The 126,016-nt window shown below is 41.7% G+C and overlaps 5 protein-coding genes and 1 long non-coding RNA gene across 6 annotated transcripts; 3 read left to right on the forward strand and 3 right to left on the reverse strand.

Annotated features, from left to right (window-relative positions):
- Positions 1-5,014: 5,014 nt before the first annotated feature.
- Positions 5,015-25,206, reverse strand: LOC139461136 (serine/threonine-protein phosphatase 6 regulatory ankyrin repeat subunit C-like). The gene is made up of 11 exons (XM_071242683.1): positions 25,066-25,206; positions 23,275-23,316; positions 15,325-15,396; positions 15,139-15,174; positions 13,428-14,620; positions 9,920-11,522; positions 9,055-9,502; positions 8,715-8,985; positions 7,438-8,277; positions 6,004-6,909; positions 5,015-5,248 (listed from the first exon to the last, which is right to left on the reverse strand). The coding sequence occupies exons 2-11, from the start codon at positions 23,291-23,293 to the stop codon at positions 5,087-5,089; spliced, it is 5,550 nt and encodes a 1,849-aa protein (XP_071098784.1). The 5' UTR covers positions 23,294-23,316; positions 25,066-25,206; the 3' UTR covers positions 5,015-5,086.
- A 5,699-nt stretch (positions 25,207-30,905) lies between these two features.
- LOC139461140 (tetratricopeptide repeat protein 23-like) lies at positions 30,906-50,103 on the reverse strand. Its single transcript, XM_071242686.1, has 12 exons — positions 49,961-50,103; positions 48,386-48,554; positions 47,277-47,400; positions 45,424-45,583; positions 42,251-42,373; positions 40,276-40,402; positions 38,983-39,065; positions 36,928-37,013; positions 35,343-35,470; positions 34,240-34,389; positions 33,496-33,578; positions 30,906-32,583 (listed from the first exon to the last, which is right to left on the reverse strand). Exons 1-12 carry the CDS (start codon positions 50,086-50,088, stop codon positions 32,466-32,468), a joined length of 1,479 nt encoding a protein of 492 aa, XP_071098787.1. The 5' UTR covers positions 50,089-50,103; the 3' UTR covers positions 30,906-32,465.
- Positions 50,104-52,462: 2,359 nt separating this feature from the next.
- LOC139461127 (superkiller complex protein 8-like) lies at positions 52,463-64,775 on the forward strand. Its single transcript, XM_071242673.1, has 11 exons — positions 52,463-52,548; positions 54,228-54,255; positions 54,987-55,092; positions 56,021-56,106; positions 56,904-56,990; positions 58,148-58,296; positions 59,461-59,554; positions 60,471-60,564; positions 60,735-60,827; positions 62,490-62,568; positions 63,159-64,775. Exons 1-11 carry the CDS (start codon positions 52,540-52,542, stop codon positions 63,246-63,248), a joined length of 915 nt encoding a protein of 304 aa, XP_071098774.1. The 5' UTR covers positions 52,463-52,539; the 3' UTR covers positions 63,249-64,775.
- A 1,103-nt stretch (positions 64,776-65,878) lies between these two features.
- On the reverse strand, positions 65,879-75,902 carry LOC139461118 (uncharacterized). Its single transcript, XM_071242661.1, has 8 exons — positions 75,869-75,902; positions 73,623-73,658; positions 72,644-72,801; positions 71,351-71,419; positions 69,860-70,079; positions 68,052-68,333; positions 67,036-67,086; positions 65,879-66,214 (listed from the first exon to the last, which is right to left on the reverse strand). Exons 1-8 carry the CDS (start codon positions 75,885-75,887, stop codon positions 65,931-65,933), a joined length of 1,119 nt encoding a protein of 372 aa, XP_071098762.1. The 5' UTR covers positions 75,888-75,902; the 3' UTR covers positions 65,879-65,930.
- Positions 75,903-102,414: 26,512 nt separating this feature from the next.
- LOC139461142 (uncharacterized) lies at positions 102,415-106,027 on the forward strand. Its single transcript, XR_011652877.1, has 3 exons — positions 102,415-102,477; positions 105,012-105,087; positions 105,739-106,027. It is a non-coding gene; the product is annotated as an uncharacterized lncRNA (long non-coding RNA).
- A 1-nt stretch (position 106,028) lies between these two features.
- LOC139461111 (serine/threonine-protein phosphatase 6 regulatory ankyrin repeat subunit B-like) lies at positions 106,029-115,253 on the forward strand. The gene is made up of 4 exons (XM_071242646.1): positions 106,029-107,116; positions 108,297-108,341; positions 108,886-109,383; positions 110,156-115,253. Exons 1-4 carry the CDS (start codon positions 106,987-106,989, stop codon positions 114,343-114,345), a joined length of 4,863 nt encoding a protein of 1,620 aa, XP_071098747.1. The 5' UTR covers positions 106,029-106,986; the 3' UTR covers positions 114,346-115,253.
- Positions 115,254-126,016: the final 10,763 nt, after the last annotated feature.

Below are 126,016 nucleotides of genomic sequence, written 5' to 3' on the forward strand. Positions count from 1 at the left end.
CGTGCTATAATCTTTTAATAATGATAATATTTATATTGATAATAATAAGTGCATTTATAATGCGCCAGATTCCATTGACCAAGTGGTTGCGCAAAGCGCTACACTATTATTACCCCGGTCAATGGATCAGTGAGAATTTTCATTCCCCGCTCAGTGGGGTATATACAACCCAAGTCTTTTAACACCAACTGATACACACACATATTAACCCCCAAAATGAGGGAAATGTGCTAGTTTAGAACATACTACAATCATTTGAGGTCTATTTACACACACTTATGTACAAACAAACCTACTCATTGAAATATCGCAACACAGCGGTTTTGTGGTGTGTTTTTTTGTCAACATGGATATGTTTTTGTGTTTCAAGTATGATATGTTCTATACTTGGTCAACAACTTTATGTCAAATCTCTCTCTAAATAGATTTTGAATGGACATGTTTTGTTATATTTATAGTTGTAACGCCATAGCGTTTAGGTGAACTATGTACACAATGCAATATATTGTGTTCAACATACATTAAATCATAACTATGCCAGTACATAAGTTGTTCTGAATATCCGTGAAGATATTATATGATCTTACACAGGAATGACCCCATAAAAATAGATTGTAGTGAATCAATTTGTATAACATAATTAAGCATATCAAAACTCCTAGGAGATAAAACCTTGTCAATCATGTTCTCATCACTAACTGGTTCATCATGTCATGTATGTCGGGACCTTTCTCACTTCGACCGCCTCCGAGCGTCCACCCGGAGAGCGGAAGGTCCGGGGTTCGATCCCCGACCGCGTCATACCAAAAGACGTTAAAAGATGGTACTTGTTGTTACCCTGTCTGGCGCTCGGCATTAAGGGGCTAAAACAAGGACTGGTAGGCTCGGAGTCAGTATACTGTGTCTGAGTGGGGTATTCATGTTAAACTGCGGCATGGTATCTCAGGGAGCTAGCACTATAAATCGGCATCAGTCCGGACTTGTACAAGCAGCCACACAAACACACACGTACCTGCACGTCGCTTTATAAGTGCAATAATCTTGGACGCGACGTTAAACCCCATTTCACCTCACCACCTTTCTCACTACACTGTCATCTCTAACAAGAAAGTCTGGCCAACCATTTCTAACAACGAACATTCAAGGTCTAATGCTAGTAATCAATGTTGAGTTGTATCATACATTTAACTGCGAAACAAAGCTTTGTATTGGTTTTGTAAATAAGTATTATTTTCTAATAAGGAAACAATGAGTTTTATAATATATTTCTGTTTGATTTTAGTTAATCAGTGCTTATCTTACAGTCACGTTGACGCTATTAACAATGGATGTCACATATGGTGTAACTATACCCTGAGTCCATAAACATCGTATGCAACGTATATGTATTAATGTATTGGATCTATTACACCACACGCGCCACGTAGCAGTAAAGAAATTTTATATACAGAAATTATAAACATTATATTAACTAGCTTTAGTATTCACAGGACCTATGTAAGTTTTAATATTTCTGCTTGTGACAGCACTCTAAGAAGTGATCGATCAATGTCTCTGTGTTCAGATTATGGAGACACTTACAAATAACAATTAAATTGCAATGACAGAGTTATTTTTTTTGCATTCTTCTCTTTGTAGGCTATACGCAATGTTTCCTTGTTTGAACATTACATATATATTTATCTGCTATTTTCCCAAAAATGTATGATCCAAAGAACCCGAAAGCGACTGATAAAACAAATATTACCATCATGCATGAATGTGCTTAAAAGATCATTTTGGCAAATGCAAATCAGATGATCTGAGACCGCTTCCGTGGTCTAGTGGTAGAGCATCTGCCTGGAGAGCGGAAGGTCGGGGGTTGGATCCCCGGCCGCGTCATACCAAAAGACGTTAAAAGATGGTACTTGTTGATACCCTGACTGGCGCTCGGCATTAAGGGGCTAAAACAATGACTGGTCGGATCGGAGTCAGTAAACTGTGCCTGAGTGGGGTATTCATGTTAAAACTGCTGCACTGTATCTCAGTGGACTATAAAATAGGCATTAGTCCGGACTATTACAAGCAGCCACACACACGTGCATGCACGTCGATCAATAATCGTAAACGTTATACATATCAATAACACCTCAATTCACCAGATGATCTGAACAAAACATGTTTAAATTTACCATCTTTGAACATGTAACAGTGTATAACAATTCATATTAAATAGGTCCATGTCACGTCATGTTGTTTTAACATGTACCAGTGTGCAATTCCTTAAGAAATAGCGTAAAAAACACTGTACTCTGCTACTGAATGGTCAACGAATGTCAGCATTGATTTTCATGACCGTGAAAGTACCAGTGAATTACAAACTAATAATGACGTACACCTATGCTTACTCATAACCTGAATACTAACCACTAATGATCCTACTTTGTACTTGCAGGAACCATTCTAGAGACGTGTTGTGCAAAATTCGGTGAAAAAAAGCATTTTTACCTCACGTCAAATGTAACATCCACGTTTGGCAACTTAGTAAAACTGGTGAACTTGCCCTTCTAACGTGTCATGCCATGCAACATGAAACAATCTGCACATTTAATGTTCCCACGATCGTATTGGATGAAAATTACTAGGATTTTGTACAACATAATTTGAATCTACAACTTTGAAAATATATTGAACAAATGGAGTTGTCATAGTTTCTAAAGTCATTTAATGTAAACTAATTTCATTACAATTCCTTCTTCTGAGAATTTAAGGGCATGTATTTGTTTCTAAATGTTATATATGACATATATGTACGCCAAAATATTGTCATTTCACAATTAGTTTTCCATTTATTACATCATGATAACGAATTTCAATTTAATACTTAATTTCATCACCCAGTGACTAAAAATAATAGGTTTAAAAGAAATCGATCGTCAGTGTATATTTTCAAATGATATTTTTTACATTCTCATCCTAGCATAATGAGTATATTGAAATGTTTTAAGATCTTTCGAACTTCTGGGTGACTTTAAATCAATCTGATGGAATACATGCAGGACGAGTGAGTTTTGTAAAGTTACCTAAGTAAAACTGTCAGTCATTTTAAAAATTGACTAATTTTATACATTAACTGTAACATTTATCAGATCAACCAGTCTATAAGGTCTACATGCTTATCAACAATGAATTACACATATGTAGCCGCATTTCGGCAGCAATCCATCAATCTTTTTTCAGAAGCTACAATGTATAATGTTGAAGACAGATTGTGACACAACATGGACTACAAAACATTGTACATGTCCACTGCGTTATAAAACAAACATTAGGCATAATATACACCTAGGAAACGGTTTAGGTTCTTTGTGTTATATTCCAGTTATATCACGGCGTGTCAGCTTACTGTGGGAGGAAAGCCTGAAGTGATTCAGGTCTCAGACGTTTACCACTTCGGTGAAACCATACGAGCTCGGGTATGGTGCTGACAAACCTAGAAACATAACTTGGGCGAACCGGGATTCGAACCCACAATCATAGGTTTCTGGCGTGCCCAAGGGACGCAACTCTGCACAGCGAATCGCGGCGCCTTAGACGACTGGGGCCCCGGAAATACCTCTTGGCCAGCTGGTGCAAGAACAAGTATGTTCACCCAGATGGTATCGTAAGGGTAAGGGGCTAAAACAAGGACTGGTCGGCTCGGAGTCAGTATACTATGTCTGAGTGGGATATTCATGTTAAATTGCGGCATGGTATCTCAGTGAGCTAGCACTATACATCGGCATCAGTCCGGACTAGTACAAGCAGTACGAATTTATACAAAATGACTATTTCATATAGAACTTAATACTGAGTGGCACTTATCGCACTTATATACTATGTACAGCAACACAATTCCTGTATCGGCAACGTGTTCGGAACATCATGTAATTACTAATATATACATCTTTTACCGAACATTTCCTAAAACAATATATCACTTGGATATTTGTATGTGCATTTTTTATATGTAATCAACAAAGTGTTGTAAACTAAAACATTTCTGGATATACAATGTTTAGATAGAGTATACACATTAAGATCTTTGTCTGCCTTACAATTATTGTGCTTTTAGATGCAAAATGAAAAAGGAACATATTGTTTCGAAATTCCATGTAATGTTTGGAGAAATAACGTCCCATGTTCATTAAATGTGCTTCATCCCACAGCTGCTATGAAACGTATTGTCCTTCTTAATAATACTATGCTTATTGAATACATTATCCATATTTACTCATTTAAACGCTAAGTGTTTTATGTATTTCATGTTGAAATGTGTGTGTTCTCGTAAGTATTTAGTTTCTTTTTCTTTTCACTTGATTTGTCTTGAATCTCCTTACGTTAGTATCTGAATACAAGATACATCTACGTGTCTTGTTGTCTTTGTGTCTATTTTACCATGTGTACAACAACGTTACCCGATGTTCATGAATTTAAAACATAAAATACATAAATGAATAAAAAGTAATAACTAACATCCTTGTGGCCTTTTCCATATTTACAAGAGTGAGTGTGTGAGTTGGGTTTAACGCCGCTTTTAACATTATTCCAGTTATATCACGGTGTGTCAGCTTAATGTGTGAGGAAAGCCTGAAGTGATTCAGGTCTCAGACGTTTACCACTTCGGTGAAACCCACGATCAACGGTATGGTGCTGATAAACCTAGAAACATAATTTTGGCGAACCGGGATTCGAACCCACAATCATAGGTTTCTGGCGTGTCCAAGGGATGCAAACCTGCACAACGAATCGCCCCCCATATTAACAAGAAATTGTTTCAAGACACCAACTTCATCATTGTAGGGTTTCTAAAATCAAACCAGATAAAAGTACAACTTGTACATGTCTAGAAAAAAGCGTTTCAAAGACGTTCTCTGTACACAGATTAAGATATTTCTAAGTACAATGCCCATACATGTATTTACATTTTTGTTTATACACCAAATGGTATACTCTATACTATACATTTAGCAAATGGAGTTTTGCAGTTTCTAAAGCAAGCAGTACATGGCGGTGTTGTTTGCTACATTACATATTTTGCCTCCACTTTTCATCCGATTTGTTCATCTCAGAATGTATCCACGTCATCCCATATATATTTGGGCTCAGAAACCCTTTCTTCTGCCATTCGTTTGTGCAGCATTGTCAGGTGTGTAAATTTCTCTTCATCAAAAAGGAAGTCATATTCCTTTGCGTCATTCTCAGATAATGTCACTGCCTCCTCTTCATCCTGCTGGGAAGAAATGCAACAATGGGGAGAAATATTAAATTGTATTTTCTGTTTCTTCTAGCTATGAATGAGAAGCGGCATGTGTTATTTTAAAAAAAAATCAGTTTTGTATATTCAGTTGAGCGAATGGGTAGATAGGACCGACTCATTTTCCGAAATCCAAAATGGTCGATATTTTTGACCGTTACCTGGTGACATTGTTTCAATGTTAATAACATTACATAAACTGTGTTGAAATAGAAGGTAGTCTGAAATAGATTCTCCTGTATTCAATTTGAACATTCATACATCATGGTAACATGTATATCAACCGACCAATCAGTGATAATAAAAGCGAGTAAACTGTTTAACTTCAGTAAAAACACACCATCCTGGAAATATGAAAAACTAAACTACTGTGCATATTAAATTGTTCTAAGAACTCAGTAAATTTACGATTTTCGTTATTGTAACAAAGCCGCTCATTACGACTTTATATTTCAAATGACTCCTGAAGAATCCGGGTTAGAATTGGGATTCAGCAACCAATGCTTGTCGTCAGAGGCGACTGACGGGATCGGGTGGTCAGATTTACTGACTTGGTTGATGCATGTTATCGTTTCCCAATTGCGTGGATCGATGCTCATGGTGTCAATTACTGGATTGTCTGGTTCAGATTCGTGTATTTTCAGACCGCCGTCATATAGCTGTAATATTGCTGAGTGTGGCGTTAAATAAAAAAGAAAGAAACAGTTATATTTCAAATATTAACAAACCTGAAATGTACATCGAATTTGTAAAATGGATGCATTTGGGGGACGGTGGCGGTTGTCTTTTTTCTGTGCTTCTGCTCCCCAATCCAACAAGAAGCAGTACACGATGACGTTGTTTGTACTTAGCCGTTTCAAAGCCTTCTTGGACCAAGCTCTGTTCCACCTGAACACCAATGATCGTTCACAAATGTAATGCAATGGCGTTTTCCCTAGGACGTCAGCAGTGTTAACATCAGCTCCTTTTTGCAAAATCATCTCAATAAGACTTTTGTCAACACCTTTTGTCATGCATGCAATTGGGAGGACTGTCAAACCCTGAACGAAAACACAATTACCGCTTGTGCTTGTGACATTCTGGCTCACTTTTTTGTCCAAATCATCGACATAATCAAGGAGCATCTGCAGGCATTCTCTTGATCCTGTCGCACAGAGATAGTGCAGGAGAGTGAGGCCATCCCCGTTGTCTTCGTTCAGCGGTGTGCAGCGTGACATCAGTATGCCTAGGAGTTCGACGTTCATGATTTCACGTAAGTAATACAGAGAACTGTATCCATACTCATCTTTCATGTTTATGTCAGCTCCTAATTTCAACAGAATCTGAAGTAATTGTATCAAATTAGGTAACCTCTGAATGTCATATCTCCTACACAGATTGTGAAGGGCTGTACTACCCCACTTGTCAGCTTTATTGACGTCAGTATTGCATGGTACCAGTTGGAAATCAGCCTGGTGAGGGTGCTCACTCAGACACAGGTAATGAAGAGCTGTTCTTCCAAATATATCAGTCTCTGCAATATCACTTTCTTTGAGCAGATCATGAACTACACTGTTGTATTGTATCAGCGCTGAAACCTCATCACATATTGTTTGAATTCCTTCCACTGCACTGTTGACAGAATCCAGTAAAACCTGCATCAATAAACACAACAGTCATTTTTTCTTGTCATTCTTCTTCACTGTGATTTGTTAAATAAATGATGTTATACCTACAAGTTTGATAGCTTCATTTTATCAGACGTGTAAGAGTTCCCAAATAATTTACATTTTCATACAATAGTAAAACCCCATATCATGCACCCCTGCTGCCAAAATAGTTGTTCAAGGTGACGTTAACATTTAGAACATGTATAAACTTAGATGATCTTTACTTGTGTTCACCATAAACGTGATGATTTACAGGCAAAAATGATCCAACTGGCACAACGTCATTGCCAATGTAACCACCCTGAATTACGTCTGAATGACGGTTTTATCTGCGATCGAATCGAAATTGCATGACACAATGGTTTCCGTGAATTTTACTTCAATGTGTGTGTGTGTGCTGAAATAGATTTCATCATGTTTGATAAGCATGGATGTTAACACGCAATCTGTTTAAAACCGAATGGTGCCAACAGATCTAACGATTTACAGCCTTGAAGGACATTTGAAACATACCTTTACATTTACTAGAGCTGCGAAGCCATGTTTGTCCTGTTTATGAATGTCAGAACCTCCCCTCAGAAGTAGAAGACAAATGCGCAGTTTCTCTTGATCCCTACTTCTTCTCAGTACCCACTTTCCATTCCAACTGATGTCCGGAAGTGCTGTAGACAGAACATGCAAAGGAATCCGCCCATGTTTGTTGCTGATGTTAACATCTGCTCCCTTGTGTATCATCCTCTGCACATTGTTTTCGGTAATGTTAGCTGACATACACGCCAATTGTAGAGCTGTTGACCCGTTTGGAAAAACAGTGTTAGTTTTTTCTACATACAGGGTCTTGCTGCATGGTTTGTTCACATCATCAGCTTCACTGATGATCTTCTCGAGACATTCCCATTGCCCTTTCACACACATATAGTGCATGAGAGTTAGACCGTCGCCGTTGTTCTCGTTCAGTTGGTTGCAGTGTATCATCAGCAAGTCCAACATCTTCGAACTCATAACTCCTCGCAGGTAATATAGAGAACTGAAACCAAACTCATCTCGCACGTTGACGTCAGCTTCAGCTTCCAAGAGAATCTTGAGAAGACGTGGCATATTTACCTTTTCCTTCATGTCTCTTCGCCTACACAAGCAATGTAAAGCTGTGTTACCAAACCTGTCAGGCATGTTTACATATTGTTTGCACGCCATTAATGACAAAATGCTGGTATTTATGTCGTCACTTAGACACAAGTAGTGGAGAGCCGTGCGTCCGAACCTGTCTGTGGTATTGATGGGGACTCCCTGGATCAACAGTTCATGAGCTGTGGCCATCATCAGGTTGGTGCACTGAGCCCAAAATTTGTTCTCCTAAAACATACATGTGTTGATCAGACAATAGTATAAGACACATTCATTATGTGCATAACCTGATCACTGTTTGTCAAATATTTTTTGGTATACTAGATTATGTTGCGTGACTAACCACTAAGATAATACTTACACAATGTAACAGTTTCCAGGAGCCGATTATATAGCGTAGCATGATTAATGTAATATATAGATGATATGTAATATAACTCAAAGAAAAACAGGTTAATACAATGTCAGAGTTTGACCTATTTATAGGAGTCTAGAAGAGTATTTATGCATTGGACAGCCTTGTCTTGCAGAACAACTATGCATAACAGTAATACAAACTGAACAGTAATACAAACCTGATGCGTTGAACTCATTGGAACAAAGGAAAAGGAATCACAGTTAATTGATCAGGTAATATTCTTCTATAAATACAGTGACAAACTTACCACAAGACGATCGCTCTGCAAACAATATGCAATCCAACCTTTTCTGTTATGTCTGCATAGATCTGCGCCGCTCTCCACAAGGATGGATATTTCCGAATTTTCATTCATTTTGCCTTTGCACAGAATATGAAGTGCTGTATTTCCATCAGCATCAACCTTGTTGACATCAGCACCGAGTTTTACGAGCATCCTTATGAAGTATCCATGAACTTCGCACTTCGCATCTTTGTCAGCAGTATTGACAGCCATGTGTTGTCTGTTAGCTGACTCACTTGCAGGAAGATAATCTTCCTTTAAATCTGTACGTAGGCCTATCTCTCCATCATTAAACTCAAAAAACATAGTTGGCCCATCTTTGTCAGCAGTATTGACAGCTATGTGTTGTCTGATGACTGACTCTGTACGTTGGCCTATCTCTCCATCATTAAACCCCCAAAACATATTTGGAATGTTAGAGCCAGTATCATCGAAGCCACTGCCTGCCTCACAGGCTCTATGAAGTGCTGTCATTCCAACTTTATCGGTGATGTTGACATCAGCACCATGCTTGTGGAGTAGTTCAATAACCCGGACTTCGGCACTTCTCGATCTGCACTGTCTGTGAAGTGCTGTCCATCCATATTCATCAGTGACATTCACATCAGCACCATTTGTGACGAGTAATTCTATAACTTGGAAGTCATTTTCATGTCGAATGTCAAGTTCCTTTTGTAAGGTATTGTCCGTCAGATCATATACTATGATTTCATCCACTCGCGAACATGCCAAGTGCAGTGGTGTCATTCCATCTTCATTAGTTACATTGATGTCAGCTCCATGGTTGATGAGCGACGTAACAAGGCGGATGTGTTTATTGACACCAGAACATGCAGAGTGGAGAGCTGTACCTCCATCTTCTTTGATGGTATTTACATCAACACCATGTTCAACAAGTAGGTCAATAACACGGACATCTAAACTGCTTATAATGCACATGCTCTGAAATGCTGTCATTCCGTTTTCATCAGCAATATTGACATCAGCACGATTTGTGAGCAGCAACTCGACACAACGGACATCAATATTTTTGGAATTCAATATTGTGTGAAGCATTGTCCTCCCCTTGTCATCAGTCGAATTAACATCCGCACCATGTGTGACCAGTAGCTCAAGTACACGGAAGTCTTCGCGATTTATGCCTGATAAGATAAGTGCTGAGTACCCACCTTTATTTGTGATATTAACATCAGCACCATGTGTGATGAGAAGTTCAATAACACCTTCATCCTTATGTGTAATCATATATAATCTGTGAAGTAGTGCTGAATTTCCATTCCCATCAACAGCATTGACATCAGCTTCATGTTTGAGAAGTAGCTCAACAACACGGATGTCTACTTCATATTTACCATTGACTAGAAAAAGAAGTGCCGTCATTCCATTTAGTGGATTGACAACATTGACATCAGCACCATTAGTTAAAAGTAAGTCAATGACACGAAAGTCAACGTCAGATCTGCCACACGCTGTATGAAGAGGTGTTCTGCCATTGTCGTCTGGTATGTTGAGATTAGCCTTGTGTTGAATGAGAAGATCGATTAGACCAATGTTGACATCTGAAGTTGCGCAAGCTCTATGAAGAGGTGTTCTGCCATTGTCGTCTGGTATGTTTAGATTAGCGTTGTGTTGAATGAAAAGATCGATTAGACCAATGTCAACATCTGAAGTTGTGCAAGCTGAGTGAAGTGGGGTCTGCCTGTTTTCACCAATCATATTGACATCCGCACCATGTCTGACAAGTATCTCACAAACATGGGTGTTGATACAAAGTTTCAAACATGCCAAGTGAAGTGGTGTATTTCCTTCTGTGTCGGCAATATTCACACCAGAGTCGTGCATGACCAGTAGCTTCACTAGACGGACATCTGCACGTTCTCCTTCACATGCAAAATGGAGTGCAGTTTTTCCATCTTTATTGACAATGTTGACATCAGTACAGTGTTTGATGAGTGCCTCAATGACACAGACATCCATACTGATATTCTTGCATTCTAGATGAAGTGCTGTGGTTCCTGTTCTGTCTGCTATCTTCACATCAGCCCCTTTTGTGAACCCTGCTTCAAATGGATGTGTAGCTCTTTTTTCACTGTTGACTACGTAAAGTGATTTTCTTTCTCTCCGATTTTCGAGTCCATATTTAATGTCTGCATCTGACAGATACCTAATAATATCGGAATCCACACTATTTCCGACACACAATAAGTAAAGTACTGTTATTTCATTAGAATAAGGGACATTGATGTCAACAGATTGGGTGCTGAGATGCACAATATCCCTCGCATCTAAACCTGCTCTACATACTCTCACGATTGACCTGCGACTTTCATTATCAGGTACGGTGATGTCAGCATTGGGGGGTATCTGTAATTTTAGAATACAGATGTCTCCACTATTGTCCTTACATGCTTTGTGAAGAGCTGTATCTCCTGAGCTATCTGTGATATTGACATCACAATTACTTTTGAGAAGAACTCCAAGAACGCTGACGTCCAACCTGTTTGCCTCACATGCTACATGAAGAGCTGTCCTTCCTTTTCTATCAACCATGTTGACACTAATACCCTGTGTAAGGAGTAACTGGATAAGATGGACGTCTATTCTGTCTGCCTCACAGGCTAAGTGAAGTGCTGTCTGCCCAGTTCTGTTTCTGACATTCACATCAGCACCCATATCTAACAATGTTTTAACAGATGAAAGGTTAGAAACATTCGCAGCTGCAAGCAGTAGAGTTTCCTCGAATACGTCACGGACGTCTATGACATTGGTAACCTGAAAAGGTTAAAAGATCAATGCAGCTAAAACTGAAATTAAAAAACGCCAAAGCCAGAAGATAGTCCGTCTCAAGTGGCTTCTGAAACAGATTTAATTGGAAGCAAAATAGTGATGACATACTGTGTGAATGGATCATTGAAAATAAGTGATGACACCATGTGTTCAAGAAAATGGTAAGCATGTCCTGAAGTTATCGTACTGAAAGGCCTTGTAGTGAGAATGACACAGAGACCATAAATACGATTCATTTCCATATGAACAGCATTGAAAAAGCACCATCATGAAAATGGATGTATTTTTATCCGGGCTTAAGTCATATGAAAATATGTAAGTGAATGAGTGATATATGATGTTCTGGACGAAGCATGAAGAAGAACAGCTTGTCAAAACACATTCCTAAATTTTATGTGAGCGAAATCGCGAAAAGGCAACAAATTGCGTGCACATCATGTTAAACGTGTTTTGTTCCACGGGAAGCATGCAGAATAAGGCTATAAAAGTTAGACTTGTAAACGCCACATCACTTGTTGCTGCAGATGTAAAGGGTACGGCATGGCATGGTGTGCTGTTCTCTGACGAGTCCCGTTTTCATTTACGGAATGCTGACGGTCGACTGCGAGTGTGGCGTCAACGTGGAGAACAATAATGTGCCTCTGCTTCCATGGCCAGCCCTGTCACCCGATCTATCGCCAGTTGAACATCTATGGGATTACCTGGGTCAACGCCATTCACGTCGTCCGCAAGTACGGAACCTGAGAGAACTTGAAGATACACTACGTCAAGAGTGGAATGCCCCAGAACAACTATTCGCAGACTTATTCGATCGATGAGAAGACGTTGCATGGACTGTGTTGCTGCCAATGGCGGACATACCAGATATTGACATTCTAACCCTATGTGTCTTCCTTACACTGATGACCTAAATGTAATTACTGTGTGATATTCCTGTTTCCTTTGTCGTCTTTCTTAATAATCCGTCTATGTCTGTTCTAATTAAAATCTGTCATGATCATTGCTCAAGTTGTTTTTGTAATATTTCAAGATTTATTGCTGGTGCGTTTAAAATGGTGTTCAGTATATTAAAAAATGTTAGACGAAACAGGATATGCCATACTATGCAGCCAAAGCATATTTGGATATTTGGAGTTCACACAACCGTGAATGGACAAAGAAAGTTCACACGATGTGAACAATTTTTTGTGAAATTGATCGTGTGCACTTTTGGTGGAACAACTTTCCGGGGTTTCCCCAATATTCTCGATCGGTGTTTACGACAAACTCGTTTTTCTATTTTCATTTTAATACCTGCATTTATCAGCAATATATTTAATTTACTATTTTTGCCTGGTCTTGTAACATTTTATCTGACTTATAAATAAATAAATGCTTTGGTTCTGGTGATTGATGTCGTCTAGCTGCTACATGAAACAAAATGGATTGTCCTTGCTGTGATTTGGATATGGAATGGCTATCTTTCAATACTCATACTACAAGTGAAGAAAATTAATTCTGTAAAATTACTGAGGTGAACGAAATTGATTTGTTGAGCGATGCTGACTTTGATGCCTTGTTTTCGGAAATGACAGGAATCTAGCACCAATGAAAATAATGTCGTACCTGCTCAGATGTTGCCGCTGACAGAGCAAACGCGACTGCTCCAACCATTCGATACGTGTCAACCACTTACACCTCTCGGCAGTTTAGTCCCAACCATTCACCACTGTAACTTTTGAATGATTAAATCGCATCTTTTACTAACACATGAAGTTTAGGGGTGCCTTATTATTTTTCTTTTCAGAAAGCATGTATTTTCCCAAAAGTATTTTAAAACCGGGATGTCAATATAAAGATATGTTCACGCTCATGTATATTTGCCCCACCCAAGGGTTAATTAAAACCTACCTCAGCACTTGAATGCAAGCCTTGGAAAGTTCTCACAAATTCTTCAAATATGTGTTTGCAAACTGTTTCATCATGGCAGATATCATATTGTAGAACACGAAAATCCTTTGTGAGGGCCCTTGTTAGTTTAGGAACCAGATACTTTAGTACAGCTTTCTTTGAGACATGTATTCGAAGGTAGTTTGGGCTTTCATCCTCTGCACATACGTCACTCATTGGATCTTCCCTCCTCATTCTTTGCAAGATGAATGGTATGTTGCAGTACTGTATGATGAACAGAGGATCATCCCTTCCGATACCAAAGGCAACACTCTCATATATAGAAGGGTGGGTGAACACAGTTACGCCATTAACATGTTTCACATAGCTGCCAAACAGAATTCTCTCGGCAGCTCTCATTTCTCCCCGTTTGTCATCATTTTCAACTTCATCAACATCAAACTTCCCATTGTTGATTATCATTTCTTTAAAAAACATGTTTGTGTGTTTCTCCAAAAGAAGAACTTTGATAGTTTGACCCAGGAACTCAAGAGGGTTTTGAAAGAATTCAATAATGTTTACGTCTGTTCCCCTGTTTTTTAGTTCAACAAACATCTTACAACAATGAGGAAAACCATGTGGACCAGTATGTGAACACACTGTTTCCCGGTCAATCTCTCTCACATTGACTTTGCCTTTATCCAAGTGCATGTTGAGAATGTACAGACGTTCATTGTACAGAAACGAATCCTGGTCACTCAGATTAAACCATCTACCAAAAATGTTTTCCTCGTGCTTTCCAAAATGTCTTCGAACTTCCCTGAAAACGTTTTCTCTACCTATAAATATATAGGCTTCTGTATCTTGATGACTTTTCCTTTCCTGTACATTAATAATGAATTGTTTCCACGTACTCAAGGCAAAAGGGTCGTATGCAAATGGTCCACAGACATCGTTAAGCATAAACAGAGTCTTTCCCTCAGCAAATGAATGTACTGTATCATAATCCTCTGGTTGATTGAGTACACAAACATTCCACCCTCTCTCTTTCATCTCCTTCAGGATCAGGTAGCCTAGAGTTGTCTTCCCCTCTCCAGGGCTGCCAGTTATTGGTATCCATTTCACACCTGATATCAGCTGTTCGGCAATTTTGTCAACAGCTGATATTGTTATCATATCCTCAGTAAATGACTTGATTTCATTGGCGGTGTTATCTGAAATTTAGAGAGCACATATTTCACTATCATCAACTTACACATAATTGGGTTATAATATGCCTATAATTCAACAATTATTTGGCTGCTCAAAGACAGCAATGTTTTTTCACAAGGCTTGAATAGTCACAAAGTATGTTCTCACCGTTCTTACGACAAACATGTATGTAACTACATTACTATAATTAAGCTGTTGTCAGTTAGCATTTTTCATGTCAACTTAGATTGTTCATCCGTAACCTTGTCTGGCGCCCGGTATTAAGGGGCTAAAACAAGGACTGGTTGGCTCTGAGTCTGGTATCTCAGTGAACTAGCACTATAAATCGCCATCAGTCTGGACTAATACAAGCAGAAACACACACACACACACACACACACACACACACACACACACTATATATATATATATATATATATATATATATATATATATATATATATATAGCTTTAGATTGCTTTTTAGATTAGTCGATAAAACAGAGACACGATTTAAAATTTAAAATTCCCCTCATACTCACCACACAGTTTGATAAAGCGTTGCCTTCTGCAATCGTCTGTAAATGAAACAAGAAACAATAGTATCAGCATTGTTAGATGCGCTTACATGACATTGGGTCATCTTACATTGACATTCTAAATACAAGAATGCAGATTACTTAAGACATTTTCAGAAATTAGCGTTAGATTACCATGAAATATCTCACCTGTAGGATGGGTATTTTGATCGCCCGTTTGTACTGTACCAATAATCCCTAAGTTGAACACACTTCTTTCTCCTGGAAACAATAAACTACAAATGACCAACAGTACAAAATACAGAATGGGTGAGGGAGTGAGTATGTTTTACGCCACTTTTAGCAGTATTCCTGCAATATCAGTTGACGAGGCATACTGCATATGCCTATCCCAATGGCGATCTAGGGGAATTTATCCTGCTCCATTCGCAGTGCCTGGCCAAGTTCAGCCAAAGTGGTCGGCAGTCTATGACGTTGACACACACGTCTCTCTATCAAGTCCCAGACGTGTTCAGTGGAGGAGAGGTTTGGGCTCATAACATTCTATGGATGTTGTGCCAATGGAGACGAGAACTGACGGTGAGCACGGGCGTTGTCGTCCTGAAAGACAAAACACAGACCCACTCTTTGCAAATGGGATAACAAAGAGTGTCAGTGTGTGCTCTTGCAGTTGAACCTGTACTACAAACTGTGAAACATTGAACGTCTTGGACACTGTACGCCAATAGCCTGTAGATGCATCGCCAGTTCATACACAAACCACGAATGACATCAAGCCAATTCCAACAGTATGATAAGCAGAATCAGTATGACTGACAGAAAAAAATGGTCCACAGAGATTAATCTATATTCCTTGAAGGGGTCAAACTCAGGAATGAAACTCTAGGCATGTGTGGCTACTGTGTGAGGAAGGTCCAAACTATATATTCACAACATAAATTTCTTGAATAAGATGTTTGTCATCAAGAGATACCTTTGATCTAATACTTGGAATCTGACATTTATATCTCATGATCCCCTACCTTTTTTAGAGCACGCTATTGGTGATGTGGAAGACATTTCCAAATTTGGCGCATCAGTGTCAAAAATGGTGTCCGATGAAATTCCCTGTTTCAACGTGAACCATATGTTTTTTCAGGTGAACAAATGAACAATTGTTTATGATGGGCGACACCTATGGGCCAGGATATGCTCAGGTTTTTGTGAACACCTGATCTCACACTATTTGATTTCTTCATAAACACATGCTCATGATATAGTTTGAATCCTACAATCAACTGTTTCTGGCAGAGATTTCTTATGAATATGACGAAGGTGTTGTCGCTATTCATTACATACTATGCACTAACACTTAATACACTGTAATAATACTTCAATGTTAGTAATATCTAATATCTTTTTGCATGGACCATCGTCGCTGTCATGAGATCTTGTTGACCAAGTCACCTCACATCACTGCCTGTCGCTTAAGCTTTAAAAAACAATCATTGAGGTTTTCTGAAGCTAAAGTTGGGAGGAAAGCGTGTGATGGGTGGGCCCTTTGACCCAGTAATGCAAGATAAGTATACAAATGTAAAAATATAAAACATATTTAGATTTTACAAAAAGTTTTACTTATCCTGCATTACTCCTTAATATACTCTTCAAAAAACGAAACGCAATACAGACATGATTGGTCATTTTAGCAAAGTTAGCGGAGACCAAGAGGTGCAAAATGAAGAGGTTTAATGTGCTATTGTGTCAGTGACAAATTTCCCCGATCAAAATTATCACAACGACATGCAAACCATGAGTCGGGAAACATGTACGATTCGGAAAAACGCACCCAGTGCATTAAGAAAAGGGACATGGACTATGAACGGTATTAAAGTGCAGGGTTTTTTATTGCCTGGCATCTGCGTTAATCAGTGACAGTTCAACAACATGCCAAGATTAACAGAAGTGCAAAGAAACAATATCATAGGCCGCTTGCAGGCAGGGGAATCCCGATCAGCTGTAGCCAGGGTTTTCAATGTAGTGCCCATCACCATCACAAGGCTTTGGGATCAGTTTCAACAGCATGGGTCAACACGAGATCGGCCAAGGTCGGGCCGACCAAGGGTTCCCACCCCCGCCCAAGATCGCTACATCTGACTACGCCACCTATGTGAAAGGACGACCACAGCCACCTAAATAGCATATCAAATACCCGGACTGCGTAGAATCTCCGACCAGACTGTACAAAACCGTTAAAGAGCAGCAGGTCTACGAGCAAGACGAGCTGACAACATCATCAACAACGGCTGCATTGGTGTCGTCAACACAAGGTATGGCTTGCGATGGAGAGATGTCTGGTTCAGCGACCAATCAAGATTTCTCCTCCGTCGAGTGGATGGAAGAGCTCTGGTCTACAGACGTCGGGGAGAACATTACGCCGCGGAAACTGCGTACAGGAAGTGGACATGTTTGGTGGGGGTAGCGATATGATGTGGGCGACTATCAGTCATCATGGCAGGACAGGTTTGGTCCATATCCAGGGCAATATTTTGGCTCAAAGTTACATCAACGGATTTCTCCTACCACACGTCCTCCCAATTGCAGCCAGCAGGACAACGCTCTAACGCCTCCAGCACGGATCACAAGAGCCTGTCTACACAACAACAACGTTTATGTTCTCCCCTGACCCTCCAGATCCCAGATTTGAACCCTATAGAGCACCTGTGGGATGAATTGGATAGACGGCTATGCCGACGTCAACCACGACCCCAGACGTTGCAGCAGTTGGCTTGTGCATTGCACAACATTTTGGCTCAATACCTTGTACAGTCCCTCTCATAAATGTATTTTCCTACCTCACACAAATCTGGCTTTGGGTTTCTTTTTCTTTGAAAAGTATATATCTGTATCGGACGGTTCAGAGGCGGGTATATGTTCAAATGTCCAAAAACCTCAATAATTAACACAAAAAAACATCAAATGTTTGTCAGTGATCCATGAGGTGGAAAAACTCCATAACGGTAGGGTTAGTTCAATCTTGTTTCCAGATGTAACATAAGAATTAAAGGGAAACACCCTGTACACACCTAGTAATAAAGAATAATAGCGAAGGCTTAAATCTTTACCCACTGTGTCAAGGAGCCAAAGACTGAACAAAAAGACTTGTCCTCATTTCTTCCATTGGGCGTGTCTCATACGACCTTTGCGAGAAGTAGACTGGCTCCATATAAGGCGAATTCATTATTTGTGTTGAGGGTTGGTTGCCTGCTGGGCTACTACCAGAGGGCCGAAACTGTGCACGCCTTCATCCTGCTTAAGAGTCACATAACGAAGATTATGACAAGTGAAAACTGTGTCTGACCTCCAAAAACATCTTTCCATGATCGTTTTAATAGAACAATGACTATGTAATGCCATGTTAGAGGCTAACACTCTGATCCCGTGAGGATTATTTGCTCCCAGTGGGTCCAGTTTGGCGATCTCATAAGCCTGAAGGATGACTGTCCGTAACCAAAGAGAAATGGTGTTGTGACTTACTTCAGTGGTGGACGCAGGAGAGACGCGTATGTATAACTGTTTCCCCTAACCACGCCTAGATTTTGAGCGACGCATGAAAATTCGTAGTGTTTGTACCAGGCATAAGAGGAGTTCACTGTCATCTTCAACTCCCTAAATCGTCTTTATTGGTGGGATAGTGAAGGAACGATCAGGGAGGCCTGGTAGATTTTTTTCTATAAATTCCCAGCACAAACCGAGATCTAACCGCTCTGTGCGTACCATGCAACTCTCTCACCTGTGCCGCAGTGGCTTAAGCCAGGAGAAATATTGTTTTCTTGGCAAGGTAAAAAAAGGAGAAGGCATAGAGGGGTCGAAAGGGAGGGGGGCTCGCAAACCTCGGAGGACCATATTCAAGTCAAGCAGGAGGACGGAATTTGGCCTTCTGATACTCAAGCCTAAATGAGCGTAAAAGGTCCTGAATTTCGGGACCTTGGTAATTTTGCGATCCTCCAGAACTGCCAACACTGAGTTAAGTGCTATCAAATATGTAGTAATGGTGCTACCTGTCAAGGGTTTTGTGGTAACGCTGTCTTAGGTTCTTGATTTTTTTCCTTGCAAAAAGTTTTAATAGATCCCCATCGTATTATGTGATAGCATTAGCTGCCCGTGCCCAAAAACTCTTCGCACTTATACACACTTTTGAGAAGAAGCAAGCGTGCAGACGAAATCTGTCTGGCATCGGGTGAGGCAATTTGATGTGAGGGTGGATTAGTAGGTTCGACCACTGTGGGAGGCATAGTGGATCATCTTCTCCTAGATTTCATAGCTTGATGAACCAGTCTCTCGCCGTCCACCAAGGCGTGATCAAAATCAGAGCAAGATTCCTTGTCTCTATGATCTTTTGTATCACCTTGGAAAGTAGAACAGGAGGCGGAACTATCCAGAATGAACTGTCCAGAATGAACGCTTCTAACTCCAAATTGTTTATGTGGCACTTTTGATGAGTGCCAAACCACAGAACTCTGGCTGTCTGGCCTTTGAGGTTTGCATCCCACCCCTCAAAGGAGGCCTCTACAGACAGATGTAGTTCCGGGGTTAACCTGGATAAGGAGACACCTCCTAAAACTCCTCCTAAGACATTCGACAAGAGTCCACCAATTGAGGAATGGCCTCAGACGGACTGGTAGAGTGATGGCCTTGAGTTGATCCTGACACCTGATGTAAGGAATCAGGAATTGTTGGAATGGACGCAGTTGTAAGCAGCCCTGCTTGTTAAGTCATGTGTTGAAGTTAGCAACTCTAGCAACACTTGCTACTGGCGAAGTGTACATGATTGGTACAGAGCAGGTAGCAAGTGGAATAGAAGTTTTACCCATCTGTCCCTCGGTACTGATAGGAGGTCCTGGTCTGTCTGGAACAGGCCTCCTATGAACTGAAGCTGCTAGGTCGGAGTTAAATCTGACTTTGCCTCGTTGATTACCCACTATTTGAAGTAGTAGCCGTTTGATAAACTCCCGATGGCGTACTAACGTTGGTGTGTCTCGATGACACACTAGACAGTCGTCTATGTACGACTCCAACCAAATGTGCCTCAGGTGTAGAAATGTCGCTTTAGGCTTCATTATTCGTGTAAATAACCACAGGGCCACCGAAATGCGAAATGGGAGGACTGCCCATTGGTAGTGTACCCAATTGAACAGGAATCTGAGGAACTTGTGGTAGGAGGAAAGGATAGGCATATGCAGGTAAGCATCCTGCAAGTCGAGGCTGATCAGGGAGTCGAACACATTGATGCTGTGTCTGAGCAGTCTCAACACGGTGAGGCGGACGCATCAGATAACGTTTTTTGAGGGATTGTGAATCATTCGCATTTTGACCATCATCCTTTGTATGTCTACACCCAAACTATGAGCCTGATTTGCTACCGAAGAGGCATGAATAGGAAAATCATCTTTCCTGAACTTTGGTGGTTTAGAGCATGTGTGAGTCTTGAGAAATCCTCATCCAGTGCCCCTTCCATATCTGTCAACATCGGATCCATCGGATTTGATGTGGGATGTGACCAAATGGTATCCTTCTTATCAACCCCTTAACCAGGGGAAGGCGCAACTGACACAAGACGGTCTGCTACCCACTCAGGCATTTGTTTCTAAGCTGAGATGCGTATTCCTCTCCTCTATCTGAAGGCTTTGAAGAAACGCCTGGTGATAAGGACTCATGTGACGATATCCACATACTCGCTGGAGTATTGGTGCAAACCAAAGATGAATGCGTTGTAACAGAATGCGCATCAGGCAGCTGGTAAATGTTAGACACCAGCGTAGGTGTAGGTGCTAATGCATGCGCAAGATTTGAAGCTGGCGCTGCCGTCTGGTACATAGTCGCAGGCGCTGGGTACAGATGTGCCATAGACTGCTGCCACATGGATGGCATAAAATTCTGCATCCAATTGCTGTTCTGGTACAGTGCCAACGGCTGGGCGTACAACTGCTGCGCTTCCGGATAAGTAGGTGGAACAGCGCTAAGGTGATCATGCGTTGCTGACGTAATATTCTGATGTAATCATAGATCAGCCTGGGGGTAATAAGGCCCTGCTCTCAGTGCAACCCCTTGAGAAACAACGCCCATCTCTGTCGGCTGGAACATGGCTTGTGTCTGCGCTACCCCAATCAAAGCATTATGAGAGACATGCGCTTGGTCGAAGGGGTCGTAGCACTGGAAGCGCCTGACACCTGAAAATTAGAAGCAGGTATGATACTTACAGTGGCCTCCGACCTTGGAGTGAGTGAGTGAGTATGGTTTTACGTCGCTTTTAGCAATATTCCAGCAATATCACGGCGGGGGACACCAGAAATTGGCTTCACACATTGTACCTATGTCGGGAATCGAACCCAGGTCTTCGGCGTGACGAGCGAACGCTTTAACCACTAGGCTACCCGACCGCCCCTCCGACCTTGGAGGCGGGTGAATGTCTGCAGTCACTTGTATGGAAGACATATTACCAACCGAAGATGATGTTTGCGTAGTTATGACAGAAGGATGTCAGATGCTCGCATCCTGCTGCTGTAACATCTTCCTCGCAACACGACGGGACTTTAGCTAAATACGTTTGTAAGTGACCTCTCTATAAATAGCAAAACTCGATGGAGATAGAGGTGAACAAAAATTACATTTCAAGTTAGAAGAGCAAATCTGTGTGCAATCCAAACAGCGTGGATGAGGATCTTCGGAAGATTTTTCTCACGCACAAGCATATGTTACGCTAATGCGGAGTTGTTGATTGATAGGGAGTGAAGAATTGACATAGAATTATACAAATATCTATCGGCAAATATTTGAAGGTGTATACAATAAAATGATACACACAAACGCCATGTAACGCCAAAGCTACCAGTATTTAAGTTCCCATAAATATGTCATAAATATGTAGCTACGAACTGCAAACAAGTTGACGACACTTGCAGGTAAACAATTGTAAACACAAATTCAAAATGGCGGGAAACAACGAGCCACGTGGCGGGGAAAAGACAAAGTCTTTTTACACCAAAATAACCCACATATTATTACACAAAATAGTGAAGGTAATATGAAAGGATGAAAAAATCGCAGATAAAATTAAGCTAATAGCCGAAGCTAAGGGTCTAAAAAAATCCAATCTGAAGAGCTCAATCTGAGAGACGTCCGTGCTGTTACGCAACATTCAGTGATGTGAGGTGACTTGATCATCAAGGTCACATGATCATCAAGGTCACATGACAGCACCGATGGCCCATGCAAAAGGCAGGAGTGAAAGCAAAAACATTTTTTTCTCCACCCAAGGCCATCATTGAGCGCTGTCTTTTGTTGTCATTGGTAAGCAATGAATGAATTAAGGAGTACTGCAGGATAAGTAAAAAGTTATCTCTTTCAACTTTGCTGGACAGTATAACTTGGAACCTGTTCACCCATGTCAAGATACTGTTTGGTGAAACGCGTTGGACTCTTAGACGAAAGCGTTTTGTAACAATAAGTATCTTAAGTGAATGAATGATTGCCACAGCATACAATATTCTATCCGACCGTTTTTTCATCATATAGAAGAATATGTGTTGCCAGGTTTTAAATGACCCGTGAAGATTCCGGGGTAGAATAGGTCTTGCCGTAAAAGGTGTCTATGCTTGTCGTAAAAGGCTAACGGGATCGAGTAGTCAGGCTCGCTGACTTGGTTGATGCATATCATCGATCCCAATTGCGTGGATCAATGCTCATGATATCAATCACTGGATTGTCTGGTCCAGACTCGATTATTTACAGACCGTCATATAGCTGGAATATGGCTGAGTGTGGCGTAAAGCAACAAGCCAAGCAACCACTCAACCAGGTCTTAAACTGTTAAATCATTCATGTATTTATGCTTTTAATACAAATACACAAGAAAATGAACATTTAGCCAAAACACAAACTGCTTACCGTATAAAATCAAATAAGAAATATAGTGTTCTTTAACGTGCGGTTACTTGCAGGGTACTGACTACACATGATAAATAATACTTTGTTCCAAAAGAGTACACAAAGTCGCAGTAAGTGGTGTACATTTTATATGAGTTAACAGAGCTGATAAACAAATGTTACCAATGACCACAGACTGGTCACGAAATGCGACATATCATGCGACAATTAACCTACCTTGGTTCACTGGTTCCATGGCTGCTTTGGACGTGGTCAAACCTGGAAGGAAACCTGGAAATTATTTATCCCAGATACGTGCATGTTTAACAAAAACTGCAATTTGAAAATGCAAAACTAAAACAATGAAAACGGAAATGGCAAATTTTCCGTTTTATTTCTTTTCGGGGTGCAAATTGTGTTTGTAACCATGACAATAATTGCCAAATGATGATGTGGGCCTTTAGTAGCATTGAATCAAAAACAGACTGTATACAAATCGCATGGGATTTTTTTTATGCATCAAATATCTTCAGGAATGAAAAGTTTAATAGACAATTGTGGGGACAAATCTATGTTTGAAGCAATTGTTCATTTAAACGTAAAACATCTATTTTGACTTGTTTACACTTCGATGTGACTGAAAGCTCTATGTTGTGAGTGGAAACTTCTGACTACCTTGACCTTTGTCGATAAATCTAGAAAAATAGGTATTCAGATAACACACAAAATTTATATAACGCTTCCATGTCCAATGTTAAAACATTGTTATAAAGTTTTATTAAACGTCCTGTTGAACGTTATTTCAAAATGTTATTGAAACCTTTAGAAACAACATTTCCATTATATCAAGGTATCCGTTAACGTATGAATGTATATGAACTTGACTCCAGTGGTTATGTTCTTACATTACAGGACAGCCTCCGTGGTTTAGTGGTAGAGCGTCCGCCCATGCGGCATGATATTTCAGTGTGCTAGCACTATAAAACAGCATTAGCCCGGACTAGTACAAGCAGCCATACACACATAATAATAATCTTGGACACGACGTTAAACCTAATTTCACTTCACCTCACACGCTGCATGTGTAAGCTTATGAAAATAGTTTGGCGAATATGGCAAAAACGCGTACAGTCCATTGACTTATGTCCCATGCTGTATTAATCTTCACAAAATTAATGTTCCTAACTTAAATAAAACAACGCGTAAGTTCTGTATGACTTGGCGGTAGAGAACTCCACAAATTGTTTCTCATATGTTTATTTACAGCACTAACAACTCGAATGACATGAGTCATATCAACAAAATCCGATAAATACCAGCACTAAAATAATAACATATAACATGAATAAACATGTCAAGTCATTGTTAAATTCCAAATGAGGGAGTCTGAATAGGAGAGCTTATAGTTAGCTCCGTTACTTTGGACCCTTTTGACTTATTAGTTATCCTAGTAGTAGTTCTAATCAGCCTAACTAGATTGGACTTTTCCATTGGAGAAGAAGAAGAAATTTGATTTATTAAAATGTCCTTTGCTGTTCAAGTACAATTACATGGAGTTTCTTAGCAGAGTGTGAACAATTCTCAGTAAAACACTGTATAAAACAACAGTTAAGCTCCTATGTAACATTTAACTAAATTAAAAAACAATCACACATGTATATGCCATACATACATTAATGCATACGCACGCACGCACGCACGCACATACATACATACATACATACATACATGTTTACGTTTATCTGAACCCACGACAAAAAAGTCAAACTGCTGCGATGTCGCATTGTCATGCTTGGTCAATTTTGAAATCCTTTGTGAGGACGACAACGCGACACTGCAAGAACGCAACACTTGTATGATTTCATAGTGTTTCCTTGCCAGCGGTATTACGAGGCCCATCACCTGCATACAATCGCTATAACGCTAGGAATGCGCAACATGATAACAATAACTTCCTGCTACAAAGAAACTAGATGCCCTGCCATCTCTAGTTATATGTTCGAAAGAAACTGAACACATTATACTTACATACATAACCCCGGCGATCACGGAATTGATGAGTTTAGGATCTCACTCAACTCCAGGTTAGAATAGATCTTCAGCAACCCATGCTTGTCGTAAGAGGCGACTAACGAGATCGGATCGCTGACTTGGGTGTTTCTTTATGCAAGTTATCGTATCCCACTTACGTAGATCGATGTTCTGTAAACTCCATGCACTTGCATGCCGTGAACCCTTTGTTAAACAGTGGTCAAGCTGTTTTGTGTACTACCGTGGTCACTCAGACACCAGCATTAAGAAAACTTGCAGGCGCCATCTTTGTGAGAAATCTGAAAACCTGTGATGCAAAACACATCCGGGTGGCGTCACATTTGCTCACGCTCTCAACACAATGCACTTGGGTCCTTGCCAGAGTAGATTTGAATTGGTGAGTGAAAACAACATATATCCATGTCTGCACAGAATTAGGTCATGTATGGGTACAGATGTCAGTAAACGTGATACATTTTTTGTCATGTGTATTTGGTTTCAGAACATCCTGTTCTTTCCCTTGGTCATAGTATTATTCCTGTTAAGTCTTAAGCTCACCTTATGCAGACTTGTCATAATTATTATGCTTTTATTATTTACTCTCCTTGGTTGATGGATGTCATCGTATCTCAATTGCGTGGATCGATGCTCATGATGTCGATCACTGGATTTTCTGGTCCAGGCTCGATTATTTACAGACCGCCGTCATATAGCTGAAATGTTGCTGAGTGAGGTGTTAAACAACAAACACATAATTACTCTCTGTATGTCTTAAAGCTCACGTTGTAATACTTTCATTATGCCATGAAGTGGACTAGTATCTCTGAAGGTGGTGTATTCTACATCAACACATTTCCATCTGTCTTCCATCAAGTACTGGTTTCAATATTTGTTTGGTCTCAACATGTTATAAATAAGCTTTTATCATGTAAAAATAACAATCGAAGTCTTAGTATCAAATCATTAGTTAGCTTTACTCTTATCATTTGACCATAATCTGGGATGAACATCTACCCATTATGTTACTGAGGACAATAACTCGGGTTACTGAGGTCTTGCCATATATACTGAGTCAAATTAAAAACTTCACATTTTAAAGTAATCCCATATATGATATACAACGGACAAATGTATCAGAGAAGGTAATTTTTAATCATTAATGTCCAAAGAAGGATTTTAATTAACGGTGGTAACCATAATTTGTTCCAAGCCTCTACGGTATTCGGTAATAACATCAAAAGTCCCAAGCACGAGAATCTGATAGCACACAAGTTCAGTAGCGTGTATGGCCACCATGTGCGTTGACAACTGCCACACAACGCCTCCGCATGGACCTTGTGATGCTTTTGAACACAAGAGTGCGCAGACTTCTGCCAAGAGCATCCCAGACGTCTTTGATGGGATTGAGGTCGGGAGACCTTGACGGCCAGTCCATGACGTTGACTCCCGCATTCTGAAGGAAATTCCATGTCAAAATTGCTGTGTGGGGTCTGGTATTATCGTGTTGAAAGATCAAACCGGGTCCATGTGCTGCCATAAAAGGCAGACGTTCTGGTGCCAGTACCTGGTCGCGGTAAGCAGCAGCGTTGAGGTTGCTACGAATGACAAGAAGCCCGGAACGTGCATTGTCACAGAAATCACCCCACACCATGACACTTCCGCCTCGAAATCTGTCAACTTCCTGTACACAACACTGGGCGTAACGTTCATGACGGCGCCTCCACACCCTCGCCCTACCATTAGCAAATCGAAGATTGAATCGGGAATTATCACTGAAGACGACTTGTTTCTAATTCCTCTGAGTGTCGCTGTGCCCACAATTGAAGTCAAGCCACACTCATCTACTGTAAGTAAACCAAACACAGAAGTAAATGAACAACCGCCACATATATTTAAACTCAAAATAGACAGCATATCAAGAAAAAAAGACTGCTTATAGTAGGTAGAGTCACAGTGGGTTTACTCATTATTTGGTTAGGTAGTCTTTTACGGCTACATTCAACAGCCCCACAATTGCTACAAGCACCGTCAATAAGTTTTGACTAAGCAAAGTTGCAGTCTTGGCTAATAAATTCAAGAGCCAGGATACTATCCTCCCTATTATACCGGGAAGTGCAGACGCAGCTTTCCCAACAAGATTTGCTGAAGCTGCTCCTAATGCCTCTTAATGCTTGTTTATCCACTCATTTGCACTATCCGGATAATCTTTCGTCTTCTAAGTTATGCACTCATTCTGCAACACCACGTCTACTGAATTCATCATCTGCTTGGGTAAGTTTTGTTTTCTCATAAGCTATATGCTTGTTGGGTTCATGTAGCTGGGCTATATTATAGATGAGTGATCCCTGCATTGTTTGCATTGCCTTGTCAAGGCCTCGTTACTGTACTCCAAGGATGGTGCTTGAAATAAAGAATCATCAAAGGTGGCCAAAATGTCTTCAAGTCCATCTGAAGCCTCCTTTTGGTATGTCCTTCAATTATCTTTTTTCCATGGCAGCACAAAGTTCCGTCCGCACTGTTTGAAGAACCTTAGTGGTCTTTGCAGAAGAAATTGTTTGTGAGTTGTCATAGTCCACAAGACCTAATTCATTACGAATAAGGTTGATACCACCACAACGCTCAGCTATTGTAGACAATGCTGGGGTTTCCAAGTAGGAGAATGCATTAGATCAATATCTGGAGAGCCACACAGTCGCAATATTCCTTTACTATCTATTGTAAACTTGGAATAGTTATGACCAATAGGAGTAACATCTTTATTTTATTTTTAACATTTTTATCTTATTTTTAGGCATCATAATGATCATAAAGATTTATTGTCCCATAAAGTCTCTCCTTCAGCTGTAATAGTATCTGTCAGGTTATCTAGATTAATATAATCCATTTTTATATTAAACATAAGAAAACATAATTATAATGTAACAATGTCTTTGCAAATCCACAAAGAAGATTTTTGGGTCCATAAGACTCATACAATTTGTCAGTCTGTAACTATAACAAATAACCTGAGTACCATTAATCAGACTCAGACACGTATGGTTCGCTTTCCTAGTCCCGGTGCTCGTGGTGTGTTAGTTCCAGGAACTGCCTGACAAGTTTTTACAATTATTAATCATGTGATTCATAATCGAGTAGAAGTGACTAAGGAGGGTATGCCTAATCAACTATACAGTCAAGGCATGCGAGCATATCAACAGTGTGATGAGGTTAAAAAACTCCCGTCCGTAAGGCGTTGTCCTGAAGTAAATTTGGCCAAAATCTGGCTCCTGTTGAAGCATTGATCATTGGCTGAATTCCTTTCCTCGACGTATACGCTATGCCTCGACACCACAGATGATGACCAACCACAAGGTAGTGGTCAGAGAATAGAGAATGCTAGTGAGGGTGTTTACAAATAATGAAGAAGGCTGAAAGGGCCGGAAAAAATTTAACTTGTATTTGTATGTGATTATGGATGCGCAACCTTTTTTTTATATTATTATATTAAAAGATTTATTAATTATCTTTTTCCAAAAGAACCTCACTGTGCTATCATCTGCGGAAAATGGGTTGTGGTAAATCCGCTTTTATTCTCGATATTTTACATGGTCATTCTTACAATATTTTCTCACATATTATTATTTTGTACCCAACTATAAACGTTAATTAAACACATCTATCAAGAGATTGTGTAATGAAGGATCCTAAGGTGTACAAATTTGATTGAGGTGACCCTTTACAAGACTGTTTATGACTGTGTCATGACAAATTCAAAGGAGTAAAGAACTCACCAAAAAGAAAGATATGCTTTGATATTTAGCATTCACTGACCGACGTATGGAGCATAGTGTATGGGTGCTCATCAACGCAGTCCTGAAAGATATGAGAGAGCCCTGTTTCATTGCACGGACCGAGATTCATTTGAGGGATGTCTACGTGAAAATGATGTTCTGTCAGCAGAAACGAAACACGCTAAACGCATCCACTCGTCAGGCCGAAGATCCGGGTCCAGTACAATGTGTGAAGCCCATTTCTGGTGTCCCCCGTGGTGATATTGCTGGAATGCTAAAAGCGGCATAAAACCATACACACTCACTCATAACCAATCGACTAATGTTATATATTAGGATCAGTTGCATGGTGTTGGCCTCCTTCGAGTTCACCATGTTGGTATAAATATCTTACGTTTAATCTATCCAGAAATTTTTGTTCTTTACCTCTCCGCGGTGCTGAAGATTCAGAAGTCACAGATTTCATTTCAATAGCAACGATGGTTTCTTGTCAATTTATCATGTTACTTCATTATTTATGGATGATACAACAGCTGATAATCGTGTCACCCATTCCAATGATCTTAATCGATCTGATGTCATTTCAATCCCATACTGATATCCAAACAAGCTTGCTACCAATGTCGGGTTAAATCTTTGAACAATAGCTTGGTTACAATGGGCCCCTTTTTCACCATGCTTGATTGTAACATCCTGCTTTGTTTATAGTTTTGACATTTTCGTTTTGGTTTTTGACATTTTCGCTTCACATTTCAGCGACTCAATAGCTACTTGAAAGTACATTTTCCATGTTTTCGGTTGTTTTTATACATGGTGTATTGTATTAATTGTGTTAATTTGCTAAAGGTTACGATAAAAGAAAGTGAAACATCTAAATATGGAAAAACAGACTCCATGTCCCTTATGGGTCACCGTACCGGCGACCTCAACCACCAGATTCTCTTCCTCCGCCAACAAGGGGACGTAACCCACAGCAAACGGGTTGCCCAAATCCGTCACCTCTTACGACCAGCAATGGGGACACATTCTACTCCGAGTCCCCAAGGGGCCATATCCAAAAAAAATAATATTGTGTTTCGATGAAAACTAGAATGCCTTCCAGCTTTGTTTCCCGCCATTCCTGTTTGGAGCACAGTCACGGCAGTAGACGTTGATTTTCAGCAAGCCGTGACATTGGTGTAAACGTTTTATGGTTAAACAAAAGTATTTTTATGAGCGCCTGACCACCCGATCCCGTTTGTCGCCTCTTACGACAAGCATAGTCACCTTTTACGGCAAGCATGGGTTGCGTCGTTTGAACAGAAAGCCTGTCATTATTTTTGCACAACAAAAAACGGAATCAACGCAGCAACATTGCAACCAACTGTTGAGTCCTTGTCACAAAACAGAATATCAATATCAGTCAATTGGTGGTGGCGACCCGTGAAGATTCCGGGGTAGAATAGGTCTTCAGCAACCGATGCTTGCCGTAAAAGGTGACTATGCTCATCGTAAAAGGCGGTGGTGGCAGGTTTGTTGGCCGGGGTGTAATGGTGGTGGGGTGGTGGTGGTGGTGGTGGCAGGAATGGTGGCTGGGGTGGTGGTGGCCGGGGTGTAATTGTGGTGGGGTGGTGATGGTGGCCGTGGTGGTGGTGGTGGCGGGAATGGTGGCTGGGGTGGTGGTGGCCGGGGTGTAATTGTGGTTGGGTGGTGATGGTGGCCGTGGTGGTGGTGGTGGCAGGGATGGTGGCTAGGGTGTAATTGTGGTGGCAGGAATGTTGGCTGGGGTGTAATTGTGGTGGGGTGGTGATGGTGGCTGGGGTGGTGGTGGTGGCACGGATGTTGGCTGGGGTGTAATTGTGGTGGGGTGGTGATGGAGATGGTGGGGGTTGATTGTGATGGGTGGGGTGGAGTGTTGTCAAATGATGGCAGTATCTGATCCAGAACCCTTTCAGTTTACAACTTAAACTAATAAACATAATAAGACAACATTGTATCCAAATGACAATTTTATTATTTCACAATAAATTATAGAATGCAGATGCTTTTCATAAATCAAAGGGAATGAAAAATACTAACTGCAAATATAGTCTGAAATGGAAAATTATCACAGTTTAACAATTGACAAATGTTTACATGAAAGGCTGAGCACAGGTTAAAAAATGAAACCGATGTTCATGGCACCAAGGGCCATCAAAATTTGTTTGTATACAACAGTTTCATCTTTACATGTACCACACATGGACATTATTGTTCCCCATTCCTGAAACCACTCGTTCAGCATTTTCAGGGATAAGAAACCCATTATTTGTTTTTTAACATGGTAAAGGTGAAGTTATTCCTTGTGGAGGTGTTTTGGGGTAACCTACAATAAGGGGAGATAACTCCAGTTGGAAAAGCCTTTCTATTTTGTGTAAGCTACAAGGGTCATTAAAATACCTCCATGTCAGAATGATGAGATCTGATTGGTCCACGTAGCCTTGATAAAATACTGTGTTATCTGCCTTGAAGGGTAACAAATTTCTCAGCGGTGAAACCTACGAGCACGGGTATGGTGCTGACAAACCTAGAAACATAATCGCAGCGAACCGGGATTCGAACCCACAATCATAGGTTTCTGGCTTGCCCAAGGGACGCACGGCGAATTGCGGCGCCTTAGACGACTGGGCCACCTGTGCCCCCCTTAGCAGTTAAGAAGGGTACTGAATGTGCTATATTTAGTTTTGGGTGGATTACATGTTTATCATGATGTGAAGTCCTTGATAACCTGCAGGAAAGGAACTAAACTAAAAAGCTTCACTAAATAAAATCCCCTTGTTATGTTAAAACAATGAGAGAATTAAGACATTTGTGTTAGCCTGCAGGAATTTGTACTAGCCTTGGGCTAGCAGGCTAGTGTTAAATTTCAACCCTGAACCTATAACAACAAAAGTTTAAACTGACATTGTTACCGTTCATATTTTTACGTAACTCCCTCATAATGTCATTATTCATAACAAATATCATGCAAAATATGCATCTTCATCCAAGTCTGAATATACTGATGTTGGTACTATTGTACGTATCATGGGAACGAGTTCAGAAAGTGGACGGTATCTTGATAATAAATAATATAAATGTACACCAATAGAAGATATAATATAGAACATCACAGGAGACTTATGACTCAACTAATTTGAAACAGAATTGATAACATTTTGACTACTCTTCACATGATTATAAACATTTAAAATATTTAACATAAATATTCCAGCCACAGATCTACCATTATCATCACTCCATAGCTTAACATAGACTTACAATGACATTAGAAAGTACATTTGAAAAATATAAGCAAGATCTAAATATTGTTTGCATTTGTATACTAATCCTGCATTGACAGTGACAAGAAATACCTGCTTGTGCCTTAAAGACGCAAAGAGATATCTATTGAGGGTTGTTTCCATGGTAACAGTTCTAATATCTATTCTTATTCAGGGGCCATCTTCCAGCTATGTTGCCATGGCAAAAATGAATCATCTGGGTTCCTTCCCATGTATCCACTAACAGTCTTGATAGAAAGGTGTGATTCGTCTAGTCCACATGATGTATGCCACAGTAACCATGGTTACAATTCAGAAGGTTTGCTGCCATGGCGACAGGGCACATCTACTGTGGCTTGTTCGCACCCAGTGGTGTAGCTCGACTGACAACGCTTGTGAATCGAGGACGTTTTTGCAGCTCATCTTCCTTGTTTAAAACAAACTTGGACGACAATCCCGGACTCCTGTAACAGATAACATGAAATGATGTAGTGCCGTATGAATCAATGTAGTGCCAAATGAATTGATGTATTGCTGCATGAATCAATATATAGTGAGTGAGTGAAAATGGTTTTACGCCGCTTTTAGCAATATTCCATGTCGGGAATCAAACCCCTGTGGCGAGCGAACGCTTTAACCCCTAGGCTACTTGACCACCCTGAATCAATATATAGTGCCGTATGAATCATTGTAGAGCCACATGAATCCATGGAGAACCACATGAATCGATGTAGTGCCACATGAATCCATGTAGTGCCACATGAATCTATGTAGTGCCACATGAATCTATGTAGTGCCACATGAATAAAAATAGTGCCACATGAATCCATGTAGTGCCACATGAATCCATGTAGTGCCACATGAATCCATGTAGTGCCACATGAATCTATGTAGTGCCACATGAATCCATGTAGTGCCACATGAATCCATGTAGTGCCACATGAATCTATGTAGTGCCACATGAATCTATGTAGTGCCACATGAATCAAATAGTGCCACATGAATCCATGTAGTGCCACATGAATCTATGTAGTGCCACATGAATCCATGTAGTGCCACTTGAATCCATGTAGTGCCACATAAATCCATGTAGTGCCACATGAATCCATGTAGTGCCACATAAATCCATGTAGTGCCACATAAATCCATGTAGTGCCACATAAATCCATGTAGTGCCACATGAATCCATGTAGTGCCACATAAATCCATGTAGTGCCACATAAATCCATGTAGTGCCACTTGAATCCATGTAGTGCCACATGTAGTGTAAAAGAATAACAGTATTTGTTGATCAACATAGCAAACATTTTGCTACTTATGTAGACTTGTATTCATACATTTGATAGCTTGACTTCATATTAGAAAAATGTCCTTACGCCATCAACATCTCCATTGTCCGTAATGTGTCTTTAGTCTTGTGATGATTCTTTCCCAGCACTAGTGTTTCTATTGTGTGACACTGCAAAAAAGACAATCGTCATGATTACAAGCTTCAAAACAAGTGAGCGAGTTTAACCCCACTTTGAACAATATTTTAAGAATATCAGTTTAATTTAGAGGAAAACCTGATCTAGTCTGTTGATGAATACCAGTCTGAAGATGTCTTACAGTCACAATAAATTTGAGCTTGAAACTGACGATCAGTGAATCCTGGCACAGCAAGGGATGCAACTCTGTAAGTCAAATATAGACCTCAACTGTGCCTTTTATACCTTCATTACAAATATTGCAAAATATCTCAATAGTTTGCTTATATTGCATTTCATGGAAATAATAAGTATGAGACAATGTTGAGTGAGAAAACCTGTCTACTGATCTCCTGATTATGTTAAAATGTAGCCAGGGTCACAAGAGTCACAAGTCTCATGTAACTAGTCCATAGGTTATGCCTGACTTGTAGTTTACGTCAAATAGCTCGATGACAATGGCAAAATGGTGGTTAAAGCTTTCCCTCATCACACCGAAGACCCGGATTCGATTTCCCACATGTGTGATGTGTGAAGCCCATTTCTGGTGTTCCTGGTATGATAGCATGGAACATTCTAAAACCTTCTGAAAAACTTCACTTCTTGTAAATTCAGAGTGGCTTCACATTGTCTCCCCAAGTCTCAAAACCTTACCTTCTTGTAAGATCGGAGCGCCTTCTCAATGTTTCCCTGAGAGAGGTGGACGGAGGCCATCATCTTGTAGGTGTCTGACACCTGCTCTGAGTAGTCCCCGAACACTTCAGACTTGGGGTTGATACTGGACTTGAGGATTGTCATGGCTTCCTGGAAAGATGACAAAGAACGTCTGGGTAACATTCTGGAAGTTGGCGAGTAAATGTGAAAACATACAGGATAATGGATAATACCTGGTTGATTGTATTTAGCCACATTTTGTACGTAGATTCTTACAACGTCATCAAGCTGGGTAACTTCAACTTCAGAGTCTGCTTTACTTGACAAAAATCAGAACGGCCTCACATTCCAAAATAACACCTAAGGATCTCAACCAAACCAGATTTGGATTTAGCATTTATTTAAATGATGTAAAAATGTGTTTCTTTATACAGGAAAATCTTACAATGTTTCTAAGTAACAGGTTTTGAACATGGGTTCAGTATCAGGGATCAAATTGAAATCTACCTCCATTTTATCCCAACATATGGATTAGCACAACCCTACCACCATCTGCCTTTTTTTGATTAAGTCTGGACTCTTTGTAGACCAGAAGTTTGAATTCCTGAACAGCCTTTTTGAACTACACGGCGTGAAGATCACGTCCAAGCTTTACAGAGAGGATAATGCAGCGTCAGAGTTCATAAACATCATCTCGGTTGTTTATGAGCATAGTGAAAGTCCAGCGATTTCTTTCACTATTGATGAAGCTATTTGAAGGGGGTGTGTCCTAAATGTAAATGTCCGATTAGGATTTTAAATTTTCAGAATCCCCGGTCATGACATGTGACCTAAACTGTACTACACGTATACTACTGCGTACATCTTGTCTGTCCAGTTTATCCCAAAATATGGATTAGCACAACCCTACCAGCATCTGCCTCTTTTTAATTAAGTCTGGACTCTTTGTAGACCAGAAGTTTGAATTCCTGAACAGCCTTTTTGATGAAGCTATTTGAAGGGGGTGTGTCCTAAATGTAAATGTCCGATTAGGATTTTAAATTTTCAGAATCCCCGGTCATGACATGTGACCTAAACTGTACTACACGTATACTACTGCGTACATCTTGTCTGTCTGTCCTGATAAGCAGCCTGGCGATCTCCTCGTTCACCTCCAGGGTCTTGGTGTGATGCGGCCCGTGGACTGCCGTACAGTTGGCCTGACACTCATTCAGGTAACTCTCCGCCGAGGCTGAAATACAGAACCATACATACATGTCTACAGTGTCATGTGTCAAATACAGAACCATACATACATGGTCACAGTGTCATGTGTCAAATACAGAACCATACATACATGGTCACAGTGTCATGTGTCAAATACAGAACCATACATACATGGTCACAGTGTCATGTGTCAAATACAGAACCATACATACATGGTCACAGTGTCATGTGTCAAATACAGAACCATACATACATGGTCACAGTGTCATGTGTCAAATACAGAACCATACATACATGTCTACAGTGTCATGTGTCAAATACAGAACCATACATACATGTCTACAGTGTCATGTGTCAAATACGGAACACCAGAGCAATCTTAGAATACCATACATGTTCACAGTGTCATGTGTCAAATACAGAACACCAGAGCAATCTTAGAATACATACATGTTCACAGTGTCATGTGTCAAATACAGAACACCAGAGCAATCTGAGAATACCATACATGTCTACAGTGTCATGTGTCAAATACAGAACACCAGAGCAATCTGAGAATACATACATGTTCGCAGTGCCATGTGTCAAATACAGAACACCAGAGCAATCTTAGAATACATACATGTCTACAGTGTCATGTGTCAAATACAGAACCATACATACATGTTCACAGTGTCATGTGTCAAATACGGAACACCAGAGCAATCTTAGAATACCATACATGTTCACAGTGTCATGTGTCAAATACAGAACACCAGAGCAATCTTAGAATACATACATGTTCACAGTGTCATGTGTCAAATACAGAACACCAGAGCAATCTGAGAATACCATACATGTCTACAGTGTCATGTGTCAAATACAGAACACCAGAGCAATCTTAGAATACATACATGTTCGCAGTGTCATGTGTCAAATACAGAACACCAGAGCAATCTGAGAATACATACATGTTCGCAGTGCCATGTGTCAAATACAGAACACCAGAGCAATCTTAGAATACATACATGTCTACAGTGTCATGTGTCAAATACAGAACCATACATACATGTTCACAGTGTCATGTGTCAAATACGGAACACCAGAGCAATCTTAGAATACCATACATGTTCACAGTGTCATGTGTCAAATACAGAACACCAGAGCAATCTTAGAATACCATACATGTCTACAGTGTCATGTGTCAAATACAGAACACCAGAGCAATCTGAGAATACCATGCAGGTTCGCAGTGCCATGTGTCAAATTAAGAACACCAGTGCAATCTGAGAATACATACATGTCTACAGTGTCATGTGTCAAACACCGAACACCAGAGCAATCTTAGAATACCATACATGTCTACAATGTCAAGTCCCCTCTCAAATACAGAACACCAGGACACAAATTGGTGCCATTCTCAAAATCAAAGTTTTCTGAAACTGGATATTTCGAATTAACATTACAATCAGTCCTGCAATCTGACCAGATATTGTTACCCACCTTCTGCCTCTTCGCGTCCAGTGCTGGCGTAGGCCTGGGCCAGTGCTAGAGCTGTGTCCACCAGTTCAACACTCCCCGTCTTGTGGCTGACAACAAGACCACAGCATGGTAATGCAGGGATACAGCATGGGGTATTGCATCACACGTTATCATTCACATAGGTTGTTCATAGTTTTCTTGGGGTATTTAAAATAGGGGGTCACGGGTGGCCCAGTTGTCCAAGGTGCCGCGATTCACTGTGCAGAGTTGCATCCCTTGGGCATGCCAGAAACCTATGATTGTGGGTTTGAATCCCAGGTCGCCCCGATTATGTTTCTAGGTTTCTTAACACCATACATGTGCTCGTAGGTTTCACCGAAGTTGTAAACATCTGAGACCTGCATCACTTCGGGCTTTCCTCCGACATTAAGCTGACATGCCGTGATATAACTAGAAAACTCTTAAAAGCGGCATTAAACCCAACTCACTCACTCACTCAAAATACTTTACTACTTGGGTCCAGTCATTTTGGTACTTTGAAAGCAATTAGTGAGCATTTACAACAAATCTGCCTTAAATACTGTTTAGGTGACTTCTACCTTGTATCTGTTCATGTGCTGCCCCAGTGTGTCACATACTACATTAAGCAGCAATACACGTTACAACAGTGAGGATGTAGAACTTCAGTGAATTATACAATACCCTAAATAATGGAGGATGACACAAGGGATCACAAAGAGATATATACCCCAGATAAAGGAGTATGGCACAAGGGATCACAAAGAGATATATACCCCAGATTATGGAGGATGGCACAAGGGATCACAAAGAGATCTATACCCCAGATTATGGAGGATGGCACAAGGGATCACAAAGAGATATATACCCCAGATTATGGAGGATGGCACAAGGGATCACAAAGAGATATATACCCCAGATTATGGAGGATGGCACAAGGGATCACAAAGAGATATATACCCCAGATTATGGAGGATGGCACAAGGGATCACAAAGAGATATATACCCCAGATTATGGAGGATGGCACAAGGGATCACAAAGAGATATATACCCCAGATAATGGAGTATGGCACAAGGGATCACAAAGAGATATATACCCTAGATAATGGAGGATGGCACAAGGGATCATTCCTAGATAAAGGAGTATGGAATGAGATCACAAAGAGATATATACCCTAGATAATGGAGGATGGCACAAAGGATCATTCCTAGATAAAGGAGTATGGAATGAGATCACAAAGAGATATATACCCTAGATAATGGAGGATGGCACAAAGGATCATTTCTAGATAAAGGAGTATGGCATGAGATCACAAAGAGATATATACCCTAGATAAAGGAGTATGGCGTGAGATCACAAAGAGATATATACCCAGATAATGGAGGATGACACAAGGGATCACAAAGAGATATATACCCTAGATAATGGAGGATGACACAAAGGATCACAAAGAGATATATACCCTAGATAATGAAGGATGGCACAAGGGATCACAAAGAGATATATACTCCAGATAATGGAGTATGGCACAATGTGAGCGAGTGAGTCGGCGTTGAACAGCATACAGTAATATCAGCGTGTCAGCTTACAATTGGAGCAAAGCCCAAAGTGATGTGGGTATCAGATGTTTACCACTGTGGTCAAACACACAAGCATGAGTTTGTTGCTGACAAACCTAGAAACATAAACAGGGCAAACTGGGATTCCAACCCCTGATCATAGGTTTCTGGCATGCCAAAGGGATGCAACTCCTCACAGCAAATTGCAGCACCTTAGATGACTGAGCCAGCCCATGAGACATAATATCCTGTATAATGTAGGATGGCACAAGTGATGTGTGTGAATGAGTGAGTTTGGTTTTACGCCACTTTTAGCAATATTCCAGCAATATCACGGAAATGGGCTTCACACATTGTACCCATGTCAGGAATCGAACCCGGGTCTTAGGCGTGACGAGCGAATGCTTTAATCACTAGGCTACCCGATCCCCCTCTACAAGAAAAGATATATACAGAGATACATTACCCTGGATAATTGCTCATGGAAACATACTTACTTGGCTCCAGCTATGGAATGTGCTTGTAAAAAGAGCTCGATAATCTTTTCATGGTTGCCATGACGACCTTTACTCTGTTCCAGATACTCAAATTAAGGAAAACAGCATTTATGCATTGCTCATTCCCACTCCCTAAGACTGGTAGCCCATCAGGGTTATCACACCATGGAGGAGGAGCTATTTATAGCATGTAGCTGCCCCACATCACCATCAGGTCAACCATATGTTAACAGATGAAGGTTAAGACAACTGATCAAACAATTGATTCATCGCAAGAATCCAAAGCCTGATGGCAAGACATTGATGACATGGTAAAACAAAAATCAATAAACCCTAAACAGCTTGGTTAGCATACTCCCCAGGGAGCTGAGAATGAAAATCGAGGGTGATGACCATGTAGAACATGTTCGTGTGGCCATATTATTATTACTACCCACTTGGTTGGTATGTTGTTTTACGCCCCACTCAGCAATATTCCAGCTTTATGACTGCGGTCTATAAATAAACGAGTCTGGACCAGACAATCCAGTGATTAACATCATGAGCATCCACCAATGCAATTGGGTTTGATGACATGCACAGCGGCAGAAACTAACAGTTTTGGTCTTCTAGTCCTTATAATAATAACATATAGCAAAACTCTTAAAAATGGCAAATTTCTACTAGTCCTTATGATACCTTATCTATTGGGAAGTTTGGCAAGGACTACAGGACTAGTGCCAATTTCTGCCGCTGCATGCATCAACCAAGTCAGCGAGCCGGATCACCCCATCCCGGTAGTCGCCTCTTACGACAAGCATGGGTTGCTGAAGACCTATTCTACCCCGGATCTTCACGGGTCACTACCCACTTGGACCCTGGTTAGAATAGGTCACCATACTCCAATGTAACAGGAGACTAAACTGAATGTTTCAAGGCAGTCAGACCTGGATATTGGGCATTGCTCAAAATACCAAGCACTGCACTATCTTTGTTTTGTTTGCTTGTTAGCTCCGCACAGAGCAATATTCCATCTACTTTTAAATCATCAAGTCTGGACCACATAATCCAGTGATTGACATCATGAACATCGATCAACGCCATCAATGCATCAACCAAGTCACCGATCCCATCAGTCGCCTCTTACAACAAGCATAGTCGCCTCTTACGACATGCATGGGCTGCTGAAGACCTATTCTTTACCGAATCTTCACGGGTTCACTGGAGTATCAGGCCAGACTGATTACTTCCAGGCCACTTTGATGAAGGTGGAATACCACCGACAACTGTTCACTAACTCTGAAGCAAGGATATTCTGCCGTAGTCATGGTAGACGGGGATGAGGAGGAGGCTGTCCCTGCCATACCGGATCTCCATCAGCTCCAACACCTTGTCATAGTGGGCACTTGCTACAGCATACTTCTTCTGCTTACTGGCCAACCTGGCATACACAGGGGTATGGGTAGTCAGCAATGGTGAGTCTGTGGTTAGTTTACAGTCAAATAGGACCACACTCTTTAACCAGTATGCTGCAATACGCTACATAGTGCAATATTTTTCTGTGTATCCGTATATTGGACAAAAAATATCATTTTGTTATAATTTGTATCACTTAACCTAAAATCTACAATCATAATCATTCACAAACGATGTTTCCCTTCGAAACTGATTGACAAAACGGCAGAAACGCGGAAGTGATTTTTCTCTCACGTTGTTATCCCCAGTGTATCCATGACAACAAAATGGTGGTGACAGATCATGTTGGTAATATTTAGTATGTAGTAAAAACGATCGCATTAAAATCAGATCTTAGTTCTCGCTGCCTCTAAACAAAGATCTGAGGACATTCCATTGCGGGTCATGTCAGAACGACCTTTCATCTGACCAATCAGAGCATCACTTATCAGATCATGAAAGTGACAGTTGGAACGTGATTTTTGTTCATGTAACCTTGAAAAAACACACAGGGTATTCCAAACGACAGTTATGGGCTTTATGTCTGCATCCATACAATCTAGACCATCCATGAGCCATTCCAGAATGTTCTTTTGTTCAGTTTTAAATTTTGTAATCGAGTTTATGTCAAAATATGTTTCGAAGCCAGTTGGAAACTTGTGCTGTAAAACTCGATTAAGCTGCCTTCTGATCGGCTGTTGTCGACTTCTTGTTAGTCATTCATTGGTCAGTCAAAGCTTGTGAAAGGTCGGCCTGACGTGACCCGTAATGGGATGTCCTCAGATCTTTGATTAGCAGGAGCGAGAACTAAGATCTGATTTTAATGAGATCGTAGAAAACAGGATCTGCATGTACAATCAGTGTCTCAACATATGGCCATGTACTGGGACACAGAGAACTGTAGTACAGTACAACACACTCTTTCTGCATACCTAGTCCTGCTGTTTGTTTGTTTGTTTGTTTGTTGTTTAATGCCGCACTCAGCAATATTCCAGCTATATGATGGCAGTCTGTAAATAATCTGGACCAGACATGCAGTGATTGATATCATGAGCATCTATCTATGCAATTGGGATAAGATGACATGCATCAACCAAGTCAGCGAGTCTGACCACCTGATCCCATTAGTCGCCTCTAACGACAATCATGAGGCCTAAGCCCTAATGAGTGGGTCAGTGAAAAAACTGCAGTACAGTGGAACCCGGTGTATCGTGAATCCAGATAACAAGAAACCTTGCCTTCAAGTGAAACAAAGAAATACAACACAAGGTGCTTCTTTTATCCTGAAATCCGTTTGTAAGTTATTTGGCTTAGCGGGACTTCTAACATTCTACATGTATTGCAATATTTCCTTTTTCATGTATTTATGTGATATACACTGTACTGTGAAAAGATGTTATGCTTCATACAATAGAGTCATTTGCACCTTGTAGAAATTGGGTAGGGGAGGTAACTCTGGTGGGTGAGGTGAGGTGAATTTGGTTTTAAAGTCACAGATTATTGGGGTGCATGCAGGAGTGTGGGTATGTGTCTGGCTGCTTGTACTAGCCTGGACTGATGCCGATTTATAGTGCTAGCTCACTGAGATACCATGCCGCAGCTTAACATGAACACCCCAGTCAGACACAGTATACTCCGAGCCGGCCAGTCCTTGTTTTAGCAACTTGATGCTGAGCAGCAGGATGGGTAACAAGTACCATCTTTTAACCTCTTTTGGTATGACGCAGCTGAGGCAACCATGGACACGGTCATCTGAATGGACCCCTCTGTGAATCTGCCCATACTCTGTCCAAGTGGTTGGCAGCTCTGGAAACAGTCATCTGTCTGGACTCACCTGGCCATGGCATGGTACAGCTTGATGTCAATCTCATCACACTCATCGTCGGTCACACAGTCCAGCTTACTCCTCTCCTGGGAGATCCGATCTGCCTTGGTCAGCGCCTGCTCCGCCTCATTGTATGTAGGAATGTTAAGGCAAACAGTGTCGGAATCAGGCAGGCAAACAGTGTCAGAATCAGGCGGGCAAAGTGTCAGAATCAGGCAGGCAAACAGTGTCGGAATCAGGCGGGCAAACAGTGTCAGAATCAGGCGGGCAAAGTGTCGGAATCAGGCGGGCAAACAGTGTCGGAATCAGGCGGGCAAACAGTGTCAGAATCAGGCGGGCAAAGTGTCAGAATCAGGCAGGCAAACAGTGTCGGAATCAGGCAGGCAAACAGTGTCAGAATCAGGCGGGCAAAGTGTCGGAATCAGGCGGGCAAACAGTGTCGGAATCAGGCGGGCAAACAGTGTCGGAATCAGGCGGGCAAAGTGTCGGAATCAGGCGGGCAAAGTGTCGGAATCAGGCGGGCAAACAGTGTCGGAATCAGGCGGGCAAACAGTGTCGGAATCAGGCGGGCAAAGTGTCAGAATCAGGCGGGCAAAGTGTCGGAATCAGGCGGGCAAAGTGTCAGAATCAGGCGGGCAAACAGTGTCGGAATCAGGCGGGCAAAGTGTCAGAATCAGGCGGGCAAAGTGTCGGAATCAGGCGGGCAAAGTGTCAGAATCAGGCGGGCAAACAGTGTCGGAATCAGGCGGGCAAAGTGTCGGAATCAGGCGGGCAAAGTGTCGGAATCAGGCGGGCAAAGTGTCGGAATCAGGCGGGCAAAGTGTCAGAATCAGGCGGGCAAACAGTGTCGGAATCAGGCGGGCAAAGTGTCGGAATCAGGCGGGCAAAGTGTCGGAATCAGGCAGGCAAACAGTGTCAGAATCAGGCGGGCAAACAGTGTCAGAATCAGGCGGGCAAAGTGTCAGAATCAGGCGGGCAAAGTGTCGGAATCAGGCGGGCAAAGTGTCGGAATCAGGCGGGCAAAGTGTCGGAATCAGGCGGGCAAAGTGTCGGAATCAGGCGGGCAAACAGTGTCGGAATCAGGCGGGCAAACAGTGTCGGAATCAGGCGGGCAAAGTGTCGGAATCAGGCGGGCAAAGTGTCGGAATCAGGCGGGCAAAGTGTCGGAATCAGGCGGGCAAACAGTGTCGGAATCAGGCGGGCAAACAGTGTCGGAATCAGGCGGGCAAACAGTGTCGGAATCAGGCGGGCAAAGTGTCAGAATCAGGCGGGCAAAGTGTCGGAATCAGGCGGGCAAAGTGTCAGAATCAGGCGGGCAAACAGTGTCGGAATCAGGCGGGCAAAGTGTCAGAATCAGGCGGGCAAAGTGTCGGAATCAGGCGGGCAAAGTGTCAGAATCAGGCGGGCAAACAGTGTCGGAATCAGGCGGGCAAAGTGTCGGAATCAGGCGGGCAAAGTGTCGGAATCAGGCGGGCAAAGTGTCGGAATCAGGCGGGCAAAGTGTCGGAATCAGGCGGGCAAACAGTGTCAGAATCAGGCGGGCAAACAGTGTCAGAATCAGGCGGGCAAAGTGTCAGAATCAGGCAGGCAAACAGTGTCGGAATCAGGCCTGCAAACAGTGTCGGAATCAGGCGGGCAAAGTGTCAGAATCAGGCGGGCAAAGTGTCGGAATCAGGCAGGCAAACAGTGTCGGAATCAGGCGGGCAAAGTGTCGGAATCAGGCAGGCAAAGTGTCAGAATCAGGCAGGCAAACAGTGTCGAAATCAGGCGGGCAAAGTGTCAGAATCAGGCGGGCAAAGTGTCGGAATCAGGCAGGCAAACAGTGTCGGAATCAGGCAGGCAAACAGTGTCGGAATCAGGCGGGCAAAGTGTCAGAATCAGGCAGGCAAACAGTGTCGGAATCAGGCAGGCAAACAGTGTCAGAATCAGGCGGGCAAAGTGTCGGAATCAGGCGGGCAAAGTGTCGGAATCAGGCAGGCAAACAGTGTCGGAATCAGGCGGGCAAAGTGTCAGAATCAGGCGGGCAAAGTGTCGGAATCAGGCAGGCAAACAGTGTCGGAATCAGGCGGGCAAAGTGTCGGAATCAGGCAGGCAAAGTGTCAGAATCAGGCAGGCAAACAGTGTCGGAATCAGGCGGGCAAAGTGTCGGAATCAGGCGGGCAAAGTGTCGGAATCAGGCGGGCAAAGTGTCGGAATCAGGAGGGCAAACAGTGTCAGAATCAGGCAGGAAAACAGTGTCAGAATCAGGCGGGCAAAGTGTCGGAATCAGGCGGACAAACAGTGTCGGAATCAGTCCAGCAGCAGTGATTCAATTTAAGTGTGAAAGTCAAGGGATCTTCATTGTAACCTTGATGGTTGAAATATGAATATTTCAGGGATCCTGCGATGCAAATACCACAGAGTCCCGTTGTACGAAACAACCTTAGTGCTATGACTGTTGCAAGTCTATGTCAAAGTATGGGAGTTACGATCACCTTAGCGCTAAGATCACTTTGTATAACAGCACCCTGGAGGCCGAAGAAAAATGCACACAGTCATCGCTCATAAATTCAGAGAATATGACAAAGTGCCACTTGGTCAATGACTTCCAAGACGTAAACTAAAACCTAAAATGTGCTTACCTCAGTGAAAGCTTTATACCTTGGGATACTGCACTTTCTTCAAAGAGATCATTCATGCTGGACAGCACAGTCGGAACTTAGGGCGCTAATTCATTTGTCTTAACTAATTGCCGCTAAAACAAAATACTTTACAAATGACTAAAGGGAGGTAACCCTGTCATGCCCTCGGACAGACAGCTCACCAGCCTGCCTGGCTTGATGAGCGAAAACAGTATTTCAGGAACTGCCGACATCTAAACATGACGAATTCTTTCTCTTAAAATGATTGATAGGAAAATGCACAGGTTGTCTTGTCACAAACTTTTGAGTCTACAAGACCAAACATGGCTCATTTAGAGTTATCTCCCTTTTGGGTACGAATGTCCTTATACATGGACTAAAGTCCAACTATACCTGACCTGTTGTCGGCCTGTTGAACAGCCACGAAAATAAAGCCAATTTCTTTGATTCATATTTCCACAGACAACCAACTTACAAAAAGAAAATTCAGCTCAAGTGAAGATTATGGGTAGATATTATAATAACCACAATAATCACGATGGGCATCCTACTGCTAAAGGATATTTCTTGGTGACGGTGAGAGCCTTGCCCAAGATGTAGTAGACACGGATGAGGACGTGGTAGATGTCGGCCTTCTCTTTGTGGGAGCTGGTGGTGTGGACGCCGTGCAGCATGATGTCCTTGGCGCTGTCGGAGTGGAACTCTGCCTGCACGGCATAACCTGGTACAGAGAGACAGGTGGAACTAAACATGTTACATGGGGCTGTAAGAGTGCATCTTCCCAGGGAATGGAGTTAACTGACTTTAAAAGTCCAGTTTCCACCCTTGCCTAACTAGGCTGGAATTCATGGGCTCGATCGTAGCGCCACCAGTGGTTATTACGAGTTATATCCCTTCTGAGCCTCTCATATGGACCAATCAGATTCCACCTCTCGTATCACTTGCATTTGTTTCAAACAAAATGGCCGAGCCCAGTCAAAATGATCTGATCGATAATCAAGATCTATATTGAGATAAAAAGGGTCTTACATAGCAAAGTGCATCAAATCACGTGAGCACCTTGATTAAAAAAATGAAGAGACTTGAAAAATATTTGTTGGCAACGAGTTGGCGGTGCACATGCTTTGCAAATCCTGCAATCGACAGAAATCTGAATGACATTTTACAAACCGGATTTTGATTTCGGAGCGTGATTTTGATTGGACTATGCCATGTATGGATAGACTCATTAATCCAGCCAAAATGTAACTAATGTACCAGCCTAGTTCGGCAAGGGTGGAAACTGGACTTTTATAGTCAGTTAACTCCCTTGCCTCGGGAAGATGGTAAGAGTGGTACTGCCTCCATTGCCTAGCGTGAGTAGTACATCAAGATAGTGTTCAAAACCACAACCATAACTTTCTGGCTCAACTCCGCACAGAAAATCACGACGCCTTGGTAGATTGGGCCAACAATGAACATAACCTAACAGAGTGAGTGAGTATCGTTTTACGCCGCTTTCAGCAATATTCCAGCAATATCACAGCGGGGGATACCAGAAATTAGGTTCACACATTGTACCCATGTCAGGAATCGAACCCGGGTCTTCAGCATGACTAGCAAATGCTTTAACCACAAGGCTACCCCACTGCCCCTAAACTAACAGACATCCTGCCAAAGTTTTTATCAGTACTCAGGTCACACTTTTTAAGATATTATGATCTAAAGACATTTGCTAACCACCTTGGGTTGGTCAAATTAAAAACAATCTTGTGCAGCTGAATATATTTTGGTCATACTCAAATTATTTTGAGTCTTATATTCGCATGAAGTGCCTGACAAATTGGGTTTGATCAGGATTATTCAATTTTACCACTTAGGTAACAAGCACTGCCTAGTGGGAGAACTCAACAATTTGTGATTTTTAGGTATCTGACAAATGGGGCGAGCAGGTGCTTTGACTGGTCAGTTTGTTTCACAGGAATAAAATATCTTATCTTAGATTAAAAAAATAAAAGTATTGGTTCTCAGGCAATGGCTTTTGAAAATATAGTGCGGGTGGGTGGTGTTTTTTGTTTTTGATTGTTCAAACCAGTATGTAACCAAATAAACAGTTGTGTACAGTCCACCTAGGAAAGGACCGTCCTACATAAACATATTCCTTGATTAGTAAAAGACTGGAATACAGTATTTGACTACCATTGGACTTGGAATATTTAAGGTTTTATTTGTTCTTTTTTAAAAATGGAAATATAAATGAAATGGGCAGCACACTTTATGATGATGTGGGCAGTATACTCCTCTTGGCGTTTTAGTATTTTTTTAGCCATAATTCCTGTTTGTGTATTTTGCCTCTGATTGGTCATTTCTGTAAACATAAAACGTGCTATCTTAGGTCACACGATATACATGTGCATGCTGCAGAAATGAAGTACCTTTCAAGTCGAGATATGCTTCTGCCAGGTCAGCGTGACTGGCTGCAAACTTCCAGTGGTTGCTGCCGTACACGATACGAGCGAGGGCTGTGCAGGTGACGTACTCCTTGATAGCTTTGTCCTCCTGAATATACACAGATGGACATTGTTAGGGACCAGTCATTTGTTTCAGGTGGATGTTGTGTAGGGATCAGTCATTTATTAAAGATGGATGTTGTGTAGGGATCAGTCATTTATCAAAGATGGTTGGTTTGGTTGGTTGGTTGGTTGGTTTGTTGTTTAACGCCGCACTCAGCAATATTCCAGCTATATGACGGCGGTCTGTAAATAATCAAGTCTGGACCAGACAATCCAGTGATTAATATCATGAGCATCGATCCACGCAATTGGGATCGATGACATGCATCAACAAAGTCAGCGAGCCTGACCACCCGATCCAATTAGTCGCCTTTTACAACAAGCATAGTCACCTTTTACGGCAAGCATGGGTTGCTGAAGGCCTATTCTACCCCGGAATATTAAAGATGGATGTTGTGTAGGGATCAGTCATTTATTAAAGATGGATGTTGTGTAGGGATCAGTCATTTATTAAAGATGGATGTTGTGTAGGGATCAGTCATTTATCGCAGATGGACATCAGTAGGGATCACTCATTTATCACAGATGGATGTTGTGTGGGTATCAGTCATGTATCACTGACGAACATTTCGTCCGGATCAGTCATTCATTACAGAGAGACATTGTGTATGGATCAGTCATTTATTACAGACAGACATTGTGTAGGGATCAGTCATTTATCACAGATGGACATTGTGATTGATCAGTCATTTATTGCAGTATGGACATTGTGTAGGGATCAATCATTTTTGACAGATGGATGATGTGTAGGGATCAGTCATTTCTCGAAAATGAACATTGTGTAGGGATCTGTCATTTATCATAGATGGATGTTGTGTAGGGATCAGTCATTTTTGACAGATGGGCATTATTAGGGATCAGTCAGGGGTTTATAATCTACTTACAATATATCAATGTAATACCTATTTTTTGCCAATCAAACACTCCAAACTACATCTTTATTTACATCCACACACAACACATTCATCTACCTTCTTCAAGCGGGAATATTTCTTGGCCCTGGTCTGAGCATCTCTCAGTTTGGCATCAGGTGGAGTCATGTCCACAGCAATCCGGCCGTTTACAGTTTTAACATTTCTCATCCTCCGTCTCGGCCTGGAGGTGGACTGCGGGGAGTGAGTATTATCTCCTTCGTCCGACCTGCACCACACAAACAAGCAGTGTAATGATATCAGTTGCTGAGATAAACACATGCACTTTCTTTGAATATTGATCAGTCACAGGATCTCACGTCACATTCCAATAATTCAATATTAAATGCTCTGTTTCAACTAACAGTGACTCTACCATGAATTGGAAAATACTTCATTCTGAAAGGTCAATCAGAGTTCTCAAATCACAATAAGAGACTGAAAAAGCCAATTTAACATCTGCATCACCTCAGAAGCTAATACATTAAACTATGTCTATAACAAACATGCTTATAAAGAACTTGCGGATATAACGAAATGTGTTTTGATCCCTTCCTTTTGCTGTTTATATGCTGTATATATGCTTATAATGAACTAAAGTTATAACGAACTAAAAGTAGTGGTCCCTTTAGTTTGAGCTCGTTATAACCGTAGTTTACTGTATTTATAGAAAAGTATTTCTTTCTCAGTCACTGTCAGCCTTTTGAAGTAATCATACGGAGATAGGCCACAACATGTAGACTTGTAGTATGTTTGTCTCTTCATTAGCATGTTAACAGTTCATGAATATTAAATATATACAATGTATATAGGCAATATGGTGATTCACCTGATGAAGGAGTAACGTTGTGTTCCTCATGATAAAGAAGATGACAACAATAAATTCTCTTCCTTATGTGTATCACTTCTAAATGCCTTTCAAAGACAGGAAAATTAATATTCCCAACAAAAGTGTAAACTTTTTTTTTTACTTTACTTGCATTTTAAACCCTTAAGTCTTTCTGTAACAAATACATTGATGTCATAATATTTTCTCTTTGCTGATTGAACAGATAACAATGACAACTTGTCCATGTTCACTGTAGCAGTTAATATATCATGTATATAATAATATCCTAATAGCAAGTCACTACACTTCCTAGAGATAATCGACCTGTGAAGATCCGGGTTAGAATAGGTCTTCAGCAACCCATGCTTGCTGTAAAAGGCGACTATGCTTGTCAAAAGAGGCGACTAATGGGATCGGGTGGTCAGGCTCGCTGACTTGGTTGAAGCATGTCATCGATCCCAATTGCGTGGATCTATGCTCATGACATCACTCACTGGATTGTCTGGTCCAGACTGGATTATTTACAGACCGCTGCCATATAGCTGGAATATTGCTGAGTGCGGCGTAAAACAACAAACCAAACAAACCAATTGCCCCTAATTAAAGGGTCATATAACCGATAACACACAAGTGCGTATCATACGCGAATAAATAAGTCTTGTGTACATTGATCAATCAGAATGGGGTGCTAATTGAGATTGTTCACTAGCCAATATATTAGCAAATATCGCTGTGGACGCTTATTATATGGAATACAGTATATGTCAAAATCGGTTTGTGGTTTGCTTCATCACTATGTTACTTACTCAAACTCAGAGTCATAATCTTGGTCTGAGTGGTCATGTGGTGAACGGTATCCACTGCTACGCCCAATCTCCACTACCGGAACAACTGGAGCCACGGCCTCCAAGGAGATATCTTCTATATCAGACATACTGGCCTCTTCTCAGCTGGACTGAAAATAAAGTCAGTTTTTTTTAAACACAACTTTAATTGCAGTCAGTTCTTAAATAACTCCCTGGAGAAATACAGCATTTAATTTTAAGGAAAACCTGTAACTTTCATTGTTATTTCATTGTAGCACAAATAAATTAATATTTACATTTTTGGATGCACTGACATCGTTATTGAACATATAATTGAATAAGATATCTTTTCAGAGTGGTGCATATAGTCATGCATTGTTTAGTCTTAAACAGCACGGGTGACCCAGTCATCTAAGGTGCCGTGTTTCGCTGTACAGAGTTGCGTCCCTTGGGCATGCCAGAAACCTATGGTTGTGGGTTCAAATCCCAGTTTCAAAATGTTTCGGTCTTTTCAACTGCCCTCCTTCGTCGGGCAGTTAATGGAAGACCTCAGGCTTCTGCAAATGATAATGCCCTGAAAAATAGCATTACCCTTATAATATAGCAATGTGCGCCAGTATAGGGTCGCGGACCTGGACCGCTGGAGGTGTACTCAAGGTGCTGGGTAAGTATAGCCATAAACCTGAAGAAAACACCTTAAAGAAACACACTGTCTCCGTGGTCTGGTGAATAGCGCGTCTGCCCGGAGAGCGGAAGGTCCGGGGTTCGATCCCCTGCCGCGTCATACCAAAAGACATTAAGTGAGTGAGTGAGTGAATACGGTTTTACGCTGCCTTTAGCAATATTCCAGCAATATCACGGTGGATGACACCAGAAATCGGCTTAACACATTGTACCCATGTGGAGAATCGAACCCGGGTCTTCAGCGTGACGTGCGAATGCTCTAATCACTAGGATGTATGTGTGAGGCTGCTTGTACTAGTCCTGACTGATGCTGATTCATAGTGCTAGCTCACTGAGATACCATGCCGCAAATTAACATGAATACCCCACTAGACTCCGAGCTGACCAGTCCTTGTTTTAGCCTCTAGATGCCGAGCGCTAGACAGGGTAACAACAAGTACCATCTTTTAGCGTCTTTTGGTATGACGAGGCCAGGGATCAAACCACGGACCTTCCGCTCTCGAGGCGGACGCTCTACAACTAGACCACAAGGCAGTCTGTGTGATAAGTGACAGGTCAATCTGAACCAATTTGCACTACAGTGTTATATATGGCTGCACTGGGGAAGCGTTGGGCTGGGATGATACACCAACTGTATCTGATACATATCACGATACTTGCATGTATAAAGCCAGACATGAATTGATACATGTCGGTCCCAAAGACAGAGAGACAGAAAAAGTCTCATCCCTCATACCACAGGAACATGTAACTAATAATAACAACAAACCCGTAGACGAACATGACGAAGACGAAAGGTTACTTATTCCTTAGACTAACATTTAGTCTCTGAAATCTTATATTACACAATATCCTTCTTGACTCTAAAAATAAAAAAAATTCCCTATGCTGATTTAGCTAGCTTGAGCTGGCTAGACTTGCTTTTGTATGCATTTCTAGATTATTATTTTTTCATAAAATAAATATATTCCACGGTCATGGTGCAGGACTACTTATTCCTGCGCTCTTACACATAGGCCTACAGGCCTATCACACATGTGTATCCTCGGTTATCGAGGCTGCTTCCTCTTAGGTTTATTTGGTAAAGTAATCTTTGGAATCATTCAGTCAAGAGGTCAATTTGGGCTGGAGTGTGTGTGCTGTGATGCACCGGCATTTACAGCCACAATGCGCCTAGAGATGAGGCAACTGCATATAGACTGCTATGTCCCGACATGTCAGGGATCTCGCCAGTTGCTCGCTTCCAGCAGAAATAACATTCACAGGTTCAATGAAAAACTAAAACAATGGGGCCAAACATGGTTCTATATAGAATCAGTTCAAGTCTATAAAATCAAAACCTTATTGTTCAACGGATACATACGATCTCTGAATAAAACCAACTGCGCCTGTCGTGTTGTTATTTGTTGACATCCAAGGACGCCATTTTGTTTCTGTGGATGGACGACGGGTAATTGTACTTCCCTCCCCCCTAGATTACCTTCGTGACTAATGAATTTAAAATATAACATCTTGTGCAATAAGCAAATATATTTTAATCCTAAAAGCAGCATAATTCACAATTTTTTCAATCTCGTTTATTCGGGATAAGTATCCCAGATAATACGAATTGACGATCGGCAAAGAGAAACGAAAATATATTTAGTACAAGTGGTCTGTTGCCTAATTATTCTTTGGATGTTCCTCAATTACATTTCTAACATATTTGTATCACCAATACTGACATATATCCGTTCACTATTTTGTGTAATACAGAAAATATAGGTTTTAAAATACAAGCCTATTCCGTATTTTCATTTAACATAGTTTACAGTTATTCCGCGCCGGACAGGTGCCTTTCCAACGCGACAGTGACAACAACGCTAAGTTCGAAGGTTTCACTATAAAACGCCAAGATGAGTATGGTGAGAATTGCTCAGTGCGACACATTGTATTTGTTCAGTAATATCTTTGGATTGTCACATATTTATCATCGTCCTAGTGGATGCATTCTTAGTTCTTGCTGTAGGCCTTCATAAAAAAGTGCAGTGGCCTGAGTGGGACGTTCGTTACTTGTACTCGGTCAAAGGAATAGATCTAGGCTGCAATATTTGTGCCTTCTGCCAGAGATGTTCTGGAATTTCTGCTCGTGGACATTTCTTGTGCACCTCAATACATTATTTATGTATTTACGCACTTGTCAATCCTGTTATGGAAGCAATCGGCGCTTATTGCTGTCACGAAGCGATGGGTTGGTTGGTGTCTTGTTTAACGCCGCACTCAGCAATATATTCCAGCTGTGACGACACGAAGCGATGGTGTTGAGGGGAGAGATTTTTATGTCTAAAGGTGTCGTTGTCCGCACGAGTAGATCTGCTACAAATAAATACTCCAGGTACTTTTCCGCATACATAAATACCCTAACCAAAAAACAGAATACAGAACTGTACCCTGTACCTAAAACGTCGGACAAGACCATATTCTTGAAGATACGGGGTAGAATAGGTCTTCAGGAACCCATGCTTGCTGTAAAAGGCGACTATGCTTGTCATAAGAGGCGACTAACAGGATCGGGTGGTCAGGCTCGCTGACTTGGTTGATGCATGTCATCGATCCCAAATGCTCGGATTGATTCTCATGATGTCAATCACTGGATTTTCTGGTCCAGACTCGATTATTTACAGACCACTGTCATACAGCTGGAATATTGCTGAGTGCGGCGCTAAACAACAAACAAACACTGAGGTTTGGACGTTATATCATTCACATCACTGTGTCAGCTCTATGTGGGAGGAATCTCGATGTGTTCTTTACCACTTTGAGGAAAGCCAAGAGCACAGGCATGGTGCTGACGCATACTGAATCATAATCAGGACGATGCTTGTGATAATAATCACTTGATTGACTGGTCCAGACTCGATTATTTACAGACTGACGTTATATAGCTGGAATATTGCTGAATGCGGCGTTAAACAACAAACCAACCAACCAACAATATTCTTGAGACCGAAACCGGTTCATGTTGTAGTTCTGGTTAGAACTGAACAGTCTCTACCCACGGATCCGTACCCAAGCTTTATTTGCGGACTCATACCCAAATGTTAGATAATTCATACCCACTCTTACCTAATCAACTGGATGACTCATACCCAAAACGGTGAATCTGTACTCAATGAAAATATATAGGCTATGATTTGAAACATTAAACATTAATCGGATTAAACATGTTTTCAATTAAAATGTGTAATCACTTTCCAAGATTCAAATGTCAAAGATGATCTCAACAACTCCCTTTTGTTTTGAATACTGTACATATATACAATGTCTCAGTCGATGTTCCCCTTTCTTTCCTTGATTCATTTTCTGAGTTTGTTTTGTCAGTTTGGTAAGGGATATTACGTTTTTTTTTAATTAAATGGTTAAATAACTTACATGCATAAAGATTGAGTTGTTTTCTGTTTTAGTTGTAATGTTGTAAATGTATGCGTATTTTGATTGAAGATGGAAAACCAGAGCAGACATTTTTTTAAAACATTTATGAAATATTGAAATTTGTCAAAAATGCATGTGTACGTTTACTGCACTTTTCTCCTTTCTATTTCAGTACTCAATCATATTCAAACAAGAACAAGGTATGTCATGTGTTTTATATTTTGTCATCTACATGTATCTTCGAATGTGTGAATAAGTCCCTTAGTCATATATTTAAAGATGGTGATTATCATGATAATTACTGATTAATCAACAATAAACAATCTCTGTTCACGAATCACTTTTATGATAAATTTGATGATTATCATAACATTGGTAATACATTTCTAACCAACAGTGGGGTGGTCGGGTTTGCCTAGTGGTTAAAGCATTTGCTCGTCATGCCGAAGATCCGGGTTTTATTCCCCACGTGGGTACAATGTGTGAAGCCCATTTCTGGTGTCCCCCACTGTGATATTACTGGAATATTGATAAAAGCGGTGTAAAACCATACTCACTCACGCTTCATACCACAATGTGGGGCACAGGTGGCCCAGTCGTCTAAGGCGCCGCAATTCGCTGTGCAGAGCTGCGTCCCTTGGGCACACCAAAAACCCATGATTGTGGGTTCGAATCCCGGTTTGCCCCAATTATCTTTCTAGGTTTGTCAGCACCATACCCGTGCTCGTGGGTTTCACCGAAGTGGTAAACGTCTTAGACCTGCATCACTTTGGGCTTTCCTCCCCATTAACATGCATGATTAAGCTGACACACCGTGATATAACTGGAATAATGTTAAAAGCGGCATTAAACCCAACTCACTCACTCACTCATACCACAATGTTATGTGATAAAGGTGAGCTGCTGTACCTGATGCTGTGTTTGTTTGTAGCCCATGAAGACAGCATATGGAGCTGTGCCTGGGGCCGGAGCGAGCGGGATGGCACTGAAAACATTGTTACAGGATCCCTGGATGACACTGTCAAAGTGTGGAAGTGGTAAGCATTTTCTCGGCTTTGTTTCTCAACCATGCATAAAGGGTTAAAGGGTCTTCAGTCATCCCTGCTTGTCATAAGAGGCGACTTACGGGATTGGGTGGTCAGGCTTGTCGACTTGATTGATGGATGTCATTGTATTCCAGTTGCGTAGAAGGATGCTCATGATACAGGGATGAACACGGCCCGTTAGTCCAAGTCTTGTGGCAGTCTTGAGGGATTAGTTGATTTCTTCCCAAAGCCAATTATTTTCCACACAGCACTAGTCCAAAATAAGCTGCGGACTAGTTGGATATGTCTATCTCTGCGATGTCGATCACTGGATTGTCGACCTATGATGATCTGGGATAGAATAGATCTTCAGCAACCCATGCTTGCCGAAAAGGCGACTATGCTTATTGTAGGAGGCGGCTAACGGGATCGGGTGGTCAGACTCGCTGACTTGGTTGCTGAAAACTTATTCTTATCTGGATCATCACAGGTTCATTTGTAGATAGAGAGAAGTAGAGTGAGTGGACTGAAATCACACTGTTTTGACACAGACTGAGAATGTCCTTGACACTTCCATAGCTGCTTTCCATGCAATAAAAACAATTTTGATATTTCTTACTACACACGAAACAGATAGCTTCTATGCACTCCAGGGATTCAGGTTAGAATAGGTCTTCATTAACCCATGTCTGCCGTAAAAGGAGACTATACTTGTAAAAGGTGACTATGCTTGCCGTAAGAGGCGATAACGTGATGAGGTGGTCAGGCTCCCTTGATTGTGTGGTCCAGACTTGATTGTTTACAGACTGTCATCATATGGCTAGAATATTGCTGAGTGCGACGTTAAGGAACAAAAAAACAAAACATACACAGTTATATTACCGGGATAGTGTTCCAAGGTGTGCTAAACCCCACTGATTCACCCTATTCATTCCCCCAGGTCGGATGACAAACTGGAGCTGCGACACACCCTGGAGGGACATCAGCTCGGAGTCCTGTCGGTCGACATCAGTCCAGGCGGTACATGTATCCTTAGTTGCCATGGTTACCTACATAACATCAGGGACTTATCGGGGCGCTTTTAGGGGGTGATATTCTGCCCCAATGCCAGATTCCACGAATTGATCTTGTCACTACGACTGTTGTAAGTCTATCTTAAAGCTAGGCTTATGTCTTCTAGTGTCTGTAAAACTTTCCATTACCATGATTACTATAATATAATATTTCCTATTCATTATGTAGATAATGATATTCTTGTAAAGCGTAAGATGTCCTTTATAAAGCCTCTGACTTTGAAGACAGCTGCTATGATACTAACTTTAGGCACCCAGCAGAGATCCTGGATAGGAACTGTCCTCACATTGTTGTAAGAGTCAACTCCGGGGATGAAGGGATCAGGTGATTTGCCTGCTTGCATCATGTGCATGTCATCGTACACTGACTGTGTGGATCGTTGTTCACAACATGAATGTCAATCACTGGTGTCTGGTCCAGATTGGATCATTTACAGCCCCCTGTCTGGAATATTGATAGGTGCATTAAACAACAACGCAACAAACAAAAACTGAATGCTGAGGAGAAAAATAGTGTGAAATGTATGATTTTTCTGTTCTCCTCCATGATCACCGCAAACAGGCATAGGTTACCGAGGGGTGCTGTGATTCGCTGTGCAGAGTTGCATCCCTTGGCTGTGCTGGTAACTACAGATTGGCCTTGATTTTTCAACATGCTGTGATATAAATGAAATACTGTTGAAAGTGGCATTAAACTAACTCAGTAACTATCCCGACAGACGTAAGAATGTTTTCCTGAACTGTGGCTAGTGGCGGCTTCCAGCAGTCTTGATGGCCACATGAAGGTATGGGACCTGGAGTCAGGCAAACTAGCCAAGGGCATCGATGCTGGGCCAGGTGGGTGAATAAATGGCACTCTAAGCAGGTGTATGGATGCCATGCAATGTGGATGAATATTTATCACGAGCCAACTGTATGCTTTTTCTCTTCTCATCCATGAGGGGCGGTGCGGTAGCCTAGTGGTTAAAGCGTTCGCTTGTCACACAGAAGAGGGGCCACGGGTGTCCCAGTCGCCTAAGGCGCCGCAATTCGCAGTGCAGAGTTGCGTCCCTTGGGCACGCCAAAACTTATGATTGTGGGTTCGAATCCTGATTTGCCCCAATTATGGTTCTAGGTTTGTCACCACCGTACCAGTGTTCCTGGGTTTCACTGAAGTGGTAAACGTCTAAAACGTTTAAATCATTTGGGTCTTTCCTCCAACATTAGACTAAAAAAAAATTAATAGTCTTTTATCATCATGAAGTCTGCCGCACATTTTGTTATTATTTCCATTTTCAAAAACATATAAAAATCCAAATACTTAAACACAATGCACAAAAATATTTAAAATCGAAACAAAAACGAAACGTGCAGTGAACTTTATGATGACACGCCATGATATGACTGGAATACTGATAAAAGCGGCGTTAAACACAACTCACTCACGCCGAAGATTCCCAACATGGGTACAATGTGTGAAGCCCATTTCTGGTGTTCCCCGCTGTGATATTGCTAGAATATTGCTAAAAGCTGCGTAAAACCATACTCACTGACTCACTCTCATCCATAATCATTAATCAGTTATCGGTTGCATTTTCACATGAAAGATCGTAATATTTGAACCATTTCCCAATAGTATGGTCATCCATTTACTGTTGTATTAGACCCGTGAAGATCCGTGGTAAAATAGGTCTTCAGCAACCTATGCTTGCCGTGAAAGGCGACTCTGCTTGTCGTAAAAGGCAACTAATGGGATCGGGTGGTCAGACTTGCTGACTTGGTAGATGCATGTCATCGATCCCAATTGCGTGGATCGATGCTCATGATATTAATCACTGGATTGTCCAGACTCGATTATTTACAGACCACTGTCATATAGCTGAGTGCGGCTTTAAACAACAAACCAACCAACCAAATCTTATCTGACGCTGACCAATAGCACTGTGTTGCATTAGGTAAGGTAAAACATGGGTGTCCCAGTAGTATGCTCATTATCCATTTCCTGTTGTATGCAGTGGATGCGTGGACGGTGGCCCTCTCCCCAGACAACAGATTTATAGCTTCTGGCAGCCACACGGGCAAGATCAACCTGTTTGGTGTGGACTCAGGCAGGAAAGAGACATCGCTGGACACCAGGTGCAAATTCACACTCAGCATTGCATATGTAAGTCAGTGATTTAGACACAAAAAAATATATAGGTCATTGACTTCGACCAAACAAATGTAATAAGTCATTGGCAAAGTCAACAAGTCAAATCAACAAAAATGGTGGACAAACCTTAACTACAAATCAAAGCAATACCGTTTATGATTGGATGAAAATATACCATCTGGTCAACAAAACGTATCGATAGAAAAATCACTTGACTAAGTCTCTACAGCTCCTGAGGGCTGCTCAGAATTTCCATTACAAATTTTGACAGCTGTGCATTGTTTTGTGAAATTGTAGGACTAGATGAAATGGGGTTTAATGTCCGACCAAGATTATTGCACTTATAAAGCGACGTGCATGCACGTGTGTGTGTCTGCTTGTACTAGTCCGGACTGATGCCGATTTATAGTGCTAGCCCACTGAGATACCATGCCGCAGTTTAACATGAATACCCCACTCAGACCAGTCGTTGTTTTAGCCCCGTAATGTCGAGCACCAGACAGGTACTATCTTTTTATGGTCTTTTGGTATGACGCATCCGGGGATCAAACCCCGGACCTCTGCTCTCTGGGGTGGACGCTCTACCACTAGACCATGACTAGATATGACTGGAATATTGTTAAAAGTGGCGTTAAACCCAACTCACTCACTCACTCACTAGAATAGCAGCCAATGCTTGTCGTAAGAGGGGCTTTGGGTGGTCAGGCTCATTGACTTGGATGATGCATGTCACGAATCCCAGTTGCTTATATCGATGCTCATTTATCAATCACTGGATTGTCTGACCCGGCCCGATTATTTACAGACCGTCATCATACTGTAGGAATATTGCTGCTGAGTGCGATGTTAAACAACAAGCAAACAAAAGCATATTTAAATACAAAAGTCCATTGATCCAGGTTTAGAATAGGTCCCTTGGGATATGATGACATGCAGAAACCAGCGAGCCTGACCATCCGGTCCCATTAGTTGCATCTTACGACAAACATAGTCGCCTCTTACGAAAAAACCTATTCCTACCCAGATGTTCAAGGGTCCACAAGAGGAGCACTGGGGTGAAGTCCAAGCTGTTGATATTATGTCATGTATTTAGTCCAAAATGACTTTAGAATTAAGAATTTGTTTCATCCTCTCTTGTTTTGTGCGAGATGTTCAGTAGTTTGATACATTTTTCAGAGCCCTGATGGTAGATTCATAGCATCAGGAGCCTTAGATGGTATTGTGAACATCTTTGACATCACAACAGGAAAACTCATCCACACACTAGAAGGTAATACTGAGGCTTACATGTCTCTCTTGTGAAGCAGTTCAAATTCTCAAGTTAATTCACTGAGATGGGTTGCATAAATAGCTGTAAATTTGCTGATATGTTGTTAGGCAATATTTGTTCATTGATTCACCCCGTTGGGATCCTGGATCATGATTGGTACCAAACAGCCAATGTACCAAGGTGGTAAGGTGTGTGGTGACTGGCTTGATGGCATGTCAATGTACCCCAATGGCATGGAACAATTGTTTGTAATTTCAATCACGCTCAGTATTGCATATGTAAATACAGGGGTCCATGGTTCCAGGGTTAGAGGGGGCACGGTGGCCCAATCATCTAAGGTGACGCAATTCGCTGTGCAGAGTTGCGTCCCTTGGGCACGCCAGAAACCTATGATTGTAGGTTCGAATCCCGGTTCGCCCAGATTATGTTTCTAGGTTTGTCAGCACCATACCCGTGCTCGTGGGTTTCACCGAAGTGGTAAACGTCTGGGACCTGCATCACTTGGGGCTTTTCTACCACATTAAGCTGACAAGCCTTGATATAACTGGAATACTGTTAAAAGCGGCGTTAAACCCAACTCACTCACTCAATCCAGGGTTAGAATTGATCCAGGTATAAAATAGGTCCTCAATATGCTATTGCTGGTAACACTCAGCATTGTGTATGTAAAACACCCAGGAAGACCCGATCTTTCCTATATCTTTCATGTTTTTAATGAAGGTGCTGCTCATGTGATTAAACTGAGACCCGCTTTATCACAATATAGATCTTGACTATCGATCAGATCGTCTTCACTTCAAATACCTCACTTCTATACTGCCAAAGGGGAACATGTAATCACGGGTTATAAAGAAACGTAGTGAATATACACAAGCCATGAAGTGTCGACAATCAGTGACATATTGGTCTGTTTCAGGTCACGCTATGCCTATCCGGTCACTGTGCTTCTCTCCCGACTCCCAGCTCCTGGTCACTGCATCAGATGATGGAAATATCAAGATATATGATGTGTAAGTATACAGTGAATTATTATACACAGGAGATACCGCTTGGGTGACATCATCTTTATACACCCTCCTTCTCTTGCGTGATCTTCATCACAAATACATTTGAAATTGCATTTGTTTATTCTTTCTGTGTAATCCCTTGAAAATATTGACTTTATCCTTTCTTCTTCCAGCCAACATGCCAACCTAGCAGGAACCCTGTCTGGCCACGGAGACTGGGTGCTCAGTGTCTCCTTCTGTCCAGATAACACCCACTTTGTCTCAGGGTAAGATAACACCCTCTTTGTCTCAGGGTAAGATAACACTCACTTTGTCTCAGGGTATGATAACACCCGCTTTGTCTCAGGGTAAGATAACACCCTCGTTGTCTCAGGGTATGATAACACCCGCTTTGTCTCAGGGTAAGATACCACCCTCTTTGTCTCAGGGTAAGATAACACCCACTTTGTCTCAGGGTAAGATAACACCCTCTTTGTCTCAGGGTAAGATAACACTCACTTTGTCTCAGGGTATGATAACACCCGCTTTGTCTCAGGGTAAGATAACACCCTCGTTGTCTCAGGTAAAATAACACCCATTTGTCTCAGGGTAAGATAACGCCCACTTTTGTCTCGGTAAGAAAACGCCCACTTTGTCTCGGTAAGATAACACCCAATTTGTCTCGGTAAGATAACACCCACTTTGTCTCAGGGTAAGATAACACCCTCTTTGTCTCAATGTAAGATAACACCCACTTTGTCTCAGGGTAAGATAAGACCCACTTTGTCTCAGGGTAAGATAACACCTGTTTTGTCTCAGGGTAAGATAACAGCAACTGTCTTAGAGTCAGATAACACTGACTTTGTCTATGGGTAGGATAACACCAACTTTATCTAAGAATAAGATAACACCAACCTTGTCTCAGGGTAAGATAACACCAACTGTCTCATAGTAGGATAACAACCACTTTGTCTCAGGGTAAGATAACACCAACTGTCTTACAGTCACATAACACTGACTTTGTCTTTGGATAAGATAACACTTTTCTCAGGGTAAGATAACACCCACTTTGTCTAAGAATAAGATAACACCCACTTTCTCTAAGGGTAGAATAACAACCACTTTGTCTCAGGGTAAGATAACACCAACTGTCTCACAGAAGGATAACACCCATTATGTCTCAGGGTAGAGTAGGGTAAAGTAGCACTGACTTTGTCTGAGGGTAAGATAACACCGACTTTATCTAAGAATAGGATAACACCGACTTTCTCTAAGGGTAGAATAACAACCACTTTGTCTCAGGGTAAGATAACACCAACTGTCTCATAGAAGGCTAACACCCATTTTGTCTCAGGGTAGAGTAGGGTAAAGTAACACTCACTTTGTCTCAAACGCCCACTTTGTCTCAGGGTTAGATAACACCTGTTTTGTCTGAGGGTAAGATAACACTTTGTCTCAGGGTAAGATAACACCCACTTTGTCTGAGGGTAAGATACCACTTTGTCTCAGGGTAAGATAACACCGACTTTGTCTGAAGGTAAAGTAACACTCACTTTGTCTCAGGGTAAGATAACACCGACTTTGTCTCAATGTAAGATAACGCCCATTTTGTCCCAGAGGAAAATAATGGGTTATTTTACACACACACACACACACACACAGTTACAATAAAGTTATCTCCCTTCTCATTATACATGGCTTCAAGTAGATTTTGCATCTGATAGAAAAATTGAGGGACCAAATTTGAATGGCGAAAGTTTGGGGAAGGAGCCTCGAAAATGCTTGAATTATCCGACTCAATTTTGTATAAATTTTGTAAAGCAATGTGGACTTTAATCTGCTGTTGAAAATCATAATGTGAGCTGCTGAAAGTTTCCCAAGAAGACTTGCTGGGTGTCCCTGCTGCACTGCTGCCCCCTTGATCTGTAATGGCTCTGCTTCTCTTCCAGGTCATCTGATAAAACAGTGAAGATCTGGAATGCTGGCACTCGGCAGTGTGTCCACACGTTCTATGAGCACTCTGACCAGGTATGTGTAAACAGTTGCTGGTTCCACAAAGCGATCTTTGCGCTAAGGTGATCGTAGCTGTCATACTTAACATAGGCTTAAGATCGTCGTAGTGCTGTGATTGCTTTTTGGAATGGGGCGCTGGTGTCTTTTTATCTAACAAACAACATTTCACAGCCATTTGATATGTAAAACATTCGGAACATTAAAAACTGTCTCCAGGACCCACTTGCACAAAGTGATCTCAGGGCTAAGATTATCGTAAGACTGTGTTAAAGTATGGGAGTTACGGTCATCTTAGCGCTAAGATCGCTTTGTGCAAGTGGGCCCAGTTCACGACTCATGATGCTCCAAGTAAGTCACAGGACTAATGATTTAGCACAGTGTTACAAATCCCCTCCAAGTCACAAGATGATTTGGGGCAGTCGGGTAGCCAAATGGTTAAAGCGTTCGCTCATCACGCTGAAGACCCGGGTTTGATTCCCGACATGGGTACAATGTGTGAAGCCCATATCTGGTGTTCCCCGCCGTGAATTTGCTGGAATATTGCTAAAAGCGGTTTAAAACAATACTCAATCACTCACAAGATGATTTCTCCCATGTTATTTCAGGTATGGAGCGCCACCTACAACAGTAATGGTTCCAAGATTGTGTCAGTCTCCGACGATAAGGCAATACATATCTACGACTGCCCTCTCTGAGACCTGCAGTGACTGATACTGACTAAGCCAGTACTTCTGAATTATTTGAACATTTTATTGTCTGAAAGACAAATGGATCGGACACCAGCTGTGACACTTTCTTCAACTCCAAGTACTTCCCATTGCAGGGTTGTAGTATTGGAAGAAGCAGAAAAACTGAAAGGAGTGCCGAAGTGGTCATTTCACCAGAAGATGGGGATGTATTCTGGGGCGGTTCCACAAAGCATTTGTTGCGCTACGATGATCGTAGCTTCCAATACTGTAACAAAGATTTATGATGGTCATTATGATGATCCAAGCTGTCGTACTATTACAAAGACGTATGATCGTCATTACGATGATTGTAGCTTTCATACTCAAACAATGACTGATGGTAGTCGCTACTATGATCGTAGCTGTCGTATTATTACAAAGATGTATGGTCGTCACTACGATGATTGTAGCTTTCATACTCAAACAAAGACATGGTAGTCGCTACGATGATCATAGCTGTCGTACTATTACAAAGACGTATGATTGTCACTACGATGATCGTAGCTCCAACATTCAAACAAAGACTGATGGTAGTCTCTACGATGATCTTAGACCCACACTCAAACAAGACTATTGATAATCTTAGAACTAAGATTGCTTTGTGGAACAAGTCCCAGGCCTATATGTTAACTATTGATGCTGGTACAATGTGCTGAAACAGTTCACACCGGAGATGTTTCACAAGTTTGATCAAACAGCCACAGTGGAGATACAGTGCTTCTTCTTGTCTAGTTCAATCAAATCATTCCGGGTTAGAATTGGTCGCCAGTAACCTAAGCTTGTTGTACAAGGCAACTATATAGATCAAGTGGACTCGGTGCCTTGATTGTTGCCTGTCATTCCACTTTTATCGAAATTCTATGGATTGCATTGTTGCTCACCGATTTATCTGGACCTGCTCACAGGGCTTTATTTGGCCCGAAGTCCGCAGCAATTTTCTGTGAAAATGGGAATGAAAAAATGCCCTTTTCATGAAAATATAGTTATTATTTTCGACGTAATAAGTGCCCAGGGCACTCTCAAAATTAGAAATAGGGGGCTCTTATTAGAATATTATTTTGGTGAAAAAAACAGAGTTGAAAGATATATTTCGTGAAATATATTTATGCTGAAAGCCTAAAATGTTAATGTACGACATATATTTTTTTCCAGAATTTATTGCCTATAATTAAGGGTGCATATAACACAAGTGTCTATTATAAGTGAATAAATAAGTCTTGTGTACATTGATCAATCGGAAGGGATGCTAATTGAGTTGTTCACAAGCCAATATCTTAGCAAATGTCACCATGGGCACTTATTAGAGCGGGGCGCTTTTTACGTCGAATACGGTATGAGTAATTGAATGGCTGGGTTGAGCTGACTTTTCTACTGATAACAAGGCCCTAAAAGAGAATGAGATCAGCAACTTCCTTGAGAGAAAGGTCGTGTGGTGTGTGTAAATAATGCAAGAATTGTCATGAAACAAGCACTGCTTTCATTGTAACGTCAACTGTAAATATTAATGTAAATAAATATATTTTACATTAGATATGTTCTTGTATTATGTTATCATTCCCCTAATCGGCAGCTGAGGCAAATCTTGCCCTGGTCCGTTAGCTGCAGATATATATACAAACACACTTACAAGGCAAGTGACACGTTTTATGTTTAACACTTTCTTAAGAAATCCTACCACATTAAATGTCAATTTCAATTATGTCAAATGTCAAGGTCACACAAAAGTAGTGTTTGACACATGCAGTGAAGAAGCTAAATGTCAAAGTCACATGAACGTTCGTGGTTATTATTTTTCAAAAAGTATGATTGCATGTGTCATTAAACTGGGTATTTACATTCACAAGACATACTCCCACCTGTTGATTATCATTTGTGGTTAAAGTGTGTATGTTATCACTTGGATTTGAACCCCACAATCACAGGTTTCTGACCTGCGTAGTGCTGCCCATGCCCTCAAAACCACATAAAAAACATGAAGCTATGTTGTGACATAAACTTCATTAAACATTAAAAAAAGGATTATTGGAAAGGTCATGGTGATGTGAATGGCAAGTGTCTGATCACGTTTGTATTTATGATGTTGTCATTTATAGAGGCACATCAGGCAAACTTACTCTTTTTCCATTGAGGATCTAAGGTTTACAGTACTTAATCAGGGTGACCGACCATTTGATTTTCTTTAGGGTCCTGGGATGTTATTGAAAAAAATTAATGGTCCCCGAAAATTCTTGAAAAAATAACTATCCTTATTCTCCAATACAAATTTAACATTGTTAAGATTCTGAAATCCTTAAGCCTATCCTGTCTTCATTAACATGACCACATCTCTGATCAATATACTCCATCACAGGTAGCCTAGTGGTTAAAGCCTTAGCGCGTCACCCCCCGGGTTCGATTACCGACATGGGTACAATGTGTGAAGCTCATTTCTGTTGTCACCTGCCTTGGTATTGCTGGAATATTGCTAAAAGCGGCGTAAAATCAATCTCACTCACTCACTACTGAATCACAAATATATTTGATTATTTCGTGTATTAAACCAGGTTTCCTTGGATAAAAGGCATTCGTCTTGTAACATGAAGTAAAATGAACAAAGCTAACAGTTTTAACTTTTAACCGGTCATCAGATAGACATGATGCGTTATTCTTCTAGGCGTGTACGTGCAGACTTCCGTTGGCCGTCCACGTCTCATTCCCGTAGGAAGCCTGACAGGTGTACACGCCGGCATCCGAGGCCTCCAACTGCTTCACGTAGAACGTCATGGACGGGCTGAGCTCCACGTCCGAGTAGATCTCTGTGGTAGTGCCGGCCATATTGGTGAATGTCCAAGTCATTGTCATCGAGTCACGCACCACAGGGTCAAACTGGCACAACAAGATGGCGGTCTCTCCTGGAGCCATGGTCTGGTTGCTAGGGATCACCTGGAGGTCCCCTTGGACAACAGATCAACGACAGTGATGTAGAGGATCTATGGTATGGTTATTGATTTAGATGACGATGACCAATGCAGCGTTCATAGAACAATCAGTCTCGATTATCTGCCGAAACAAATTCCATTGGGCGTCAAAGGCAAAATAGTGAAATGTATATGAATGGATCACAGAAAATCAGTGATGACACCAGGTGTTCGCGAAATGCAACAAGCATAACTGTTTGTTATAGTACATGTTACAGTGGGGTCGGTCGGGTAGCCTAGTGGTTAAAGTGTTCGCTCGTCACGCCGAAGACCCGGGTTCGATTCCCGACATGGGTACAATGTGTGAAGCCGATCTCTGGTGTCCCCCGCCGTGATATTGCTGGAATATTGCTAAAAGCGGCGTAAAACCATACTCACTCACCCACTCACATGTAACAGTGATGGCTGCATATGCAAAAATGATTAGGATTAGCAATGTGTTAGGTATTTTCTAGGCGGCGTCAAAAGCATCCGGCCACCTTACTTCGATGAAAAAAGAATTCATCATTAATTGGATGCTCCGCGTGTGAATGTCGTTTGACGCCATTCAGCAACATTCCAGGGATACCATGACTGAATGTGTGAACAACGACCCACGGGTTACGATGAGACGCTTTCATCCAGGTCACAGGGCCTAGCAACACGATCCTCATCTCAGTAGACTCCTACGCATCTTCCCGAGGCAAGGGAATTTACTGACTGTAAAGTGAGTTAACTCCCTTGCCTCGGAAAGAAGCCTCATACCACACGCAGTATAGTGCCAGGGCCCTAGTCTAAGGTGAATCAAACGGACTCACAGCTGGTTGTATTCTGGCTGTCCGGGTCTACCGTCAGGGTCGTGTTGGGGTCTGAAATTAACAGAGATGATTGGAACTTTCAGATATATTGGATTCATAAATAAAAGATTGAGACGTATAATTTGCCTTTGTAAGATTTGCAAGATAAGGCACAAGATCGTTCTTTGTTTGTCTGTTTGTTTGCCTTTTGTTTAACGCCGCACTCAGCAATATTCCAGCTATATTAGCCGTCTGTAAATGATCGAGTCCGACCAGACAATCCAGTGACTGACATCAGGAGCATCGATCCACGCAATTGGAATACGATGACATGCATGAACCAAGTCAGCGAGCCTGACCACCCGATCCTGTTAGTCGCCTTTTACGACAATCATGGGTTGCTGAAGACCAATTCTATCCTGGGTCTTCACGGGATGGTTCATGTTTTGTTTGAAGGGTGGTAGTTATTAAAGCGTTCTGCTGGCCACACTGAAGATCGGGTTTCGGTTCTCCAACATGTCATGTATGAAGCCAAATTTCAATTCCAACCCGGATCTTGCCGGCTTCAAACACAAAGTATTATCGCCGAACCTTAAGAAGCACAAGAGTGTTGGTACATAACTGTATGCAACACATAATATGAATGGATCATCATAACGCGAAATATTTGCACTTCATAACTATGCCCCTTTGTGCGTGCGTGCGCGCATGGGCTCGCGTGTGTGGCTGCTTGTACTAGTTCGGACTGATGTCGGTTTTATAGTACTAACCCGCTGAGATACCATGTCGCAGTTTAACATGAATACCCCACTCAGACACAGAATACTGACTCCGAGCCGACCAGTCCTTGTTTTAGCTCCTTAATGCCGAGCGCCAGGCAGGGTAACAACAAGTACCATCTTTTAACGTCTTTTGGTATGACGCGGTCGGGGATCGAACGCGGACCTTCCGCTCTCCAGGCAGACGCGCTATCCACTAGACCACGGCGACGGTGTGTATCTTTAAGGTGTACTCTTCAGGTTTATGGCTATACCTACCCGGCACCTTGAGTACACCTCCAGCGGTCCAGGTCCGCGACCCTATACTGGCTTCACACGTGTATACTCCCGCATCCGAGGCAGATACATTCTTCACGTCGATGAAGACTTCTGGTGGATTCACGGCTGCAGTCGAGTAGATGTGAGTCACTTGACCGGCCAAGTTCATAAAGGACCAGGACATATTCATGGGCTGGTCAACAGGGGCGTCAAAGTTGCACTCGAAGTCTGCCATCTCATGAACATCAACCGTCTGTTGGGCTGGGACCACCCCGAGTTTCACTGGAAGGGAGTACGATGGACAAGGTTGGTTTGTTTGTTTGTTGTTTAACGCCGCACTCAGCAATATTCCAGCTATATGACGGCCGTCTGTAAATACTCGAGTCTGGACCAGACAATCCAGTGATTTACATCATGAACATCGATCCAGACAATTGGGATCGATGACATGCATCAACCAAGTCAGCGAGCCTGACCACTCGATCCCGTTAGACGCCTCTTACGACAAGCATAGTCGCCTTTTACGGTAAGCATGGGTTGCTGAAGACCTATTCTTTCCCGGATCTTCACGGGTCAGATGGACAAGGCATAGCCGATGGTTCATGTGATATTGTTTACTAACTACGTGTGTGTGTGTTGGTGCTGCAGATGTTTAACGCCACTCTCACCAATATTCCAGCCATATGACGGAAGTTACAAGTGTGTTTGTTTGTTGTTTACGCCGCACTCGGCAATGTTCCAGCTATAATGCGGCGGTATGTAAATTAATACCAGACAATTCAATGATTGACATCATGAGCATAGATCTACGCAATTGGGATACGATGACATGCATCAACCAAGTCAGCGAGCCTAACCACCCGATCCTGTTAGTCGCCTCTTATTTCAAGCATGGGTAAGTACATGTGTGGCAAGACCTTTCAGTGATTGATAACATAAGACAACCAATCCACCGAGATGGACCACCCGATCCTTTGTTTCACCCCATTCTGGCGACTAATTCTGACCCGGAATTATCACGAGGGAACGAGTGTTCATTTCAGTTGGGTTATGTGATATCTACCAAAGATACTTCATCGATGGCTTTCATGGTCGGTTGATGTCTGCGGCTGTCCAAGTTGAACGTAGAGTATTAGAATTCAGTTGAGTCAGCTGCGTTCCCTTAAGGTTTGGACATTATTTCATTCACATCACTGTGTCAGCTTAATGTGGGAGGACTCTCGATGTGCTCTTTACCACTTTGGGGAAAGCCAAGAGCACAGGCATGGTGCTGGCGCATATTAAATCATAATCAGGACGAATCATAGGTTCCTGGTATGCCAAAGGGGCGCAACTCTGGACAAGGAATTGAGACCACGTAGATGTGAAAGTGATGCGGGTTCCCTTTCAACGTTTGACAATATGCTTGGTAGTCAATCTTCCTTGAGTTTCCTTCGCAGTTTTCTTAAGCGCCGCAATTCGTTATTCAGAGTTGCGTCCCTTGGGCACGCCAGAAACCTATGATTGGTGGGTTCACCCTGATCATGTTTCTAGGTTTGTCCGCACCATACCCGTGTTCCTAGATTTTTTTAAGTGGTAAACGTCTGAGACCTGCATCACTTCTGGATTTCCTCCCACATTAAACTGACACGCCGTGATATAACTAGAATACTGTTCAAAGCAGCATTTAGCCCAACTCACTCACTCACTTGACAAAGTTTGTAATTAGAGAACACTCGTGAGTACATTTTCGATGATAGTGTGTAGGTCCCTTTGTGTACCATCGTAGCGGTGGGAAATATTTCAGTAATATATCAACATAAACGTACATAGTGCCAACTTGTCGGTCGTAGTCGGTGGTGTTGTCGTGGTAGTTGTTGGTATTGCCGTTGACGTGTCTGCTGCAAGTGTGGTTGCAGGAGTCGCCGTTGGCTCTGCGCACAGCATGTTGTTACAAAGGGAAACGTTGTTACAGCAGTCAGTGCAGGATGGTGTTGTTGCGCGTTTCCCGACAATCACGTGCACGTTGTTTCTGAGCGTGTCACATACCTGCATTGGACATACATATGTGTGACTGACACAGTTCGGGACCTGTTCTAACCCAGACTCTCTACAGGGAGACAACGTAGGTTACTTGGAACTGCTCTCACCCTGAATGTCTACAGGGAGACCAGCATAGGTTGCTGGGGATCTGTTCTAACCCTGAATGTCTACATGGAGACCAGCATAGGTTGCTGGGGATCTGTTCTAACCCTGAATGTCTACATGGAGACCAGCATAGGTTGCTGGGGATCTGTTCTAACCCTGAATGTCTACATGGAGACCAGCATAGGTTGCTGGGGATCTGTTCTAACCCTGAATGTTTACAGGGAGACCAGCATAGGTTGCTGGGGATCTGTTCTAACCCTGAATGTCTACAGGGAGACCAGCATAGGTTGCTGGGGATCTGTTCTAACCCGGAATCTCTACATGGAGACAAGCATGGGTTGCTGGGGATCTGTTCGAACCCTGAATGTCTACAGGGAGACCAGCATTGGTTGCTGGGGATCTGTTCTAACCCTGAATCTCTACATGGAGACAAGCATGGGTTGCTGGGGATCTGTTCTAACCCTGAATGTCTACATGGAGACAAGCATGGGTTGCTGGGGACCTGTTCTAACCCGGAATCTCTACATGGAGACCAGCATAGGTTGCTGGGAACCTGTTCTAGCTCTGAATGTCTTCAGGGAGACCAGCATAGGTTGCCGGGGACCTGTTCTAACCCGGAATCTCTACACGGAGACCAGCATGGGTTGCTTGGGACCTGTTCTAACAAACATAGTCAGCTTTTATGGCAAGCCTGGGTTGCTGAAGATCTATTCTATCCCGGATCTTCACGTTCACGTGCCTTTTTGCTGCAACCTGTGTGAAAACGGGTGCCACCGGTAGAGCAGGACATGCTCACCTAATTACTGGTTAATCACTGTCTTCAGTAATCTATTCATATAATTGTCACCGCTATTTTCTCTTTTACGCCTAATGGAATCTGCTTCGTCGTAAAATCGAGACTGGTTATTCTCTGGCGTTTTATATTTGAAAGTGATTCATAAAAAAACATTCGTTTAATGTACTCCTAATGGTATAATAGATTCTACTTTTTGATGAAATGTCTTATGATCGTGGAATTTTTATGTCACTTATGGTAAAACTTCTGAAACAAAGGCGACTCCAAATGTGGGGGTCAATCCCACAGCCGATCATTGCGCGCCTAAGGGACGTAACTCTTCATAGCGACTGGGAAACCCGCGCCTCAGAGAAAGGAGAGAAAGACGAACGTTTACCCTCATAGATTTGCATCCCATCTCATAGACGACGTGTCCTGCATGGGACTTAGTAAGGGTCATGCACTCCTGAAACAGAAATATTACCCCTAAGTCAGTAGAATGATCGTGTGTAATGACATTCCTATATTTGCACATGTGAAGAGCTTAGAGCCATAAGGGCCAATATCATGAGGAATCTGTTTTGAGAAAAGTGATAAAAACACATAACATTATGCATGTTAATGAACTGTTTTTTCACCGATAAATTCCTAGACATTAACGCATTCTGACAGCAGAGATATAGATGTTGTTATAAAAATATTCAAAAAAGGAAATAAACTTCTGTTTGTAATTTTTGTGAGGTTGGAAAGGGCCAGTGTCTGTATTTTGCATGAGATTTACCATGTGAGATTGATAAACTACTACTAAAAGTACAAACACATGCCATTGAAGTATTTTTAAATGAATTGAACTAATGCCAACTCTGTTGAAATAGTTGAAATATGATAAGAAGGTTCCAAACTTTCAAAATCTCTCTCAGACAACTGGTCTCAGCCACACACGGAAATGAGAGCTAAAAGGGCCAAAATCTAACAAAGTGACTTTGGCCCTTTTATAGAATTTTAAGTAGCTATATTTTTAAAAAACGCATCAATGAAAACATACAATATTTTTTTCTACAGGTAGACAAGAACTCATAGATGTTATTTATGCAATAATATGCAAAAAGGGCCAAAGTGCATTTTGGCCCCTTTTGGCCCCTTTTAGCTCTAACCATTTTAGCGATTCTCAATGCTGATAAGTGAGTGAGTTGGGTTTAACGCCGCTGTTAACAGTATTCCATGCAGCTATGTCACAGCGTGTCAGCTTAATGTGGGAGGAAGTCCCGAAGTGTTGCAGGACTCAGACGTTTACCATGTCGGTGAAACCCACGAGCACAGGTATGGTGCTGACAAACCTAGAAACATAATCGGGGCGAACCGGGATTCGAACATACCCAAGGGACGCAACTCTCCACAGCGAATCGCGGCGCCTTAGCCGACTGGGCCACCCGTTGACAACCCGTTGCGTCCGCCACCCCATGCTTGTCGTGAGAGGTGACCTACGGGATCGGGTGGTCAGGCTGATTGACGTTGATTCATGTCATCGTGTCCCAATTAAGTGGATCGATGCTCATGATGTCCATCACTGCATTGTCTGGTCCAGACTCGAGTTTTTACAGACCGCCGTCATATAGCTGGAATATTGCTGAGTGCGGCGTTAAACAACAAAGAAACAAACACACACACACAAACCATCAGTATCACACACCTCTCCAGCAGCACATGTTTTGATGGTAGTGCAGTCCTTGGGATGGGGTGTGTGCAGGCAGCTGTAGCACTGGAGCCCCGACTGTAGCCCCGACTCGAGCCCCGACTTGAGCCCCGACTGGAGCCCCGACTTGAGCCCCGACTGGAGCCCCGACTGCGCTGCAACGGACAGACCAGAAGTAGTCACCAGGATGTTATACAAATGTCCATCTTTGATTGGTCGTATTAGCCGAGATAGAGACCGACCATTTCATATTCGAGGTTTGTTTGAGAAACACAAAAAAGCTGTTCTCCGTCTTAAAACAAAACAAATTCTTCGCTGTTCATGTTCTGAGAACAATTAACTGTTCGGTTCGCCCTTTCACAGAAGAACTGGCCAAAAAGGAATTCTCTTTCTGACAAAAATGCGAAGCCCTCCTCTACCCTCGAATATTAATTGGTGTGTCACTTACAAGTTAACATTCTGATATAATCTAAAATACAGTAGGATAGCCTTTTAATGGCTCTGTTATTTAAACAAAGTATATTTATAATCAATTTTAAGTGTCGATGTATTTCGAGTTTCTTATGGTGATCACACAGTAATCAACAAATTACATCTATGAAAATACATATTTGTACCGACCGCCTCCGTTGTAGATCGTCCGCCCGGAGAGCGGAGGGTCCGGGGTTCGATCCCCGACCGCGTCATACCAAAAGACGTTAAAAGATGGTACTTGTTGTTACCCTGTCTGGCGCTCGGCTAAAACAAGGACTGGTCGGCTCGGAGTCAGTATACTGTGTCTGAGTGGGGTATTCATGCAGGATGGTATCTCAGTGAGCTTGCACTATAAATCGGCATCAGACCGGACTAATACAAGCAGCCACACACACACGTGCATGCACATCGCTAAATAAGTGCAATAATCCTGGACGCGACGTTAAACCCCATTTCACCTCACCTCACATACATGCACCCGAATGTAGTATTTCCACTGTACCTTCTCCGTGTGATATGCAGACAAGCGCAAGGGTGACTGAAACACAAGACATATATTGGACAGAGTGAGTGAGTGAGTTGGGTTTAACGCCGCTTTTAACAGTATTCCAGTTATATCGCGGCGTGTCAGCTTAATGTGGGAGGAAAGCCCGAAGTGATGCAGGTCTCAGACGTTTACCACTTCGGTGAAATCCACGAGCACGGGTATGGTGCTGACAAACCTAGAAACATAATCGGGGCGAACCGGGATTCGAACCCACAATCATAGGTTTCTGGCGTGCCCAATGGACGCAACTCTGCACAGCGAATCGCGGCGCCTTAGACGACTGGGCCACCCGTGCCCCCTATATTGGACAGAGACGGAAACACAATTGATATGTATGACGGTGAAAGCGCCATGTCCAACGAAAAAAAGGCGACATATTATTTATTTATTTGTTTGCTGTTTTACGACATTCAGCAATATCCCGCCAATATGAAGGCGAAACAATCCAGTGATTGGGATTGTGAGCAGGATCTGGTGTTCCGGCTCGTTGACATGGTTGACGCATGTCATCGTAGATCAGTTCCGTGTTCGATGATCTTGATGTCAATCACTGAATTGTCCCATTATTTACCAGCCGCCGTCATATCGCACAAACACAACGAGTGCGAGGCATCATATCCCCATGGGTACTTATGATGTCAATCACTGAATTATCAGGTCCAGGTTGAACTATTTACATACCGCCGTCATATAGCTTGAATATTGCTGAGTGCGGCGTTAAACAACAAACCAACCAACCAACTGCAGTGTTTTGAGTCATGTTCTCTTCTCCCGGGGCGGTCGGGTAGCCTAGTGGTTAAAGCGTTCGCTCGTCACGCTGAAGACCCGGGCTCGATTCCCGACATGGGTACATTGTGTGAAGCCCATTTCTGTTGTCCTCCGCCGTGATATTGCTGGAATATTGCTAAAAGCGGCGTAAAGCCAAAACTCACTCACTCACTCTCATCTCCCTGTGCAGTATTCTTTGCCTAGATGTTCTGGCCCGTTTATCAATTCTACTTATTGAAAAACAAAAAAAAGCAGGAATGAAGATTTATTTAAAGTTTATTTCATAACACAAATAAGGGGCAAAACCTCCACGTGCTTAGTCAAAACCTACATACGTTTCCCCCTTCCCTTCCCATCTCATCCGTTCAAACCCACATCATTCTTTCTGAAACGTGTTCTTATTTCCACCCCTCTAACTTAACTCCCCAAAATTAAATGTCCCCAAACAAACCGATTCAATTCCTGCTCTATTTTTCTCCTTCTCATAAGTCCCCATCCAACATCACATTTATCCCAACAAAACAATGAAAGAAATAATAAATGGTATTGATGCAAGACGCGAGAGTCGACTTAACCTTACCAGATTCAATGTCCAGAATGCGTGTTCCTTGATGGTTATCTGAGAGTGAGAGTGAGTGAGTGAGTGAGTGAGTGAGTTGGGCTATTTAGCACTATTCCAGGTATATGAGGATGGAGGTCCGACACACTGTACCCAACAGGAAGCCCCAACCTTATCTCAACACAGCCGTGCAAGTATCCTACCAAAAACTATACAAATTCCATGTCGACATGCTATAAAGTGACCCATAATCTACGGGGTGCTTGTCACACTACATGTGACGTGACCCGTGAAAATCCGGAGTAGAATAGGTCTTCAGCAACCCATGTTTGCCGTAAGAGGCGACTATGCTTGTCGTAAGAGGCGACTAACGAGATCGGGTGGTCATGCTCGCTGACTTGGTTGATGCATGTCATCGTATCCCAATTGCGTGGATCGATGCTCGTGATGTCAATCCCTGGATTGTCTGGTCCAGACGCGATCATTTACAGACCGCCGTCATATAGCTGGAATATTGCTGAGTGCGGCTTTAAACAACAAACCAACCAACAAACATGTGACGTTACTGCACTTGACGGGGCATATCAAAGCGAGAGTGTGAGAAAGGTTTTACGCCGCGTTTAGAAATAGTTCAGCAATATAATTACTGGCGTACACAAGAAATGGGCTTAAGACATTGTACCAGCCTCGGAAATCGAACCCGGTTTTCGACACGACAAGCCATTGAATTTACAACCCCGCCACCGAGGACGCCGTTGCCTATGTAGAACATGAAATTACAAAATGTCTTCGTCTATATTCGACGCGCAGAGGAATAAATATGTCACTACAGAAAACGTTAAGAAAATGTAAAAAAGAAATTTGAATAAGCTACCTGCCAGTAGAGCCAACATGGTGCCTCGATAAGACTAGGCTTTGACCTTCCCTTATCTGTGAAGACACGTGAGCCGGCGGCGGACATTGTGTGAATTATCTCGCCCAAGAGGTCACCACCCTGCAATACCCAAGGGAGTGACCATTAACTAGGTGGTTTGTCATAACAGCGAGTGAGTACGGTTTTACGCCGCTTTTAGCAATATTCCAGCAATATGACGGCGGGGGACACCAGAAATGGGCTTCACACATTGTACCCATCTCGGAAATCGAACGTGGTCTTCAGCGTGACGAGCGAACGCTTTAACCACTAGGCTACCCGACCGCCCTTTGTCATAACAATTCAGTGATATAATGAGTGTTCTTGTATGCCGCAGTTGTATGTTTCTTTGTCATTTAACGCCACACACAGCAGCATTCCAGTTATGTGACGGCGTTCTGTAAATGATCGTCATCTGCTGATTTCTGTGTGCGTCGTTAGTAACAACCAAATAACTATTTCAGCAGATGCCAGATTGTTATTACGGTGTAAATACCTTAACTGCCGGGCGAAAGAAAGTATACACCCATGTTTGATGGCTAAAACAAGGTTTCTACCTAGTAACGACCCGTGAAGACCCGGGGTAGAATAGGTCTTCAGCAACCCATGATTGCCGTAAAAAGCGCCTATGCTTGTCGTAAGAGGCGACTAACGGGATCAGGTGGTCAGACTCACTGATTTGGTTGATGCATGTCATCGTATCCCAATTGCATAGATCGATGCTCATGATGTCAATCACTGGATTGTCTTGTCCAGACTCGATTATTTACGGACCGTCGTCACTAAGCTGGAATATTGCTGAGAGCGGTGTTAAACAACAAAAAAACTAGTAACGTTTTGTAACGGTCACGTCCAATGTTCACGTGTATGCTTTCCTTTCCCGGCAGTTTAATTGAGCAGATATACAGGTTATTGTCTGATTGTTAAACCCCCACCAGAACAGCCGTTTATTTCTGTCATCGAGTGGTGTTGACCTCAGATCATTGGAGGTCATCTTCCGGAACCGCCATGCAACAAATGACGTCACGGGAGGTTTCGTAGACGTCATAATGTGTTGTAGGTTCCCGGATGTGGATGTCTGTGTTATCTTGACCCCTATGACCACATATCCTGGAGACAGCGACCTTGTCACATACCATGTTCTCAGCAAGGATGTGCACTGAGTCGAGCATTCTAATTAACAATTAACTTGTTGTCGATCAGTACATATTCTATACCAATTTGGGTCGTCAATACCCAGTCGTCTCATGCGGCACAATTCGCTGTGCAGAGTTGCGTCCCTTGAGAACTCCTGAAACATATGATTGTGGGTTCGAATCCCGGTTCGCCCCGATTATGTCTCCAGATCTGTCTCCACCATACCCGTGCTCGTGGGTTTTACCGAAGTGGTAAACGACTGAGACCTGCATCACTTCGGGCTTTCCTCCCACATTAAGCTTAAGCTGACACGCCGTGATATAACTGGAATACTGTTTAAAGCGACGTTTAACCCAACTCACTCACTCACGCTATGGCAATTCGAGTACTAATATGCGCCTCAGAATATACAATTTATGTAGTGTACTTCAATCATGTTTATTCACAGAAGCATATTTCAAATGGTACAATAAAAGGCAGAAAAACAAACACAAATACAAAAGATGTAAAGTTATCAAACTCAAATACAAAAGATGTAAAGTTATCAAACTCAAATACAAAAGATGTAAAGTTATCAAACTCAAATACAAAAGATGTAAAGTTATCAAACTCAAATACAAAAGATGTAAAGTTATCAAACTCAAGCGTGATACATGCTATTCGGTTTTACATCTTCTCGGAAGCCTATCAGTGGCCATCTTCATCATCAAACAGTGCTTATGAATTCCATCATATTGACAAAGATACAGTGGTACAGTGACATTCACCTTTATATATTCCATTAGAGGAACGTATGTACATTAATTTACAACAGCTGTTAGGAATAAATAGCAGGAGTTGAGACGCGTATTAAATACAGTGGTATATGTCCGCATTCACCGTACATACAGGTACGTGCGTGATTATTACATAAGACATTTTACATGAAAGGATATGGGTTATTCCCTACAACGTAAAAGGCGACCATGCTTGCCGTAAAAGGCGACTATGCTTGTCGTAAGAGGCGACTATGCTTGCCGTAAAAGGCGACTATGCTTGTCGTAAGAGGCGACCATGCTTGTCGTAAGAGGCGACTATGCTTGTCGAAAGAGGCGACTATACTTGTCGAAAGAAGCGACTAACTGGGTCGGGTGGTCAGGCTCGCTAACTTGGTTGAAGCATGTCATCGATCCCAATTGCGTGGACCGATGCTCATGATATTAATCACTGGATTGTCTGGTCCAGACTCGAATACTTACAGACCGCCGTCAAATCGCTTGAATATTGCTGAGTGCGGCGTTAAACAACACACCAACCAACCCTACAACGATTTGAATAAGTGTTGCATAGTTACAACCTTGTAAATGTCACATTGGTGATAATAAATATATTACCTTCTACAGTTCCTACTTCTCCTTCATTATCCATTGTATCACATCTCCCTGCTGACACCTGCTCACTTTACGTTCAGATGGTGGAGCACACAACAAGACGTGCATCCTACTGCACGACCGGTCTCAACGGAAGTTACATGTAGATATTCCAGTCCACACAATATGGCAGCAGAAACTGTATTGAAAAACTTGTTCGGAAGTCGTAGAAACTATCAGTTGTGAAGAAAGTATTGTTTCCACACAAAGCAAACACATGGCTGTCGCCATTGACAGAATTGGTACAAGTATAGATATTCCAAATCACACAATATGGCAGCAGAAACTGTATTGAAAAACTTGAGCGGAAGTCGTAGAAACTCAGTAGTGACAAAGGAACTGTTTCCACGCAAAGCAAACACATGGCTGTCGCCATTGTCAGAATTTGTTCATGTAGATATTCCAAATTACATAATATGGCAGCAGACAGAAACTGTGTTGAGAAGCTTGTTAGGAAGGCGAAAAAAGTCTCAGTAGTGACAACAAAGAGCTGTTTCCATATAAAGCAAACACCCTGTCGCTATTTAAAGACTTCTTTCATGTTTATTCTTTACGGTTGTGTTCAAACATGATTGTATATTTCGTTTTCAATTCCACAATATGTTTATATAAAGAGAGGGGTAGAACAACTCTATTTTCACAATTAACAAGTATTTTACTTTACATTATATTTTGTCTGGCATATGTAACTGATTATTTTTGTCAGTTTTATTCTGGAACGAATTATTGTTCTCTTGATTGGCATTAGCATATAATAAAGAGTGTGTATGATATAGAAACGACACATAAGGTGTAAAAAGCTGATTTGAGACTAATGTCCGATTTGTGGTATCGGAAAGTACGAGACCTAAGCATTCTGCTTATCGCACATTAACCCCAATGCTTGTATCACGACGTTGAGAGGAACCCAGGGACAATCGTCAAGAAACGTTGTGGTGGAGCAACGGACCAACAGACGGTGACTCGCACTGCCGGGGTCTCGGCTGTGCAATCAAAATGGTCCGGTTTCCTGGATCTGTCAGCTGAATTTATATTATGTCCGTACGATTTTGGAAGAGTGAAATCAGAGTGTTCGCCAAAGACGCTCATGTTAACTGTACGACCCTATACTGAAGACGTGAAAATCAACAAACTCAAGTCTGCTTGCATGTCAGTGACAGCTTCGAACGAAGGGCAAGGTCACCACCGGAATAAGAAAAGACAACCGTGATCTACTCACACCGTTTTACGCTAGAGATAGGGAATGTTTTTGTTCACATTTGGGATATTTTGGGACACAATCAGAATTCAGGCACACTTCTACGGAGTTTTCGAATGACTTGTACCGGAAATGTTCACTTTAAGTGATCTGGTCGTTCAGTCGTGAACAAACAACTCCCGACACAGCGCCACAAAATACGCTTCGAATGGGCACTGACGGCACAACCGGATCATCCCAAGTAAGTCTAGATATCTGTCCAGATAGTTTAAACTGACTTCATTTCACCACGCTTATTCTTTTACGTTAAATCAAATTGAAAGTTGCAAAAGAGTGGTCGGGTGCGTCACACTCATGGGGACCCTAGATCTATTGATCGGTAGTCGTCCATTACACAACTAAAATAGAATGCAAACCGAATTTGATGCGTGTGACTGTCTTGTTTGATTGATAAAGTGTTTCTAAATCTCTCGCTCTCATGCCATTGCTTCAGTTCTGCCTTGTAGTTGCAAAATGAATGACGTCTCGCGATTTTATATGAATGAAAAAAGTAGTCCCGGTGTGACAGACGTCACGGTTATCCAATCAAAACGAATAAAACGAGGTCAACCTTGTACGACACACGTGTGACGCACGGATTTAGTATCTTACCACCTGCATCTTCACCACGCGGGTAACAAGAGTCATCAGAAAGATGACATATCCCCCGGCAGCTGTTTGGAAAGTAACCACAAGTAAATGTGCAATTTTGTATGTAATGAGTCAAGAGTTGAATGTTTTGAAGAAGCATACATTATTTACCCACAAAAGATCCACCATGGTCGCATCCATATGAAATGGAAAGTAAAACAAGTGTGTTTCTGTGTTGTTTTTTTATGCAAACAAATGACAAATTACAAGAAACAATAACTAAACAAGCGTATAGTCAACGAAGTCATCAATATCCCCCGCCCATTGTAACACGTTATGGTGAGGTGAGGTGAAATTGGGTTTAACGTCGCGTCCAAGATTATTGCACTTACATAGCGACGTGCATGCGCGTGTATATGTGTGTGTGGCTGCTTGTACTAGTCCGGACTGATGCCGATTTATAGTGCTAGCTCACTGAGATACCATGCCGCAGTTTAACATGAATACCCCACTCAGACACAGTATACTGACTCCGAGCCGACCAGTCCTTGTTTTAGCCCCTTAATGCCGAGCGCCAGACAGGGTAACAACAAGTACAATCTTTTAACGTCTTTTGGTATGACGCGGCCCGGGATCGAACCCTGGACCTTCCGCTCTCCAGGCGGACGCTCTACCACAAGACCACGGAGGCGGTCAACACGTTATGGTCCAAAACCAGGTAACTGACCCAACATTTCTCTTAGCCCATGTCAAAATAGCTGCAAAGGAAATTCTAAAATAAACATTTGTAAAACTCCTTAATATCAAATGGCACCAGTTCATATACTTTATATATAGACATGCAATGTTTGGCAAGGAAATATGTAACAGTTAATTTGTTATACTCCATAAGTGAACCCACCTTATATTAAAACTTAAATCCAACTTGTTGCCATGGAAACGTAAAAATAGAAATTTCTAAAATTCCTACATAGCAAAAGGCACCAGTTCAGTATGTGCCTGGTAGACATGCAAAGTTTTGTAAGAAAGTATTCAACAGTTTTTGAACTACGCTCCGGAAATGAACACCACCCTTATAGAACCCAATTCCAACTTGTTGCCATGGAAACGTAAAAAATAAAAAAAATCTAAAATTCCTTATAATAGCAAAAGGTTCAACTTCAGTATATGACTGATAGATTTGCCAAGTTTTGATCAAATACTGAATGATTTTTCAGTTCTGCCCCGGAAAAGGAAGTGATTACGGACGGACGCACATATTTTAAAGCGGAGGATTAATCCTGTGGCTATATATAACCCTGAACCAGTTCACGACAGCATAGCTATTTATTATATTTGATAAACAGCCTAGCATTATGCACCAGAAAGTGTTACAGTTGGTTAACCTGTATTGCACGTCTTCATGACGTATTCCTGTTTTCACGCGGATCAAGGGAACGCAGTGAGGCTTTAATCATACTACACATTTGTACATTCGGTTTAAATGGTCACAGGGCATACTATGTGAAACTTATTACAACACTGTCAGAAAGTACTAAACACTAAGGGTGAAACGATACACCGATATTCCGATGCATCGCGATACTTGACCCACGATACGATATACGATACACGTGGGCCCATTTATCGATACGCCACGATACGGAACGCAAATCTCAAGTAAAGCGTTTCCTCGCTATTGTGCCTTTCAATAAACCGCTAAATTGGTTATAGCGCGCGGTAACGCATGGCTCCCCAAAACGTACTTACATTTTTAATAAGCTCAGGTTTTACACCGACATGTTTTTCCCCATCTCAAAAAACATTATCAGCTGATCCCCACAAGCACATAACACCGGAAATACCTGTCAGCAAATCCGAACTGAAGTACGGAATTAAATACCATTACTATACTATCTTGTTATTAAAACGTGTTCATTATATATCTGGACTTGTGTTTGTAATATATTTTATTAATTTTATTCAAAATTTCATTTAATATTTTTTTCATTAAGTTATGTGAAATCGTGTGTGAAGAGATACTGCAACCACGGTCAGATTACCGCTTTTGACGTATTGAAACGAACTTTAGTTGCTAGAGAATGGATACATATATTAAAAATGCCATACTTTGACTCCTTAAAAGTCATGTGTGTGGCAATTTGGCGAATATATGTCAACATAAGGTTTTCGCAATCGAAATACATGTAGCACGGGAAGTCCCTAGGGTGACTGATCAAATTGTTCCATACGTAAAAATATCCTGCATTAATTATTTTCTGGTGTTTGAACTTTGAATTGTTTTTAAGGAAAGTTAGAGAAAGTTCCAACTTCAGTAGTCTTGTTATTATAAAATAATTTTGACTGTTCCAAAATCATGAAAGGTTCATTCTTGACATGCTTTAAGTCTTGTTTTATTTATCATTGCGTATCGAGATACGTATCGTATCGTGACCAGAATATCGAGATGCGTATCGTATCGTGACCTTCCTGTATCGTTGCAGCCCTACTAAACACGATCTGGCAGATCGCAAAATGCATCCCTCCACTACCGCTCTTGACTGAATACACACACAAATGGCTATGTAATTCTTAGTGCGCCGAGGCCTGTGTTGTTGGTTAATGCACTTGTTTTTCACTGATGCAATGGCTACTCTGTTGATCTCTTTGCTTGCTTTGCAAATTGGTTTGTAGTAAAAAAGGACAAACCAAAGAACGACCATGGTCAATATACGAGCAACGGCCCCCAAAAAGGCAAATCGGTCAAAATGTCAACGGCAAAACGACCAAAGAAAAAATTAAAACGGCCAAAATTTATAATAGATTAGTAAAAACGATTTTTGATGATTATATGACATTAAAAGTGCACATTCATGATCGGAATTGTTGTTTATTCCCATTTCTAATATATCAATGTCACTACTTCCTTCGTTTGTTTTTTGTTTAAGGCCACACTCAACAATATTCCAGCTATGTGACGGCGGTACTTTCTGCGTAAACCATTGTTGATGTAACAGTTAAGTTGTTAAAGCACAATCCACAAGACTGTATGACAAAAGAGATGACTTCAACTTTCCAAGTCAACTTTCCCGTCATGTCGAGCAATGCTCCTGCAGCTCCAGCCCTTGGTGTCTACATTTCACAACTTTTGAGGTGCAATCTAGCATGCTCTTTCAACCCGATTTAACTGAGCGTCATACAACTCACGCACAGGTGTTTGATCAAGGTTACAACATTCAAGACATTAATGATAAAAATGATGTCCGATGCAGTTCCCTATTTTGACATGTACCCTATATTCCCGTCTTTTTTTCCAGATGAACAATTGGCTTGCCTTTGCATGTGTTTTTGACGGTTTATTGCAATTGTCAGATCACATAAGAAAACAAGGCGTTGTGTGAAGAGGGGCACTGGACAGTTGAAACGACTGTTCTATGCATTACATAGGGAAGTCAGACTTTCCCCGCAGAAGGCTGGCAAGGTATAGAAAACGTTTCCCAGTTAATTCAATTTCAGTATAAAAAGGATAGTTTAACAGACCTTACCGTCGTAACGTACACACAAAAAATCCACAATAATTGTCAGGCCTAAATATACTGCAGGTAGACAAATAAACAAAAACAATGAATACAGTGAACATTATATTTTATTCAATGAAGACATCAAAATTTCATAGATATAACGACATATAACACTCTCACACATTGTCATGTGAACTAGTCAACAAAATATATGCTATTTCCAAATCTGTATTCTCTATCTTTATCGACATTCCATATTTATCATCATTTGACTTATCATATCTTGCTTTAGATATTTTGTGGGCAAACATATGAGATCAAACAGTACAAAGTAACATATTTGAAATTCAAATCATATATTTCACTCTTTGTGAGATTCAACAAATTCAAAAATTTGAGTAGTGGCCCAAAAAGGAATATTCTATGTGGCAACCAAAATAAATGGACAATATTGCCTGGCTCAAATAATCACATTGTCAGGATAGCAAAGACAGAGACTTTGAAAATGCTTCATCAATAGACTAATGGATGTTAAACACGGTCGGGGAAACATTTCACTAGCAACAGGCCTTGGAAGTTTGACTGCATTATCCCTGCAAAATATGTCAAAGTAATTTGAACATACTTCATCACTGATCTTCACGGGAACAACACTAACTGACACACTTGGAATTGTTCTTTATTAATTGGATCTTAACTGACACCTTTTTCATATAATTAAGTATTACAATGCAATACTCTGACAGTGTACATCCAAAGGGGAGAATTGGCAAATGGGAATTCAAGTTATTCCCCTTTATCCTCATATGACATATTATTAGTCATGGCAGTACAATTAAACCTAAATACATAAAATATGATGCCATAATTTAAAAAAAATAAATGTTGTCATTACATTAAAGTCACATCATTTCATGAATAGGTTTTGAATAATAATAAGCTTTCTTGTAAGCTCTATCAAGGGGCACTCGTAATGATATATAATTACTGTTATTATAGAGATATGAACAACAGATAAAAATTATACCTTTTTCGAAAATATTTAATATTTTCCTGTAACCTTTTGATAACATTTACAGTTTTGTATGGTTTCTTTTAATATGTCGACATCGCACCTACAACTACAGGATGTAGGGAACAGTTTGCAATCACCTACTTCCTCTGATGCTCACTGATGATTCCACAAATAATTAATGTATACAACTCAAAAGAAGTTAAGGATCACCCGATTCTTTCATAATGGTAAAGTTAATCTGTCATGACAATTCATTTCAATTTCTTTATTAACTAAAACCTCCAGTCGGTGGTACATAAGCAACTATGTTGGATAACATACATATATGCAAAAATACAATGTGATCAAATGGCAACAGTGGTTTACTTCAGAACAGAGAGTATTATTTTCACAAATTCAGATAGTCATGAGTTATCTGCGATACGTAGTAGCGTGTTTCTACTGCAACACTACGCTTCAGTGCATCTAAACATGTATCCCTCCATCAATTGCAGTTCTCTGAATCCTGCAGTCAGACTCACAACTGTGCCTTCAAATATTTCCTGCATTATATATTGAATATGTTCATTTTGGAATGGATTACATTCACACAAGATGTGACAGTAATCAGTGACATAACACGTCCAGAGAAGGTTGATACCGCCAAGTCTAAGTTCGTGAGAATACGTACAACTTTATGGATAACAACTTCTGGTTCATTGCATAAAGCGACATTTGATATATTACTAGTATGTCCGCATTATGATGAACTAAGAAAGTATATTTACCAAAATATTTTCATATAAACCATTGTACATTTAAGTTTAAACTATTACTCACCACTAGCAACACTGAAACCATTAGACATCTTTCTATGTACATATATCATGCTTTTATACAAAGAAAATCAAGTTTGGAAATTATATGATTGTACCAATTGCTCCTGTAATCATGATTGTACTATAGGTCTGTGGTCTCCTCAGTACGTTGAATAAAGAAACAAAGATATAGATTCTTACATCGTTGTCAAGCTTAAGTGACACTGATCGGGGATGGGTAATAATGGGTACCTCCATCAGCATGGGACATATAGGAGTAACTTACGTATATGATTAATGATAAAGGGATTGTAGTTAGATTAATTATGAATTCTTGAATGGGTATAAAACCCCTCTACGTGACACTATTGTGATTACTGCGTACTTGGTATCGAACACAATATTCTGATGAATCTATCAACATTGTTTGCTGTTATGAAGCCACTTGTACACACAGGAAGAGTTGTTAGAGCATCTGGCACATTATCAAACACTTCAGTTGAGCCAGGGTCCATATCATTTATCTAGTGCAGTCTTCTTACTAACTGCGAGCCACACAGTACTTATGCACAATGGAGATATCCACAGTAAGATTGGAAGAACTTACTGACATTCTCACAGAAGATTACATTGGGAACATTATCAGCGGACGTGTTCTCGATGTAGTCAACAGACTAAAAGCCAGTATTCATAACACAAAGACAAAACCTCGCTCAGAAACACGACAGTTCACATGTCGACAGTTCAGACAAGTTAAACGGGAAAGAGACACTTACAAAGAGAGTCTTGTCAAACTACGAGGCGAGCTGAGCAAAGACGTTCAATTTACAGCTGCAGCTGAATGACCTTCGTGATGCAAAGATGCCGAGCAGTGTTCTTAGAGAGGATTTAATGACACTGAATAAAAGTGAAGATGAGGAAAGAGATTGAACAACGCACAATGATAAACAATCATGCAGGGGGGGGGGGGGGGGGGGGGGGGGGGGGCTTGCAGGGAATGCTCCTGTCAGGCAGAGACCATATAATCTATTATATGGTCTCTGTGTCAGGTTACTTGTCCTATATATACTCATCCTGTGGAAAGGCGATGTGAAAAGGTGGAGAGTAAACGGTTTCTATTTTAAACTACTTTATGTTTTTTTATTGGGCAAATACGAGTGCTTATTGAGCACGTCTCTCGAAGTTAAGAATAACCCAAGGTCGGTTTTCAACGCACGTCCTATGGAAAAGAAGAACATCACAACGAACGCTAACAGATTGATAATCCAACCCACTCAGGTTGGAGAAACTGTGTTGAGATGCTGGTTATGGAGCCGTGGAAACAGTTATTCAAAGAAAGGGCTAACGCCATTGTCATCATATATTTCAATTTCTTGAAACATTCTTCTCAAATATCATCTTCATTAAATATTCCTATTAACTTTATGTATCATGTATCAAGTATATTCGTCAATGATTTGGGACTAAGTCACTTGGTATCGAACACAATATTCTGATGAATCTATCAACATTGTTTGCTGTTATGAAGCCACTTGTACACACAGGAAGAGCTGTTAGAGCATCTGGCACATTATCAAACACTTCAGTTGAGCCAGGGTCCATATCATTTATCTAGTGCAGTCTTCTTACTAACTGCGAGCCACACAGTACTTATGCACAATGGAGATATCCACAGTAAGATTGGAAGAACTTACTGACATTCTCACAGAAGATTACATTGGGAACATTATCAGCGGACGTGTTCTCGATGAAGTCAACAGACTAAAAGCCAGTATACATTACACAAAGACAATACCTCGCTCAGAAAAACGACAGTTCACATGTCGACAGTTCAGACAAGTTAAACGGGAAAGAGACACTTACAAAGAGAGTCTTGACAAACTACGAGGCGAGCTGAGCAAAGACGGCCATCTTACAGCTGCAGCTGAATGACCTTCGTGATGCAAAGATGCCGAGCAGTGTTCTTAGAGAGGATTTAATGACACTGAATAAAAGTGAAGATGAGGAAAGAGATTGAACAACGCACAATGATAAACAATCATGCAGGGGGGGGGGGGGGGGGCTTGCAGGGAATGCTCCTGTCAGGTTACTTGTCCTATATATACTCATCCTGTGGAAAGGCGATGTGAAAAGGGGAGAGTAAACGGTTTCTATTTTAAACTTTATGTTTTTTATTGGGCAAATACGAGTGCTTAATGAGCACGTCTCTCGAAGTTAAGAATAACCCAAGGTCGGTTTTCAACGCACGTCCTATGGAAAAGAAGAACATCACAACGAACGCTAACAGATTGATAATCCAACCCACTCAGGTTAGAGAAACTGTGTTGAGATGCTGGTTATGGAGCCGTGGAAACAGTTATTCAAAGAAAGGGCTAACGCCATTGTCATCATATATTTCAATTTCTTGAAACATTCTTCTCAAATATCATCTTCATTAAATATTCCTATTAACTTTATGTATTATGTATCAAGTATATTCGTCAATGATTTGAGACTAAGTCACATTTGTAGTCTCGGAAGTTACGAGGCCTAAGCATTCTGCTTATCTCACAAAAAGCCCAATGCTTGTCTCACGACGTTGAGAGCAACCCAGGGACAACCGTCAAGAAACCTTGTGGAGCAAAACAAGACAACAAGGAAAATACCCGAGAACCATTTGTGGAAAGTCGATGGTAAAAGGGCAAGAGTAAATGGTTTCTATTTTATGTTATGTTTTTTTATTGGGCAAATACGAGTGCTTAATAAGCATGTCTCTCGAAGTTAGACTAACCCAAGGTCGGTTTTCAACGCACGTCGTATGGAAAAAGAAGAAAATCACAACGAACGCTTATATGTGGATAATCCTATCCACACAGTTTAACCCGAGAAACTGCATTGAGATGCTGTTAGGGAACTGTGGAAACAGCTGTTCAAAGAAAGAGCTAACGCCATTGTTAGAATAGCATTTCAATTTCTTGAACTTCTTCCTACTAACTTTATGTATTATGTATCAAGTATATTCTTCAATATTATTCTTTTATGTTATGTTTAACATAGATTTTATTTGGCATTGTAATATGTTAAAACATATTCTGTAATGCAGAGACAAGGTGTAAAGAAGGGACTTATTATAAGTCCAATATCCCATATATTTTCGGAAAATTCGACAGCAAAGCAAAACTGTCTTAATCCTAAGAATCTTAGGAAAAGTTCCAGTCAGTACGAGAGCGAGGCACTGTCTGTATGTCTCACGATGTAAAGACCAACCCAGGGCAAGAATTTAAAACACATGGTGTAGAAAAGTTCAAATGTTTATAATCACCTGTCCAACACATCATCCATGACAAGGAATTGCGAGAAGAGGGTGTTGATGTGGTGTAAGGAGAAGGGAAGACCATTATCGGAATATCTTCGGTATTGTAATTTACAGAAAATGAGATTATTCCTTCCTTACTTGTGTTATTTGTGTTATGTGTAATGTCCCACCGGGACATATATCCAGGATGAGTGAACAAGAGCTGTCAAAACAAGGCTCTCACACTCTGGGAGTCCTGTTTCAGTCAATTCATTGAACTATTGTTTAATAACCACCATTTTATATGTGGTCTTCTATTGCAAAGAATAAAGAGACGGGAACGGCCTGACACGTGATCTTTGAAAGGTTTGTAGTTTATTCAATGCTTGTTTCTTTAATTAGAAGATTAATTATTATTATTTGTTAATTATTGTATGGGTCATGTGTTATTTAGAAATGATGGAAGAAGTGTTATAAATATACATATAAAACTACTGCTACTTTCCCCTAGTGTATTGTCGGCATAGTCTCATCTCGTAATAACATCTAGGGATATTTTACTTTTTCCTAGCAAGACCTCATCCCGAGTATAAAGTTTTATCTTTTCCAAGTAAGAAGCGGCTTTAGGTTCTAGTTTTTCCTACTAATACCTGTTGAGCTGAGTAGCGGATGATATTTTGACTTTTGTTTAAAACGTCCAATGTTCTAAAATCGAAGAAAAGAAATGAAACCTTTTCATTGTGGATGATGAGCAGGTGATAATTTCTGTCCAATTCTACATGTCATGACTTCAAATGTGTGCATGCTGCGCATGGTCATTCTCTCGTACGCTTCGATCGAATTACATTTATAAGGCGACACATTGTATTGTTTTACTAGAAGGTTTCACGACATGCTATTTTTTGTGTAATTTCTTGCATTTAGACGGTTCATAAATTTGCTAAAACAGTCGGTTTTAGTTGAAAATGTAAAAACTCGAGCTCGGGAAAAGGCCTCGGGCCTAAGAACGGGCTTTACAGTTGTTTCGCCGAGTGTAAATCGCATATTTTGTTTAAATTGAACGTTTTTGCAGTTCATAGGTCCGAGAAAACACCATCCTTCGACGAGGTCGGTCCCTTCAGCTTACATTTTGATATACTATGAAGTTATACATGAATCATCACTACTAACAACATACAAACATTGTAGACCATGAGAAGCTATCAGACGCTCATCTAGTCGGACGCGTAACATGAAAGTGCTGTGTTAATACAAACCCACAGTCAATCGACAAGAAAGATCAACCATATGGTCTGTGCATCACTGGTTATACCTGAGGAAAACGTTACAGTCAGGCTCTCATGCTTAACACGGTTTGCAGCAGACGATGTCCTTGAACACATTCACGTTGTATGTCTTAGAGCTCATTGTCATTTCTGATCGTTATGTGCCAGTTCCAGTAACCACCCTGGCGCCCTGAAGAAGCCCAGACACTCACACACACGAGAGAGGATCATCAAGGATAGCATACAATGACGGTCAATGCAACGTGCAACTGCAAATCTCCATTTGTGGATCGACGTTTGTGTGTCTCCGTGTGTGCAGACTTGAGCCACCATGATTTTCAGCATACACGTCGTGCCTCTAGTGTTGAAGGGCTGTATCAGTGCCATCCCGGGCTGGTGCTGCTGTACTTGTGTTACGTGCATGGCCAAGTCATCGCGTGCACCGTCTCCGAATATCACGCAGCAATTGGTAGGTGGATATTCAACCAACTGCTAATGGCTTTGCCGTGGCAACACCTCATTCATACTGAGATAGCTTTTTTCTTCCAGACGAATCTTGACGAGATGGCATCCGTGCCCATAGTGGCCATGGCAACGAGTCATGTGTGCCTGTAATAAATAGTTAATACAATGTTACAATACATGTCCTTCTGTCTGCCTGTAATACATTGTTAACACACTGTTACACTACATGTCCTTCTGTCTGCCTGTAATACATAGTTAACACACTGTTACACTACATGTCCTTCTGTCTGCCTGTAATACATTGTTAACACACTGTTACACTACATGTCCTTGTGTGTGCCTGTAATACATTGTTAACACACTGTTACACTACATGTCCTTCTGTCTGCCTGTAATACATAGTTAACACACTGTTACACTACATGTCCTTGTGTGTGCCTGTAATACATAGTTAACACACTGTTACACTACATGTCCTTGTGTGAGCCTGTAATACATAGTTAACACACTGTTACACTACATGTCCTTGTGTGTGCCTGTAATACATAGTTAACACACTGTTACACTACATGTCCTTGTGTGAGCCTGTAATACATAGTTAACACACTGTTACACTACATGTCCTTGTGTGTGCCTGTAATACATAGTTAACACACTGTTACACTACATGTCCTTGTGTGTGCCTGTAATACATAGTTAACACACTGTTACACTACATGTCCTTCTGTCTGCCTGTAATACATTGTTAACACACTGTTACACTACATGTCCTTGTGTGAGCCTGTAATACATAGTTAACACACTGTTACACTACATGTCCTTCTGTCTGCCTGTAATACATAGTTAACACACTGTTACACTACATGTCCTTCTGTCTGCCTGTAATACATAGTTAACACACTGTTACACTACATGTCCTTCTGTCTGCCTGTAATACATAGTTAACACACTGTTACACTACATGTCCTTCTGGGTGCCTGTAATACATAGTTAACACACTGTTACACTACATGTCCTTCTGTCTGCCTGTAATACATAGTTAACACACTGTTACACTACATGTCCTTCTGTCTGCCTGTAATACATAGTTAACACACTGTTACACTACATGTCCTTCTGGGTGCCTGTAATACATAGTTAACACACTGTTACACTACATGTCCTTGTGTGAGCCTGTAATACATAGTTAACACACTGTTACACTACATGTCCTTCTGTGTGCCTGTAATACATAGTTAACATACTGTTACACTACATGTCCTTGTGTGAGCCTGTAATACATAGTTAACACACTGTTACACTACATGTCCTTCTGTGTGCCTGTAATACATAGTTAACATACTGTTACACTACATGTCCTTCTGTCTGCCTGTAATACATTGTTAACACACTGTTACACTACATGTCCTTGTGTGAGCCTGTAATACATAGTTAACATACTGTTACACTACATGTCCTTGTGTGAGCCTGTAATACATAGTTAACACACTGTTACACTACATGTCCTTGTGTGAGCCTGTAATACATAGTTAACACACTGTTACACTACATGTCCTTCTGTCTGCCTGTAATACATAGTTAACACACTGTTACACTACATGTCCTTGTGTGTGCCTGTAATACATAGTTAACACACTGTTACACTACATGTCCTTCTGTCTGCCTGTAATACAAAGTTAACACACTGTTACACTACATGTCCTTCTGTCTGCCTGTAATACATAGTTAACACACTGTTACACTACATGTCCTTCTGTCTGCCTGTAATACATAGTTAACATACTGTTACTCTATATGTCCTTGTGTGAGCCTGTAATACATAGTTAACACACTGTTACACTACATGTCCTTGTGTGTGCCTGTAATACATAGTTAACACACTGTTACACTACATGTCCTTCTGTCTGCCTGTAATACATAGGTAACATACTGTTACACTACATGTCCTTGTGTGTGCCTGTAATACATAGTTATCTCGCTGTTGCGCTCCTACCAATGCAATGCTTCTGCCTCTTATCTGCATCTTCTGAGCTATCTGTAGTGCCTCCTCAGCCTGCCTATAAATGGAGGGCTTGTACCTGCAGTGTTTCGCCGTGTGCGAAATACTCATCAGTCGGAAAGCGCACGTTAAATCTCCAAAGTAAGTAAGTAAGTAAGTGCAGTGTTTCATTGTGGTTGCAGACGCGGAACAACTCAACAGTTACTGCTTAACAACCGGAGCAGTTTCATAGAAACATAATTTCCTGGGTTTAGGAGACCATTGAACGTCCTTGCCAGTTTTTAATCACTCTAAGGTTGCATAAATGTCTCAGCCCTGTGTAAAGGGGCCTTACAAGCATAGGTTACTGGGGACCTATTCTAAAGCTGACTCCCCACTTTCGCTGTTAACATTTACATGTGCATCAAAAAAATATATATATATACGCAAATAGGGATAGATATTCTATGCGATGTAGCCTAACAAAATTCTCCAACATGTCACATATATAATGATAAATGTACTCACCATTTCCTGCTTGTGTCTGGTGCCTCTACATGACCACGCGATCTGCCGTAATGACGCCACGTGCCGTGGCTCTGCTATATATACACTCACACGGAAGATTAATCCGATCGCTGAGTTCGTCACGTGACATGTTTAACCAGCGCGCCTGATGTGGGCAAGGGCAGCGAAGATTAATCCGCGTCAGACTGACTGGGATTTGTAGTGCGGAAACTCCAACGCACACCAGCCTAAGTGTCATTTGTTAAACGCTCGAGTGTTTCCGGTACCTTCCGTCAGGGTTTCGTATTGCGGAGTAGTCAGCATATGGCTATATATAGCCTTGAACCAGTTCACGACACACAGCCAAGCTTTATGTACCAGAAAGTGTTGCAGCTGGTTAACCTGCCGTGCGGTGAACGTCTTCATGCCCCCTGTTAACACGCGGATCCAGGGAACGCAGTGAGGCTTTAATCATACTACAAATTTGTACATTCGGTTTAAATGGTCACATGGCATATATGTGAAACTTATTACAACACTGTCAGAGTGAGTGAGTGAGTATGGTTTTACGCCGCTTTTAGTAATATTCCAGCAATATCATGGCGGAGGACACCAGAAATGGGCTTCACACATTGTACCCATGTCGGGAATCGAACCCGTGTCTTCGGCGTGACGAGCGAACGCTTTTACAACTAGGCTACCCGACCGCCCCTAACACTGTCAGAATTTATACGAGTACTAAACACGATTTGGCAGATCGCAAAATGCATCCCTCCTCTACCGCTCTTGACTGAAAACACATATAGACGCTGTGTAATTGTAACGATCACTGTTAATGATGGTCCTGCACAATGACCCTGGAATATATTTATTTTATGAACAAAAAATAATCTAGAAACGCATACAAAAGCAAGTCCAGACAGCTCTAGCTTGCTCTATTCCACAGTCTACAAGAAAACATTGATGCAGAGCATCAAAGTTCCCCGCCATATGTGATGCCTCACAAACGCATAATTATGATGTTACTGAAAGGCATGAAGGAGCATAATTAAATTAACCACAAATAACACAACGCTGTTGTGGAAAAAATATTATGTTTTTTTAGTATTGGGCAATACAGTTGATACATTTGCATAGGGTAGGTCTACTTAAACATAGTTTCTTGTTTAACGCCGCACTCAGCAGTATTCCAGCCACATGACGGCGGTCTGTAAATAATCGAGTCTGAACCAGATAATCCAGTGATTGACACCAAGCGCATTGAACTACGCAATTGGAATATGATGTTATGCATCGACCACATCGGCGAGCCTAACTACCCAATCCTGTTCGTCACCGCTTACGGCAAGCATGGGTTGCTGAAGACCTATTCTAACCTGGGTCTTTGTTTAAAAAGTAGATCGAAACAAATGGAAGCAATTTCTGGCACAAATGAAAACATGTGGAAATAGCATCAAAACTGCCAACAACATTGGCAGATGCAAATAATACTCAAATAATAGATAACATTCTTTATACACTTGGCAAAATGAGGCATTTGGTCATAATAATGTAAATGAAAATACTAAGGGCTCCATGTTGCAAAAAAGCCATACAAGATAAGGTCTTTTTGTCACAACCACAGATACACATACTCAAAATATTACCACGTAGTTGGAGAACATTTCAATAGCGGGACTAATCAATAACGGAGATTCCTCGTCTCTTGTTTTAGTTTTTTGGTCATTTGGAAGGCGGGGAAAACAACGAAATCAGGGTAGGGATTTTTTTTTATAAGTCAAGAAGGATATTGTGCAATATAAAATTTCATAGAATAAATCAGAGACCATATGACTAAATGTTAGTCTGAGTGTAAGCGATGCAGCGAGGAACCCTGGGGCTTTCCTTCCGGCTGTGGTCAAGATGCATGGCACATGCGCACATGCTCTTATCATAGGACTTCCGTAGTCAGGGAAATCTTATTACGCAAAGCTTTAGTGTCAGGAGTTAATTTCCTTTGTTTTCGCGCTGACGCAGATGTCTAATACTTATATATACACATGCACAAAAGTTAAGCGCCACCATATTCATAGTCTCTTGATTTCACGTGTCGGAATCAGAAATACGAAATATGATGATGTATGACTGAATTAGGCTTCCATAGTTTTTGTTTTTCACTAATACAATGGCTACTCTGTTGATCACTTTGCTTGCTTTGCAAATTGGTTTTTAGTCAAAACGGACAAACCAAAGAGAGAGAGAGTTGTGTTTAACGCCGCTTTTAACAGTATTCCAGTTATATCGCGGCGTGTCAGCTTAATGTGGGAGGAAAGCCTGAAGTGATGCAGGTCTCAGACGTTTATCACTTGGGTGAAACCCACGAGCACGGGTATGGTGCTGACAAATCTAGAAACATAATCGGGTCGAACCGGGATTCGAACCCACAATCATAGGTTTCTGGCGTGTCCATGGGACGCAACTCTGCACAGCAAATCGCGGCGCCTCACTGGGCCACCCGTGCCCCCGACAAACCAAAGAACGACATTGGGCAATATATAGTCAAAACGGCAACAAAAGTCAAATCGGCCAAACAGCCAGAGAAAAACTTCAAAGGGTCATAATTCATTAATATCGATTTGAGATGATTATATGACATTCAAAGTGTATATTCATTATCTGAATTGTGTCTCATTGTTGTTTATTCCCAATTAAAATATATCAACTCAATGTCTGCTTCCTTCGTTTGTTTGTGTTTAACGCCACACTCAGCAATATTACAGCTATATGACGGCGGTACTTTCTACGTAAACCTCAGTTGATGTGAAAGTTAAGTCGTTAAAGGACTCTGCACAAGACTGTATGACAATAGGGAAGACTTCAACTTCCGAACAGTCAACGTTATGTTTTTGTCGAGCAATATTCCTTTAGCTCCAGCCCTTGGTGTCTACATTTCACAACTTTTGAGGTACAATCTAGCATGCTCTTTCAACCACGGTTTAACAGGGCGTCATACACTTCTTGCTCAGAAGTTGTTTGATCAAGGTTACAACATTCAAGACATTAGTGATAAAAATGATGTCCGATGCAGTTCCCTATTTTGACATGTACCCTATATATCCGGTTTTTTTTTCAGGTGAACAATTGACTTGCCTTTGCATGTGTCTGTGATGGTTCATACTTAACATACACATTTGTTTTTCACAATATTTATCGTCAGGACTTGATATATTCTAGGTAGATAAATAAACAAAAACAAGTAATACAGTGTACATTAAAGGTTAGTCAATGAAGACATTAAAATTTTATAAATATAAAGACATTAACTTCACTGTCTGTCATGTGTACTTGTCAACAAAGTCAATGTATTACAAATATGTATTCCGTGTCTGTATTGATGTTCAATAATCATTATCATTTGACATATTTCATCTTGCTTTAGCTAATTTTGTGGCAAAAATGTATTAGATCAAACAGTACATAGTAACATATTTGAAATTCAACCCAAACATTTCACTCTTTGCCAAATTCAACAAATTCAAATATTTGTGTAGTGGTACGAAAAGGAATATTCTATGTGGGGAGAATTGGCAAATTGGAATTCAAGTTATTCCCCTTTATACTCAAAATGACATATTATGACTCACGGCAGTAAAATTAAACCTATACACATAAAATATGAATTTAAAAAGTAGATGTTGTCATTAGATTAAGGTCACATCAATTCATGAATAGGTTTGGAATAATACTTAGCGTTCTTGTAACCTTTTTCAATGGAAACTCAATAATGATATATAATTACTGTTAATATAGAGATATGAACATCAGTTAAAAATTATAACTTATTCGAAAATATTTAATATTTTCCTCAAACCTTTTAATAACATTTACAGTTTTCTATGGTTTCTTTTAATATGTCGATGTCAGACATCGCACCTACAGCTACGGGATAAAGGGAACAGTTTGCAATCACCTACTTTCTCTGATGCTTACTGATGTTTCCACAAATAATTAATGTATACTACTCAAAAGAAGTTAAGGATCACCCGATTCTTTCATAATGGTAAAGTTAAACTGTCATGACATGAGAGATTAACCATAGTAATATGAAAAAATCAGGTGATCCTTAACCTCTTTTGAGTAGTATACAATTGACTAAATCGTAATGTACCAAATACAAACAGGTCAATCTGAAATGCAGAGTACTGGGGCGGCTTTTTGTTTCGTATTACAGTTGTGTCAGTGTGGTGTTGCACTCCCATACTCCTTACAGCACAGGGGCGGTCGGGTAGCCTAGTGGTTAAAGCGTTCGATCGTCACGCCGAAGACCCGGGTTCGATTCCCGACATGGGTACAATGTGTGTAGCCCATTTCTGGTGTCCCCCGCCGTGATATTGCTGGAATATTGCTAAAAGCGGCGTAAAACCAAACTCACTCACTCACTCACCTTACAGCACAAATATAGTTTGTTATTGTCTCTACCTCCAACATGGGGCGACTGAAACTGACAGCAGCAGTCTACTGGTGTCGAAGGGGGGTGATACATGTAGCGTGTTTCTAAGGCATAGACTGCAACACAACACTTCAGTGTATCTTAAAATATATCACTCCATCAGTTTCAGTTCTCTGGGGGACACGGGTGGCCCAGTCGTCTAAGGCGCCGCGATTCGCTGTGCAGAGTTGCTTCCCTTGGGCATGCCAGAAACCTATGATTGTGGGTTCGATTCCCGGGTCGCCCCGATCATGTTTCTAGGTTTGTCAGCACCATACCCGTTGGACCGCCTCCGTGGTGTAGTGGTAGAGCCTCTCTCCGGAGTTCGATCCCCGGCCGCGTCATACCAAAAGACGTTAAAAGATGGTACTTGTTGTTACCCTGTCTGGCGCTCGGCATTAAAGGGGAAGTTTACACGCAAAAATCACTTTCTTTCTTTTTCTAAACAAAACGCAATTTTAGAATTAGTTAGTATCTGTGTTTGAAAATATACACTCATTTTTTTTCACAGTGAAAGTAGGAAGCTCACAATAGTGTGAAAGTGATATGCCGTTATGAGGCCTTCGTTTTACGAGCGAAATAGGCCTGAGTTATCCCCCTTAGATTATGACGTAATTGGTGCCAATTCAACTGGGTCCCTGTCTATTCTCAACGCAAAAGATATCAAGGACCAGTTTGCAGTAAAACAACATGGTCTACGACACACTGCGGCGCAGTGGTGACTCAGCATAACACAATTCTGGCTGGCATCTGAGATGCTAGAATCACAAAACTGTACCTACACCACGTGAAGGGGCTCTAACAAAGCATGATGACGTCATAATGTTTATCAATTGGCACCAATGACGTCATATTGCAAGGGACATAAGCCATGGTGTTTTTGTTATGGAAATAGAACACTTGGTAAATGTGAAAAATATAAATCGTTTTAGTGCAAAAAATATGTTAATTAAATATGATGTTTTTATATTTTTGTCTACGACACTTCTATGTTAACACTTTTAATGTGGAAAAAGTACAAGAAAAAAAGGTGCATTTCCGTGTGAACTTGCCCTTTAAGGGACTAAAACAAGGACTGGTCGGCTCGGAGTCAGTATACTGTGTCTGAGTGGGGTATTCATGTTAAACTGCGTAATAATGGGTAACTTCAACAACATGGGACATATAGAAGTAACTAACGTATACAGGCTAATCGTCCTGATATATTTCCCGTTTCGTGAATGGTGATACAACCCTCTATGCGACGATATTGTGATTACTGCGTACTTGGTATCAAACGCAACATGCTGATTAAGGTATCCGCCATGTTTGCTGCTATGAAGCCACTTGTACACACGGGAAGTACTGTCAGAGTATCTGTTTCCTCGAGCTGGCACAATACCAAACACTTCAGTCGAGCCAGGATCCATATTATCTATCTAGTGCAGTCGTCTTACCAACTGCAGGGCCCGTGATGTGTTCAGAGTAGATTAGGTCTTCAGCAACCCATGCTTGCCGTAAAAGGCGACTGTGCTTGTCGTAAGAGACGACTAACGGGATCGGGTGGTCAGGCTCGCTGACTTGGTTGATGCGTGTCACGGTTGCGTCAAATTTTGAAAAGTCCTTCACATCTCTACTATTAGACTTTTTGAAAGCTTTACTGAGGCCTTGAAAAATGTAACCTTGATCAGACAACTTCTTATCAAGAGACGGATGACGCTCTTTGAAATCTTGGTAGAAAGAGCATGGTTGATTGTACCTCAAAAGGCTGAAGGAATAGTGCTCGACAGGAAGGGAAAGTTGACTACAGTAAACTACGGTTATAACGAACTCAAATGGACCACTAGTTTTAGTTCGTTATAACCGCAGTTCGTTATAAGCATATGTACAACATCTAAACAGCAAATGGCCGGGACCAAAAATTAAGTTCGTAATATCCGTCAGTTCGTTAAAAGCGTGTTCGTTATAAACGTATTTTACCGTATTGGAAAGTGAAGTCATCCCTCTTGTCATACAATCTGGAGGAGAGTGGGTTTACTGAATCTAACATACTCTGACACTTATTCTACGGACACAAAACACGTCTTAGGATATTTTCTCAACGGACGTTACCCTTTTTATGACACGATGTTTAAATTTCAGATAGCATTGTCATAGCTTTCTTATTACACCAAATTCCTAATAGAAAATATATTTAACCGAGCGCCGCATACAAGATCGGATGTAACCACTGATGGTTGTGTCATTGTTTAAGATTATATTCAAGTAGGTTGTCAACTTGCCTAACTGGGCCCTTATCTCCAAGTCGGACTGACCTAGTGTGCCGGCCCTGTGACGTGAAGTTAACAGCTTATCACTGGTTCTCAGAGAGAGTGTCCCTTTGTGTCAGCCTGGCTGGACAGACTAGCATAGTGGGCCACTGTCTCGCAGCTACAGTGACCGTGTGTTTGGCCGCATATGTGAAATATACATACAGTAAAGTACGGTTATAACGAACTCAAAGGGACTACTAATTTTAGTTCGTTATAACCGTAGTTTGTTATAAGCATATGTACAGCATAACTACAGCAAATAGTCGTGACAGCACAAATATAGTTTGTTTTTCTCTCTACCTCCAACATGGGGCGACTGAAACTGACAGCAGCAGAGTACTGACGTTGAAGTGCACCACTAAATATAGTTTCCTCTAGAATTGAATTGGTGGGCACCATATCCTGGCTAAAATATCTATAACGGCGTGAATTGATTCTCACAGACAACAAATACCTCAGTATAATTCAAATACACAAGAATAACATGGAAGACAAAGAAAATGAGAAAACCAGCAATAGAAACAATCATGTTTAATCCATAGGTCCTTGTAGTGAGTGAGTGAGTTGGGTTTAACGGTGCTTTTAACAGTATTACAGTAACATTGCGACGTGTCAGCTTAATGTGGGAGGGAAGCCCGAAGTGATGCCACGTCCCGATAATTATAATACATAGCAAAGACCTAAAACGGCAAATTTGTACTGGTCGTTACCACACCTGGTGTAGTAATGTTTATTATGTTTCCATGGACACGCGGGGAAGATTAATAGCAATCTAAATCCTGATCTAATATATTCAAGCGATATGGTATTCTGGACAACTAGCAACTACAGGATGTAACAGAAAGATTTTAAACATTAAGTACTTTATCCTTCATTACATTATCCAGCTCTCGTCATTCCTCTGAATTGTTGCGGGGCGGTCGGGTAGCCTAGTGGTTAAAGCGTTCGCTCGTCACACCGAAGACCCGGGTTCGATTCCCGACATGGGTACAATGTGTGAAGCCCATTTGTGGTGTCCCCCGCCATGATATTGCTGGAATATTGCTAAAAGCGGCGTAAAACCATACTCGCTCACTCACTCTGAATTGTTGCATTGTTGTCAGCCATGTTGGAAATGTTACTGGTGTATCTATGTTCGTGTCACGTACAGTAGACATGATACACCAGTCCTGTGTTTATAGTGAAGGCATGTTGCGTCATTCACACCTCTAACACTGTACAGTAGACATGATACACCAGCCCTGTGCTTATAGTGAAGGCATGTTGCGTCATTCACACCTCTAACACTGTACAGTAGACATGATACACCAGTCCTGTGTTTATAGTGGAAGCAGACAGCGTCATTAACACTTGTAACACTGTACAGTAGACATGATACACCAGTCCTGTGTTTATAGTGGAAGCAGACAGCGTCATTAACACTTCTAACACTGTACAGTAGACATGATACACCAGTCCTGTGTTTATAGTGGAAGCAGACAGCGTCATTAACACTTGTAACACTGTACAGTAGACATGATACACCAGTCCTGTGTTTATAGTGGAAGCAGACAGCGTCATTAACACTTGTAACACTGTACAGTAGATATGATACACCAGTCCTGTGTTTATAGTGGAAGCAGACAGCGTCATTAACACTTCTAACACTGTACAGTAGACATGATACACCAGTCCTGTGTTTATAGTGGAAGCAGACAGCGTCATTAACACTTGTAACACTGTACAGTAGACATGATACACCAGTCCTGTGTTTATAGTGGAAGCAGACAGCGTCATTAACACTTGTAACACTGTACAGTAGACATGATACACCAGTCCTGTGTTTATAGTGGAAGCAGACAGCGTCATTAACACTTGTAACACTGTACAGTAGACATGATACACCAGTCCTGTGTTTATAGTGGAAGCAGACAGCGTCATTAACACTTGTAACACTGTACAGTAGACATGATACACCAGTCCTGTGTTTATAGTGGAAGCAGACAGCGTCATTAACACTTCTAACACTGTACAGTAGATATGATACACCAGTCCTGTGTTTATAGTGGAAGCAGACAGCGTCATTAACACTTGTAACACTGTACAGTAGACATGATACACCAGTCCTGTGTTTATAGTGGAAGCAGACAGCGTCATTAACACTTGTAACACTGTACAGTAGATATGATACACCAGTCCTGTGTTTATAGTGGAAGCAGACAGCGTCATTAACACTTCTAACACTGTACAGTAGACATGATACACCAGTCCTGTGTTTATAGTGGAAGCAGACAGCGTCATTAACACTTGTAACACTGTACAGTAGACATGATACACCAGCCTTGTGTTTATAGTGAAGGCATGGTGCGTCATTAACACTTCTAACACTGTACAGTAGACATGATACACCAGCCCTGTGCTTATAGTGAAGGTATGGTGCATCATTCACACTTCTTACACTGTACAGTAGACATGATACACCAGCCTTGTGTTTCTAGTGAAGGCATGTTGCGTCATTCACACCTCTAACCCTGCACAGTAGACATGATACATCAGCCTTGTATTTTATGCACAGGCACGTCACTAACCCACGTGACTGTGACTAGAGACAGCACAACATGGGACCGGGATAACAGTTCTGCAGCTTGTAGACACGGGTAGATATTTCTGATTTATTAGTTTCTTCATCTTACCCAGTCTGTGTTACAAATTGTTATAGGTGTAGGTAGACGTCTGACGGTCGTGTATCACATCTGAAGTTCCCTTGTCAGATCGGTATTGCAAATGTCATTTTGTTGACGTCAGCGGGCTGGGACTGGCCTCAACAATAGTGAAATTTTGCAAAGCTCCATGCATCGATGTAAGGTATATGGCTCAATAAGGTTTTACCTTACCGTTTCTCGCTGTGCGGGTGTTTCTCTTCACTGACATGTCTTCAAACCCCTTGGGACTATCGGATTAACGTTGTTTACTCCAGCTTTGTAGTCACACACTGTTTCATAAGTCCCTGCAGTGAGTGAAGTGAGGTTGGGGTTGGGGTTGGGGTTAGGGTTGAGGTTAGGGTTAGGGTTAGGGTTAGGGTTAGGGTTAGGGTCACTATCATTATTGTAACATGATAGGACAAAGAAAGTATGACCCCGTTTCATCATCATATTATTGGATCTAAAATAGGATTTTTATTCCTGATCTATAATATTTACCACACAGAAACGCACTCGCTTTATAATCTCTATGACCAGAATGTGAATGTCACCTTACGGGCATATATAACTGTACTTCATGTTCCACACGTCCTAGTACCAGTGTGTTGATATGCTTTTCTCCCCGGGGCAGGCTTGCACACGTCTATCAGTAGATAGTAAACCTGACCTGGTTTAGTGTATGTCATCGTGACTTGGATCATGTCACCAGCTGGTGCATGGGGCCTTTGTTATATAATCACCCCGTCGTGAGGCAGCCGGGTTATTGTTGACTGCGGAGTTTATCTGTGCTGGTTTTCTTTACAAATGAGCAACAGAATCCCTGTACTTGTACACCACAGGCAGGGTTAGGGTTAGGGTTAGGGTTAGGGTTTGGGTTTGGGTTTGGATTAGGGTTAGGGTTAGGGTTAGGGTTAGGTTTAGGGTTAGGGTTTGGGTTTGGGTTGGGGTTGGGGTTGGGGTTGGGGTTTTCAGTTTCAACAAAACCAGTAAATGCGTGTCGGTGGATTTTCTGGCCCTTGTTTGTCTGGTTTGTTTACATGCCACAGACGTACCGATGTGTGGCGTTAGCCTACAAACAAACACTTCCTCTTTCAATCAAACAGTGAGAGTGTCGGGTGTTACCGGGAGGGCAGGAACAGCCATGTGTTGTCACAGTGTTGATGGTATGAGTGAGTAAGTGAGTGAGTATGGTTTTACGCCGATTTTAGCAATATTCCGGGGGACACGAGAAATGGGCTTCACACATTGTACCAATGTCGGGTCTTCGACGTGACGAGCGAACGCCTTAACCACTAAGCTACCCGACCGCCCCATTAATGGTATGAACTATCGTTCCCTGTAGTCATGGGTTTTCAGTGTTGCTGATATGCACTATGGTACTATGTAGTCATGTGTGGACGAGGTGTTGCTTGTATTCGCTATTGTACAATTTATATTTATGTGTAGCCACAATGTACATGGTGCATTATTACACTATTATACGCTTTACATTTAAAGGTAGGATGAGATGGCAATGTGGTTGCTAACCTTCTAGCGCCTAACAGGTTGTATACTAGTTCTCATTCTATTGTTAGTAATTCACTTCAATACAGTAATACTTCCGGGTAGTTCTCATTCTATTGTTACTAATTCACTTCAATACAGTGACACTTCCATGTAGTTCTCATTCTATTGTTAGTAATTCACTTCAATACAGTAACACTTCCGGGTAGTTCTCATTCTATTGTTACTAATTCACTTCAATACAGTAATACTTCCGGGTAGTTCTCATTCTATTGTTACTAATTCACTTCAATACAGTGACACTTCCGGGTAGTTCTCATTCTATTGTTAGTAATTCACTTCAATACAGTAACACTTCCGGGTAGTTCTCATTCTGTTGTTAGTAATTCACTTCAATACAGTAACACTTCCGGGTAGTTCTCATTCTGTTGTTAGTAATTCACTTCAATACAGTAACACTTCCGGGTAGTTCTCATTCTGTTGTTAGTAATTCACTTCAATACAGTAACACTTCCGGGTAGTTCTCATTCTGTTGTTAGTAATTCACTTCAATACAGTAACACCTGACTAGGGGTCAATACGCGTTTCAGTCGAATGACATGTGACCACAACTCGACCAAAGACAATGACGAAAATCTTGAATTAAATAACAACCTACAATGTAATCATGTGTGACTGTAGTCATGTGCCTACGTAGTAATTGTCGTACACTAAGATATGCTGGCTGAAAGAGCTATACTAAAACATGAAATTGATGCTCCATACATCCTGACACACTGGATATCATTGTACGTTAAGATCATTTTACAATCACGGTGTTCATGTATGTGTATACGTAGATGTGTATTTATAATTTCAAAGGCATAGATATCCGCACTAATCTCAGGGCGCACGATCAGCTAGAAGCCGGCACTCGCATGCATTTGGTACCGCATTAATTATTTATGTTGACTCGTCCTTGTGATGAATGTTTTCATTACTTTCAGATTCTGATCAGAACACATGGATGCTAAATTGCTATGGCAACCGGGGGAAGTCAAACAAAAACACAAACATACCAAAGTGAGAGCCGTTCCATCCGAGATATTCTAGACATTATCCAAGATATGCCTAACTTGCAATTGCGTCTGTAATTTTGAAAATATCTTCCAAATATTGTATTATGGCATGGCTATTTCATTGAACTATTTAGCAAACATTAACAGGTTTTCCAAAACCCTTGATCTCATACCAAATGAATAGTCAAATATATAGTCATTTGACTAAACCTTTCTGATTGACAAATCCAATCTATGTCAGGTTCTCTTGTTTATCCGGGGGCACGGGTGGCCCAGTCGTCTAAGGCGCCGCGATTCGCTGTGCAGAGTTGCGTCCCTTGGACACGCCATAAAACCTATGATTGTGGGCTCGAATCCCGGTTCGCCCCGATTATGTTTCTAGGTTTGTTAGCACCATACCCGTGCTCGTGGGTTTCACCGAAGTGGTAAACGCCTTAGACCTGCATCACTTCAGGCTTTCCTCCCACATTAAGCTGGCACGCCGTGATATAACTGGAATACTGTTAAAAGCGGCGTTAAACCCAACTCACTCACTCACTCTTGTTTATCCACAGTACCAGATAGAAGTTAACGTGAAATTCTCATTCCATGTATCACTGAAGAAATTGCTTGGCCCTTTTGAAACACCCTATATACAATGTCATTCTCGTTGCAGAATCATGTGAAATATGCAAAGATGTAGAAAAGGAGTATGTCCATCGAAACAACGAACCGAATGTGTTCCTAGTCCATGCACAGAGAAAACTCATCACAGGATCAGGAAAGGATAAAGAGGTGAAGAAGGGGAAGAAGAGGATCCTTCAGGATATCGAGAAGAAGGTGTCGGCTCTCAGGAACACACACGGGGGCCATCTTCTAGTCCACGTGGACGGTCACAAAGAGGGAGACAGATATTTGGAGTACTTTCATGAATTTGTTGACAAAACACTGCAGGATTTGGTTGAGTGTGGAAAGTCATATACTGATAGTTATGTTTGCACATGGCTATATGATCTAAATGGATTCAAACAGTTTCCAGATGTATTACTAATTACTGTTGAAAACACCTGCTGTATCTCCACTGTTAACTTCAACACCAAGATTTGTAATGATTTTGAAAAGTTAAATGCATCTACTTGTAATATTGTCTCTATACTCGCATATAGTCAAGATAGAAAGACAGTTGAAGCCACATTAAGAGATCCTGACTCGTACAATCACGAGTGTCGGAATATTGAGGTGAAGTCTTTGCCAGACAAACGGGACAAATCAGATTTAGTGGAATACATTTGGGATGATCTGAAGCTGAAGGATAACTTGACGTCCTTGTCGAAAGTTGATGGAGGTGGGTCTTATTATGTTGGACTAGCCGAACGATGGAAAACAGAGGAATGCTACAAGAAGAAGGTTATCGAAAAAATAGGTTTTGAGATTGATAATCCTGAAAACTTCAAGAAGGAGATTTTGGATACGATCCAGAAAAATGTGTGCGTCTTACACTGCAGTGGGGAGTTTGGTGATCTCCCACCTAATCTGATAAAGATTGAAACATACAATATTCCCAAATCACCTACCAGATATATTCTAGAAGTGGCTGTTGGATATTTTAGTGGTTTAGTGTTCAATGATAAGGAAGGGCCTCGTACCTATGAAATATTCCAAGGACGTATTCGCAGGATGGACAGACAAAAGTGGTGGAGGAGAATCCAAAAACTGCCTCCATGGAAAGGAATTAACACAAAGTCAGCTGAAGAGTGAAGGCGGGGGTATCGGTATACGCCACATTAAGCAATATTTCAGGGGGCAACAGGTATGGGCTTCACACATTGTAAATCTTTGAGAAATTGAACTCAGCTCTCGACCTGAGGAGTGAACATTTCCACCACTAAAGCTCACCTTCAGGTGAAGAACAGTTTTGATCAGCATGGATTCATCTGTTGAAAGTGATGACGCAGATCTATCTAGCAGCTACAGCTCTGACGATATTGTCGAGTGCTCTAACAGCAAGTACAGAGGAAAGCATTCACCGACGAGAAGACCCTTGGAGTTCAGTGGTAAGGGGCTGATCATTATACAGTATGCCAGTATGCGCGTGCGTGTGTGCGTGCGTGTGTGCGTGCCTGTATGCGTGTGGTATTCTGTTCTGGAAAGAGCTTTTGCAACAGATGTATGAAGTTAAACTCTACTGAATGTCCGAACAAAATGTGATTCAAAAATAAGAGAAATTGTCTGATTCCCCCTTATTACAGAAAAAAATATCTTCTGGTGCCGTGATGGAAAATATCACATCTCCAAGAACAATACCCTCTCCCTCACCCCGAAAATTACGAGAAAGCTTGTTATGGTAATTGATGAATAAATGTGTTCTGACACAACAAGATAAACAATAGTTTTCAGTTATGGCACAAGTGACGGTTTGTAATGAGTTTGCACAAATCATTGTAATGCCAACATGCCAATTATCAATAAATATGTCTTATTTGTAAGTGAAATCCTATTTTCATCTAAATTTGGAAAACAAACCTTCTGATTTGTCAATGAGAGGTTTCAAATCTCAATAACCACCTTTAATTGAACCAGCCTATTATATATGAAGCTATAATATAAAATCATATATTTTTCACCCGTCATCTATTTGGTAGGCGTTTACCCTCTCTTGGGCCTACTGTTGGCCATCCTATGGGTCATGGCCATTTTATTTGGATATTTCTTATTGATATCTCAGGAACAAAACTGAATGGAACATAAGTAGGTGCTCTTGAAACGTCAAGTTCTAGATCAAAGTTACATTTTAGGTAATTATAAGCAACAAAACCCTTTCCGTATTCACAACAAATCTCTGCCAAAAACCGATTGTACGATTCCAACTCTATCATGAGCAATATCAATCAATCACTATCAAATAGTAATGATACAAGATTTTCTCGAAGAAGTGAGCATATTCTATCCCACCAGTGGAACCTGTCACAAATACACGAAAAGGCAAGTCAATTGTGAACCTGAAATACAACAGGAACACATTGTAAAACTCACAATAGGAAATTGCATCAGTCATATATTTTGTTGGTGATGCGCCACCTCTGGAAATATTCTCCACACGTCAATCATCTAATTGAAGTTGGTTAACTGCAATGCTTGTTTTATAGGAGGCTCGAGTAAGTCAAGATGATGGTAATTTTTTATGATCATTTAACTTTATGATGTGATAAAACATTAACGTATTTTCTATTTCAGACTTCTCCTTTTTGGCATATCTTTATTGCTGTGATGTTGAAAAGGGTAAGTCTATTAGTTGTGTACCTTGTAGCAAGTTTGTTTGCTTGTTGTTTAACGCCACACTCAGCAATATCCTAGCTATATGACGACGGTCTGTAAATAATAGAGTCTGGACCAGACAATCCAGTGATTCATATTATGAGCATCGATCTACGCCATTGGGATACGATGACATGCATCAACCAAATCATCGAGCCTGACCACCCGATCCCGTTTGTCGACCTTTACAGCAAGCATGTGCAGGGGATAGGATATGTAAAGGCCATCATAATAGCGCACACAGATAACATAAATATCTAGCATGGTGTGTGTCATGCGTGTAAACTATTTTACATCACACAATTCTTCAAACCGACGTATACTAAATTTGAGGCATACACCCATGTTTGAGGAAATGGTTATTCGATGGTGATGTTTGTGAAAAGGGTATCATAGGCGATAGTACATGCACCATATTAATGCGTATGTCACATCCGGGGACTGACTGTCTTCTACCTAGCAACGTTTTTAACGTGTATCTAGCTTTTGGACATTTTGTTTGTTGAAGGTGTCATTTATCCCAAAGATGTAGAGCTGTACCTGAAGAAAGACATTCTTCGTGCGATCAAATCAATTCCCGCGACAGAGTATATCTACGTGAACTCTCCACTGCTGACTTTCCTGATGCCGGAGGAAGAGGTGCCAGCTCCAGACAGCGTCATCTGTGATGCTTATGTGTTTACAAAAGATAACATGATTCAAGTGCTAACGTTCGTAGAAAGTGACACTACTGACGCCTTACACTACAACTCCACCCTTGCCCAGACTCTCACATGCACAGTAAGAAGGGAACATGGCACCAACTTCCATCTTGTTCATGGCGTCATAAGACCTGACGAGTGGAAGTACAGTGAAACGTTTCATAAAACTCTCAAATGCCTTGAGTTAAATGTTGAGAAGTATACCCTCTACAATTCTCTTCAATACGATGCAGAGCTACTGGATGACACCAGGGAGATGTTTTTCGAAATGATGCTCAATCAGCAATTATCGGAGAGGCAGAGAGGTGAGCAGTTTTCATTTGTTGCTTTCCAAAGTTCTTTTACTTTATGTAGTAACAGTCGGGGAGCATATTCAGTTAAGTATTTCAGTTATATCCTGGTGTATACCCCGTAGTGATACAAGTATAAACCACTTCGGTGAAACCCACGTAGTTGGTTATAAGAACATAGTAGTGTCATAGTCAATTGACTATATTCAGTTAAGTATTCCAGTTATATCCTGGTGTATACCCCGTAGTGATGCAAGTATCAACCACTTCGTTGAAACCCACATAGTTGGTTATAAGAACATAGTAGTGTCATAGTCAAATGACAGGATTCAAAACAAGCCACAACCTTTTAAGAAAATAAGAACCACTTAGAATGTGTTGGAAGAATGTTCTTAAAAGATGCAATCGTCATCATTCTATTTATATCCCGACTGGCAAAAATAGCCAAGTCTTACTAAGCTAATCATTGTCTGACACATTAACTCCATCCACACTGTAGTTATAACAATATACACGAGGAACTGGTCAACTTTTCTAAAAACGCTCTCCATTGAATGAAATACTGCCAAACACCGTTGTGTCAAAGTTGAAGTGATATACGTAATACTTCGAGTTATCCAAGGTTCAATACAACCAATAATTATGAATAAAAATGGAATATGCAGGGACCAAACTTTTACTTTTACAATCGCAAGTTCGACATATAAAAGTTAGACACAACAGGTTTTGACTGTAATTGTTAAATGATAAACACAACAAGGTTATATAACTACATTGGTCGTTTCAGAGTGGACTGATTTATTTGTGGAGACGGCTGCCTACAACGAAGTCCGGACAAAACTGCAACAAAACGGCCTTGTTATACTGACTGGTGGCCACGGAGAAGGTAAAACCACAATTGGACAAAAACTGTGTTATGACTATCAACAAGAAGGTTACAACACTGTCACATACAGCAGACAGGAGGACTTCAATCTGGAGGTACTTCAGGCGACCAAACCAACACTTGTGGTGCTGGATGATAACTTTCGCTACACACGTGGGAAATTCCCACGTAACAGAAAGAACGTGCATCTAGTTGTTATAGAAGAACGCGATAAAGAGGAAAGACGCTGGGTACCGTTTCTGTTTGAAGCAAACGAAATCACAGTGAACATTACAGAAATACGTAACATGAACTGGGAGAAAACAAAAGAAGAATATTCTCGAATGATGCAAATGCAGACAGACATTCCATCAGAAACACGAGATGAGATAATTGCACAGCTGGATCCATGCTACGTTGGTTTCCCAAAGGTGATGAAGCAGTTTTGGAAGGCCAGACCTATGGCTGATCCTGTCACATATTTTACAAGCCCCCATTCATACTTCATCACGGAAGTTGAAAAACTATTTGCGAATCAAAACTATTCTGCTGGAATAATGTATGTTCTGATATCTGGAAACAAGGTTAACCTTACCAGCCATCAAGAATCTGATCCTGATGATGATACTGATGATGATCCTGATGATCCTGATCCTGTTCCTGATTCTGAGGACGAAGCGTACACTCATGCGCTGAGAGGGGATAATCTATATAAGGCTGGCGATAATGATGATTGTTTTCGTGGTGGTTCTAAAGGCTGTGAATATGATTTTGAAGCTGTCGACTTCAAGGCACTGAGGGCAGTAGGCACGCTATTTCCTAAAGTTGCCAAACGTCACCTACCTGACATTATACACAAACTAAATATGACCTACCTATACCAAGAGGGCGACACAGTATGTTTCAATGATCCATTGACATACGATGTGTGTGTATATTTTGCTGATGCAGACTTCCCTGGGTTTCTGTGGAAACACTGCATAGCCTTTTTTGAAGGTGATGATCTGGAATCTTCAAATACAGGGACTATTTTTATCTCCAGAACAAACAACGACAAGCTCCTTGCACAGTTGATTGACCGTGTTAGGAGAGGGAAATTCATGTATACATTCTCCCATCCGGTTCTTACCAGGGAGGATAACATAGACAGGTTCTTTATCGGACTTGGAAAAGATCTTAAGGAGGTATTAGACTTACGAGAAGCAAATCAGCATCCTGCTACCACACATAGTTTCTTGTACTGGGTCCTACAGTCAGGCAATGATTACCTGTGTAAGAAAGTGTTACAGAAACAGGAACTGTCACAGGTTCATGTCACTGAAGCACTCACCTCTTTCCTAAGACTGAACCACACAAAGTTGTTCCTGTATCTATGGCAGAATATGCTTGATCAAAACAATCAACTGAGCTTCACTGATTCTGATGGCAACTCTCTTCTTATGCTAGCTGTGATTGGGAACGTGAAGCCCATTGTGAAGGTCTTACTGGATGCTGGTGTAGATCCACTGATGAGAAACAACGCTAACAACACAGCTCTTCATTTGGCATGTGTGAATGGATATACCGAGCTTGCTCAAGTACTTTTACCACATCTTGGTGATGAATGGAACACAAAAGGCAAAGATTCACGCACGACAGTCATGATGGTAGCTCACCATGGTAATGGTCATTTGTACCAGTATGTGACCAATGACAAAAAGTGTGATCTGACTGGTGTTGATGATTACGGCAATACTATTTTACATTTGGCATGTGAGGGTGGTTGCCTAGTAATTGTTAACCATATCATTTCCAGTTCATTGTTTGATATAGACACTGTTGGACAGTATGGAAAGACTCCTTTGATGATAGCAGCTTTCAAAGGTCACAGAGATGTATTTCAATTACTTCTCTCGAAGGGCTGTCACATATCCCCTGAACATTTCAGTATGACAGAGATATTAGTCTGCGGGCACATAGACAACTCTAAAGATTTGACAGAATTTCTCCAATCACGGGAGCATGGCAACAGGTTCAAGATAACACACGATATAAATGTTGCACCGCCACTTAGCACATGTCTAGAGAAAAAAGGATCGAGTATGTTACTTGTGGATAAGTGTGGAATGAGTCTGCTTCATACAGCGGCAGATACAGGCAACATGGACCTTGCAGCCTTCCTGTTATCAAAGGGAAAGGTTGACATCAACACCAGAGATGCCAAGGGAAGGACACCGGTAATGTTGGCAGCGGCCGCGGGGCATCATCGCATGTTTGACTTTCTTGTTGGCAAAAACTGTGACTTGTCCATAAAAGATCAACAGTCAAGTGGAATCCTCCATTTTGCAAGCCAAGGGGGCAACGTGGGTATTATACGCACACTGAGGGAAAATGACGTTAACGAGGAAAACATTTGTGGAAAAACGCCATTGTCATATTCTGCTGAAAAGGGGCATAAACAAATATTTGAATCATTTTTAGACAAAGGAGGAGATATATCAGTTGTGGACAAAGATAAGAACACACTGTTACATCTTGCGTCTAAGGGGGGAAACCTGGCTTTGGTGGAAGATATCTTGCCATTTCACATCGTTAACATCAATGCTGTGAACAGTAACAGCAGAACTCCCCTGTTGGTGGCAGCTTATAGCCAACACACAGACATCTGTCAACACCTGATCTCTGCTGGATCTGATGTAGACATACGGGATAATGATGGAAATGATGTTGTACTTGTTGCTGCTAAGACAGGAAATCGCGAACTTGCAGATCATCAATTATCCCTAAAGAAAACAGGTACTTTTGAAGGTGATAAACGTGGGAAAACAGCGCTAATGTGGGCAGCAGAGAGAGGGGATGCTGACATGTTTCATCGTTTGCTTAACTGGTCGAATATATCTGACATGGATGTTGACAAAAACAATGTCCTTCACTATGCTTGCATTGGAGGCAATGCAGATATTGTAAGATGCATCGTCCTTCACAATAAAGTAAGCATAAACAGCAGAGGGCACAATTTCGAAACCCCAGTCACATTAGCAGCAAAGAGGGGCCACAAGAAAACATTTGAGGTCCTTGTGGAAAACGGGGTTGACTTGACAGAAGAGGCCATCACTCGTAACAACATCCTCCACAAGGCTTTTTCAGGTGGCAGTATAGATATTGTAGAATACCTTCTCTCAGACAATAAAATAGACATCAACAGTAGAGATGAGCTGGCTCGGACTCCAGTGATGTTGACAGTGGAAATGGGACACAGGAACTTGTTGGACCATCTTGTGAGTATAAATTGCGATATGACACTAGAGGACCTGTTTGGTGACAACATTCTTCATATGGCATGCCGTGAAGGACATGTTGAGATTGTAGAGGATATCATTGGTCAGGACATACTTGATATCAACTGTCGAGGGCAAAATAGGAAGACCCCAGTTTTGTTGGCAGCTGAGATGGGACACAAAAGGGTATTCGACCTCCTTATGTACAAAGGGTGTGACCCTACTGTCTCAGATGATAAATGTGACACTATCCTTCATAAGGCATGTTATGGTGGCAATGTAGACATCATAGAGTACATTGTGTCACATAACATTGTGAATATCAATAGTAGAAATACACTTCAGAGAACACCAGTAATGTGGGCAGCAGAGAAGGGACAAAAAAGTGTATTCGACTGTCTTGTAAGGAACAAATGTGATCTGAATGTACAATGTGATAGCGGTGGAAACATCCTCCACTTGGCATGTGTAGGAGGTCATTTAGACATCCTAGAGTACGTTGTGTCACATCAAATTGTGGACATTGACAGCAGTGATCACCTTGGGAGGACACCGGTGATGTTGGCAGCCCAGAATGGACACAGCAACATCTTTGACTTGCTTGTGAGTGGAGGTTGCGACCTCGCAGTCAAGGATGGTTATGGTGAGACGATACTTCACGTGGCTTGTATTGGAGGCAATGCAGAGATTGTGAGGTACATTGTTTCATGCAATGTAGTTGACATCAATAGTTGTGGATGGTGTGGGAGGACACCACTTGACATAGCAAAACACCTCAATGATGAGACAGTCATTGGCGTCCTGGAGAGTTACGGTGCCATGTCAAACAATAACGAGGATGAAAGTGTGGCGTGAGAGAATCTGACGCTACCTATGTCAGCAATATCAAGATTGGGGACTCCAGAAATGAACTTCACCCCACTGAAACCTGATGACGTTAACCAGGGCCTTTGGAGTGACGGACGAATATCAGAACCACTACCCACTGCCCCTCAACTTTTGTTGTGTTGTTTCCAAACACCTGGTAACATCACCATTGGAGAGTGATTCATAAACATGTGCTTAACATATAGTTGGACATTACCAAGGAGTCTGCTTTTGGCAGCAATCCTTATTATTATGGAAAGGATTTTGTCGCATATACATGTACATGTATTTATACTGAGGTTAAAATAGCAGCTGTATCATTAGGCCTTTGGTGATGGAAACAAACATCGGACAAACACGAGGTCAGAGCCGTTCATTGCAGATTCGAGGTGCGTTATTATTTTTCAAATCTTGAATGCACCTCTGTTCAAATAACATAACTCTTTTTTTGTACAGTTATTTTTTATATTTAAAATGAGGCCTAGCCCTTAATATTGAACGAGTGACGACTGGGTCACCAGTCACCCATGCCCCTGTATAGAAATATGTTATTTTTATCTGATGAACATATTGCAAAATACATAGCCAGGCACATATTATAGACAGACGTTGCTATTTGCACATGTAAATTGAGTTTCTTGGTGTTTCAACACTAATTTCATATGTCGTATTGTACATGACAATATATCATTTGTATGTGTCAACTCTTCTATGGTGCGTTGTGTATAGAATATAATGTTTAGCCTAACTCTGTGTGTACGTGAACCCAACTACCTGATGTTGTGTATTGTACAGAATGGATTTTATTCGCGTGAAACATTAATATTGTGCTTGATATAACTCATTCCTCCTTCTTTCTCTCTCTCTCTCCCTCTCTCTTTCTTCTCCTCTATCTATCTCTCTATCCCTCTCTATCTCTCTAACCCTATCCGTCCCACCTCTCTCTCTCCCTCTCCATCCTACCCCCCTCTCTCTCTCCCTCTCCATCCTACCCCCTCTCTCTCTCCCTCTCCCTACTACCTCCCTCATTCTCTTTCTATCTCTCTCCCTCTCCTTCTCAATCTCCCTCCCTCACCATCTACCTCCCCCCCCCCTCTCTCTCTCTCTCTCCCTTCCTCTCTCTCTCTCCCACCCTTTCTTATTAGAGTAAACCTGACATGAAATGTTTATAGTATTCCCACTTAGATTGAATATTTAACAAAACGTTTTATTCAGTGTGGATTCCTGGGAAGGAGAGATTCCCAGGTACGTCTAACTTATCTTAAAGCATACATGTTTATTCTGTGTTAAGGCCTCATGACTAAACCGTACATATTATATTGGAACGTTTGTAGGATCAGAAAACCTATAAATATTGAATTTTCATGCCTATTTAAAAACTTTGATATTACTGGATTTTAGGGTTTTACCTGATCACAAAATGAGTTTTCAGGTATGGTACCTGGTTACTGACATTGTGGTGTTTCAATTAATTATGATGGCATCGGTCCAGTTTCTGCTGGACATGTGCAGAAAGTAAAATCCAATTCAAATATAGCAGAAAGTATATATGAATATTTATTAGATAGAGTATGTTTTATTGTCAAGTAGAGTGAAGGTGTGTTTACAGCCAAGACAATTAGTGTTTTGCCTACATTCTCCCTGAGGGTGTTTCCTTTGGCATGGGCAGAATCTACTCCATAGTAAATCATGTAAGACTGCACCACATAACTCCAGAGTCAACTCACTGATATCAGTTTTTGGATACACATTCACCAAAGTGTGAAACAGAATCAGTCATTAGTGTGATGTAGAAAACAAGTTATAAAAAAGCAGGCTGGGTATAGAAAATCTAAAAATACCACAGATAATTTTCAAGAATTCAATCCTCAGTTCGAAAGTATTTGGCAAAATCAAAAGTTCGTTGCTCTTATTTCTTCATCGATGTTTCTAAGGCTTTAGAAAACGTACATCATCACCTATTAAACTGTCTAGTTCTTCAAAACGGCACAGATGGCAAGTATTTGGGGTTTTTCATCCGTGTACAGTAAAATACGGTTATAACGAACACGCTTAAAACGAACTGACGGATATTACGAACATATTTTTTTCGGTCCCGGCCATTTGCTGTATAGATGCTGTATATATGCTTAAAACGAACTACGGTTATAACTAAACTTAGTTGTCAATTTGAGTTCGTTATAACCGTAGTTTACTGTACAGTCAACTAAAAGTAGATGTACAAGTGGACTGATTGACATTATCCGTTTTAATTATACTTTTATTGTACAGTGGGTACAAGGCAAGGTTGTATAATCAGGCCCACACTTTTTACTTTGTTCTTTCACGATCTTGTTAATCTAATACATTCAGATAATTTCAGATTGACTGTGTAGCAAGCTTTTGAGGAAATTATGGTATGAATGTAAATTTAGACAAGACAAAGATTATTGTATTTAAGAAGAAGAAGTCAAACAAACTGAAAAAAGTTGAAAAGTTTAAATTGTACCAGCATACAAGACAAAGCTATCATGAGGTTTGGCTAGAAATGCTTTAAACCCTCAAGCTGAAAACACCTTGACTTATTTTTCTCAAATGTGTATATACTATGAGCATTAATATATAAAGATTATCTGTGTTTGTTTGACAGATTGATGGTGCCAGCCATTTGTAATGGATGATTTGAAAGTGTACACATTAAGTTCCCTTAACAATTATTGTCTGTCTACCCAAGAAGAAACAATGCAGCTGTTTATGGTGAATTGGGTGGACATCCCATCAGTGTTACCTACATGTTTAATGTGGTATAATACTGGCTGAAAATGTTATATATACCAAGTTGTAGATACCAATATACCCTGTTATCTAATGTTATACCAGTGAGTGAGTGAGTGAGTGAGTATGGTTTTACGCCGCTTTTAGCAATATTCCAGCAATATCACGGCGGGGGACACCAGAAATGGGCTTCACACATTGTACCCATGTCGGGAATCGAACCCGTGTCTTCGGCGTGACGAGCGAACGCTTTAACCACTAGGCTACCCGACCGCCCTTATACCAGTGAGATGAATCCAGCAGAACGACATGGGTCACTGTGACATGTGTGACACATTGTTGCTTTCGTTTGGCTTTGAAAGAGCAAAGTGTGGGCAATCAACCATGTGTCATCTCTATCGTAACACAGAGAATGGTACATTGTTTTAGGAAGACCATCTTCCCGAGGCAAGTGAGTTAACTGACTATAGAAGTCCAGTTTCCACCCTTGCCGAACTAGGCTGGTATTACGGAGTTACATTTTGGCTGGACTAACGAGTCTATGCATAGTCCAATCAAAATCGGGCACCGAACTCGAAATCCTGTTCGTAAAGTGTCATGCAGATTTCGGTCGACTGCAGGATTTGCAAAGCATGTGCACCGCTAACTCGTTGTCAACAGATATTTTCTAAATCTTTTCCTGTTTTTCATCAAGGTGCTCACGTGATTTGATGCACTTCGCGATGTAAGATTCGTTTACGATACGAGAGGTTGAATCTGATTGGTCAATAGGAGAGGCATGGAAAGGACATAACTCGCAATGGCCACTGGTGGCGCTACGATCGAGCCCAGGAATTCCAGCCTAGTTCGGCAAGGGTGGAAACTGGACTTTTAAAGTCAGTTAACTCCCTTGACTCGGGAGGATGGAGGCAGACATGTTCTGATAATGTACACAATAGCAGCAAACTGGAAAGTTATATAAACTTTTAAATCCGCATTGGCGTCAGAGATAATATATGTCACATAAAGTGTACACAGATTAGAGACAATTACCATGTTGACAAGGGAGGTAATTCATGCATTAAGTTTTTATGCCATATGTTATTTATTATCATTCATGTTATGTACTTTTATACAACAAGCATGTGACCCGTGAAGATCTGGGGTAGAATAGGTCTTCAGCAACCCATGCTTGCCGTAAAAGGCGACTACGCTTATCGTAAAAGGCGACTAACGGGATCGGGTGGTCTGGCTCGCTGACTTGATGGATACATGGCATCGATCCCAATTGCGTGGATCGATGCTCATGATATTAATCACTGGATTGTCTGGTCCAGACTCGATTATTTATAGACCGCCGTCATATAGCTAGAATATTGCTGAGTGCGGCGTTAAACAACATTCTACATCATTCTACAGCCATAACAAGCATGTTAGAACGTTGCACACATTAATGAGCATATATGTATGTATATGTGTTTGTACATTGTAGATTCTATTAAATATTAAATTACAAACATGTTGTCTAGGCTGTAGCTTGAATACTGAATAAAGACTTGAACAAATATACTGCAATAACTTCAACTTCCAGTTGTGAACAAGACCCGTGAAGATCCGGGTTACAATTGGTCTTCAACAACCCATGCTTGTCTCTCCCATAAAGATCCATGTTTGAATTGATCTGCAACAACCCATCCTTGTTTCCCCCGTGACGGTCCGGGTTACAATTGGTCTTCAACAACCAATGCCTGTCTCCCCCATGAAGATCCAAGTTAGAATTGGTCTTCAACCCAGGCTTTTCTCCGCCATGAAGATCCAAGTTAGAATTGGTCTTCAACCCAGGCTTGTCTCCCCCATGAAGATCCAAGTTAGAATTGGTCTTCAACCCAGGCTTGTCTCCGCCATGAAGATCCGGGTTAGAATTGGTCCTCCACAGCCCATGCTTGTCTCCCCCGCGAAGATCCAAGTTAGAACTGGTCTTTAACAACCCATGCTTGTCTCCCCCGCGAAGATCCGTGTTAGAATTGGTCTTTAACAACCCATGCTTGTCTCTCCCATAAAGATCCATGTTTGAATTGATCTGCAACAACCCATGTTTGTTTCCCCCGTGACGATCCGGGTTACAACTGGTCTTTTACAACCGATGCTTGTCTCCCCCATGAAGATCCAAGTTAGAATTGGTCTTCAAACCAGGCTTGTCTCCACCATGAAGATACGGGTTAGAATTGGTCTTTTACAACCCATGCTTGTCTCCACCGCGAAGACTCGGGTTAGAATTGGTCTTCAACCCATGCTTGACTCCGCCATGAAGATCCAAGTTAGAATTGGTCTTTAACAACCCATGCTTGTCTCCCCCGCGATCCGGGTTAGAATTGTTCTTTAACAACCAATGCTTGTCTCCCCCGCGAAGATCCGGGTTAGAATTGGTCTTCAACCCAGGCTTGTCTCCCCCATGAAGATCCAAGTTAGAATTGGTCTTCAACCCAGGCTTGTCTCCGCCATGAAGATCCAAGTTAGAATTGGTCTTTAACAACCCATGCTTGACTCCCCCGCCAAGATCCAAGTTAGAACTGGTCTTTAACAACCCATGCTTGTCTCCCCCGCGAAGATCCGGGTTAGAATTGGTCTTCAACCGAGGCTTGTCTCCCCCATGAAGATCCAAGTTAGAATTGGTCTTTAACAACCCATGCTTGACTCCCCCGCCAAGATCCAAGTTAGAACTGGTCTTTAACAACCCATGCTTGTCTCCCCCGCGAAGATCCGGGTTAGAATTGGTCTTCAACCCAGGCTTGTCTCCCCCATGAAGATCCAAGTTAGAATTGGTCTTTAACAACCCATGCTTGACTCCCCCGCCAAGATCCAAGTTAGAACTGGTCTTTAACAACCCATGCTTGTCTCCCCCGCGAAGATCCGGGTTAGAATTGGTCTTCAACCCATGCTTGTCTCCGCCATGAAGATCCGGGTTAGAATTGGTCTTCAACCCAGGCTTGTCTCCGCCATGAAAATCCGGGTTAGGATTGGTCTTTAACAACCCATGCTTGTCTCCACCGTGAAGATCCGGGTTACAATTGGTCTTCAACCCAGGCTTGTCTCCCCCGCGAAGATCCGGGTTAGAATTGGTCTTCAACCGAGGCTTGTCTCCGCCATGAAGATCCAAGTTAGAATTGGTCTTTAACAACCCATGCTTGTCTCCCCCGCGAAGATCCGGGTTAGAATTGGTCTTCAACCCATGCTTGTCTCCGCCATGAAGATCCGGGTTAGAATTGGTCTTCAACCCAGGCTTGTCTCCGCCATGAAAATCCGGGTTAGGATTGGTCTTTAACAACCCATGCTTGTCTCCACCGTGAAGATCCGGGTTACAATTGGTCTTCAACCCAGGCTTGTCTCCCCCGCGAAGATCCGGGTTAGAACTGGTCTTCAACCCATGCTTGTCTCCCCCGCGAAGATCTCGGGTTAGAATTGGTCTTCAACCCATGCTTGTCTCCCCCGTGAAGATCAGGGTTAGAACTGGTCTTTAACAACCCATGCTTGTCTCCGCTGTGAGGATCCGGGTTAGAATTGGTCTACAACCCATGCTTGTCTCCCCCGCGAAGATCCGGGTTAGAATTGGTCTTCAACCCAGGCTTGTCTGCCCCGCGAAGATCAGGGTTAGAATTGGTCTTCAACCCAGGCTTGTCTCCCCCGCGAAGATCCGGGTCTGTAACAACCCATGTTTGTGGTAAAAGGTGACTGAAGAGATGAGTGGTCAGGCTTGCTGACTTGGTTGATGCATGACATCGTATCCCAATTGCCTGGATCGATGCCCATAATATCAAACAGTGGATTGTCTGGTCCAGAGTCGATTATTTACGGACCGCCGTCACATAGTTTGAGAATGGCTGGGTCCAACGTTAAACTACAAACAAACAAATAAACAAAGTGGTGAACAGTAGACAAGTAAATCGATGAAGAAATTTCCCATCTTACTCCTATCGTCCTTCAAGACCGTTTGAAATCCTGACATCTACTGTCATACTTCACTACCGGTTGTAATGTCCCAATTCGTTCATGGATATCATGCAAACATTACAAACATTATCCTTTACAATTAAGTTATTACCAAGTATCCCCTACATTATATTCTACCAATAATCGAGTCTGGACCAGACAATCCAGTGATTGACATCATGAGCATCGATCCACACCATTCAGCGAGCCTGTCCACCCGATCCCGTTAGTCCCCTTTTACGACAATCATAGTCGCCTTTTACGACAAGCAGGCTGGCTGAAGACCTATTTTACCCCGGATCGTGACGGTTATAATAATTAAATAACATCAACTGATCATTAATATGAGAGGGCAGTCATCTAAGGCGCCGCGATTCGCTGTGCAGAGTTGCGTCCCTTGGGCACGCCAGAAACCTATGATTGTGGGATGGAATCCCAGTTCGCCCCGATTATGTTTCTAGGTTTGTCAGCACCATACCCGTGCTCGTGGGTTTCACCGAAGTGGTAAAACGTCTGAGACCTGGGATACATCACAGAAACCCCCAAGACATAAATCTCTCTATCCCTTCATTAAAACTATCACAAACTCATTCATTGATACTTGGATGCAGTTATTAAAATGATTATTTAATCAACGTGGATTGAGAGTAATACTTATTTGATGAACACAGCGGGTGACTTCCTTGTTACTCCACGAGGTTTGTACAACGGAGCTGACATGACAGTCAACAGGTTTGTATTCTGCTAGAGCTTCCCGTCACGACGGAGCTGAAATGACAGTCAACAGGTTTGTATTCTGCTAGAGCTTCCCGTCACGACGGAGCTGACATGACAGTCAACAGGTTTGTATTCAGCTAGAGCTTCCCGTCACGACGGAGCTGACATGATAGTCAACAGGTTTGTATTTTGCTAGATCTGCCCATCACGACGGATCTGACATGACAGTCAACAGGTTTGTTATCTGCTAGAGCTTCCCGTCACGACGGAGCTGGCACCACAGTCAACAGGTTTGTATTCTGCTAGAGCTTCCCGTCACGACGGAGCTGACATGACAGTCAACAGGTTTGTATTCTGCTAGAGCTTCCCGTCACGACGGAGCTGACATGACAGTCAACAGGTTTGTATTTTGCTAGATCTGCCCATCACGACGGATCTGACATGACAGTCAACAGGTTTGTATTCTGCTAGAGCTTCCCGTCACGACGGATCTGACATGACAGTAAACAGGTTTGTATTCTGCTAGAGCTTCCCGTCACGACGGAGCTGACATGACAGTCAACAGGTTTGTATTCTGCTAGAGCTTCCCGCCACGACGGAGCTGACATGACAGTAAACAGGTTTGTATTCTGCTAGAGCTTCTCCGTCACGACGGAGCTGACATGACAGTCAACAGGTTTGTATTCAGCTAGAGCTTCCCGTCACGACGGAGCTGACATCACAGTCAACAGGTTTGTATTTTGCTAGATCTGCCCATCACGACAGATCTGACATGACAGTCAACAGGTTTGTATTCTGCTAGAGCTTCCCGTCACGACGGAGCTGACATGACAGTAAACAGGTTTGTATTCAGCTAGAGCTTCCTGCCACGACGGAGCTGACATGACAGTAAACAGGTTTGTATTCAGCTAGAGCTTCTCCGTCACGACGGAGCTGACATGACAGTCAACAGGTTTGTATTCAGCTAGAGCTTCCCGTCACGACGGAGCTGACATCACAGTCAACAGGTTTGTATTTTGCTAGATCTGCCCATCACGACGGAGCTGACATGACAGTCAACAGGTTTGTTATCTGCTAGAGCTTCCCGTCACGACGGAGCTGGCACCACAGTCAACAGGTTTGTATTCTGCTAGAGCTTCCCGTCACGACGGAGCTGACATCACAGTCAACAGGTTTGTATTTTGCTAGATCTGCCCATCACGACGGATCTGACATGACAGTCAACAGGTTTGTATTCTGCTAGAGCTTCCCGTCACGACGGATCTGCCATGACAGTAAACAGGTTTGTATTCTGCTAGAGCTTCCCGTCACGACGGAGCTGACATGACAGTCAACAGGTTTGTATTCTGCTAGAGCTTCCCGTCACGACGGAGCTGACATGACAGTAAACAGGTTTGTATTCAGCTAGAGCTTCTCCGTCACGACGGAACTGACATGACAGTCAACAGGTTTGTATTTTGCTAGATCTGCCCATCACGACACAGCTGACATGACAGTCAACAGGTTTGTTATCTGCTTGAGCTTCCCGTCACGACGGAGCTGACATGACAGTCAACAGGTTTGTTATCTGTTTGAGCTGCCCGTCACGACACAGCTGACATGACAGTCAACAGGTTTGTATTCTGCTAGAGCTGCCCGTCACGACGGAGCTGACATGACAGTAAACAGGTTTGTATTCGGCTAGAGTTTCCCGTCACGACGGAGCTGACATGACAGTAAACAGGTTTGTATTCAGCTAGAGCTTCCCGTCACGACGGAGCTGACATGACAGTCAACAGGTTTGTATTCTGCTGGAGCTTCCCGTCACGACGGAGCTGATATCACAGTCAACAGGTTTGTATTCTGCTAGAGCTTCCCGTCACGACGGAGCTGACATGACAGTCAACAGGTTTGTATTCAGCTAGAGCTTCCCGTCACGACGGAGCTGACATGACAGTCAACAGGTTTGTATTCAGCTAGAGCTTCCCGTCACGACGGAGCTGACATCACAGTCAACAGGTTTGTATTCTGCTGGAGCTTCCCGTCACGACACAGCTGACATGACAGTCAACAGGTTTGTTATCTGTTTGAGCTGCCCGTCACGACGGAGCTGACATGACAGTCAACAGGTTTGTTATCTGTTTGAGCTTCCTGTCACGACGGAGCTGACATCGCTGTCAACATGTTTGTATTCTGCTAGAGCTGCACGTACCGACGGAGCTGACATCACAGTCAACAGCTGGGGTAAGTAGCCAACGGGTGAAAGCATCTTTCTCAGTATTTACAATGTACACTCCACTTTCGGCAGTCACATCACCTTGTCAATTCAAGATGTAACGAGGACCGGCTGCAACATGCCGTAAATGTAAATAAGTTCCGCTGTGGTTGAACCCATTCCGACAGGAATGCGCGCAGGTAAAGGCTCGTAATGGGGGCGAATTTATTATTTGTTACGATACCCACTGTTACTGGATCGTGATACGACTGAGGGAGGACCCTCTGCACAGCAAGATGGGGTGTCTTTCCCTTTGGGTCGGTCCGTGCCATATCTGAATAGTCAGCCGCTGACAAAGGCGTTTCTGAAAGATATAAACTTATACAATAATATTAATATTGTCGTGTATTCCTGTATTTAAGTGAATACGTCATGTAGCTTTAGGATGAAACAAGAGCGCTTTGCGTATGTTAGGAATACATAAGCAAGTGACTGTTGTTTTATGCCACAGTCAGCAATGTTCTAGCAATATAACCAGATCTGAGAAGGTGTCCAAGGTAATATTGCTTGTTGTAAGAGGCGACTCAAGATGATAGCAAGGTTGGTCGGATGATACGGCGGTTCGAATCGTGTCCTCATAGAGTGGGTATCTGCTCAAGCTTGCCTGGTCCAGACTTACTTGGAGATCATTGTGTTAAAGGCTGAATATTCAAAAACAACAATCCCCTTACCCACTCAAACACATACTTGTGATATATATAGTAGGAATCGTACCACGGACTCTGCTCTTAGCAGATCTTTCTTATTCTTATGGAAAGGAATTCATCGTTTTATCAGGGGCGGTCGGGTAGCCTAGTGGTTAAAGCGTTCGCTCGTCACGCCGAAAACCCGGGTTCGATTCCCCACATGTGTACAATGTGTGAAGCCCATTTCCGGTGTCCCCCGCCGTGCTTGAATATTGCTAAAAGCGGCGTAAAACCATGCTCACTCACTCACTCGTCGTTTTATCAACATTCTGTTTGAAGCGTCGTTGAAACTAGCTCACTTACACAGCTGCCTGGCAAAAGTCACATATCGTTACGGCATCTCCTGTAACCGACATGGTAGAATTGCTGCCCTGTAACTTAGGTGGACATTCAGGGTAGAATTTATCCCATGTAACCGAGTTGGACATTCAGGGTAGAATTTATCCCCTGTAACCGAGTTGGACATTCAGGGTAGAATTGGTCCCCAGTAATCGAGTTGGACATTCAGGGTAGAAATTTATCCCATGTAACCGAGGTGGACATTCAGGGTAGAATTGGTCCCCAGTAACCGAGGTGGACTTTCAGGGTAGAATTGGTCCCCTTTAGACGAGATGGACATGCAGAGTATCATTTACCCCCTGTAACCGAGGTGGACAGTCAGGGTAGATTTGGTCCCCTGTATCCGAGTTGGACATTCAGGGTAGATTTGGTCCCCAGTAATCGAGTTGGCCATTCAGGGTAGATTTGGTCCCCTCTAACCGAGGTGGACATTCAGGGTAGAATTGACCCCCTGTAACTGAGTTGGACATTCAGGGTAGATTTGGTCCCCTCTAACCGAGGTGGACATTCAGGGTAGAATTGATCCCCTGTAACCCAGTTTGACATTCAGGCTAGAATTGACCCCCTGTAACCGAGTTGGACATTCAGGGTAGATTTGGTCCCCTGTAACCGAGTTGGACATTCGGGGAAGAATTGTTCCTCTGTACCCGAGTTGGACATCATTCGGGGTAGAATTGATCCCCAGTAATCGAGTTGGACATTCAGGGTAGAATTGGTCCCCAGTAATCGAGTTGGACATTCAGGGTAGAATTTATCCCCTGTAACCGAGGTGGACATTCAAGGCTAGAATTGATCCCCTGTCACCGAGTTGGACATCATTCGGGGTAGAATTGATCTTATAGCCCTGTAACCGAGTTGGACATTCAGGCTAGAATTGATTCCCTATAACCGAGTTGTACGTTCAGGGTAGAATTGATCCCCTGTAACCGAGTTGGACATTCAG

The sequence above is a fragment of the Haliotis cracherodii genome, unplaced genomic scaffold (genome assembly GCF_022045235.1).
Source record: "Haliotis cracherodii isolate W230 unplaced genomic scaffold, xgHalCrac1.p SCAF_14, whole genome shotgun sequence".
NCBI classification, from domain to species: Eukaryota; Metazoa; Mollusca; class Gastropoda; order Lepetellida; family Haliotidae; genus Haliotis; species Haliotis cracherodii.

Excerpts from the sequence above, each read along its gene's own strand:
- LOC139461140 (XM_071242686.1), bottom strand. The coding sequence starts at position 50,088 with ATGTCTGATATAGAAGATATCTCCTTGGAGGCCGTGGCTCCAGTTGTT. Across the intron at positions 37,014-38,982 it reads CATTCCATAGCTGGAGCCAA|CCACAAGACGGGGAGTGTTG; the intron begins GTAAGTATGTTT and ends TCTTGTTGTCAG. Across the intron at positions 35,471-36,927 it reads TGGACGCGAAGAGGCAGAAG|CCTCGGCGGAGAGTTACCTG; the intron begins GTGGGTAACAAT and ends TCTGTATTTCAG.
- LOC139461127 (XM_071242673.1), top strand. Across the intron at positions 58,297-59,460 it reads TCACACTCAGCATTGCATAT|AGCCCTGATGGTAGATTCAT; the intron begins GTAAGTCAGTGA and ends TACATTTTTCAG. Across the intron at positions 60,565-60,734 it reads AATATCAAGATATATGATGT|CCAACATGCCAACCTAGCAG; the intron begins GTAAGTATACAG and ends TTCTTCTTCCAG.
- LOC139461136 (XM_071242683.1), bottom strand. Across the intron at positions 14,621-15,138 it reads ACGCTTTATCAAACTGTGTG|ATAACACCGCCAATGAAATC; the intron begins GTGAGTATGAGG and ends TCTAAATTTCAG. Across the intron at positions 8,278-8,714 it reads TGCAGAGCGATCGTCTTGTG|GAGAACAAATTTTGGGCTCA; the intron begins GTAAGTTTGTCA and ends TGTATGTTTTAG.
- LOC139461118 (XM_071242661.1), bottom strand. Across the intron at positions 72,802-73,622 it reads CTGCATATCACACGGAGAAG|CGCAGTCGGGGCTCCAGTCG; the intron begins GTACAGTGGAAA and ends TGTCCGTTGCAG. Across the intron at positions 67,087-68,051 it reads AGGTGTACTCAAGGTGCCGG|ACCCCAACACGACCCTGACG; the intron begins GTAGGTATAGCC and ends TGTTAATTTCAG.
- LOC139461111 (XM_071242646.1), top strand. The coding sequence starts at position 106,987 with ATGGATTCATCTGTTGAAAGTGATGACGCAGATCTATCTAGCAGCTAC. Across the intron at positions 108,342-108,885 it reads TTGCTGTGATGTTGAAAAGG|GTGTCATTTATCCCAAAGAT; the intron begins GTAAGTCTATTA and ends TGTTTGTTGAAG. Across the intron at positions 109,384-110,155 it reads ATTATCGGAGAGGCAGAGAG|AGTGGACTGATTTATTTGTG; the intron begins GTGAGCAGTTTT and ends TGGTCGTTTCAG.